At 37.2% G+C, this 144179-nt stretch overlaps 1 protein-coding gene across 1 annotated transcript; it reads right to left on the bottom strand.

The window, feature by feature from the left end:
- Positions 1-33900: 33900 nt before the first annotated feature.
- On the bottom strand, positions 33901-136632 carry HDAC9 (histone deacetylase 9). Its single transcript, XM_032236996.1, has 12 exons — positions 136553-136632; positions 82519-82760; positions 80618-80765; positions 78310-78436; positions 76746-76864; positions 67934-68065; positions 66150-66262; positions 64879-64884; positions 55056-55172; positions 54332-54551; positions 52737-52954; positions 33901-34215 (listed from the first exon to the last, which is right to left on the bottom strand). Exons 1-12 carry the CDS (start codon positions 136572-136574, stop codon positions 33901-33903), a joined length of 1779 nt encoding a protein of 592 aa, XP_032092887.1. The 5' UTR covers positions 136575-136632.
- Positions 136633-144179: the final 7547 nt, after the last annotated feature.

Here is a 144179-nt window from a genome sequence, read left to right as displayed (position 1 = left end):
ACATGTAGCATAAGAAACATATGGCTTAAAACACATTTACAAGTAAACTTAGTAAGCAGATTGTCAAGCATTTGTTTATCTTTGAGAGTTCTTTTTTAGTATTGCATAGATGTGAATGTTTCCAATAAACAGGGTTAACATACTTTGTTGCGTGTGTATACATTGCAAACCACATAATATGAAATACATTCCCACCCACCCACCCCCACACACACCTGATTTGTTTGGTTTTATTTTCTGATATACTAGAAAAGTTTCTATACAGTTATTTTCTTTAAAAATGTAATTGACACACTAGTTCCTTATTACCTGACTTTTTGAACTTCAACCTCTTTTCTAGCAATGCTTACAAAAATTTCTCCATTGGCATGGGGCTGGTGTTTAGCTGATTACTAAAATGACAAAAGCTTGAATTTAGGTTTTCTGAGATCTCACTGACTGTTATGTCAATGCAAATGAGTATATGTATGTGAAAGAGAGAGACAGATTCTGATGAAAAACAAAGAGACTTCTATCACAGCCTCATCCCAAGTCTGCTGTGCCATTGGGATGGTGAAGATCCCGAAAAGAATTGCTTAAGTAAGCAGAGCAGTCGTCTGCTAAACACAGCAGCGTCCGTCTACTTGCTGACCACAAGAACCTTTTTGGCAAAAGCTGCATCCATCAAACAGGCCACTACAGGCCACTAGCCGCGAGGCAGCCAAACTTCTCATTGGAATAATTCTTTGCAGATGCCAGGAACCGGAAGTTTCAAGAAGGGAGAAAATGAAAGCCATTCACTCTTCCGATGACACAGACCTTTGATACCCACCTCGGCGTTTGGGCAGAGAGAGGCAAGGTCAGGAAGGCACATAAAGATTGGTGATTAGAGAAATACTATATCACCAAAGTGTGGCGAGCTATTGAAAGAGAACGATCCTTTTATGATTGTGTAGCTCAAACTTCCCAGGAGCTATTTGTATTAGATATTGAGTTAAGCATAACTGATTTAGCCCTGGCATTCCAGAAAACATTTTGATGCAAGCTACTGCAGGAAAGTAAACACAAAGAGAAAGAGGAAACAAGACTGATCCCAAACAGATAAAAAAAAGTAATTTAATTTTCTGAAGCCATGCATGTTTAAGCATATTGAGACAAAGGAATTTTTATAAGATACTCTAAACTTTGGGGTTAAAAAAAAATCCTGTCTTGTTACTACAGCTATTCTTATAGTAACAAGAAAATGCTGCCCTGCATGCATATATATGTTTTCATGCATATATATGTTTTGTGTTATTCTATTTGCTCTCTCTCTCTCTCTCTCTCTCTCTCTCTTTCTCTCTCCCTCTCTGTAAGTGTGTATGTATGTATGTATGTATGTATATGTATGTATATATGTGTGTGTATGTGTATATATATGTGTGTGTACATATATACACATACACACACACACACAAACACACACATATAGTAGATGTTCACGGGTGTAGGTATGCTGGTTTTGTTGCATTCGGCTCTTTTCCCATGTAAGATTGAGATTGTCTTGGCAACGTTTCAGCAAGGCCTCACTCACCATCTGAACACTACACCAGCCTGAAGATGGCGAGTGAGACCTCACTGACACGTTGCCAAGACAATCTCAATCTTACATGGGAAAAGACCTGAATGCAACAAGACCAGCACACCTACACCCGTGAAAATCTACGAAAACATACATACACACACAGAGAGAGACACAAACACACACGCACACTTTATTTCTGGGTACTACAGAGTGTATTTAACCAGATCATAAGAGTAAAAAGTATCTTTTCATGGATTGTTCATTTAATAAATTTTACAGACCCAGAATCTGAAGTATCACTTCCCCAGATAAAATCAGAACTTCTAATAAGATCAACCCTAGAATAGATGCTAGGCATTCCTACCACAGACACACAAAAAAATGTTAAAGGATTGAAAGTTTTCAAGTAGGTTTCACTCAGACTCTGCAAAGATTACTCCCAAGATTAGAATAACTCCCCTCCTATTACTGTTTCAAAAAGGTACTAAATAAAAACCTTTCAAAGCAGGGTACTAAATAGTGAAGGGAATGATTAGGAAAGCTACTAAATTTATAGTAGTGACTTCGATTGGATTCTTGTACCTTTGTTCCAAATGTGTATTCATTTTGTTGTAAACCATCTAGTTGTTCTGTGAGCTAGCATTCTGTCTGGAAAAAGAAATAAATCAATAATGGAGCATAGCAGGAAAGTACAACCTGACAGAACTGAATACTTAATGATTTCTTACAATTTCCTAGAAAAATGAAACTGTGAAAAAGAATAAGAATTAATAAAGCCTAGGGAAGTGCCTTTCTGGTTCACAAACTAAGCCTAAAATTTAAAGATTAAATGGTTTTTGCTGTTGATGATGATTCTATTAACTACAATTAATATTACAAAAGTAATTTCTGTTATATTTTTCAACATGATTATTAACATTATATTTAAGTTAAATCAAATTATTATATTCTTGGTTTACTCATCACCATTCTCTTAATAATTCCAAAAGTTCAGCATCTTCCAATTTCCTTCCTTTTGTAAGTAATTTATGGTAGTTGTAATCCTTGACTTAGTTTAGAAAGATATTCATTGAAAATATAGAAAATATGTTAACAATTTCATAAAAGTCCACTGTTTTTAATGAGATATCTAATGGGATTCAATCAAGAAACCAAAATCTATCCTTTCTCTGCCTCCTTCTTTTTAGTCTACCTTTCAAAACTTATTCAGATTCCATTCAGAAGTAAAATCATCCTTAACTAAAAAAGAAATTCTCCTTTGTACCTTGCCTGAACAGATTCTTTTTTTTCTCTTCACTGGTTCTTTGACTTCTCTGTTTCTCAATTCCTTCTTTCATTACCTTTTCCTTTTTCAACTCCCATGCAGATGCCCCTGCAAATGGTTATGTTGTTTTTTGTTTTGTAATTGAATCAGTGTTCTTGATTAACACATTCAGTGGAAAAGAAATAGAGATAAGAAAATGTTTTTCTTGGGTAAAAAAATGAAGTAGCATAAGATGCCCATCTAAGGATATACTGAAGTCTGAATATCATAAACTCAGTGAATAAATGCTAGAGGACAAAAAAGCCTAATTTCCAATAAACATTAATTGGACAGCCATATCAAGAGAGTCCTCAACAACCTAACCAAGGAAGGTAAATCACACACACAAAAGGAAAGTGGTGGTTTTAAAAGCAGTGAACCCACTTCCCATGATTCTATGGATGCCCAATAATACACAACCCAGCGTATTTTCATCCAATTGTATTGTTCCAAAGGGACGCTAACTTACAACATTGACAAAGAACTCACAAAAAAAGATCTTGAATAGCTCATAGACAAAAGTGAATATTCTAATTGCTTTTTCTGTTTATTGAGTTCCATATTTGCCATAATAATCTGGCTGTCAGATCTTCAGAACCTAAACATGCCACTCTTATATGCTTCAGTCTGAATCTAAATAAATATTAAACTTGGGTGGAAATAATAAATGCAAACATATTGTGCTGCAAACAGTTTTTTATAATTCTTTATAATATTACAAATGATTTGGAATTCTTTTTGTTAGAAAATAATTTTAAAAAATTAGTTGCATTTTATTCATTAAGTTACTCAATCTATTTCTGTATTATTAGTGTTCACATTATTCCCAATTTTCAAATTGTCTTGTCAAAGCATATTTTAAAAGAAAAATTATTACTCTAGTATAATGTTTCTAATAAGTTGACACATGACTGATCATTCTTCAATATGAATCCTTTTTTTAAAAAAATGCCACATATCAATGTATGTCAAAACTCAGCAAACTTTCAAACCTATGTATTGTTTGAAAATAAACACAGTCTGATGTTAAGGGAGGAGAGGAAAACATTTAAACTGATTTGAACTAAACTATAGTTTCCTGAACTACTTTCGTCTGAAAACGGTTCTTAGATTTCTCTTCCAATAAAGAAAGAAAATATTTCAGATTTTTTAAATATATTATTCACTTGGTTTCATTCTGATATGATTGCTACATTCTCCCTATAATATCCTCAAGTGGCCCAAGAGTGTTGAGAATTGGACAAAACAAAATTGTTTCCAAGCAGATACTGCAATTAAATATAATTAGCTGCACCTCAAGATGTGCACGTTTGAATTTAGAGTGGCTATTATTTCCACTCAGAATCAGAAAGTAAAACAATAATTGTTCAAGATTTCAATCATACTCTGTGGAAATTATTCCTTATTCACATACAATTAAATATATTCACATTAAGGTGTCCTGTAGGAATTGTTAAGATATGCGTGTTTATGTAATTGCCCATCGTTCCTACTATTGCTCCCTCTTGTGGTTGAATCAAACCAATATCTTTAGATAGCCTGTTTCAAGGCTATAATTGAATTATTATTGATGTGTTCAGACTTGTAGACTTATACTGAAATCCCACTGCTTTACAGTAGAGATATTAACCATTTATTTTGTTAGGCAACAATTCTCAATCCACCAATTGATAGCATAATCAACATCTTAGCTATAATCTTATACCCAAGGGATATGCAAATTTCTTGGAAAGTCCTGGAAAAGATAATCAAGCAATGCAGCTGTGAACAACTACCAGTAGAAACAAGCAAAGCTATTACTAGAAGTCTATTGTGTTCTTTTACAAAAGAAGTAAATTAATGAACCAGCAAAATGATAAGGACATAGCATACTTGTATTCAGTAAGACATTTGACAAAGTATACCACAACATACTTATTAGTTAGATAGAAAAATGTGGGAAAGGTAGCATCACCCCCAGATGGATTTGTAGCTGATTGACCAACCACAGTTTTAATGGAACTAATCCACATGAGGGGAAGTATATAGTGAATACTTCAAGGTTCTGTCTTAGGCCTAGTACTTTAGAAGCAGAGATGGGTTGCTGCCGGATCAGCCAAACCTGTAGTAGCGACAGTGAGAGCCTCCACCCACCCTCCCAGATGCTTCTGCACATGTGCAGAAGTGTCGCACATGCGTGGGAGGGTGCCCAAATTGGTAATAAAGAAATTGGCAACCAATCTCTGTTTAGTAGATAGGCTCAATATCCAGAAGGAACTTGACAGAGTTGAATACTGGGCTCTGTTCAACAAAATGCAATTCAATGGTGCGAAAAGGTTTCACTTAGGCAAGAAAAACCAAATGCACAGGTATAGAGTATATGGTACCTTGCTCAGCAACAGTAACTGCAAGGAATTTAGGAATCCTTGTAGACAACTACTTAAATACAAGCCAGCTGATGCAACCCTAGATTGTATCAACAGAGGGTAGTGTCAAAACCAGTGTGAAGTGCCACTTTACACTGTCTTGGTAAGACCCATTTGAAATATTGCATCTAGTACAAGATGCAAAAAAAAAGATGTTGAGACTCTAGAAAGAGTACAGAGAAGAACAACAAAGATGATTGGCGGCTGGAGGCTAAAATATGTAAAGAACGTTTGAAGCAACTGGCCCCGTACTGTTTAATGAAGAAAACAACGAGGGGTAACATGATAGCAGTCTTCCAATGTTTGAGTGGCTGTCACCGAAAAAAGGAGCTCAACCTATTTCCCAAAGCACTTGAGGCAGGACAAAAAGTAACAGATAGAAACTTATCAAGGAGAGATCCAACCTAGAACTAAGAAAATATTTCCAGGTGGAACATTTAATCAGTGGAACAGGTTGCCTCTAGAAGTTTTGGTGGTCCATCAACTGAGGTTTTAAAGAAGATATTGAACAGCCTTTTTTCCAGAACGCTATAAGGTCTCCTACTTGAGCAGGAATTGGACTAGAAGTCCTCCAATGTCCCTTTCAACTCTGCTATTATGTTATATATTTGCCCTCTTTTATTTTGGCTCATTATGTTTCAAGTTTATTTTCCATTAAAATATTTCACATTTTCTCTCAGTGTGTAAATAGCAACAACAATGACAACAAAAGTATCTGACGTGATTCTGGTAAATACTATGACATGTGTTCTGATAAATTTAATTTGTTTACATTGAGCCTTTAACTGATTAACATCCATATCCTTTCTGGATGATCTCTGAATTGTACTGAAAAGGTTCTAGCCAAAATACAAAACATAAAGAGGCAGTATCTCTAAGGGTTCTTTGAGTTGCTTGTAGTATTTACAACATGATATATACTTCTCTTCCTTGACACTGTTACGTCGGAATACAGGAATTATCATTAGGACAGGCAGTGCTCCTTGGAAGACACCATGCTACAAACAGAATAGAACCAATTGAATCCCCTGCCCCTTTCATTTCCAGGCACAATCTGGTAGCAGTGATTGTGGGGAGCCTAATTGCTTATTCCTTGGAGGTCACTTCTAGAATAAATGTTAGTCTAATTAATATGTTCAAGCTTTTCTTTGCCACACTGAAACATATTTCAGGACTGAAATTAACATCTGTCTGTGAAAAAGAGTTTCCATGATTTTTAGAATAGACCTTTACACATTGTTATCAGTTATCTTTCTAGACTTCTTTTCCGTTTTTCTCATAATCTTTTTTATTTCATTTCTTTTGTTTTACTTTTTCTTCTATAATTGGTTTAAATTTAACTTTGCTAGCCTCTCTATTTTCTTCTGAAATATTTTCCCCTCGTGTTAGTTTTTTTATTTACCATTATATAATACTTTACTATTGATATGATAATGCAATAATACAGTTAATTTAATGACTGTTCAAAGTTACAATGGCACTGTAATAAAGTGAACATTTCACCACTTTCTATATAAAGGTTTTATATAATCACTGCCAGCGCCAGAATTCTCTGAACAATTTACAAATGCAACATGATAATCTATTTCATTATTTTAGTGAACTTTGTAACAATCACTGATAGGAGGTAATATATTTTATTGAAAAATATATACATAAGAAGGGAGAGGAGCAGACCATCGCTTCCTCCACTGTTTCCATATTATTATATATTATAACTGCGCAATTTTAATTAGAATGTTGAGTGTATGGGAGTTGCTTGGAATTGAATGAATGCCCACTTTTAGTAATTGTTACCTTGTATTTTATATGTTTTAAATTCTTACGTGGGATTTGTTAGAGTGGATAAATGAGAATGCTTGACTCGGAGGACCTGCTGGGGATGGCGGGAGGAACTGGGGTGGTTGGGGGGACCATGGACATGGGAGTGGGTCGGAGCATAGCGGTCGTGACAGGGAGAGGCAGATACGGCGGGGACCTTAGGGCTGGCCATTACCGGGGAAGGAGGGTTCGCTACATTACAGAGATCCCTCCTTCCGGCCCTAGGAGTCCCACTCCAAGACCAGATGGCGCGAGTAGTCAGGACCCTGGTCTCAGGCTGTTGTCGCTAAATGCCAGGTCTGTTGTTCACAAAGCTCCCCTCGTCCGGGACTTAATTGTTGACGAGAGGGCAGACCTGGCATGTATTACTGAAACCTGGCTGGGCACAGAAGGAGGAGTCCCCCTTGTAGAGATGTGCCCAGAGGGATTTCAGGTGCTTCATCAGCCGAGAGCCCAGGGAAGGGGTGGCGGTGTGGCTATTGTAATCCGGGAGTCTCTGTTACCTCGTAGGGTCCCTGCTCCGGAGCTTGTCGGGTGTGAGTCTCTGCTGATAAAGTTGGACCTCAAGGGTCAAGTGGGTTTGCTGCTCAATGAAGCGGTGGACGTGATGAACCGGGGTCTGGAGGCCGTTAAGGACTGGATGAGTGCTAACAAACTGGTGCTCAACCCGGATAAGACCGAGTGGCTGTTGTGTTTCCCCCCCAATAATTTGGCTAATACACCAACGCTTAGGCTGGGGGGTCAAATTTTATACCCCTCAGATAGGGTCCGCAACTTAGGAGTCCTCCTGGATCCACAGCTGACTTTTGACCATCAGCTGTCAGCTGTGACCAGGGGGGCATTTGCCCAGGTTCGCCTGGTCCGCCAGTTGCGGCCCTACCTAGATCGGGGGGCCCTCACAACAGTCACTCGAGCCCTTGTGATCTCTAGACTGGAATACTGCAATGGGCTCTACATGGGGTTGCCCCTGAAGTGCATCCGGCGACTACAGCTAGTCCAAAATGCAGCCGCGCGAGTGATAGTGGGCGCACCTCGATTCGCCCACGTTACACCTGTCCTCCGCGAGCTGCACTGGCTGCCTGTTGGTCTCCGGGTGCGCTTCAGGATAATGATGACCATCTTTAAAGCACTCCATGGTAGTGGATCTGGGTACTTGAGAGACCGCCTTCTGCCGATTACCTCCCTAAATCGACCAATCAGATCGCACAGACTGGGCCTCCTCCGAATTCCATCTGCCAGTCAATGTCGACTGGCGACCACACGGAGGAGAGCCTTTTCTGTTGCTGCCCCGACCCTATGGAACGAGCTCCCCATGGAGATCCGCACCCTCACCACGATCCAGACCTTCCGCGCAGCCCTCAAGATCTGGCTCTCCCAGCAGGCCTGGGGATAGGCTTCCAATTACCCGCCCGAGTGTTTGATTGCTGAATGAAAGTTGTGTTTTATTATTTTTCTTTTGTTCACAAAGTGTTTGTTTTGACCTTGCACTTCCCCTCCCCTGTGGTTGTAAGCCGCCCTGAGTCCCCTCAGGGAAAAGGGCGGCATATAAATCCCAATAAAACCTATAAAACCAATAAAACCTAAAATGATATTGGTTATTGATCTATTAATTCTATATCTGTCCCTGTATGTTGCTATGTATAAAATGTTATCAGATCCAACTTCCCCATTATTTTAATCATAATTACAACAGCAACAGAAGAATAACAGAATACCAGAATTGGAAGGGACCTTGGAAGTCTTTTAATCCAACTCTTTGCTCAAGTAGTAAACCCTGTGCCATTTCAGATAAATGGTTGTCCAATCTTTTCTTAAAAGCTTCCAGTGTTTGAGCACTAAGAAAAATATGGCCAAATGAATATAAATAGCTGTAGAAAATACACTGATGACACAACTGCCATTTGTCACTTCAAGATATTTTTCCTTTGAAGATAACATTTTATTTACAGTAAACCCTAAGAAGCCTCCTACAGGATATTCCATTATCTTATATCTTCTCCTGTCTGAAATCTTCACCGCTTGTGTCAAGATCAAGGCAGTTATTCCCAACAGATAGTCCAGAATACAATCTAAGAACAAATAACTGTCAAAAATGGATTAAAAAACCCCTTCCTTCCTTCCTTCTTTTCTTCCTTCCTTCCATCCATCCATCCATCCACCCATCCATCCTCCCTCCTTCCCTCCCTATGTTAAAGAAGCTGTTGAGTTAATATTTTCCTTACCATGCATCTTTAGGAAAGTTTTAATACAAACAGGCTCCATGTTCAAGCTCTGAAATAGCCCAATGAAGGACTGAAATAATCCAGCAGTTGGCCATTTCATGCCCTTTGAACACCTTGGGGCCACCTCCCACTCTTGAACTTTTATCTCATTAAAGAAAGCCAATTAATCATGGGAAGGTCAAGAATTAACAGCCCCTGGAACTGATTGTCTTCCAGGCTCTTTGGCTTTTATCTATTATCCCTGGCAAACAAAACTTCATTTCACTAGAGCTGTAGAAGCTACTCACTTCTTGGCCCAAGAATGTAACCCTCATACTTAAGACACCCAGATCTCTGCTGAAAACTAAGGTGGGCTGAAGAAAAAAGGTCATCATTTCATCTGCCTTCCTTGTGCCTGATGTAGTGCTGTTTTCACTTGCAAAATAGGAAAGTGCAAACTTTAATTTATTGCACTACCAGCAATTCAAGATGTTTTGCTTGGATGCTGAACTTGTAATTGGTCACTGGCTTTCCAGCTGCTCTTGCTTTTGTTGGCTGGTACCTTCACATTGCCTGATTTTCATTCTGTAAATTTGCATTTAAGAACAATTTAATGACACTTTAATTTTGTCTGGAATACTTAGAGTGAAGCATCCTTTTCTCTTTAGGCTACTACAATTTCTGAACTTGCCTTCTTTTTTTTTAAGGCCAGTTGGAAAAGGCCATCTCCTCTGTCTCTCAGACACACAAAAACACTTCTTTTGGATCAGTTTAATTTTTTTTATTTTTGTCTGCCACAAGTTTTTTAGCACGGCATGCCTGAATGGTGGGGTCACTCCAGTAGCACAGCAGTAGTCTCTTCCATTGCCAAGTGAGATGCTTGCATTTATAATGGACTGCGGAGTCCCAGGCTATGAATGAATTTTATTCTCTTTGAAAAATACTCTGCCTGCTCTTACAGCAACACCTGCTGGACGTACAGGATGCTCTGCCTGGACTTTTCCATTAAGAAACCACAAAAGAAAATCCTGATTATGCCTCCCTACATTAGCATTGTGTCAAATGGCTACTAAAATCCCCTTCAGAAGAAAGGCTTATCTGAATAAGTTTCTGTAGCGTTAGCTCCAAACTCAGATTGATCAATTTACATCTCTGTAAATAACGTAATTAATCATACATGCATAACAAGCAGATGGACTGAACAGCATTATCCTTTTTTTAATCATCCTTTTTATTTAAAAAAAGTGCTCACAACTTCTACTTTTTTGTTCTATTGTAAGCTGTTTTAGTTCTTATCAGCAGTAACTTACCCAGGTGTTTCTATACAATCAGCCTTATTAAAATCTGCAACACAAATAAAATACATGTTCATTTGCCACAGTGAAACTTTTGTAAATGCCAACTTTCTTTTAGCTCATCACTGTCCATTCTTTTATTATGTCATGTTTTGACAAACAGCCAGCAAAATTTAACCTCACAAGGAACAATTTGACTTGATTAAATTTGTTTCTAGTTTAGTAACAATGATGTCTGTTAAACCTCTCATTAATTGCTTTATAACCATGAACCAATCAACCAGCCAGCCTGCCTTCCTTCCTTCTGCCATCTTATAATGATCTTTGCACTGAAACCTTTTTGTTAATCATCAGATTAACAGATGACAGCAATACGTTCAATTTATACATTTTAACATTTCATTTTATTTGTTTTGGTGTATCCTTATCTTGTATTCTTTACCTTATTTGTTTTCTCTAAGGCTGGACGATAACCAATGTAAACTATAAAGAACTTTTGTAGCTTCATTATACAGATGTTACTAGCAAAAACATATTACTGGAGTAAAATTCAATCAGAATAGAGTTGGAAGGGACCTTGAGGGTCTTCTAGTCCAATCTCCTGCTCAAGCAAGAATCTCTTTTCTTAAAAACCTCCAGTGATGAAGCACCCACAACTTCTGAAGGCAAGCTCTTCCACTGGTTAATTGTTTTCACTGTTAGATTTCCCCCCCCCCCCCTTAATTGCAGGTTGCTTCTCTTCTTGATTAGTTTACATTCATTGTTTCTCATCCTACCTTCTGGTATACCTGAAAAATAACTTGATTTTCTCTTCTTTGTGGCAATCTTTCAAATACTGGAATACTGTTCTGCCTAGCCTTTCTTTTCTCTAGACTATTCAAACCCAAATCTTGCAACTGTTCTTCATATATTTTATCTCCAAGGCTTTAATCACGTTCGTTGTCCTTCTTTGCACTTTTTCCAAATTCTCAATTGTAGGTGTTGAAGAATCTGAACTATTTTATTTTTAAAATAAATTTCCAATTCTGATGAACAGTGAAGAGATGAATAATAACCACCTAAATTTATGTACAATATCTTCTATAATGTTAGGGAGAGAAAAGTGATAGAGTAATGCTATATGATTCTAAAGTAGCAATTCTGGCCCTTCCCCCATTTTAATGATTTCCTTTAAATTAACAACTTTGGAATTTTCAAGCTCCAATGCATAAAATAGTAAATAAACATTTCAATATAAATTATGCATACACACAAACACACACCCCTATATAATATATATTCGTTATATTCACTATACTCTCTCTGTCTCTGTTTTTCTCTCTGTATGTCTCTCTCTCTCTGTCTTCATCCTTCCTTCCCTCTCTCCCCCCTCTCTATATAGACAAACACACACAAACACACACACACACATTATATACTATATAGATACAAATATATCCCTCAAAGGTACGGACCATCGTATAGATAGCTTTAACTACGAGCTTAATCATGAGTCTAGATCACTGTTTCTTAATCTCAGCAATTTTAAGAAGGATAGATTTCAACATGCTGGCTGAAGAATTCCTGGATCTGAAAGTCTATACATTTTAAAGTTGCTGAGACTGAGAAATGTTGATTTAGACTGTTGTATATAGCTGAAGAGAAAGAAGCATATTTGATGTCAGCATAGCTTTCAGAATAAGACAAGAAAGTCAAAATAGTAGCTGGAATGGCATGATCAAAGCCCCATACCTTTTTATATGCATCATTATACCATTTAAAAAGAAGAGGCAATGGGATAAGAGAACCATCCTGACTTTTCTAACCTGTCTTTGAAGATGTCTGAAACATTGGTTTAAACACATAACCTATACATATATTTCATGATGCAACATTTGCCAGGAAGAATTTAGGATTTAAATATACTTTAATACATGTTCCATTTTTTTATATATACATTTGCCAAGCCTGAATAGTAATGATAAAAATAAGAATAAAATATTTAGGAAGATCACTGAGCTATCTACTTTATTGCAAAGCACACGGAGTGGTAAAAATTTTTTGGATTTTATCTTACCTACCTCCTACTTTAAATACAAAGTAATTTTTCTGTTCTTAACAAGATGAATATCAGATTTCAGAACTAAGATTTTATTTAAAAAATGTAACGGAAGCAGCAAACAGCTGATGAATATAGAAAAAGCCTTTTTATTAACATAACTAATGCTTTTATAGATAAACTGTTAAAATAGTTTCCTATTCTTACTATTTGCATAATAACATTGTAAAATCTCTCTTCATTTCTTTGAGTAATAGATAAAAGATACACAGGAAATGACGGAGTAACATTTCCTTCTTTAAAATAGGCTTATTTTTTTATTTAAAAAAAACCAGCTCTAGGAATTTAATTTATACAACCCAACTAGATTATGTGGAAAAATAGGCAGGGTGGATCATCTGTATTGATGTCTGGCACGCACTGAAGCAGCTATTACTTAAAGTACATGACCAATTCACAGCATGATCACAAATCATATGGTGTTCAAAGCAGCCAAACCATTCCAAATGCTTTTGAGGTCAGCAATGAAAGATGCACAGAACCTTTACATCTGCTCAGTATTTCTCATTGTTGCTATTCCAATGAGCTGGGAGATGGGGGGGGGGGATGAATTTTTCAGAAATTTTCTAGTTCTTCAAGAAGCACTTTACAAATAAAATCATTTAAATTACCTATAAGCTGGATTCCAGTTTTCAGTCTGAGATGTGAAAAATATCAACTGTTCGTCAGATTTCATTGAATACTTTTATTTTTTTATTTTTGCTGGCCTTGAGAAAGTAATGATGTTTTTAACAAGGAAAGATCATTGCCCTTAGATCTTCAGTTAAGTCACGTGAGTTTAGGAAAATAATAATAATTGATCATTTTCTTAAAGAAGTTCTCTGTGTTTATGTTTTTAATGTATTTTGAGATGTCTTTGATTTGAATAAGTGCTACTCATTCTTGCTTTGGGCAAGGTATACAAATGAATGGTCTAGTTTCAGGATTAAAATAAACATTATCCAGAGACACTTATCTAGCTTTCACCTTTGAGTTTGGAGATGTTGTGGCATAGGTGCTCTGGGAAAGTTAACAGTTGGCCCAGTTGGTTTATCAGTTTTCTGAGTAGTTTCAAATATGTGTTGAATAACAGGAGCAAAGTTCTGGGGCATTGTTGTATACTTTTAATTGTTGTTACAGTTTTTGTATCATTTTGCTTTATTTTTAATTGTTTGTGAGTCAGCTCACTACACACACACACACACACACACACACACACTGTATTTTTCAGAATATAAGACGCACCAAGATTTTGAAGAGGCAAATTAAAAAAAAAGGTTTTGCACACTGCAGATCTCCCCAAAACACCCCATTTTTCACAAAACGGGGTCATATTTTTTCAAAAAAATGGCATTCATAGCCTTTAGGAGGCTTATAAGTGCTCCTGGTGGCTGGGGTGCAAAATTTAGCAAAATACAGCCCGTTTTTCACTCATTTCTGCCTTCCCCAGCCCCCAGGAGCTCTCTGAAAACTTCCTAGAGGCTGTGCATGGTCATTTTGTGAAGGGGCAGGGTTTCTGGAGACAAATAAATGTTGTATTCAGTGTATAAGATGTACCCACATTTTCATCCTCTTTTTTGAGGGAAAAAGGTGCATCTTATACTCCGAAAAATATGGTGTGTGTTTGTGTGTGTGTGTATCTCTACATAGACTGGTATTATAAATCAATCAATCAATCAATCAATCAATCATTAGGTTGATTCTGTTTACTTTGGGAGTTAGGACTGTTAGGTTACTAGGTTTACTGCTTGTTTTCTTGTCAGTGGCTGTGAATTTTTCAAAAATTTTCCTTCTCTCTGTGTCAAGTTAATGGCTAGTTACAACATCATTAATAATTGCTATTATACCTTTCATGTTATATCTCTCATTTACAATTATTAATGTAGTCGATCTTGAAATACTGCTGATTGTTACTTATAAATATCTGGATGGAAAGGAAGGAACATAAAAAAAAATGGAAGGAATATTGTTGGATAAATTTTCAGCCTGAGGTGGTGTTTTCCCCGGACTCTGAACTGTAAATTCTTTATGAATTTACAGATTCATTTATTTAGTAATTACTTCCAGAGTCAACTAGTGCAGTGCTTTCTTTATGGGAAACTGCAACTGTTCAAGGTAGCATTGAAAATTATACCTTTAGGTTTTGCAGCAATCAGATTGCTGAATGAAGCCAGATATTTTGAATATATTAGACTTACTTGACTAAATTAACTTAATTAAGTTTTGTGCTTCTTTATAGATATTGCTTTTAATGTCTTAAAACTCAAAGAGCTTGATCTTGTGGTGGCTTAAGAATTGTGAGTTCCATTGCAGTTCTTAATAGGAACTAATGCAAGAGAATTGGGGTAAATCCTAACTTTTCCCATAATAAGTGATCAAAGGCAAGAAAGGCTCTGGATCCCATGTACAATTCTGTACGACAACTTTTTTTCATTTCTTTGAGCCACAGCACTGATGAAAAACATGCTGATAGTTCTGAGATTGAAGTGAAGAACCTGACAGAGCGTCCAAAATTATACCTCCTTTTAACCTGGAATTTTCTTTCTCTCATACGTGGAAGAAACCAGTGGATTATAGTCTTACAAGAAACAATTTCCGTGTTTACTGTGAAGTGTGAAACAATGCAGAGGAAATTCTATTGTGTTATCAGAATTGGCCCTAATTTGACTAATCTTGCAAATTATTCCTACCGCATACATGCTATCTAAATCTTCCTACTTTTAGATACACTTCATATTAAGGCAACCCAGTATGAAAATGATACTGAATGCTTAGAGGTAATATCCATATGGGGTTCATTTGACACAAAATCTCTTCAGTTATTCCTTTTGTTTCATCGAACAGATATTTGGAGACCTTGCCTGTAATTTGATATGGTCTTAATTAATATTCTACAATCTGTAGTCTATATGTTGTCTAGCTTTTGAAAAAGGGCATAGGTTTGTTGAAAATAATGATGGTATCAATTAGTGCAATACAGTTTGCTGAATATTTGAATGCAGTTTTAGCTGGGATGACATCAAACACTTAGCTTCTGTTGAAATATAAGCATGAAAATAACCAATGTAATTTATGTTAAGTAGCAGTTGGAGGTAAATATTCATATTGAAGGTGGTCTTGGGTTTTTTCTCTCCATTTACCTTGAAGCCAAATACCACAGTCTAGAAACCACCAACCAGCACAGGCTCACAGTAACAAGATATTAATAGACCATGGAAAAAATAACATAACCTTATATTATGCTGCTAACTGCACCTACTCAGTAAGATTTTAAAGTCTGAAGTGATTGAAATACAAGAAAGAGCAATGGAATATAGATTATTTAGAAATCTGTGTTCCAATTAAATAAGTCCCATTAAATAGGTTTTTAATTTCATGCAAAAATACTCAACTGTCTAGTCTCTGCTATATAGAATATTAGAGCACTTTTATCAGTTCTAGAGACAATGCAGAATGAAAAACAAGATTATACTTAAAAATGAACTTCTCTAAAATATTTGCATTTTTCCATATATCTATTTCTTATGTAAAGTGTCCAGGTTTTGTATCATCCCTCTAATAATATGGGCCTGCATAAGTGAGTTCTAAGTTAAGACAGGTGTGTTTTCATTTCATGGTACAGAGCATTTGCAGTTTATGCTAGATTGTCTAAGACGTGACTCACATGTGTACAAGCATGTAGGTAGTGTCAGCAGTAGGTGAGTAAAACCATTATAGATTTCCTTTAAGCATGACATGATCATATGGAGACTTAATGAATGTGGAACTGGAACAAAAAGTAAATATTGCACTAATTGCATTTCCATACCTTGATTTTTAAACGTGTTTATTGAATTTCTATTCATCTACCGAGGCATGGCAATTTGAACTTATGATCATGGTTCTCGCATTATAACAAGCATAAATTATTATAAAATTAAAATTACATAGCAGGCAAACATTCCTACCAAAATGTATAATCTCTTCTCTTTCTTCTGTGCAAGACAGGCATTATATTAACTTTATAGTAATTTATGCTAATAAAAAAAACCAACACCAGACGTTTTAGGAGAAAAAAATAGTTATCAGTGTCCTCTAATCCAGGAAGGGAACATTCAAAAGAGATCTATAAAATCTTTTGCCCTATAATTGTTTAAACATTCTGTAACTAAATAAAATATTTACTAGTTAAATACATTTTTCAAAGAGCTCAACAGAATAGAAATAAAGAAGTGTTACAGATTCTAGCCCTGCACTTGAAGACAAAGTCAGAAAGGCCCATTAAGCCAGTGATTTACTAGGATAAGATGGTAAATGCATAGCTTTGTTCTCCTGGGCAAACCACGAGTCCCAGTCAAAGTTCAAAGATGCTGTTCTGGGTCAGAGCAGCCACCTCTTTTCTTTCTAAGAATTACAAGCAGTTTTTTATTCAAGGTAGCCCCACAGCTGTATTAAGCTGAATTGCAGCCATAGCCTGTAAGCTTATGAAACTCTTTATGCGTGTGTGTGTCTGTTTATGTTTCAGATGCAAAAAGAAAAAGAAAAAAAAGAAAATCCGAACCAGATTGGGCACTTGGGAAAATACTGTGCTAATTTCCTCTAGAGTGATTCATGCTGGTTGTCCAAATGGAGTGAGGTCTTGTTGAAAGGATTTAAAAGTAAGCAACCATCTCAAAAAGGGAAGCCAAACCGGTAGTAAGAGTCTCTTTTTGGAATACTTAGCAATGTGGTCCAAAATCATGGTTTCCTCCATTTTAGACAACCATCCCTCTAAAGGAAAGAATACCACTCCCTATTTGAAATTGCCATGATTTGGCCTTCTTTGATTCTTTTTTAAAGGTGATAAACCACATGAGGTTTTTTTTTGGACAAAACTGCCTCACATCCCCATAGAAATTTGGCTTCCCCAAACCTCCACCTTTCCATATCCAAGTATTTCATTTTGTCCTCTATCCAAAACTTGGAGGTTTGGGTTTATCCATTTTTCCAGACAGTTATCATTGGCTAGTGCATCAAAAATCTTTCCTTGAGTGAATTCGAGCCACAGAACAAATACACCACCTATCAAACCAAAGGCGCCCTCATTTCAATGCAACTCATCAGGCAGCCAAATACTCTCATACTGTTATGCTTAGTAAAAGCAATAAATCTTGGATCCTGCTTGCTACCTTCAATACATAAACTCAGATATTTCAGTGATTTCAACAAAGCCATCAGTTATTAGAAGAATGTATTTAGGTGTATATCCTAAAAATCAACTTCTTTTACCATTTTATTGTTTTCTTTTAAGCCTTCCGGGATTATATTTCATGCTATTTATCTCATCTAGTCTACACTTTATTCTTAAATCTATAAAATTCAATTGTTTTGTTTTCTGGGTCTGCATGTGTGCTCTTGGTTATATATATTGAAACCCCATGGAAACAGAAGAACTTAAGTACATGTATCAGACTGTAGAATTTTATTATTGCAGAGCTTATTTATTATTAGGTGGGTTGCTTAAGAGCCAAGTTATATGCAGGCCTGGAGAAGGGTATTCACTGGGGTACATAAGGGCTCTGCCTTGACCCGAATGTTACTCAGTATTTTTATAAATGACTTACAGAAATGATAGAAGAGTATCTTATCAGATTGGAAGACTACACAAATATGGAGGGAGATCACTAACACCTTAGCAGACAGGTTCAAGACTTGAGGTTCAAATGGATTTTAGGCTTCAGCATTGGACCAAAATGCAGTTTATTGTTGAGAAATGGGAGATTGTGCCCTTTAGGAAGAAAAACCAGTTGAGTGATTCTTAGCTTGAATCAATAGAGTGCAGTTCTGTCAAAAATGTTTATGCAATCTCAAGTTGTATCAACAGAGATATAGTGTTGAGATCACAGGAAATAATAGTTTGATAGTGGACAGTTGTACAATTGGTCAAAGCACAAGGGGAATATTTGGACTACAATAAAACAAATTGAGAAACCAGAAACAGCATAAAGAAAATTGATGAAAATAATAAAACACTTAAAAGCTAAATCATTTTTTTTTCTTTTAGCGGCCCTGCAATTCTTTGCTTCATGATGGAGTCAGGGCAACTAATTGGAATTGAGCAGTTATTGGCTGGATGCCCTTCCCAATGCCTATGCAGAATTTTCAGCAGACAATTATTCATAAGAAATATCTGCTACTCTCTAAGATTGAACTCTCCTGATTGTGAGACAAGAGCTGTAACCTTTCTTTTTGAGTGAGATCTTTTTCTCGTCACAACATAGGTGGAAAATGTCCATTCCAAGCAGAGATTATAAATATGTTGAACTTAAAATTGTTCTTCTAGTCTTTACTTCCAGGGGTAGATGATATATAAGTACAATATTTGGAGAGCCACTAGTTCTTTCTTTAAACCAAAGAATGAGGCAAAACATAATGATCTGATGTCTTTTCCTGCAGTTGATCAACACTATGCTCAATGTCTTCAAGAGACATTGAAGGTTAAAGATCCAATTTGGTCTAGTAGTTAAGGTACACAAATAGGAGCTGAAAAACCTGATTTCTGGTTCTCCTTTAACCATTAAATCTATCTGCTGATTGGATAGGCCAGTCATTCAACCTATCTTATAAGATTGTTATTATTAGGAAAAGCTGGCATGTTTTAGGTTCCATCAAGAACCTTCAGGACATTCCAAGGAATGTTGTCTAGGGTTAGCATTCTCCTTTCAGAGGCCAGGTTGACTGGGACTCTGTTGGCCATTTTGTAAGTCTTGGTTGTGTATCCAGTCCTGGGTTACCAAATGGGCTAAGGGTCCCATATCTTGGCTGTAGTAGCTTCCATAATAATGATGCTACTTGGTATCAAGTATATTTACTTTTGTATTATTTTAATGTTTTAATAGTTTTTAAAATTTGTTTTCATGCATTGTGCTGTATGTTGCCCAGAGTCATGTGTTGAGAATTGGCAGCTATAGAAATCAAATAAATAAATTTATTTATTTACCTAGATGTATAAGTCTGTAGACCAGAGAAGAGAATCTAGATTATGGATTAGAAAGTAATATGAACAGTACATATGTTTAACAAAGGGTTAAAAATCAAATAAATAATTAAGGTCACCTAAGAGGCACATTTACATGTCCAATTTCTTTATATTGTATTTGTTTTAATAGGGCCTGAATAAAAGACATTTCCGGTTTAGAATCTGTTCCTTTTTCACAGGGAACCTCACATGGCTTTTGACCTTCAGTGACAAATGAGTATTTCCATTTAAAAAAAACAGGTGTGATGGAAAAAGCATTTGTCATTTCCAAAATATTTTGGCACTTCTGCCAATGAACTCTATTAGTGACGTTTTGTGGCACCTAACACAACAGTTCCACCTCTTTGCTTACATTCCATAAAGTTATTGATGCATTATTTTACCACTAAAGTAATTTGATATCCAAATGTCAAATGAAGGCTGCTTTAGGTATTGCTTATCAGCCAAAAGTAGAATCATAGTCCATTTGGTAAAATTGTTTGCCCCTATTTTATGGAAACATCTTTAAAAAAACACTTGTGTGGCAATTTCTCAAAAATTATTGCTGGGAGAGTCCAGGCCTTTCTTATTATCTATACACATTTTCATCAACCTTTCTAAAAACTGGTGAGCCACAAAGGTGGGGCACTGCAAACTTCAAATGAAGTTTCAGTTACAGATCATTTTAAAGTATAGATATTACAGCACAAATAGCTTCCACAGATTTTCAGCATTAGACGTAATATTCATAAATATTGTTCTTATCGAATAGTTGGTGCAATGGATTTACAACACTTTGACTCTATGTGTCAGCAGGAGAGCAAATGTTACCTGTACATCACCAATGATTTCTTTGCACACCATTCTTCTGCCTTGTTGGTAGAAGGTTGACTTACAGCCATAACTGAGCCCAAAATTTATATTGCTAAGTGAAGTTGTTAAGTGAATTTTGCTCCACTTTACAACCTTTCTTGACACAATTGTTAAGTGCAGTTGTTAAGTGCAATTGTTAAGTTAGTAACATGGTTGTTAAGTGAATCTGACTTCCCCACTGACTTTTGCTTTTCAGAAGATCACAAAAGGGGATCACATGACCCTGGGACAGTGCAACTGTCATAAATATGAGTCAGTTGCCAAGCATCTGAATTTTTATTATGTGACCATGGGGATTTTGCAATGGTTGTAAAAGCGTGAAAACAATCATGTCACTTTTCTCATGTCATTGTAACTTTGAACAGTCACTAAACAAACTGTTGTAAGTTGAGGACTACCAGTAGTAGTCCCTAGATAACTGATTACTGATACTATGGCTGATAATTCTGTTCTTATTGAAGAGTATGTTGGGCTAATTACAGATTTATTAAGCTTATCAAATAGTTGGGTTTTTCAACACTTAATTATAGCAAGCTTGGTGAGTCCCTTGACTATTCCATGCTTCTTTGCCCTTTTTAACTTCATTTTTATTTTGAGTAGTCAAGGTACATCTTTCAGAGTGTTTGGGAGTAAATAAGTAATGGAATATTTTGTTTTTGTTTCTGTAAATGAACAGAACTAAAATTAGCCAAAAGCATCCTTCCCCTCCCCCTTGTTAATTCCTTCCTTCCTTCCTTCCTTCCTTCCTTCCTTCCTTCCTTCCTTCTTCCTTTCTTTCTTTCTTTCTTTCTTTCTTTCTTTCTTCCATTCTTTCTTTCTTTCTTTTCAGATTGGTTTTGCCAAAGAATTGAAATTTATTTATTTAATTGATATTCCCATATCATTACAAGTAGTTGTCAACTTATGAGCACAATTAAGTACAAAATGTATGTTGTGAGACATTTATCACAGGAGTTTTGCTCCATTTTACAACCTTTCTTGAAATAGTTGTTAAGTGAATCACTGCAGTGTTAAATTAGTAACATGGTTGTTAAGTGAATCTAGCTTTCCCATTGACTTTGCTTGTCAGAAAGTCGCAAAAAGTGAACACAAGACCCTGGGATTATCATAAATATGAGTCAGTTGCCAAGAATCTGAATTTTGATCACATGACCCTGGGGTTGTTGCAAAGGTCATAAATGTGAAAAATAGTCATAAGTCACTTTGTTCAGTGCTGTTGTAATTTTAAATGGTCACTAAATGAATTGTTGTAAGTCAAGGACCATCTGTATTGATTTACACTTGAACACCTTGCTTTTTAAATTAGATGAAGGGCATGGCACATTAGACAATATACTATACTTAATTTTCTTCCCCAATGTTTCACAAATCCTATAGTTCTGGAGTTTAGAATAATATGAACTTAAAAGACTCATCTAGAACAATACACCCAGCTTCCAAATTAAGGCATTTCTTGACTGATAGCCCTCTATAATCTCCAGGACATGACCCTGTACCAACTCTTTCTCCATCTACTGACACATTCTCATGACAGAGAGGCAAGAAGGTTAAATAACAAAAAAATGTTATATTATACATTGCTATGCACATTTCAATATCATATTACATGTAATGCTCGATTTAGTTCTTTTTGTAACCATTCAAAGTTACAACAGCACTGAAAAAAATTGAATTATGACCATTTTTCAGTTATGAACTTTGCAGCAACCCCATAACCATGTGATCAACTTCAGATGCTTGGCAACTGGTCCATATTTATGACCAATGCTATGTCCCAAGGTCATGTGATTCCCTTTTGTGACTTTTTGACAAGCAAAGTCAATGGAAAAATCAGATTCACTTAACAAGGTGAGAGCAGTTAGAGCAAAAATCGTTTAACAAATGTTTCACTTAACAACGAAAATGTTGGGCTCCGTTGTGGCCAAAAGTCGAGGACTATCCGATACAAAGGCCATTGCTTGCATTCCAATCTCATGAGGCTTAATCTGTCATTGTAATAAAATTGTTGGATTCTATAGACAACTTTGCTTACTTGCTATTAATAAGTAATTCTGGTAGGTTATTCATAACGTAACATATCACATACCTAAGCAGGATGAAATAATGATAATCATTCAATATGCACTTTATCATATACCTCCAACTGAATGGAGAAATTAAATTTTAAAAGTTAAAAGAAAATTGAATTCCAACATACTAATACAGAAATTACAAGTATGTCTAACATTCATTTTCTTCAATAGTTTTGCTTGTATTTTTCTAGCAATCTTTTTTTAGCCTTGCTAGAAAAGACTATGCACAATTTGTTTTACTCCATATGTGAGTAAAAGTTCAAAACTTTCAGCTTTTCTTTTCTTCTGTACACCTACGTATATCATGCAAGTTGTTTTAATATTAAACTTTTCAGTAAGGCCTGATTTCCTTCATTAGATGAAAGGCAATGCTCAATAATGGAGTTATGCAAAAGGTTACAGATTCAGTCCCTATGGAAATCATTATAAAACTTGGAAGAGCTGCAATCAATCAATCAATCAATCTATCGATCGATCAATCAATCAATTAAAAATGATAGGCACTTTACTTTATGCCTGCAGATTATTTCAAAGCAGAATCTGTGTGTGTGTGTGTGTGTGTATCTGCTCTCTTTATTATTTTGCCCATTAAAGATGATGCTACAAATGAAATAGTATTCCCAAACCACCAAAAAATATTCAAAACTTAGTTCATTATAAGAAAACAGTTATAATAGATCCCCCCTCTCTCTCCCTCCACCTCTCTTTTTAAAATGTTTTTGTTCCATTTGTGCCACGCTAGCAGGGAAGTCTAAAATAAACCGTGATTCATGTCTTTAATTTCTGCTAACAAAGCTCATTTCTAACCAGAACACATTTTCATATAGCAAACCTCAGAAATGTGACAGTTCATCTTCTTATCCTTATGTTTCCCTTTTAGCTCAGCAAGGCCAAAATGTCCTGTCCTTTTCTTTCCTTGCTGGAAAACAAAAAGAAATCAAAGCCAAATGGCAAAAAATGCAAACTTTGGTTAAACAAACAGTCGGTATTTCAGTGTTTTTTATCCACAGCCTGCAGAGCAACTAAACAAAGCCAAGATATTGTCCATCTCTTTGACAGACAAAGAGCCTCACAGGTCCAGAATGACATGCCTGGGGCTGGCACATGATTGGAGTAATTAAATTAAATAGCAGGAAACATGTTTTCCATATGCCATTGCCTGGCCACACACAAACTGTAACAGTAAAACTTTTATACTAGATTAGACTAGGAAAAGTAAAATCATTTGAAAAATGTAAGACGCTCACAAATGTGACATAATTATTATATGAACAACATAATTTCTTCATAATTTCCCTATCATTGTGTTATGAGTATCAGACATGGATTTGTTATTGGGGTGGAGTCAAATTGTTATGCAATCAACAGAGTTTATCAAAAAGTTTGAATGTTGAGATTATTAACATTTGCTTCAAAGGTATAGCTGATTACTATCAATATAAGTATATGGGATTGAAGAGGATGTACATTACTTCTTCAAGACTAGAAGAACTGCGTGGAATCAAAATCGAGGCCTAGATAAACTAGTAGTCTTTTTTCTTGCAGGGACCAGTCAGATAATAAAGGGAAGCAATAAGCAGAAATTTAAGACTACTAATATGTTCTTGTAATTGTTGGAAATTCAGAGATATATTGCATAGAATCTAATCCTCTGTGCTTAGTCCACATATTAAAAAACTAACCTGCTAGATCTACATATGCAAAAATAGTATACAATTCAGTTGGTTTAGGCCTCCCATACAGGGCAGTCCATTGAACTTATATTTTATTATTTAAAATGATCAACAGATACTTTTCATCCAAGTGCAACATCCATTAAATAATCCAAGGATTTTAATGGATAAATAAAAATAGTTGTCACTGACAGACAGTGGTGGAAAAAAAGGATGGTAGAACAAAAATGAACATTCTGTCCTATGGCAAAGCCCTACCTACCTAATTGTCAAACCTACTTTTGAACAATCCTCAAGTTCTTCATATCACATTTGATCATACTATTGAACATGAACATTGTGACAGTAAAGCAATTTACTTTGAAGATGCTATGCTTTTTATGAAAGATTTATTCTAAGTATTCATGTATGTGCTTAAACTCCATGCAAGACAAATCTGTTTTTTCTGTGGCTTATCTTTATCTAAGGACATTGAGAAACTTTGTCAACCTATGAACACAACTGTGCAATCTTGTTTGCTGGTTGTTGGTCATCTCACATTCATCTAAATTTCGCAAGCATTTCATGACCATTTGATGTTAGCGATCTCCTGATGTCTCATATAAGAATGCCAAAAGCATTCTTGTTCATGCTGAAATTTCTCTAAATGTGTGGATTTATGTGATTAGAATGATTCTTTAAAGTGTTTATTATTTCTCTTTTACCTGTGGGAAATCCAGGATGTGCTTTCAAATACCATTGGGCAGACTGGTACCTAATCTTTTAGGGTTGCCAATCCTTTTTCTTGAAAATCAGGATGTAGCATTCTGATGAATTCATTGCTAGAACTAGCCCTTATTTTTAAATAACACATATGCATGTAAATTGGAATAACATATATACTGTTCATATTACTTTCTAATCCATAATCTAGATTCTCTTCTCAGGTCTACAGACTTATACATCTGGGTATTGTGAGGGAAACAGGTGAGCATTATGCTATTTTTCAGTATCCAAAATAAATAAGTAGTAGTCTTTTTTTTAGCTGTGTCTTTTTTCTTCTTTCTAAGATGCCTCCCAGTTTCCAAATTAGAAACAATGTAGATGTAATACAGGAATCACTGTAGATATCCATAAAAAGAATGAAATTCAAGATTTCTAGGAGTGTAGAATTTCAAATGCTATGGGGGAACTTGACAAATCCTGTGACTACAATTAATATGGTAGAGTATGCACAGTATGCACACACTTTCTTCTTTACTGGCTACTTATCTACACAAAAGTGTGTGCTATCACTCCATTACACAAAGACTCAACCGTAATCTTAAGCAGTAGCTTTTCAGAAGGACCATACTATACAAATTCCTGATGTGTAGGTTGGCCCTCAGTCATACAATATATTTATCAGCACTTTTGGGTATTTCCAGTGACACTGCCAACAGCAGGCTGAAATAATTTGTCACTGTTGAATTTGCTTGGCAGTAAAATATTTTTTAAAACCCAATTCGCATGTGTGCTGGTAAATAATATGACTGAACACTTGAGAGTGCTAGATTAGATCACTGGTAAGTTTTGAGGGTGCATCAGCTAAAATTTCTATTTCTAAGGCATTCTTTATCCTTGTTGATCACCGTGGTAAGGCAATGTTTGAAAGAGTAATATAGTGGGAAGAACATTTTTCGTATAAGTAAAGTTTTAATATAAACATGGATACATTTTGGATAAAAAATTGGCTTGTCTCTCTATAAAATTTACTTGCCCAATAACTCTTTTATTGAATCACTAACAAAGTACTTTCATGTCATTCAGCAACAAATAGGTGCACATAAATGAAAATGCTGGCTATTTTTTTTCTAAAAATAAATATTGTTGGAACTTTTAGCCCAGAAACATGTTTAAGGTCAGCCATTCAATGATACAGTTCACATGGGATTAAGATTTCTTGGTTTCAGTGATATTTCAAAGGAACCTTGAATTTCGTTGAAATCTTTCAGATGTGTGCCTTAAAACACAATGAAGAACGCTTCACATTTTAAAAAATGAAAGCTCTACAAATTTCTATCCAAGCTTTATATGATTTCTGGAGAATTATGGGTGGTGCTGTTACACCTATGGTTGGTTCCATTTTATATTGCCACTATATAAATGAAATTTGTAATATTCATATAAAACAGTTTGATACAGAAGAATTGGTGAAATAATAAAATTAATCCTGCTTTGTGGAATGGCACTGTCCCATTACATCTGGAAAGTACTATGTATGCGCCCTGAATGTGTGTCCTTCATTTCCAAGTTTGAGGCCAAAACTTTCTTCTGTTCTCTGAAATGTCCTTTCATTTCCGTTCCTGATATTCAGAATGTTTGCTCCTAGCAGCTACGTGAATGCCAGACAGAGGACAAAATTGGAATGAGTTGTTTCTGTCCTCTGTAGAACTTTTGGCTATGTATATTCTGAAGATGGCATATGGTTCATATCCTAATCTTGTACTTCCACAGAGTTCTTATTCCATACACGTCTATCCCATATGCTTATTCATATAATCCATGGAATATGTATAGGCATATAGGAAATATTTCCTGAATTTTCTCTAAATAATTAATTCAGCATTATTATTGCTATTTTCCTCCACCTATATTAGTGATTGTTTCGCCACCACTTTGTACAGATTATATATTTTTGACACCTAATAGTAGAACCATTAGATATTAGTTCTACCATTAGAAAAGTTGTTTTGCTGTGTGTGATTGTTTAAACACAACCCCTTCTGCAACAGCTTAAATTAAGTGTGCCTTTTTTCTTGCATCCAGGACAGACATAAAGGGTTGATACATCATTCTAGGACAAGACATAAAAATTTTCAGGAGAACAGGGATTATATTTGTATTCCTGGATGAAGGAAGCATCTTTGACTTTCAAGTTCAGGGCAGGCTCTCTCCTAACTATTTGAGTAGTTTTACAACTATATTTATTATAAATGTTGGTGAATCCTAATAATTTGAAGGACTGAAGATAGAGTTGAAACTAGCACATAGAGAATGAAAACAGCATTAAAACAATTCTATATCTTGGTTGCTTCAATGCTGAAGATACTGGTTTGTTTATTTTTTTTAAGGCAATTAGTTTTCACACTGCTCTATTTCATCTATTGAGATTTAATGGTTGAAGGTGGGGTTGAACCTATAAGATTAAGCATTAAACACTCCAGTTGCTTTCTTGCAATTTCTGAATGCATGCCACTTTGCTTGGATCCAGGTTCTATGGAATAAAACATCTGCCTCTGATGTGACAATAGGAGCACAAGGATGATACAAAAAAAAATCAATAACAGCAAATTTCATTATAGGAAATAGAAATTTATTTTATTCTCTAAAGAACTGTGTTGGTTAAAAGATAGGGAGAATGGAGTACTGACATGAAAGATTTGCCAACCTTGATTTTCCTTGCATATTGGAAGCAAACAATCTGGTTGTAACTGTAATGAAGAATTAATTAAGATGATAATATTTATCTGAAGTATTAACATAAAATTTTTGAACACAAAAAGTTGGTTCCTGAGAAAAAAAGAGAATTTTATTTTACATTTAAAGTACCTCGGAGTGCCAGTGAAGATAAAACAGGGAATGAGTATTTATAATTGTATCATGAAATTTTGAACAGGGAATGTGAAATCTAGTTACAGAAACATAAGTTTTTTTTCATTCAGCATAGTTGGATTTCAATAACAAAATTGAGGGAATTGACTGAAATTTAGTAACATGACTGAAATTTAGTCACATAATTAAGACTCCATCAGTGAGTTGAATGCAACTATGATTTCAGCCAAAGGCCAATATGAAGATAAACAAAAATAACAACAAGAAAAGAATTGCATTTGATTTTATTCAATGCAACAAACAAGCAGAAATGATTTAAAGTCCTTAACATACCTTTCCTGAAGCATTAAGAATTATAGCAGCAATTGTAGTAGCAGCTAGAACTTTCATGCTAGCTTACAGAAATAGCTATTTCATTTCATTGTTAACAACTATAGTTTATCAAATAGTTTTTTCTCAATCTTGTTCACATCTAGCCTTTGATGACTGGGAGTTATGGTAATGAAGACCAACATATATGAAAATTTGCCATAGTTGCAGATTGAAATTGTTAAATATACAAAATCCAAACTGCTATAAATTTAGTTTAATATATTTTCACAATATGCATGGTTTAATAATGTCTTGAAATGTAGAATGAAACACTTTTTAAAATTATTGACTTTAAGGATGTGACACTGCAATCTGTTCCCTTAATATTCCAAGCCTCAATTTTATTCATAGTTGAAATGCTGAAAATTACTTCTAATTGTTGTCATCCTTTGTATGCATGGTACACCAATCAAAGAAAATGGAGGTGTGTGTATGTGTGTGTGTGTGCACGCACACACGTACAGAGTATACAGGTAGGGAAAAATCAAACCAAACCCAGAATGTTTGTTTGAATTTTAAGAATATGCATAGCTAATGAAAATATTAAAATTTTAGGATTCCTTAAATATATATATTGTTTAAATGCAACAGTTTGCTGAAAACATATTGTGTAATCACTAAATTTTTTAACTATTATTTTTCATAGAGCAAGTGATCAGGCTTGCTCTATGAATAAAAAACAAGGTGCACGATACTTGAAAGGGACTGATTCACGAAATGCATTGGTCTAAGTGAAACACTCTTTCTTGAGTTATTAGAGTAACCATGTCCTCTAGAACAGTGTTTCTCAAATTTGTAAATGCTAAAATATGTATGGACCCCACCTCCCAGAATTCTCCATATAGCATGCTAGCTATGAATTCTCAAAGCTGAAATCTACACATCTTAAAGCTGCCAAGAAACACTGGTCTAGAATATTGGATGTACCTTAATTGAAGGCAGCCCCTACAGGTAGTGCTCAACTTATAACCATTCATTTAGTAACTGTTCAAAGTTATAGTGGCCCTAAAAAGTGACACATGGCCAATCTTTGCACTTATGATTTTTGCAACATCCTGAAGATCACATAATCAAAATCTGGATGCTTGGCATCTGGCATGTATTTATGGCAGTTACTGCATCTCAGGTCATATGATTACCATTTGTGACTTTCCCAGATAGATTCCAACAAGCAAAGTCAATTGCCCAATTTGTTTAATGACTGGATGATGTACTTAACAACTGCAATGATTCATTTAATAACTATGACAAAACAATTCATTTAATAACTATTACAAAACATTAGACATGATTCATTTAACTACCTTGCTTTGCAATGGAAATTCTGATTCCAATTTTGATAGATAATGACTGCATGTATTGTATCTGCACGTATATATACATTAACTATTTCATTCCATTAGCAGTCCCAGTGAAAGTGTTGACTATATATGTGCACAAATGAACACATATTAGGAAAAGCTTTTGAAGAAACTGATAGTAGCCACTTTAACTCTTTTAGGAGAGACATAAGTTGTTTTTCTTTTGAATTCTAATATTTTATGGAATGAAATGCCATTCATACATAAATATTTAATAATTAACAGGACGTGGAACAACAAATTATAAAAAGTGACTTTAGATTGATACGGGTGTTAAATTCTTTGTGTCTGAGGTTTGGACCTCAAAATGGGTTGTTCCAACCATTTGTTGATGTAAAAATGCCCCTAATTCAAGATCAAGAAATCTATTTTGTATCTGAAGCAAAACTGTTTCAAATTTGAAACACTTCTGCAATGGTTCAAACTTCCATATTGCAACACAAATAACTCAAAATGTTTTGTACCTCCCTATCTGTTAATAATACAAATGGATATGATAGTGTGAATGCTGCATCCAAAATAGTTTTTCCAAAGGAAAATAATTAAGGTATAAAGTTTGAACTAGAAAATTAGTTTTAATTTTTTATAATGTGTATACACTTACCACAACAAGATTTCTTTAATATTTTACTAACATTTTAAATGATTTATTTATAATCTTTTTCATTAGGAATGGCACACAAAGAAAGAGTTTCCAGAAGGATACCTGTATTAAATTTTCTGAAGGAAAAACATGAGAAAACCTGTGGCACTTTAGAGGCTACTATATTCATTACTGCCTAAGCTTCATTCATTTATTTCAGCAGATGAGAGGGGACTGCTGACCATGAGTTAATAGGTTTTCCCTGTAGCATATTCAGCTTTTTATAAAAAACAACAACAAATCTATACAGTCCTGCCCAACTTGATATCTGAGTGCTTCTCCTTAGGAAGAGGACAGTCAGATTTTGTTTAATAGTTGACATCAGTCCAGAAAACATGTAATCCCACAAATGTTGTTCTAGGAATTACTTGAAGAAGTCGAGCTTATCATGTGAAAATATGCAAAGGAATATGTTTTCTTGTAGTGTAATTATCTGGGTAAATAAGACATGGCCATGACTAACTATTCCTATTGATTTGAATGAATTTGAAATATTACCAATTTGTCCTATACTGGAGGTATTAGTTGTTAATGTGTGATTTTTAAAAAATAAACTTAAAATGGTCACCTTGTATTTCTTGACTGTAAATTCCTCAGGATTACTATCAATTCTATAATATTTCATGAGCAAATAAATTTCTTCCATACTAATTTTAAAACATTTGGAGTCAAATCATATCCATGGTTAAAAACTTTGAATAACCAGAATCAAAATTTGGGAAAACTGGTATTTATAACTACATTTTTCAAGATGATGAAATGGTTGATGCACAAATTAAGACAAATATGATGAGGATAAAATGAACATGCACAGATAATTTTTCCATATTTTTTACAATGTGTGATGGTTAATGTGGAATCACATAACAAACCAAAAATAGACTTTGTGTAATTTAAACTGTGGAATAAAATCATGGTTCTGAATCCATTGTTTGAACAGTAATAAGCAAACGTATTGCCAATATCAAATAAAAAGAACTAGCTTTAAGAATTAATCAAATTTACACAAAGTCAAGTAGGTGAAAGGAAATCATTTGAGAAAAAAAATCTTTATTTGTGAAAGAAATATATAAATTTGTATTAGGCAAAATAGGGAACATACAAACAAAATATTTTACAACATGAACAAGAAATCACCAAAAGTGTAAATTATAATAAGTACAATAGATTTTAAATGTGGTAATAAAAAATAAAATTTCTTAAACCCAGTTTTCTTTTTTCATTGGTTTTAGGTAACTTCTGGAAAAATTTAATAACATAGAAATCAGTTGGCTAAAATAGGGTATGTTTTCTCAACTGCATTATAAAAATACCTTCCTTTCTTTCTTTCTAGTTATATGTACTTTTGAAACATTTTATAGAAAACCTATGTTCAGGTTCTTATCCAAACAAAATATAATTCAAAAATGCAGTTTTTCTGCCTCTCTGTGCTAAAAGACTGTAAGAAAGAAACAAAAATGTGTAGGATCAGAACATACTTTATATGTCTTCTTTATATTAACATATAACATTATACATATTATATGCCTACTTGAGGAGTTTTGTTCAAGAAAGAATAGCTTCCAAATATGTATTATATTCTAAAATTTCATAATAGTCTGTCTATACATAATATTAAGAGAAATACTGTAGCTGGTCTCTACTGGGGGAAAAAATGTGCCCAAAGTTCAACAATGAATTTAAAGCTTCTATCCCCTCTTCCTCCTCCTGTAGCACATATTTAAGAAGTTGAATGGTGAAGGACTTCCTGAATGATGGAGTTCTCCGTTTTAGATTTAATAAATGAAAATGTTTGTGGGACAGATATTGAGAAGTGGGGGGAATAGCACCAAATAAACAATCTAAAGTCTAAAGAAAATAATAAACCAATATATGTCACTGGAAAAGGCAACAGTTGTGGTATAGGTATATAGTTTAGAATTTAGAACTGTTTCACAGATTACCATTTTCTTATCCTGGTATTTCCTCTGTGAAAGAAACTCAGGTATACCATAGACGTTCTGCCTTTTTTACTGTGATACATATAATGAATTAGGTAAATATCTACATTTGTGACAAGAAATAACATGGATGCATATAAACCTTATGCTATGAATTTTGTCCACTGTAAGAAAATAATCAATTATAAACACATTGTATTTGCCTGTCTATCTTATGGGTATAGGTATATACATTTATATAAGCGCACTCACATGAAAAATGTTAGTCTGTACACATTGCAAACTTTTATAATGTTTTCTTTAAAAAAATAAGGTTAAAATGTAAATACTACAAGCTTATATTAGAAGAATATTCTTCATTTGGCAAAATACTCTTGTGAAAAAGTATACTGAATCTTAAAATACCTTAAAATATAAACAATATAACAGAAAATTCAAAATTCATTCCAGGTCAATCCTGAACTATGCATAAAGGGATGTTAATACAATGACTCTTTAGCTAAACAGAAGTAAACTACAACAGAGTAAACTTATCAAAAGGAAATAGAAAAGGAAATGTTTCGCTGGAAAACTTCCTTAACAATTTCCCTATTCACTGTGCTATTTTCTCTTAACATAAATCAACTTACAGAGTGCCCTTTTTTATTCTCAAAACAGAGAATAAAACATTAGACTCTGCTTCTCTTTGCTCTGTTCTTACATTCCAAGTGCATGAATTACTTGGACTTCCTGTTTCCACAAGGCACTTCTGTCTACCTCCGCACCATTATTATTCTCCAGGAAAAAAGAAGTGACTGACATAGCTCTGAGTTAAGTCAGAAACTGTTTGTACTGCATATCAAATTATCTCAATGATATAAGCATTTGAATAAATAGGAATCTGAATAATTACAGAAGCACCTATGCTTTGCAGAATGTCCCCGGTTTCTTTCAGGGACTGATGTTCTGTGTAATGAATGGTTGTTGCCTTTTAAACAAAGAACAAGGTGGATGCCAAACATACTGACACTGTTATTAGCATGTAAACTTTTCTGCTACAGTGTGTGCTGTGCTGTCATTTGAGAACAGGTCAACTAACAAGAAAAGATCTAATAACTTAAAAGTTAGGTTCCTTGCTACAAATATCTTCAAATGGAATAGAGAAAAAAAATACTTTTTTTAAAAAATCACATAAACTTAATGAAAATGGAGAGGAAGAAAATTCATTTTAAAAAATACATTCAGTTTTTTGTATTAGTTTTCTACATTGGTTCCCTCATATTATATACAAAGCTCAGATCACTGGTATTTGGACCAGTATCTGTGTAACAAAGGAAAGATTTCTCTCCCTTTAACAGTATGTAGGGCTACTAGTGTGCATATACAAAATGAATAAATTGTACATTAGGCAATATCAAAAAAGGCTTAGAGAAAGGCAAGAATGAATATAAAAAGCACAAATCTCAGGTTTGGTCAGTAGTTGATCTCCACAGAAAATTTATACAACAATGAGTTTCTTTCTGCTAGATCTAATAAGGCAGAATCCACTGTAATTAATATGACTTCTACTAATTACTAAAAGGTGTATATACAACAGCAAGAATTCTTTAATTAACAAGCACCTTTTCACTATACTTAAAGTATGGGCACATATATGTTCTTTATTATGCTGATGTTAAATTGCATAACTCTTTGGGATTCTGAGGATGGAAAAAACAATAAACATTCTCTTTATCAGGAATTTTAAAATGTTAACAATAATGTTAACATTTAAAATGTTAACATCATTGTACTCAAACAATCACTTTAATGATACAATCTGGAGCTAAATCTGTGCCTGTTACCTGTTGCATAAAAGCAGACCGCTCCCCAGATTCCATTTGCTGATTTTGAATACCATCATCCCTGTCCTTTGGTTCCTCTTTCACCTTCACAGCTCCAAAAGGTTTTCCCAAGTTCTGCAAAGAAATGCCACTGCTGTCATCCCTAATGCTGACACCAACAGAGGCAGCTCCTTCTTCCTGCATCAAATGCTCTCCTTGAAGTTCTTCTTCAGCTTCTTCCAAACTGCCAGGTTGTTTTAATTGTTCTATGGACTTAGAAAGCATCTGAAATAGAGAACAGGAATTGGATGAAAGAAGTAAACAGAGGAATATAAAGATAAAAAGCTACTTGGCTCAATTTTTTACAATGGGATTAGATGAGCAATTTTTAGTAAAATAATTTCATAAGAATAAACCACTTTAGATCTTTCAAATATAAAGTACTTAATGTGCAGTGGACAATAAAACTGAAACATAGCAAAATACACATTTTGTAAAATAATGTATATGTAAGAAATCCATTACAATATATACACAATTATATCCATACGCTTGTTAAGCCAAGTTCATAAATATCAAGTAGTCATATCATATAATATCATAGAAAACATATTAATGTTTTTACTTTTAAATATAGCATTTTCTGTAATACGTGGTGTTCCATCCCAAGTAAGAAATGCATTAGCTATAAGATTATTAAATTATGAGCTTAAAATTGAATAATCACATAACTGATCAGACTTTGAAGATTTCAGGATGGCTGATGGAAGTGTATGGCACAGGGCGAGCACCCATAAAGCCCTTCATGGTAGTGGATCTGGATACTTGAGAGACCGCCTTCTGCCAATTACCTCCTCGCGACCCATTAGATCTCACAGACTAGGCCTCCTCCGAATTCCATCTGCCAGTCAGTGTCGACTGGCAACTACGCGGAGGAGAGCCTTCTCGGTAGTAGCTCCGACCCTTTGGAACGATCTCTCCGTGGAGATTCGTACCCTCACCACCCTCCAGACCTTCCGCACAGCCCTTAAAACCTGGCTATCCCGTCAGGCCTGGGGTTAAAAGAATGTAACTCACCCCCACCCGAATGGTATGAATGTTGTGTTTTATTTTTACTTATGTATTGCTTTTATGTGCTATTGTTTGTATCCCCCTCCCCATTAGTTGTGAGCCGCCCTGAGTCCCCCCAGGGAAAAGGGCGGCCTATAAATAAATTTCAAATACAAAATACAAATACAAATACAAAATGCTTTTCCGATAGTTTGCCATCTCTGGCTGAGATAACTGGCAGGAGTAACAACATATCTATTAAGAGTCTGGAGCCAGAAACAACAGAGCTTTCCCTAAGTACACTTGCTTCTTGCTGTCCTCTACCCTTTGCACAAGGCTCGTTTTGCTTGGTTGTAGTCCAGCTATGATTTAGGGTAAAATAAGCTTAGCAGTTTGGTTTCAAATTCTAAATATTAATTTTATTTTAAATGTACTATATTTATTGGATGGTTTATAATAAATATAGTAGCTTTGAAATACAATTTAGAGTTTTTCGGTCTTCTGTCTTTACAGACAACTGCGTAGAGACAACATTGGGGAATAATGGAAAAGGATTAATTAGTGTGTGTTTGATTAACATCATGTTAGATAAATTTCAACATCTTTTGTAACAACTCTGAAGGAGAAAACAGATAATTATTTTTCTATTTATACCTGGCTAACTTCATACTAGTTAACAATATCTATATAAACTTTATCTTAAAGGTATCAGAACACTCGCATAGTTTTCAGATTGCATCACAGTCATTTCTTAAATGATAGAAAACGGACATTGGCTTTCTTTTATTCCTTTAGTTATTATAAGTGAACTCTTTGCAAAGTTGACAGTCTTGGGCTGTTGGTGTTTATGTTTACTTGTTGCGATTATATATGATTGAATAAATGAAGAAAATGCAAGAAGAAAATTAAAAGATCAGTAATAATTTCAATCGCGATCCCAGATTTGCTTCTGAAAACAATACCACATTTGGATAAGAGCAAGGAATAGCAGCATATTGATCTCTTCTAGTGTGATGATAAAACTCAAGATAGAAGCTGTACAAGGAAACACACATTCTCCAATTGCTTCCAAAACTACTGCAATGTATCAGGTATGTAAAGGAACTAGCTGCTTATCTTCAGAATGGACAAGATATTCAGACATTTGAAACATCTGTTGCTGAGCCACCAGAAATGGTTGCTGCTGACTGGTCAGTCGAAAAATACAAGCTAGAACATCTGTGTGACAGATAATCATCTACAGCTACATGAGTCACTGATGCTGGACCATCTGTAAAACATTCCATATGCCAGTTGCTCGGCATCAGGTGGGTTACCCTTAAAGAGAATCCAAGAGAGAATGAGATCCAGATTACAGCACAGTTAGGAAACATATTTATTTCCTCACTGTACTCCTTCTGCATGCTTTCAAGTTCAAAGCGGATTTTTTTTTCTTCTGTGATGCATTATAGTGCTATTCTTGCAGACCTGATAAGGCAGATGTTGCAACCCTCATGTGACATCTGGCATAGTTCACATAAAGAGCACATTTACAGCAACTTTAGCACTGATACATGAAATAAATTCCAAGCTTTTTTTTTGTAAACCTACATAATAGATTTATATATGCAAGTGAATTTTCAGAACATGTGCACATATAATACACATACAGAGAAAGTAGGCACCGATGTCTGTTTCTTCAACCCAACAGTAATATTTCCACAAGAACTGAAGAAATTTAGATCATTTGTCTGCTGAAATATCCTTAATTTTTTTTAAAAAAATAACTTTTCATCTTCACCAAATATAACTGACTACTTCCTTTCCATGGAATTGTCACAAGATGTCTCAGGCTCCCAGTCAGAGATCCAGGGGGAGAAACCCATATGGCTGTGGTAGGAAAGCAATTGGAGATCAACCTAATTTTGTAGAAGTGGGAAGGAATCAAGGATGCATTTATTTATTTCCTAGCAGCTGTAAAGGATGGAGAAACTGACAACTGAAAACAAGCACGAAGAAAAAGCTGGAAAAACCTTTCAAAATCAATAGTGCATTGTATTTGACCAAAGAGGCCAACCAGGCCATTAGACAGTCTCTAGGAAAGAATAAAATCCTATATTCATAAGATAGAGCAGTGTTTCTTAATTCTGGAAACTCCAACAAGATATGTGGAATTCTCAACAAGCTTGGAAGTCCACATGTCTTCAAGTTGCCTGATATGACCAATAGTAGGACATGGCAGGTGACAGGATAAATCAGGTTATTGGCCTCAGCTCCTATTGAATAATACCCCAAAGGCTATCTGATTACATAATTTTAAAGATATGTTTGACAATTGAGAATAAAGCATAGAAATTTTAGCAAGTATGTAGTGGGCTCCAGATCCCGTTTCAACCAATACGGTTGGAACGGGCCCGGCGTCACCCACATGGATGTGCGCGGCACACACACACACATGCGCAGCGCACACATGCATCATACCTGCCTGCAACACCTCTGCAAGACTCCGCGATGCTCCAGCTGCTCAGCGGAGCATTGCTCAGGCATTTTACGTGCCAAAGGCTTAAAGGACAGGTAAGGAGTTCAGGTGGGCAGATGGGCCATCCGGAGCACCATACTGGAAAGGTACCCGGTGCTCCGGGCAGGGTCCGGTATGCCCATACCGGAGCGTACCGCCTTCAACCCACCACTGTTCTAGATACTCAGAAGGAAGAAAAAAATCATGAACCTCCAAAAGATTTTAGCAATCCTCATTATCATTTGAAGCAGGATTGGCAATGTAAAGTATATACTTGTCTTCATACACGTTATCTTAAATATACAGATGCAGGCTATACAAGGCTTATTATTTAAATCTTACTCAATATACAGAACAGCTACAAACAACATACAAAGATTTTTCTTAATAGATACCCCAGGGAAAAAATCGTCCTAATCATTATAAAAGGCCAACTGTTAAGCTACTTTTTATTGTTTGTTTAGTATTTGTATTGTGTGTACTCGTATATATGTAGCTAAACAGAGATAGACACTATCTTAACATTAAAGTGAGAACATTCAAAATGGTATCAGCAGACAATAAAGATCTTCATATGCTTCAAAAATGATTTGGAATAAGGAGGTTGCACCTTCTGCAAACACACTTGTAACACCATTTATTAAAGATGCCCAGCTTTTTCCAGGCTTCCATGTGTGCCTGAAAAAAGTATGCAAAGTTGAATCTTTGTTAAACTGAAATTGTCAGGCAACATCAATAAATAATGAAAAAGTGCTGTGCTCATTATTATGTAGAGCCTGAATCACTCTTTTTCAATCATTTCTGAAGCATTCACATTCCTGGTAATATCTATACTTTACTATTTTAGAAAATCACTCAAATACTTCTAGATAATTTATCATTTATAATCTTCCACACTTCTATAATAATTTAAAATTGTATGAAATTTATTTATATTATCTGTCCTGAATATTTTTTAACAAGAAAAGTCCATAGAGATTTTCAGTCATCCAGGTCATGGTTGTCCCAAAGATGCTTTTTCAGCAGGCAACTGGACTTTCTTGTTTTTTTTCTTTGAAGATGTTTCACTTCTCATCTTTTGTGCAATCAAAATCTGATTTGATTGCATACTATCTGTCCTACCTTTTTGTTTTTATTTCTTCACATGTTTCTTATCCCAAGGGTACTTTTTCAGGAGACAACTGGACTTTCTTTTTTTGTTTTTGTTTTAAAGATATTTCGCTTCTTATCCAAGAAGCTTCTTCAGCTCTGACTGGATGGTGGGGAATGGAAGGATTTATATTTCTTGCAGAGTGGGTCACAAAGAGGAATCTTTAGAAGAACCTCCAAGTGCTTCAACAATCCTCTAAAAGTATGCAAATGACCAGCTGTCTGCAAGGAATATAAATCTTCCATTCCTCACCATCCAGTCAGACCCGAAAAAGCTTCTTGAATGAGAAGCAAAATGTCTTTTTAAAAAACAAAACAAGAAAGTCCAGTTGCCTCCTGGAAAAGTACCCTTGGGATGAGAACATGTGAAGAAATAGAAACAAAAAGGTAGGACAGATAGTATGCAATCAAACCAGGTTTAAAAAATTTAGAATCTTATTCATCATCTTAATTATTTTAATATTTTTATTTGAAAAGAAGTAGATGTTCTCTTTGAAATGAATATAGAGTTAAAATATGCAATTGTACATACTGAAATTTAATCTTCAAAAATAAGTTTTACTACCTATTTTATGTGAGTGGAAAATTGGTCTTTTAATCTGAATTTGAATAAGCATTTATTTAAAAATCCAAATTGTTGTGATCCCCTCCTCCGTCCAGTAACGAAAGCCGAGACAAGCTTAAGTGGAATGTCCTTTAATAACAAGACCAGAATCTTGGTGGCTGAAAGCCAAGTAAAAGAACAGATAAGGACCTTGGCAGCAAGTCCGACAAACCTTGGCAGCAATTCAAACAAACCTTGGCAGCAATCCAGCCTGCCAAGTTAGTTTCTCTTTAGTCAAAGCGTTGACTTCTGCAAGAAGTGCGTGGCACAAGCAGTCTTTTTTATAGTCTGGAGAGAAGCCTAATGACCATCAGCTGAGCGTAATTACCTCCTGTAATTACGTAATTGCTCCTGACGCCGAGTAGCTCTTTGATGGCGTGCATCCAGGAACAACTTACTGTTGGTTTCTGGATCACTCTCCCTTGTCTCCTCCCCACTGATCCAAGGCTCAGGCACCACCTGGTGGCCAACCATTCTCTCTGTGCCCTGCTCAGAGTCAGAACCCTGTCCAGGGTCTTCCACATCCTCAGGCAAGGACCGACTCATAGGGCCCCTTGCTGTCGGAGTCTGGTGACAGCTCCAACGGCTCCTGCTGGGCCATAACACTAATATAATATAAGGATTATATAAAGAAATATATAGTCCCTGATCTAGAAATATAGTTCTTTAATGAAGAATGTATATATTTGAATTAATAACTAGATTCAATTTTATATATTTATATATTTTTTCTTTATAAACCAGTGTTTGCAAGTTATTAAAATGCAAAAGAAATTAACTTCCAATTTTTTGTATCCCAGAAATTACGAGGAATTTGCATGTCCATCTAAACCAGGGGTGCCAAACCTAAGGCCTGTGGGCCGGATCTGTCCCATGGATTGTTTAGATCTGGCCCATGGGGCCATCCTGGAAACAGTGAAGGACTGGGCTGTGGTGCTTCTGCGAGTGAAAATGAAGTTTGGGGGGGCTGCAGTTGACCCCCCCAAAAAACTCCATTTTTTCTGCCTGAAGGGTAGCAAAACAAACTAAAAGTAGAACAAAACAAATGGAGAATGTTTCCCTTTTTGCATTTGAGCATCCAAGAAGGGACAGGAAAAGAGAAAGGTAAAGAGGAAAGACAAATAAAAAGATGGGAAGATGGGAAGAGAGCAACAAAGGAAAAAGAAGGAAAAAGGGAAAGGAAGAAGAAAGGAAAATGAAGAAAGAAGAAAAAAGAAGAAAAGGAAGGAAGGAAGGAGATTATAATGAGAGGGAGGAAGGGTCTGGGGGAAGTCCTGCCATAGCATTTGGCCACCACAGGTGCCCCCAACACAAGTGACACAAGCTGCCCATGCTTACCCTGGCCATACCCACCTGCCCCTCAAGGTCAAACACAAGTCTGATGCACCCTCAATGAAATCAAGTTTGACACCTGTGATCTAAATAGTGGCAATGGGAGGGGAAAGAGATGGAGAAAGAGAGAGGAGAGTTTTACTCAACATGAAGATCTAAGTAAGCTGACTACTGAATGCAGTACACAGATAAACTCACCAACTTTACTCCCAAGTGTCAACCGTCCTAAAATAAAACTTTCCTGCTGTTCTTGAGATTAATACCCATGTAGATATTCAAAGAACAAAAGACTCAAAAGGAACAACTAAAAGTACTGCCTACTGAGGCTTGACTTTCAGAGACCAAACCCCCACTGTAGGGAGGAGGAACCGACCAGGTGGTTCCGCCCCAGGCGACTTATGGACCCTCTGAGGTTCCAGACGGAGCTTGGGGTTATTCCTGATACCCTCGCCCGCAGTCCGGCGGAGACTCTGGTTGCTGCTTGGAACTCGGCAGCGACGGAGTCTCTTAACCGGATTGCGCCTCTACGGCCGCTCCGAGGCAGTGGATCCAGGAGGCCCCCTTGGTTTACTGAGGAACTCAGGGAGAGGAAGCGCTGGAAGAGACGCTTAGAGCACTTATGGAGATCCAATAAATCCGAATCGAACCGAGCACTTTTAACATCTTGCATCAGGGAATACATCAGGGCAATTAGGACGTCGAAAAGAACTTATATTGCCACCCTGATTGCTTCCGCTGAGTCGCGCCCAGCCGCCCTGTTCAGCATAACCCGTTCCCACCTAAATAGGAGGGATACGGGGGATCCTTTGCAGGGTAGGGCTGAGGATTACATCCAGTTTCTAGCGGACAAAGTTGCTCGGTTTCGGTCGGACTTGGACTCCAATCCCACAGACCCAGCCGAGGCACTAAGGGATAATCTGGTAGGCCATCGCTGGGTTGAGTTTCAGGCTGTTGCCCCTGAGGACGTGGACAAGGCCATGAGAGCTGTGAGTGCCTCCACATGTGTACTGGACCCGTGCCCCTCCTGGCTGGTCGTCAACAGCAGGGAGGTGACACGGGGCTGGATCCAGGCGGTTGTTACCGCCTCCCTTTGGGAGGGGGTCTTTCCCCCTGCTCTTAAGGCGGCAGTGGTGAGACCCCTCCTGAAGAAACCATCTTGGATCCAGCCGTTCTTAACAACTATCGTCCAGTCTCCAACCTCCCCTTTGTGGGGAAGGTTGTTGAGAAGGTGGTGGCCTTTCAGCTCCAGCGGTCCTTGGAGGAAGCTAGGTATCTTGACCCATTCCAGTCTGGCTTCAGGCCTGGCTACAGCACAGAAACCGCTTTGGTCGCATTGACCGATGACCTCTGGAGAGCCAGGGATGGAGGCCACGCCTCCATCCTGGTTCTCCTTGACCTCTCAGCGGCTTTCGATACCATCGACCATGGTATCCTTCTGCGACAACTGCGGGAGATGGGGGTGGGAGGCACTGTTTTACGGTGGTTCTCCTCTTACCTCTCGGACAGGTCGCAGTCGGTGTTAGTCAGAGGGCAGAGATCGACCCCTAGGCCCCCAACATATGGGGTGCCGCAGGGTTCGGTCCTGTCCCCCCTACTTTTTAACATCTACATGAAACCGCTGGGCGAGATCATTCGGCGGCACGGGATAAAATACCACCAGTATGCGGACGATACTCAGTTGTATCTGTCCGCCCCGTGCCAACTCAATGAAGCGGTGGACGTGATGAACCAGGGCCTTGAAGCTGTTAGGGACTGGATGAGGGTTAACAAGCTTGTGCTCAACCCAGATAAGACCGAGTGGCTGTTATGTTTCCCTCCCACCAATTCGGCAAGTATTCCATCTCTCAGGCTGGGGGGTCAAATATTACGCCCTTCAGACAGGGTCCACAACTTGGGAGTCCTCCTGGATCCACAGCTGACTTTTGAACACCATTTGTCAGCTGTGACCAGGGGGGCATTTGCCCAGGTTCGCCTGGTGCACCAGTTGCGCCCCTACCTGAACCGGGAGGCTCTCACAACAGTCACTCGTGCCCTTGTGACCTCTAGGCTGGAGTACTGCAATGTGCTCTACATGGGGCTGCCCTTGAAGAGTATTCGGCGACTTCAGCTAGTCTAGAATGCGGCCGCGCGAGCGATTGTGGGTGCACCTCGTTTCACCCACATAACACCTATCCTCCGCGAGCTGCACTGGCTACCTGTCAATCTCCGGGTACGCTTCAAGGTGCTACTTGTCACCTACAAAGCCCTTCATGGTAGTGGATCTGGGTACTTGAGAGACCGCCTACTGCCAATTACCTCCACTCGACCAATTAGATCCCATAGATTAGGCCTCCTCCGAGTTCCATCTGCTGGTCAATGTCGACTGGCAACCACGCGGAGGAGAGCCTTCTCGGTGGCAGCTCCGACCCTATGGAACGATCTTCCCGTGGAGATTCGTACCCTCACCACCCTCCAGACCTTCCGCACAGCCCTTAAAATCTGGCTATCCCGTCAGGCCTGGGGTTAAAGACCGTAACCCACCCGAATTGTATGAATGTTGTGCTTTTAATGATGTACTGTCTTATGTGTTAATTTGTTTGTTTTCCCCTCCTTCGAATTGTAAGCCTCCCTGAGTCCCCCCAGGGAAAAGGGCGGCATATAAATAAACTATTAGATTAGATTAGACAACTAAAAGTAGCAAAATAAGGGGCTTTAGAGATAAATTAGGTTGCATGCTCTCTGCAAAGTACTCTAAGAAGCATGACATAAATTCCTAAGGGAGATAATTTATACTAGTCAGTTTAGCTAAAAGCAATATTATGTACAGATCCATTGATGCATTTAATCACTTCTGGCAGTAAGCAGCTGTTTATTTAAATATTGAAAACAGAGTTTTCTTCTTTCAACCTGAATAAAATCCATTGAGAGAAATTGTCTTCATTAAGTAAAAATTAATATTTTATAAAAACAGCAATATCAAAGCAAATATTGCTATAATAACTCAAAAATATCTACTGTAGATGATTAAGAATCATGTGAATTACAAGATGGAACAATTATCTATTGATAATCTTGACTTCTTTACAATTAAGAGTTCCATACCACAGTGTAAGATTGCAGTTCACTTCAAATATTAGGAATCTGCCATAATATTCTAATATTATGAATGTTTTTACAATCTTGAGGATCAATTTTTGCAATTTACTCAAGGCATTTTTGTGACAAGAAATCATGGGCTGTAACTTTAGAAACCCCTGGATATGGAACCCAAACTAATAAAAATAATAGAAGAGTTTGGTGAGGTGGCAGAACTCAAAATAAACAAGCAAAAAACTAAGATGTTCACAAAGAATCTCACAAATAAACAGAAAAATGAATTAACTGAAAAGATGGACATGCAAATAACTAAAAAAGTAAAATATTTGGGAATCTGGTTAACAGCAAGATGTACAATTATTAAAGAAGACAACTACATTAAATAAAGACACTTGGAAAAATGGAGAAATCTACAATTGTCGTTGGTCAAAAGGATAGCCACAACAAAAATGAATATTCTATCAAAATTGCAATTTTTATTTCAAGCAATTCCAATAAAACTAAGAAAAAGGTTTTTTGAGGACCTAAACAAATTGATTTTAAAATTTGTTTGGCAAGGCAAAAAACCAAGAATCAAACTGAAAATGATACAAGAGACCAAAAGTAAGGGGGAGGGGGTGGACTACCAGATTGGGAGCTATAATACCAGGTTTCAGTGCTCACATGAGCAAAAGAGTGGCTAAACTTGAAAAACAAAAGAATATTGACCTTAGAGGGACATGGCTTACAATTGGGTGGCATGCATTTACATGGTATGGGAAAAGTAAAATACATAGATACTTCCAAAGGCATTATATCAGAAATGCTCTGCTCTCTGTATGGGAAAAAATCAAACAGAAAGATTACATGAAAATACTAGTCTGGCTATCTATGATTGAAGCGCTAATACATCCAAATGCTCTTGAACTGGAAAAAAATCATAAAGTATAAAGATATCCTAAATGAACAAGGGGATTTAAAATCGAAACAGGAACCAAAAAAAAAACAAGGAATTGATTTGTGGCCATATATCCAAATACAAACGAGATACAAGAAAGATGCAGAAATATATGGATTCTGTGAAGAACTCTTAGAACTAGATAATATATTTCTAGGGACAGACGATAAAGAAAATAAATTATATAGCTACTTATTGAATTTTAGAATGAAAAATATAAAAGAAACCATGACAGTATGGACCAAAATTTTTGGATACTATAGAATTAGACAATTGGCAAAAACTTTGGGAAATAAACTATAAACTAACTATGTCTACAGCATATAAAGAAAACGTTTACAAAATATTCTACAGATGGCATTTGCCACCAGCAAGAATGGCAAAGATGTTCCAGAACACATTGCCAGTGTGCTGCAAATGTAAACAGATACCAGGTTCCTATTACCATATGTGATGGACTTGTCCAATGGCAAAAAAATATTGGTTAAAGTTAAAAAGGTGGTTAGAAGAAATGTCAACATTTCTTTAGGTATATTACTGGGAAAATATAATAAAAGAATTACATATTTAATATTATATGTGGTAATGGCAGCAAGAATTATGTACATACAAAATTGTAAAAACATAAATATTCCAATAGATGAAAATAAAAGATTAGACTGTGCTGAAATGGAAAGGTTAACAATGAAAATTAAGGATAAAGAGGAAACAGAGTACTATTTAACTTGGGACCTACTTTATAAATGGTTAGACAAGAGAATAGAAGCAGAAATTAGTAATTTATAATTAAGAATGATAAATAAAATAAAAGTTTATGTATCTATCAGTTGTGGGTTCCAGATCCTGGTGCAAACGGTACAGTGCAATGGGGCCAGGCATCCACCACATGCATTCGTGCAGCGTGTGCGTAAGTGTAGTTACCGCCCGCGACTCTTCTGCGATGCTCCAGCTGCTTGGCGGAGCATCACGCAGGTGCCATATGCTCCATGCGCGTGCACGGAAGCCCCAAAGCTCAAATACAGGTAAAGAGCGTGGGTGGGAGAGTGGGCTGGCCCTCCAGAGCACCATACTGGAATGGTATCTGGTGCCCCAAGAGAATGAGGAGCTGGATGGAGTCACTGAAGCAATCGGAGTGAGCTTAAATGGACTCCAGCGGATGGTAGAGGACAGGACGGCCTGGAGGTATGTTGTCCATGGGGTTGCAATGGGTCGGACACAACTTTGCAATTAACAACAACAATCTATTTTATAGGCACTTGTGATACATGTCTTCTCCAGATTTATGTTCCAGGAGGACTAGGTTTCATATTTGTATCTTATAAAAGGGTAGATTTGCTCGAAGTTTTGTTGAAGTGCTCTTAAACTATGGCTGAAACTCAGCTCTCAGCTCTCATTTTTTTGTAGAATTCAGGCAGATGTTTGAGATAGACAAAGGCAAATAAATTGGCAGTTAATTTGAACAAATGAGATGCTCTGTTTAGGGAAATGGATTAATCTGGATTTTTTTTTTAAAAAAACAGATCTTTGGTATTAAGTATCTGTACTCCATTGAATAATTAATAAATGAATAATTCTAAGTGAATAATTTATAGTTCTCCTGAATTCAACTCTAGCATGGAAACTTTGGAAGGTCAAAAATAGTTTTTAGCAATCTGGACTAGGTCTTTTTGCCTTTGCAGATAATGAATAAATTTCAGTTGATCCAGAATACAAATTTTAATTTCATGTGATCTGAAACTGATAGAAATAGATCAGGAAAAGAATATTTGAATTCTATAAATACTGATTGAGAGTGCAATCCAGTGTGTGTGGCTCAGTGTGTTTATGTGTGTATGTCTCTCTGTGTGTAGGAAAAATACATGCAGGAGTTCTTTCATTCAAATATACACAACCATCCTCAGTTATATCAATTCAAGGGTGCATACAACTTGAAATGTACAACAATGGAAATTGGTTGCTTAAAAATAAGAAAATAGAAAGGTTATAACAGGATTCAAATTGGGTAATGATGTGGAAGAAATTGGATAGAATGTTACAGTACTTTTTTTTCTTTCTCTCACAATATGAGAAGATGAATCTGAATCAGAGAGAGGCAAAGAGTCAGATTATGGTAGGAATATTTCACTTTTTTCCTAAAGGTCATGACACACAGAAAAGACTGGGGCCTGAGGTAAGTTAATGCTTTTATCATCCTTATAAAAATAATGAAAGTTTATAGATAGCACTAGGCTGAATTATACAGATTTTAGCAAACGAAAAAGAAATGAATCTTTGCACAGAACATCTAGTTTCAATCATACAATTACAGATGGCTATCAATTTTTGTGAGGGCAAAAGAAGAAAGAGATGACAGAGAATAAGGTGGATGGCTGGAGTCACCAAAACAGTAGGTGTGAACTTAAATGGACTCTGGGGGATTGTAGAGGACAGGAAGGCTTGGAGCAGGGGTACCCGTTGGTCAGGAGGCCCCATATCGGAATGCTCCATCCACTCATTCGCTTTTTCACTTGCCCCACCCATCTGTACCATGCTGCCAAAAAGTTCCCAAAAGAATAACCAGAAGAAGAAAAACTGCTGAATGGCTGGGGGTGGGTGGGAGGATATTGTGGAAGAGAAAAGAGGCAGAGGGCTGCTAGAAGAGTGTGCACAAGCTGTGGGTTCTAAAAAATGCCTGAATGAATCCAGGAAGAGGGAAGAGGCAGAGGGGCTGGAAGATATTATAGGAACACACGCTTCCAGTCCCTCTGCCTCTTTCCTCTTCCTGGATTCACTCAGATGTCTTTAAAGCTCACAGCCTGTGCACAGCACACACTCTTCCAGCCCCTCTGCCACTTCCCTCTTCCTGAATTCACTCAGACTGTAATAGCCTCATAAGTCCTCGGACTTACGAATGACAGCTCGGCAGCAGCCAGGCGCGTCTTAGCCAATCAGGCGCGCCTGCGAGTTGCCGGGCTGTCATACGCAAGGCCATTGGCTCGTCCGTCTGACAGCTCCATATAAAAAGCTGTCAGATGGAGGAGAGGTGCCGGTCTACTCACAGTTACTGTTCTTGCCTGTAATAAAGAGTTCTTGAAGGTTACCTCAGACGCCTCTTCTTCTTTTGTATTGCCGCCGATCTAACACAGACATTTTTAAAACTCACAACCTGTGCACACAAGACATTTTTAAAACTGACAGCCTGTGCACACGAACACACTCTTCCACTCTTTTAAAAATGAGTGAATCCAGGAAGAGGGAAGAGACAGAGGGGCTGGAAGTGTGTGCATGTGCACAGGCTGTGAGTTTTAAAAATGTCTGAGTGAATCCAAGAAGAGGGAAGAGGCAGAGAGGCTGGAAGTGTGTGGGCTGTGGGTTTTAAAAATGTCTGAGTGAATCCAGGAAGAGGAAAGAGGGAGAGGGGCTGGAAGAGTGTGTGTAAGATGGTCAGTAATGTTGAAGACTGGCGTGGACAGCTATATTTCCTCTGTAAGTAGCTGTTTTATTTTTTTATGTACTTATTTTATTCTTATTTAAGTAGTAAGTGCACAAAATAATAAATTTTCTTTTTTTATATCTTCTTTTTGTAGGTCATTCTTTGGGGCAAAGAATTTAGTGACAACAATTTGGCCACTCCCACCCAGTCACATGGCTGCCAAGCTACTCCCACTCGGTCACATAACTGCCAAGTTACTCCCATTTGGTCACATAACTGCCAAGCCACTGCCACTGCCACTCAGTCAAACTAATCCCACCCAGTCACATCCCCTCCCTTTTGAATTATGAGCTGCCCTGAGTCCCCTTAGGGAAAAGGGCGGCATACAAATAAAGGCAAACTCAAACACATGATCACCAATTCACTCCCACCTGGTCACATGACCACCAAGCCACTCCAACAAAACAGGCCACACCTACAGAATAGGTTCTAAAAAATTTTGAAACCCACCACTGGACTGGAGGAACGTTGTCCATGGGGTCACAATGGTTCGGACACAACTTTGCAACTAACAAAAACAAAAATCATTTTTTAAAAAATGATAAAATAACAACTAATGGTTATTAGTCATCCTGACTATATTTTATGCCCTAGATCAGAGGCACTATGCCCCTTAATGCTAGATACTAAAGTAGTAAAGCACTATAGTAATTACTGCTTGAAAGTTTATTTGGGGAAAATAGTTGGCTACAGGGGAAAACAAATATGGGACCTGGCAGATTTTATTTTTAATATTTCAGATGACTTAAAATAGTTTAGTGTGCATGGTGTAATAGGAATGGCATCTTTTACATCAGAGATACTTGAAACAGTAAAAGTTCTATTGCAGTGTCAGTGTTTTGATACCTGTGACAATTTGTTTAACTGGAACTGCCAGAATCCTGTTCTTTTTATTGGGCAGAATGGAGTTCTAAAAATTATGATCAAAGGACTCTAGAAGGAAACAAGCTGTCATCTTGATAGAATTATATTAAATCTGGCAACAGCAAAGTATCTTTAAATAGGAAGCCGAGTTCAGGTTTCCACACATCCATTTTTCAGAAAGTGAGGGCAAGACTCTCTGCTGACTTCTAGATGAGATGTCAAAATTTGCATCTCAGCTAAAATGTTTTGAGAAGGTCACTGTATTGCATCCCATAGGTATAAACCTCCAATGAGAAGGGATAATGTTTCCTACATCAAAACATGGGTTTCTGAAACATGACAGAAGAAGCTATCTGGTTTTTTTTCCCTTTCACTAAATTGAAATATTGCTGCTCCAATTTACTTGTTTCTTTTTTTTTTAATAGTAGAAATATTCCAAAGAAATCTGTGTTTTTTGGTCTCTGTTAGTTTTTGTAGTTATCATTTGAATCACTGTGTTGGTTTATATCTGGAACTGATTATAAGAGAAATATAATTGGATCAAATACTTTTTAAACATTGAAAATACAAAAAATATTCTTACTGGGGGAAATCTATAATAATATAGTTTTTCCAGTTTTTATTAATAGAAAATAGTAGGATTTATTATTAGAACTACTTTGGCTTCCCACTTGGAACTATAAAAACCAGGAAATATTATTTTGTATTTGGCAGACCATGTTGCATTTCTAGATGGCTGTATATGGCTATGAATGTCTGTGTGATATAATAGTTAAAGAACTGGATTAAGTTCTTTAACTGGGAAGATTCATATTCTAGTCTTCATTTAATTATAGAAGCAATCTAGATAAATAATTCTCCCTCAATTCTTGAGAAGAAAACTATAAAGGATTCATCGACTTCATAGTTATGAAGAAATCCTCCATCAAGGAACTCAATGATTTCAGATAGGTTGCTCTAAAATCTGCAGTTATGAAGCTCTTTGAAAGCCTAGTGCTGGCCCACCTCACAGACTCACTGTTATACCTCTTGCAATTTGCCTACCGAGTAACTAGATCGACAGATGATACTGCCAATATGACTCTGCACTACATCCTACAACATCTTGAATCTCCAAAGACCTAGCAACGGTCCTCTTTGTAGACTTCAGCTCAGCATTCAATACCATCATTCCAGATATTCTTCTAACTAAATTAAATCAGCTAGCTGTAACTGACCATATTTGCAAATGGATCATAAGCTTCCTAACAGACAGGAAGCAGAAGGGGGAGCTAGGCAAAAATCACATTAGATGCCTATACAATTAGCACGGGAGCTTCCCCTCCCACCCCGGACTGTGTACTCTCTCCACTTATCTTCTTTCTATACAGCAATGACTGAATCTCAAAAGATCCATCTGCTAAACTGTTGAAGTTTGCAGATGATACAACAGTGATTGGTCTCATTTGAGACAACAATAAATCTGCATACAACTAGCCTTGTGGTGCAATCAGAACAATTTTGAAATAAATACACTCAAAACCATAGAAATGGTGGTAGAAACCCTCCTATACTACCACCTCTTACAATACTAGACAATACAGTATCAACAGTAGAGACCTTCACATTTCTAGGTTCTATCATATCTCAAGACTTAAAATGGACACCTAACATCAAAAATGTTATCAGAAAAGCACATCCAAGTACGTTCTTTCTGTGCCAACTGAGAAAGCTCAAACTTCCCAAAGAGCTGCTGATTCAGTTCTAAGAGGAATTATTGAATTTGTCATCTGCACCTCTATGACTGTCTGCTTTGGCTCTGCAACCAAACAATACAGAAACAGACTTCACCGGATAATTAGAACTGCAGAAAAAAGCAATTGCTACCAACCTGCCTTCCACTGAAGACCTGTATACTGCACAAGTCAAAAAGAGGGCTGTGAAAAATATCTACAAACGCCTAACATCCTAGACATAAATTATTTCAACTTCTACCATCAAAACAACACTATATATAGGGCACTGCACATCAGAACTACTAGACACAAGGACAGTTTTTTTCCTGAATGCCATCATACTGCTAAACAACCAATTCCCACAATACTGTCAAATTATTTGGTAAGACTATTTAGAAAGACTGTATTACTCTTATTCTTTTTATACTTCCTAGTATGATTTGATTGCTTATTAGCAACCTATGACTGTCACTAAGTATTATATTTTATGATTCTTGATAAATGTATTTTATTTTTCTTTATGTACATTGAAAGCATATGCACCAAAGACAAATACCTTGTGTGCCGAATCACACTTGGCCAATAAAGAATTGAATTCTCTTCTCTTCTATTCTTTCACTAGACTAGCTGGGTTGGTTACATTGCAGACCAACCTTCAATGAAGAAGTTTTTATCTTACAGTGGTTTGGATGATTATAATAATTATCTTAATTAATTAATATAACAGAACTAATAACATGCCTGAAAACATAAGAAATCAATATCAATTGAAAACAATTTTTATGGAAAAAACATGAAATGCAGCTAATCATTATGCTGTATTTCTTGAGGAAAAATATCAGAGAGATTTTGTCTTTCAAACAGTAATAAAAGATTGCTTTTCCTCAATAGCAAAATATATTGAAAAACCTAGGAAGTTCAAGATATACCAATGCCATCTTGATTAAACATATGGAACACATAGTAAATGAAAAGCCCAGTAGAGTTGAAGTTGAGTAATCAAAACATCCAAGTTGAGAGAGGTTAACATGCAAGGATCAGATCTAAACTTTGAAGTTCTCTAGTCTTCATTTTTCCTAATTAAAATGAGATTTAATAATCAAACCACTGTATAAACTATATAGTTAAAATCCAGGTTGTGTTTCTAATTTGATTGGGAATTTTAAGAACATAGAATAATAGGAATGAAAGATAACCTAAGATAATCAGTAGCTCAAGGGAGGGGGGGAATTACCTAGTGAGATGGATGTAACATATTTTGAATTTATTTTTGTCATATGATTATATCTACTATCACAAAAAGAGAAAAAATAATTTGTACTCAGGAATCCTAGAAGTTGCCTAAATAAACTTCTATAGGAAAAACATATGATGTGTTAAAATCATGAAATAGATGTATAAAATACATTACAAAATATTCTATCATTCAAAACTATAACATAAAATGAACATATAATAGATAAATGATGACAATGAATAACTATATTCTGATCATTAGTCTTTTTAATTGTAACAAAAAATGTATAGGCCCTTATGTAGCGCCAATGAATGTGTGCTACATTTAAAATGGGACTACTTGTTAATTTTATGCCTTGTTGTTGTAAATTAAAATAACTGTTTCTGTTGTGTAACATCATGCATAATGGCCTGTTTAGAAAATATGTAGGCTATATATGAACTATCGAATCTCAGCTTAATAAGTGGAACTATATATTAGCCTTGGATTACTGTTTCCATTCTCCCTAATGCATGCATGAATATAAAGCAGAATTCTCCTATTAATGTGATTGAAATCTTGGCTTTTTTCAATACTTACAATCTGTTTAGGTGAAATAGAAAGTGATGATTAATTGAGTTCTGATCTGCTTTCAAAAGCACTTGCAGACATAAAAGGGATGTTGCAGAAAAGATTTGTTAATATTTTTATATCATTAAGCCAAAAATGCTGTTGTATAATCACACTCACAGAAAATTCTGATACTTGGCAATGATTTTTTTTAAAAATGAGCAAAAGTACCTCTCCTATAAACTGAACTTATATCTAGCCATTTTTGTCTTGAATATATGTGTTTTACTGCACTCTGTCATGTATTGCACTCATAAAAACTTACTTTGTTCATGTGAATTTGCTGCTGGTACTGTTTCTGCTTCTCCAGAAACTGCTGATGCTGTTGTTGAATGACAAGTTGAGCCAAGGTGCTCTGGGGGAGGGGAGCAGACTGTGTTCTGTTTAGTGGCCTGTGTCGAGGTAATTTATGTGCAGCTCTTAGCCCAGGTGAGACACTTTCATTGGTTGCCAATGGTGATGGTGGATGAAAAGGCCCTGTACCTGCAGGTCAACAACATACATCTCATCAAAAGAAAAGCCAATGAAATGTAAGATCATAGTTATCATTTTTCATAAAATTGGACTAATTAAATATAGACTTAGGCATGTGTGATATTTGAATCACCAATGTACATTTTTCTTTCAAACTAAAGAGAAAATTTACTGCAAACAGCAAATTGAATTAGTATCTGCAATTGGATTTATCATAAAGACTGCACATATACACGCTTGGTTTTAGTGCTCAAATTAATTTGCATAAAATGGGTCATAAATCCTGATGTCCACATTGAATTGATTTTCTGAATAGAACCAACAAGTCAAATCAATACAATGATTTGGACAGTTGGAATCAAACTGGAACAAATTTATCTAAAGTAGAAAATAGCTATTTATTAACACAGTATTAATATTTCTGTTCCTTTTTTTTAAAAAAAGTATAACATTAACATTTGATTTAGTATAAAATAGAAATGAAAGAAATGATTGCATGGTGATTACATTAATATTTTTTTAAACGAAATATAAAAGTTAATGAATTTGATGAAAGCAGAATCCTGATAGATAAATGTAAGTACTTCATACTTCTGTCCTTTGTATCTCTTCTAAAAGATTTGAATAATCAGATTTCTGATCCTGACAATTAATATATATTAGAAATTATCTGTAGACAGTTTTTTGACTTGGGGAAATATTTTCTGCTATTTATGATTGCAATGGACTAGTCTTGGATTTACTGGAACTGAGTTTTTGGGAGAATAAGATGGATTCATGTATATTTTGTCACGATGTTTTTTTATTTTGCCAGCTGTGCTTATATTCTAAGACATACGGTAGGCTCAATCTTCTCTGTAAGCTACTCCGCATGTCCCTTTTGTTCTTTCTCTTTCTGTTTTGCCTGCCATGAGGAGGTAGGCTAGGAACTTTACCAGAATGTAGTTATTAGCCAGTAAGTTTGTTTGTTATTTATTTTACAATAAAAATGTGTTTTCTTAGAATCTACCTCGGGTTTATTTTACTTAATCATAAGGTATACTCCAAGGAAAACCACGATTCACCCCTCATCAAACACAGGGCTGAATTTCCAACCCTCACATATTTTATATTTTAAACATTGTATTATTCAGTAATAATTGTATTTATTTTGTGCCTAAAATTTTGAAAAATACAGTTGGCAAGAAACTAGGGCATTTGGATCAGAGCGTATTTTACATTGCAATATAAAAACAATGTAGGATTTGTAGGTGAATTCTGAATTGAAAATTGTTTATCTTTGAGATAGTAGATATTGGGTTGTTTCAAGGTAACTCCCTATTTTTCTCTACAATTGAATTTTTGGTTAAAAATAAAGTCTTTTTCCAATAATTAATTCATAATTACCTGTGGGTAGAAGTTTTTGCTGCCTCATTTTCTCCTTCAATAGCAAATGTTGCAAGATAGCCTGATGGCTATAGTTTGGCTTCCCCTCTGGAACAATGGGAACAATGGGCGGAGGACTTGAAAGTGAACTGATAGTCCCCCTGGGCTGACTAGATATGGCTACTCCTTGCTTGATTGACTGCATCTCATTATTTTGCTTTTCTGCAAATGGTGATGATACCTATAGAGCAAATGAAGAAAATATTAAAAAAGAACACTTTCAAATTGCACATTTAAAACTGAACAAAGAAGTTTTAAAAACTTTATTATTCCCATGGCACAAGATAATGTTTAATATAGAGATATGGCAGGTAAATGAGGCATCTTCAGCCCTTCTTGTCATTTAGCATTTCATATCTGTATCAATTTTCCAGATTTGCTCCTTGTCAGACAAAGAAGCTGGTAAAAAATAAATACAAAAAGTGGGAGTCAAAAGAATTAAATTGCCTTGGCATATACATAAGTTGAAAATTATTAGATCTATGATAATTTATTTCCTTACTTGAAATAACAACAAAATTATTGAGGGAAAATGTAAAATAAAGACTATTTTAACAGTATATAATTTCTATGATTTCTTGAAATCATTCTATATTATTTTAACCCTGCCTTGAATAACAACTTGAGAGTATTCTAAGACATCTCAACTAAAGTCAGCAAAAGTACTCCTAAACCAATCACTTACTGTGAGTGGTGGTTGTACTGCCGGAAGTCCTAAAGTGATGTTAGGTAAAGAAGGAGATGCATAGAGATTCAAAAGGTTCATTGATTCTTCATTGATGAGAATGCAGTGTTGTGGAACCTATGGAAATTTTTAAAAAGAGAAGATTGTGTTTGGTTCTTGTTGGACAAACAAGAAAAAAAGTTTCCTCTTTCACACTAGTGGTATTCTGATAATGAAAAACTTTGTATTACAATTCTTAGAACACAATTTCACAATTACGGTAGTAATTTCAAGCCATTGGAACATAGAATGGCGAATTAATCCACAGCCTACTTGAAATTCAGAGTTAATTGCCAATATATCTGGACTGTGATAGCTTAATAAGTTAATCTTCACATTACTTTTTGTTCATTCTGCTTTCATGGAAAAGCAAAACCTAGCAGAGTTGTCAAGTATTTTGTTGGCACCTTGTGTGCGGAATGTGGCTGGGGAATAATAAATACTGCAGTTCCGACATTAGCTGGGAATTGCCACTTTCTCTTCTTCATCTGTAATGGTAACACTATTTATCTAAGCTTATATATTGTGCATTGGTTATTTGGTTCCAGTTCTTTCCATAGGGTTTATAAGGTGTACGGCTTCTTAATTTTGGATATAATCCAAAATATTGAAATTAGCTAAAGTATTACTATTTTGCTTCCTATAATATAATACGAAGACAATATAACATGCCCTTTAATGACTTAACACGATATTTACTATATGTAAACAATTTCTAAGTAGTTAGTCACTCTACAGCAGAGTGAAACGTGCTTTTCTGGGCATGCTTTTCTGACACTTATTGCAAGCTCTTAATAAAAATGTTAATTTTGCCCTTTCCTTCTCTGAAATTCATGTTCTTCAACATGTGGCCTACTATACCTTCTAAAATTACCTTTTTTTTTGTTATTTTTTAACTCTTCCCTCCTTCCCAGATTTTTTTTTACACAATAAGAGCTGCAAAAGGTCTTACTGGACTTTGGAACTCTGGCATGATATGGTCCTCAAGGGAACAACATCCTTGAAAAAGAATACCCTCTGTAACAGTATGACACAGGGACTGCTTTCTTCCCAAACAAAAAGCATATGGCACTCCAATAATAGACCACCTCTATGAGGGATCCTGTGCACTCAAGCTTTGACTAAAATAAATATAATAACTTGTCAAGCATGTTGTGTAGAGCTGTAGATTTTCCTCTGGACAAACCTGGGATATCAATTAACGTTGGAAAATACCTAGAGTTAATACAATGCAACCTCAGACCATCAGTAAAGAATTGAACAGCACAAAAACACAGGATGTTATTCCAAAACATAACCTCCCTATAGAGTTTGTTTGGAGACTAAACGTATCATTGACATCATAAAGAAATTGTCTATATAACTCATATATTAGAATCATACTGAAAACATGCAGCAGTGTAAAATATTTTTAGTCATGTGCACATGAAAATAAAAAAGAAACAATGACAATATATACACAAATTATATGCTGGAACATGACAATAATAATTCTGTGTGAAATAATGTTTATATTTTATAGATGTTGGAAACATGCAAGTAGTAGATTAGCTTGTGAACTGTTCTTTACTCAATACATTGTGTAATAATTTTAATCTATATTTCTTTATATTTCACAATAATTTATGTATATACTTTTACATATATTATTTAATGTATCTTTAAATGCCAAGATTTAGAAATATATGGTTAATATATTTAAAAGTAATCTTTAAAGCTTGCATGTGTCACTAAAGTATATCATTAAAATCATTTTATCATCAAAAATATACTTGGTACTATCCAATTAGTATGTGTTTAATTAAAAAATATATAATTTCCTGCCAGTAATGTATCATAATAGCTATTCTGAAATGGTGTAAATAGCAGCATAGCAATATCCAGTGGAATGAATGGTTATCCTCTGTGGTCAGTTGGTTCAGAAAATGTCACACAACTTGTGAATGGTAAGGAGCTATGCATTTTGTTTTCTTGAATAATAGAGATCAGAAAAAGCCACAAAATGTCAGGCCCAATGCAGTGGTGGATTTCAAAGTTTTTAAAGAACCTCTTCTGTAGGCGTGGCCGGCTTTGTGGGAGTGGCTTGCCAGCCATGTGACTGGGTGGGCATGGCCAACTTGTAAAATGTGGTGAAACTCACTGAACAATGCTCTTACTTAGCAACCAAAATGTTGGCTCAGAAACTCTGGCATTTGAAGCACGCAAGTCTTAAAGCTGTCAAGTTACAAGACCCTTGCACCCCTAACCCTTTAGAAAAAAAAACCCCAGGGATGTTCAAACTTGGCAGCTTTAAGACTTGTGGACTTCAATTCCCAGAATTCCTCCTCCAGTCATATTGGCTCAGGAACTCTGGCATTGAAGTATGCAAGTCTTAAAGCTATCAAGTTACAAGACCCTTGCATCCCTAACTCTTTAGAAAAAAACTCCCAGGGATGTTCAAACTTGACAGTTTTAAGACTTGTAGACTTCAACTCCCAGAATTCCTCCTCTCACTCTTCATCTTGATGATGTGTGGACGGGAGGGGGGAGGGAGCTAGGACCAGTTTTAAAGGCACTGTATATTTGTGGAACCTCTTCTATAGAAGATGTTAGAACTGGCAGGAACCAACCACTGGCCCAATGAGAATATTCCGGGCCGGGAAGAATTCAGATTAATTATTACATGCATCCTTAGGCAAGGGATGTGGCTCCATGGTAAAGCACATACTGATTCAAAATATCCCAAGTCCAATCCCTAGCATGCCTATGAAGGGTGTTGAAATATTCATGATGGGAATCCTGGAATACTACTGTTTAGCCTTTCAACAAAAATGATAATAAGATGGGCAATTATTTGACTTGGTATATAGAACTTTATTTCATTCCCATCTGACATGATTTAAACTGCCAAATCAGATTCTCCCACCAGTTTTGACCATAGACTGATGATTGGATGTTTATTCTCTATACAGAGCATATGTGGCCTATGTTAAAGACCTTTAAAAAGGTTTTCTTCATCTACATCCCATCTTCCTGATCTTAGAGGAGTTGCCATTTAAAAAAGAAATCTAAGGTGAAATTCTTATGTAGTTCTTTTTTTTAAAAAAAAACACCATGTAATAACTACAGCAAACACACAGAATACTTCAATAAAATGTTGTTTCTGTAGTTGCATTTTCTGTTTGGGGAGCTGAAATGGTAAGCAATATTAAACAATCCAAGGGGAATTCCCTTGGATTGTTGTACTTGCAAGATATAAAGTAACCAGTTTGTTCCTTAACTGTCTAAAAAGATAAACACTCTCAGTTTTTTCTCAATTACTGAGCCCATTGAAGAGGTATGGTTAGGAAACGTGGGTCTACAGATATTTTGTACACCTTCTCTATAGAACATCCCCAAGTTCCCTGATAGTTCTTAGTACAATCATATCCATATTTAAATAAACATAACTCTGGTTTATAGAAATTATATAACATATAAAACTACAAAATTATATGAAATATGGGAGAACACAGGGGTTAGGTAAAAATTTAATTGGCTATTTATAGGAATTCCTGTATAAAATAATTTAATAATGTGGATGCATGCACCTAAACTAGAACTGACAGACCTATTTCTATTGTTATAAGCAATTATGTTTCTCCAATTTATTTTCTAATACACATATTTTTGATAATTGAAATCAATAGTTCCACTTGAAATAAACTGATAAATCCAACTATCCTAATACAATATATGAATAAGCAGATGGAAAATATTTCCATATAATCAATATATATTCAAAACAATAATGGAACACAGATTAATCTTTATACTAAAGCAGTTCCCTTGCTGAATGTAGGTTACTATTTTCTTACCTCTTTCTTCTTATTTCTTTAGCAACAGGTATGTAATATTTTACATCAAAATCCTTTTTAGCCTACACGCAACAGAGATCTTAGATATGCACAACATATGTTTTACCTATTCAATGATATCCTGGTTCCCTAATTAACATTTCAACAGCAGAATAAATAATACCATGTAATAGTAAATTTATTTGTTTTAATATTCATCAAAACATTCTTTTTAAAGGCTGCAAATATGTTTTTCCTCGCTCCGGTATGTTTTAAAAGATATTTAAAATTAGATTATGAGAACCTATTTCTTCATTAAGAGTTGAAAAAGTATCTCCCATTTTATTGTTTAATATGATGAAACATTTAGCAGAATCTTTCCAGAAGGCATTAATGCTAGAAAATTAACAGATTGTGCAGCATTATTTTCTTATCCAAATTAAACTTTCTGTGTTAAAATTATTGCTGTATGGATTAGTGTATTTTGAGATTCTATATTTTTAACTTCCTGGAATCTTATCCAGAGCTTTATGACTCAAAAACACCACATGTTAGCTATCAATGTAACCTTTTAGGGAAGGGGATTGTTCTGGGCCAAAGAGAAGCTACTTATCAGTGTGAAGAGGTCACACGCCTGCCCTTGGATCAGAGTTCACACATACAATTAATTCGTTATTAGAAAAAGTCACTGTTGGAGACTGAACTGGGCTTTGCAGCTTCAGAGGTTATTGTCCTGCCAATGACCTGAAGAATTATCCCTTTAGCTTTCTAACTGACAAATTACTTTCCCTTATGCTATTTTTTTTAATCAAAATTTTTCACAGGTTGCAATCTTGCAAATGTTTTTCCATTTCATTTTATTGAATTTAGTAGAAATCAACATAATGCAAGTATATGCAAATTACATGCTAAATAATAGATTTTGCAGATAAATAGTTTTTTAAATTAAGTTTTAATAAGTTTTTTGATGCATGAATCCAAGTCCAGAATGCAGCTAAATACAATTATAATTAATACAATCATATGTTTAAGAGTTATTGTAAATAGTTTGCCTGATGGTTAATAAAAATATGTCAATTTCCCAATTTTTGTCTATGATGTGTCTTCCTATTCTTTTTAACTGAAATGTCAGGCACTTATTTTACAATTTTCTGCATATAAGGAAGTGTTTCACCAAAACAAAAAAATGCCTACATGCTAATAGGGCTTAGGTGTCCCACTTTTCTTTCATTCATGGAAGAGTTTGGTAATCCCCATCCATTTTGCAGTGCAATGGGAAATGTCATTATATTTCTTATTGTTAGCGAATCATTTAATTATTTTTAATGTACATTTATTTTCTGATAATTTAATTCACATGGCAAGGCATATATGATTGCATGCAACAGATCTTAGGTTCAATTCATAGTATTTTCCAAATTTTGAGAGAAGTTTCTAATATAGATGATTCTAAAATAAATGAATAAAAGACATCAAATTTGAATTGAACTCTTGCTCTTTGATCAATATGTGATGCACGTAATATCAAGTACTTTCTCATTCTCATTCTAGTTTTCGATTGTGTGTGCTGAAAATATAGCTAACAGAGCAAGAAGCTGCTTCAAAGTGGTGTCAACAACTGTTTCATTAGCTTTGCAGAGGAACTTATCACTCAATTCTTTTCTAAAATAGTTCTATAGCAAAGTATTTTGATAACTTCACATTATCTTAAATTATTTAACCAACATTTAGTAATCCAGATACTAATAAACAACTTTCATCCTAAGTACGCACATGCAACTATATAAATTTATTGAAGGATGAGAAGGCTGCCTCAGTGGCCACATCTGAACTGTCCCTTCCCTAAAAGGTTAGATTAGCATAGTAGATGGCCTTTCATCAGCTATTTAAGATCCTATTTGTAATTACATGCAATGTAAACTTAATTTGAAAGTTGATTTTATTCTACCAACTGTGCCTGCATACTTTGTAATTTTCTAACCATTCTATTGTATTGTATTCTGGTCAATTGTGCTTTATCTTTGTATCAGAAGTACAATATTACAATATACCATATTATTACTCAACTAGCATACCAATACAACAGTTTAAAACTGACCCATCTACTTGCATAAATAATAAAATAATATATATAATAATATATGCACCAAAGACAAATTCCTTGTGTGTCCAATCACACTTAGCCAATAAGGTCCTTCCCTGCAGAGCTCGGACAAGGGCCCGGTTTCGGGCCAGGCTGCGGGAAACAGCAGAGGAGAGCCCCATGCGGGAGCTGAAGACCCGGAGGACGCTGACCCGAGATCTCCCCCAAGCGGGCATTTTTTAGCTGGTTTGTTGGGTGTATGAGTGTATGAATGTGAGAGAAAATATGCCCATTTTAATTTAATTATTGTATTTTAATAACTATTGTGGGGTGTGTCTGATGAGAGTGTTTGATTGGTAAATATGATAGGATCGGGAGTGCGACCTGGAGTCCCCTCCACTGAGTGCAGAAGCAGAAGTGGATGGGGGCCCAGACTCACCTCCCGTCCTGGAGTGAATGGTACGCGTGGCTTGCCGGGAAGAATGGGGGCCATGGGGGACGGGGGTCTACGGGGATGGGAGGATGTCGTAACATTTTGGTTACGACTGGGAGGGAAGGATATGACGGGAGCTGTAGGGCTAGCCATTACCGGGGAAGAAGGACTCACTACATTACAGCGATTCCTTGTTCTGGCCCCTCAGGCTCAACTCAAGGACCTGGTGGCAGAGGAGTTCAGGGCCCTGGTCTCAGGTTGTTGCTGCTAAATGCCAGGTCGGTTGTGAACAAAGCTCTCCTCATCCGGGATTTAATATTAGACGAGGAGGCAGACCTGGCATGTATAACCGAAACCTGGCTGGGCCAAGAGGGAGGAGTCCCCTTCTCAGAAATGTGCCCAGATGGGTTCCAGGTGCTCCACCAACCACGACACCAGAGAAAGGGGTGGGGGAGTAGTAGTTATCGTCCGAAGGTCGTTAGTTCCTCGCAGGATCCCTGCCCCAGAGATTGTGGGGTGTGAGTCTCTCCTCTTGAAGTTGGACCTAGGGGTTCAATTGGGCTTGCTGTTGACATACCTACTTTCCAGCTGTGTCACGTCAGCCCTGCCTGTGCTGCTAGAGGCAGTAGCTGGGTTGGCGGTGGAGTTCCCCAGACTAATGGTACTGGGGGACTTTAATCTGCTGTCTCTCGGTGAACACTCAGATGGGGCACAGGAGTTCATGGCTTCCATGACAGCCATGGACTCGACCCAGGTAGTTCAGGGTCCAACTCATAGAGCAGGACACACGCTTGACCTTGTATTTTCTCGGGGCAGTGGAGACGTGATCTCGAGTTAAGGGAAAAAGAGACCTCGCCCTTGTCATGGTCAGATCTGTCCTTGATGAGGTTTGACTTCAGGACGCTACTCCACCATTGCAGGGAGGTGGAGCCAACTAAGTGATTCCGCCCCAGGCACCTGATGGACCCAGAGGGATTTCAGAGGAAGCTTGGAGAGATACCTGACTCCCTTGTCCGCAATCTGGCCGAGTCTTTGGTCGCTGCCTGGAATCGCTGCCTCTCCGCGGCGGTGGATCCAGGAGGGCACCTTGGTTTACCAAGGAACTCCGGGAGATAAAGCGCCAAAAGAGACGCCTAGAGTGATGTTGGAGGGCTAGTAACTCTGAATCTGATCGATCACTATTAAGAGCCTTTATTAGGACTTACTAGTGGCAATACGGGTGGCAAAATGTATGCATTTTTCCGCTCTTATTGCATCCGTGGAATCTCGCCCAGCCACCCTGTTTAGGGTGACCCGCTCCCTCCTGAAAGGTGAGGAGGCGGAGGAACCCCTGAAGGGAAGAGCTGAGGCATTCTTTCAGTTTATGTTGGATAAAATCACTCAGATTCGGACAGACCTGGACTTCACTTGGGCAGTACCAGCTGAGATGCCGAGGGTTAGTCTTAATCGGATTTTCTGGGATGAGTTCGAATTTGTCACCCCTGAGGAAGTGGACAAGGCCATGGGAGCGATGAGTGCCTCCAGGTGTTTGTTGGACCCGTGCCCCTCCTGGCTAGTTTCGACCAGCAGAGAGGTGACACGAGACTGGCTCCAGACAATTACTAATGCATCTTTGCAGGAGGGGTCTTTTCCGCAACCATTAAAGGAAGCAGTGGTAAGACCCCTCCTCAAGAAGCCTTCCCTAGACCCAGCTATTTTGAAAAACTATTGTCCTGTCTCCAACCTTCCTTTTTGGGGGAAGGTTGTTGAGAAGGTGGTGGCACTTCAACTCCGAAGGACCTTGAATGAAACGGTTTCAGTCCGGTTTCAGGACTGGGTACAGCACGGAAACCGCTTTTGTCGCCCTGACCGATGATCTCTGGCGAGCTAGGGATAGAGGACATTCCTCTATCCTGGTGCTTCTTGACCTCTCAGCGGCCTTCGATACCATCAACCATGGTATCCTTCTGCAATGCCTAGGGGAGGTGGGAGTGAGAGGCACCATTTTACGGTGGTTCTCCTCTTACCTCTCTGACAGGTCGCAGTCGGTGTTGGTCAGGGGGCAAAGGTTCACCCCTAAGCCCCTCAAATGTGGTGTGCCACAGGGTTTCCCCCTCCTATTTAAAATCTACATGAAGCCGCTGGGTGAGATCATGCGACAGCACGGGGTAAAGTACCACCAATACACAGATGATATTCAACTGTATCTTTATGCCCCATGCCAGCTCAATGTAGTGGCGGACATGATGTGCCGATGCCTGGAGGCTGTTAGGAACTGGATGGGGGTGAACAAACTTGTGCTCAATCCCAATAAGACTGAGTGGCTTTGGATGCTGCCCCCGAAGGACAGCCTAGACAGTCCATCCTTAACCCTGGGGGTGAAAATTTACACCCCGTAGAGGATCCAGGGGGTCCTCCTGGATTCGCAGCTGAAACTGGAACATCGTCCATCGGCTGTGACCAGGGGGGCCTTTGCCCAGATTCGTCTGGTGCACCAATTGCGGCCCTATTTGGATCGGGAGGCACTTCAAACGGTTACTCACACCCTTGTCATCTCAAGGCTGGATTATTGCAACACGCTCTACATGGGGCTACCCTTGAAAAGTGTTCGGAGACTGCAGCTAGTCCAGAATGCGGCCGTGCGAGCAATATTGCGTGCACCGAGGTACACCCACGTTACACCTGTCCTCCACGAGCTGCACTGGCTACCAATTGGTCTCCGGACGCAATTCAAGGTGTTGGTTATTACCTTTAAAGCCCTACATGGCTTAGGGCCAGCGTACCTTCGTGACCGCCTACTGCCACATACCTCTCAGCGGCCAGTAAGATCCCACAGATTGGGCCTCCTTCAGACGCCGTCAGCTGGACAGTGTCGGCTGGCGGGCTCCTGGAGGAGAGCCTTCTCTGTGGCTGCTCCAACTCTTTGGAATCAGCTACCCCCAGAGATTCGGACCATACCCACTCTCATAGTCTTCAGGAAAGCTGTAAAAGCCTGGCTGTTCCAGGAGGCCTGGGGCTGTTGACCTCATTGTTGAGGTCCAACCCTGATTAGAATGAATGTATGTGGTATTGTGATTTTAAACTGTCTTTTTTTTTCCTCTTTTTTTCTCTCTCTTTTTTTGTAAGCTGCCCGGAGTCCTTTGGGATTGGGCGGCATATAAATTTTGATAATAAAATAAATAAATAAATAAATAAATAAATAAATAAATAAATAAATAAATAAATAAATAATTCTATTCTGCTCTGTTCTGCTCTGTTCTATTCTAAAATAATTATAACCTTGGATTTTAAATTTCTGGCAAATTTTAAATTTTATTTTCCTCCTATTACATCAATGTTTAATTAAAAGAAACAGAGTATATCTGAGATTAAAATATGTTTATTATAATCAGAATCAGAAAAGAACTGGAACGGACATGGAAGTCTTCTAGTCAGACCCTCTGCTCAAGCAGGAAACCTTACACCTTATCAGACAAGTGACTGTACAGTCTCTTTTTAAAAACCTTTAGTAAAGCACCCACAACTTCCGTAGCAAGCTGTTCCACTGGTTACTGTTAATTATCCTCACTGATAGGAAGTTTGATCTTAATTCCAGGGTTAGTTTCCCTCCATTGTTTCTTGTGCTTTGGAAAATAAATTGATCCCCTTCTGTTTGCGGCAGCCTCTCAAATACTGAAATACTGCTATCATGTCATCACTAGTCTTTCTTTTCTCTAGACTAGCCAAACCCAAATTCTGCAACTTTTCTTAATATGTTTTAGTCTCCAGGCCTTTAATAATATTAATCATTTAATCATGCTCTTCTTTGCATTTCTACCAACGTCTCAACATCTTTTTTGTAATGTGGTGACCAAAACTGGATGCAGTATTCCAGATATGGCCTTTATCATTAAAGACGGACTGTTTTGGCATCCCAATATTTTAGATCGGGGTGTCAAATTCAAGAGTGCTTAAATCTGTCCTACGGGCCTGGCCTGGAAATATCAAAGGACCGGCCCACGATGCTTCTGCCAGCCAAAACAGGCTGCAGGAGTGCATGCAGCCCCCATGTGGCCCATTTTTGGCCTCCTTGGCCTCCAGCAGCACTCTGCTGAGCACAAACGGGCTGCGTGTTGCCTCCTTGGCAACTAGTTCATGTTATTAACAGCTGCAATATCTTGTGATCATGTGATCAACTTTTTGACCTTCTGAGAAACAAAATCAATGGGGAAGCCAGATTCATTTAACAACTTATTAATTTAACTGTGATGATTCACTTAATAACTGTAAAATGAGGCAAAACTCACTAAACAAATGTCTCAATTAACCACAGAAAATTTGGGCTCAATTGTGATCATAAGTCGAGGACCACCTGTACAGTTGCAGTGCAGCCACTCTGAAATTGGAAGGAATGCTTTTCTAAAGAGGGGTGGAAAGCCAGATGAAAAAATCCAAACCTGAAATATCTGAAGATGACACTGGCTAAAGGTAGAAACTCAGAGAGAACTTTTATTTTCAGATTTAAAAGGATAGGCAGAGTGTACTGTTAGAACCAAAGGGCTTTAAAGGCGACAATCATCTCTCTGAATTGCATCCAGAAATGAAATTATAATCTGTGTAGATCTCAACAGATGGATGTTAAAGGATAAATCACCCGGTATCCATAACTACTTAAGCACTGCATTTTGAACATGTTATAGTTTTTGGTATCTTAAGATTAGTGCAGTCCTTGAAATATCAGATACACAAAACCATTATTTTCTTACCTCGGCTGAAGAATTCAAAGGCAATACTGATGTTTCATTCTCTGTATTTCTTGTAGGACAATTACATGGTGAACTTGGGCCTGATCCTGGAGAACTGCTACCAACTGATGATTCTGGAATGTTGGTAAAAGAAATAAATCTAAGTATGATTGGTCATTATAAAGTTTCACCTACAATAGAAAATAAGTTGCCCACACAATGTATTCCTTTATTCGTGTTATAATTTTTCTTTACCTCATAATGTTTCCAATACACAAAAACCCACAATTTATTACTTGAGCAGTAATTTTTCTCCTTCCTCAGTAGTAGGCAAAATACTAAAAAAAAGTTCCTAACAAGTAAAGGAAAAGGAAGTACCTTTGGCTGCATTCTCTGCTGCCTCTGTAAGAGACCAGCATGATAGAGATACTGGACTCCCAAAGGTCAAGATAACATGTCATCAATTCATGAGGCCTGCTGCCATTCCTAGGCTGTTTGGATAAACCCCTGGAGGACTCAGTTGTGAACTGGCCTTTATATGAGCAACTAATAAAAAACAATACCTCATTTGCAGTTCAGTCAGTGAATTTTAAGGGAAAAACAGTTATCTTCAAAACCTTAATATAGTATCTGAATGATTTTATCATACTTTGTTTTTTATGTTTGTATATAATATGCCAAAGCAAAATGGTATGTTTATAAATACTATTCATCATACAAACATAAAATGTCCTTTTTATATAAAAAGTAAATGAACAGATGGCTCATAAATACTGTCTTCAAAAATAATCTTGATGCTAACGAGCAAAAGACACACAATATCATTTGGTTCCTTTAAATTACCTAATTACTAAGGCTGTGACTGAAATTATTGAAAATTGTTTCAGATCTCATGCAAGCACAAACATGGTACCTCATTAAAGAAACTTTTATGATCTTTTTCAGGTTTCTGCACAAACTACAAAATAAAGATGCCATTTAAAAAAATAAACTGGTAATTAAAGTGACTTTAATAGCACAATCTTCTTCAAACCTTGCATGGAATCTTGGAAAGGTTTGACCATTTTAACATATATATAGCTGGAGTTACTGTGGTTCATTTTTACATAAGATATAAATCATTTCTTGTGAATAACTTTTTCTAAATCATTTTTCAGAAGTGCACAATTCTTAGGATTTACATTGATTTTAAAAGTATCTTCCAAATAAAGATCCTCATTAAAACAAACCAGTGGCAGAAATAATATAATAAGAACTAGTGTAAATTAAAGTTAATTAAACTAGTGGAACCATAAAATAGATAAAGTCAAAGAAAATGAAGAAGATAAATTGCTCCAGCACTTTAGAATTCAAACAGACAGGCCACATAACACCCCAGATGTAACTATCAATAAGAAAGACAAAAATGGCTGGATAGATGAAAAGGCTGGAGACAGAATGAAAGAGAAAGAACTGGAGAAGATAACAAAATACAAAGATCTGCAGACAGAAATAGAATGACTATGGGAAAAGAAAGGAAAGGTAGTATAAATATTACTATATTTTGGTGAAATCCCAAAACAACTGGAGCACTACATGAACACCATTGGATTGACAAAATCACCATAATCAATTGCAAAAGGCAGTTTTACTTAGAACATATTCTGAAATTATATCTTTAACCCTTTAAACATCAAAATCTGCCAAACCCAGATCCTTGGAAAGGACTCCATAGTTAGATAAAAATGCCAAATCCAGTCTGGATAGCTGCCTGGCTATGTAATAAACTATAAAAATAATTAGACATGATATTTCTAGTTCATTACCTGTCATCTCAATTAATCTTTTCTTCAATGAGCAGACCATTGTTCCATCCTTCCTTCTGAGTAAAGGGCTGCTTCTTCTTTCTGTTACTTTTTGTTTTAACTTGGAGCGAACTTTCAAATTGGGTTCAGAGGCTGAGAATAAGATCATAAAATCTATCATTACAGACTACAAACCTGCAAGCTTCCTTTTGGGATCTGCTTCCTTCCCAGGTTGACAAAGTTAGACAATAACTTCCAATTTAACAACATGGCCATTGAACAAAGTTATGCAAATTATTAAATAAGACCATGTTCAGATATAAATGTCTGAACCACTATTTGAAACCATGGTTTATGTTGTCTGTTTATATATATATATATGTCTTAATGCAATGAATGATAATTTATTTAGTTTGTATTAACTCATCTTATATCTGGTTTATTACTGTTTATTGCTGAAGCCTCAATAAATCTATAAATACCAATTTTAAAGGAATAAACCACCACAAAATGCAAACAAGTCATGATTAGCTTGGTTTTTTGCAAAAACATTGGGTTCTTGGACTCCTAATCATCTCTTTAAATCATAAACAGTGGAGTTTGATTTATGAATTCTACATGTTTGTATAAAACAAATGTGGTTGACATGTGGTGTTTTTAATATTACATGAAATTTCCTTCATCTTTTGCATTTGCCATGTAGATAGGGCTGAAAGAAAATGGAATTTAAAATCTGGAAAGTCAAACACTGATATAAAATATTGTTTTAATTTACTCATTTCCCAAATGCTCTGTAAAGTGTACTGATGTTGTTTCATTATTTTTAAGTGAAAAAGTATACTTAAAGAATATATCTTGTTCATGACAATTATCACAACTGAAAAACAGGATAAACCTAATATATCTATTTGTTTTTTTAAGTAAATATACCTACATATTTATCTATCTACTTATTTATTTATTTACTTATTTAGTTATTTAGTTATTTCTATCGGTGATACTCCATTCCTTCAGCCTCTAAACTATATACTATATAATCATCAGTAAAATAATTACTGTAACATTATAATAATTACTATAACATTATAATCATAAACGTAATCCACCCATTCCAACAATATCCTCCACCAAGGACAGATTCTGTCTTACATCCCCTATTGTTCGATAAAACATCCATGTTCTAATAGTCTTATGGAAAGAGTTGATTTGGTTTTGCAAAGGTAAGCTGATTCAGAGGAGGAGACCACCATTGAGAAGGTTTGATTAAAGGTCTTTGTGGGTAGAATTTCTTTAGAGATAGGACCTACAGCAAGCCTTCTCTCCCTGTTTACTGAATTGACAGATTTGTGAAGACAGTCAGAGAAGATACTCTTAAAGACATTGAGGTCCTAAACCATGGAAAGATTTAAAAATGATAACCATACTCTGAATTCACTCCAAAGCTAATTGGCAAACAATTCAGCTCTTGGAATAGATTGGATTAATTTTATTCAGGTGGTTACATGTACAGAAGGGTAAAACTTCCTTCAATGGTTTTCAAGGAAGTTGCAAACCTCCAATGTTAAGGTAACAAAAACAAGAATGGCACTCATATGTGAAACATAATTTCCAGATTAGGCTAGCCCTGAGCCTGCTGGCCTTTCACAAGGCGCTAAAAAGTTGGATTTTTTTCTAGGTCTGGTAAGTCCATTTCCTGATGTAGTTGATAGCTATTTTATGAAGTTCAGCTTTCATGTGTTTTCATTTTGTATTATATGTTTTGTTTGTTTTTATCTATTTTATTAGAATCTGCTCACATATGTGAGATAGACACCTATATAATTAAAAAAAAATGATTATGTGCAATGCATTTTAATTCAAAAAAGGACAAAAGTGCTACAATTCTGTGAAGGCTGTCCTTGTCATGGCCTTGACCTACTGTTCAAGTGGAAGTTTGAGTCGAAGAGAAACTCAAGATTGTGAATCAGCTCCATATAGGAGCACTACTTTAGCATGTAGAGAACCGGGATAACCTTGAAGGAAATAAGAATTATTATATAAGAAAAGAAGCTAAACATTCCTTAAGTTCTGAGGAAAAATAAGAATTCAATGAGATATAAGAGGAAGGAAGGTAAAATGCAATCGGAGTTGCAAAATTCAGGTTCTCAAAAAATATATAGTTCTAGTCTTATAAGAACTCTATTTCCTGATATGCTTTACCTCAAAAGGCTGACATTAATCTTGCAAGACTTATTGTGCCTTACCTCCTCTCTCTTTTACCTTATTTATTCCATTATTCAATTTCTATAGCCACCCATCTCAGCCTAATGACTGGGGGTGTCTTACAATTCTAAAATCATAAAACAATTAAAAAGAATAAAAGTATTACAAAAATAAATACATATTACAGATGAGTTAGTTAAGCAATTAATAGTAAAGTCAAGAAACAGAGTCCTAACACATTATAGGCCTAGGTACATAGATATTTTTTTTAAGTCTTATGAAAGGCCAACAGGGTTGGGACCATTTTAATCTCCAATGGGAGTATATTGCACAAAGTAGGATCTATGGCAGAGGAGGTCCATCTTCTAGTTCCTGCCAATCAACTCTCTGGATGACAGGATCTGCAGTATGCCCAATCTTCTGGATCAAATTGAATGGATAGAGATTATTGGAAAAAGATGGTTCCTCAGGTAACATAGTCCCAAGCCATGTAGGGCTTTAAAGATGATAACCAGCACCTTGAATTGTACCCAGAAACACACTGGTAGCCTTTGCAGCTCACTTAGTAGTGGTGTTACATTTTCTATATATCCAGCATAATTTACTACCCACACATTCTACACCAGTTTATATCTCAGTGAATCAGGAGGATCCTACCTGAATCTCTTCCAAACACTACCTTTTCCTCAAGGTGATCTCCTTGACTCTCCACATAACCTACAGATGGAACATATTCAGATTGATAAGCCTTTGGATTCACAACTATTCCAGCCTATTAGTGCTCAGATGTGGAGCTGGCTATCTTCAGCCTACTAATGTTATCTCACTCTGTATCAATGAACGGCCTATTCCAGCAGCTTCAAGTAAATGTTGAGTGGCAGGGCATCCTTATAATAGAAAATCTGAGCAGGTGACCTCTTCCCAGACACATGTTGTTTTCTCAGATACATACTGTTTGCTGTTGACTACTCAGAAAGAGTAATAACCACTGTAAAACAATGTCCCACATTTCCAACCCTGAAAAAGGTCCAGTTACTATGGCCAAAAGTTCAACAAAACCAGGACAGTCACACTTCTCCATTTCAACCTTGCCAGAGATAATCTAGCAGAGCAACCATAGCCAGTTGTGAATCTTAACTAATATGGGAGTAAATAATTCATCCTCTCTAGAACTCTTATGTAGTTGTAAAACCACCACCTTTCCTAAAAAAGATAGTTTGACTCTAGAACATAAAAATGTAAAATATGTGGGTTTCCAAAGGAAAATTGGGACTGTCTTGGAAGATGACTTGGAAAATTCAAAGTCATCTTCAGTACAGAATATAGTAACCAACTGCAAATGGGTTAGAACCATTTAGTTGGTTTACCTCACTCTTGTTGGCATTGTGTTGGGTACTTTTTGCAGATCAAATTCAAGTGCTATTTTTCACATATAAAACATTTTCACATTTCCTCCAGTACCATCTGGTCTGAACAGAATTTTCCCATCTAGTGTGGCCTACTCAGGAGTTGCTCCACATTCCCATCTTCAGGAAGCTAGAAATATGGAAGAGAAGAAGCAAACATTTTCCAACCCTGTTCTAGTCCTGTGGAAAGTTTGCCATCTAATGTTTTGTGACACTTCATTTTCCTACCTTTTAGAAAGCCAACATCGACTATATTCTTTTACCATTCCTGGGGGATGGGGGCATTTGCTTATTATATCTGGTTCTAGATATTTTGTGATAATAATAAATACCTTTCTTTCAATTACAATAATAAAAAAATAAGTAAATTGTTTTGAGTCCAATCACTTGGCAAGATAGGTAAACAAATAAATATAATAACCTTGAAATTGTGAGGTATTTGCTTGTTCTCAATATATATTTAATGTACTTTACATAGGATTGCTTTTTCATCCAAACAAGAAACTTCAGTCAGTATAAAAGTCAGCAGTCAAATTTGTCTTAAGAACAAGGCAAAGAAGCTATATTACATTCCTGCTTAAAGCAGTGTATTGATAGCCACTTCATTTCTAGGCAAAAAACAAAGTGCTGGTCATTATTGTTACTCTTCAGAAATCCAGGTTATTTCAGTGAATGCCTCTTGCTACATGAATTTCAATATCTAACAGCATTTAAATGTCCATTAAGTTGTTTCACAATTATTCAGCAGCACTGAGCTTTCTAGACTTTGAAATTCAATCCCTGGGTATTTTAGAGTCCCAGTGTATATATCAGCTTTTAAAACAGCCCTTAAAATACATCTTTTAACCTTTGCTTTGATCAATTATTTTAATCATTAATATTTCCTATTATTTAATTGACATTGTAGCAGTTTATTAATTTAACTTTAAATAAATAATTCTGTTCTTACAAAATTGATCTGAACTACGACGAGTTCATCAAAATATCAGATTGTGATCTGCCTTGTAAGCACATTAAACTCTCTATTGTAAAGTATGTTACAGACGGTTGAGTTGTCATTATGACATACTGAAAGTCAGTTGCTTGCCTCTACAAGTGAAAACAATTCTAAAAGAGTTTGCATTATGAAATTGTTTTAGTCCAATTCACTGATTTGATCCAACTCTGCTTATTTTGGGGGATTCATTACCCAACTTGTTATTTAAAGGATAAGTCTGACCTTTGGCTTGAAAAAAAAAATAGAGAGAACATGCATCAGGGTTGTGTTCAACCTTCAGGGGATGGGATGGGTGTGGCCAGAGTGGGCATAGCCAGTTCAACATCACTCATGTCAGGGGGCGCTTGTGGTGACCTGAGTGAAAATGGGCTCCCAAGTTCTATTTTCAACTCTGATGGCTTCCTGCAATCCTCTGCCAGTGAAAATAGAGCTTGGGAGAGCTACCCATCCAAGTTCTGTTTCTACTAGCAGAGGCACTCCGGGCCGGTTCTTTGTTGTTTCCAAGGTAGCCCTGCGGACAGATCTAAATATGCTGCAGGCCACATCCAGCCAGCAGGCCTTGAGTTTGACACCCCTGTTCTAAGGCTTATAAATAGATAAGTTGGTGAAGGTGACTTTACCATTTTTAGGGAAGGCCAGAATTTGTCCGGCCTAGTCCAAGAGCAACATAAAAAACTCCAGGTAAAGTTCAATTCTCTATTTGCTTACACCTTATAGGCAGAATTTTGCCAGATTAAACCTATACTACCCTCACCTAACAGATATACCCTGGAGGATTCTAGAGAATGGTTCTTTTAAAGCTCTTCCTCGTAACATGCTCCAGCTTCAGACTATGCTGAATCTTCTCTTGTCCTCTTTGGAATGTGTTTGTAAAGATTAGGGAGAAATATCTACAAATGAATGAATAAATAAATTGTCTTTCTTATCAAAATAATGTTTTATTTGCAGAATTATTTTAGGAAATCAAGATTTAAATTTCTCTTCAACCATGAAGGAGCCTGGTGACATTAAGTAAATCATTATTATTCAACCTAGCCTATCTTATAGGATTGTTATAGAGATAATAGAGATAATAATGGAAGAGCCATGAATGATAATTTGAACTGCTTGGAACAAATGAACATTTATAAATATTAAGACAAAAGTGACAATGTTAATCTATTTTGCCTCCCTAAAGAATTTAATTAAGATAAAATTACTTTATGATTTGGATTTTTTAATCCTAATTATTAAATAAGTTTGACTTAATTAGCTTCATGCACAGCATAAACTTCCATCTGGTAGAGTAATTTTACAGACTTAATTGTATACCACCATAAGTCAATAGGACACTGAGGAAAACTATTGAAAAGCTATTTCCTTTCCTTTGGAAGAGAATTATGTACAATTTCAGCATGATTTGCATTGCTAACACTGAAAGTCAACTGGGAGAAATCACTCTCATTTATATTACTTTCCCATGAGAAAATCAAGAAAGACTATAAAACTAGTGCCATTATTCAAAAAGAGCTCCAACATACTGAGTCTGAGCACATATTTAATATAAACTTTTCCATAGCTTGGAAAAGATCCTTTATCAATAACCGACACAGTCTGCTTTAGAAGTCTGATATATAGCCATAACTAAGAGGGAGAGCTTTGTGATCTCATCTTTGTGCTGTGTAGACCAGAAATGCCATTCTATGTACAATTCCTGACAGTAGCAAAGAGGATCTGCTTTATTCTTGTGGGGCTCTACAAGATTCGCTCCTCACCCATTTCTGTTACTATAGATCTATCCCATTACTTTACCAGACTGTCAGACTGCGGCTTCCTGAAAAGGAAGAAAATGTTTCAATATCCAGCAACTTCATAATTGTGTGGAGCCTAATATTTTGATGATTTTTTTTTCATGAGATGAGTGATATGATCAATAAATGAAGAGTCGGCTTGATATGAAAGAACAACTGAATTTTGTACAAGCATTGAACTTGCCTGGCTTTGATGCAATATTGAATTTTTAAAAAAGAATTTTTGAAAAATCTAGTGTCATATTTGGGGGCAATGTGAATTTCATCAACTTGTTTTCTCCAGTGATTCATCTCTTCCTCTACACCTTAATATATTCTGCAATCTCACTACTGCGTGACCTCATTAACTTCAAAGATGGAGTCATCTGATACCTACCAAGTTTTCTTGTATTCACATACTCTATTTACTCCAACTAAGCTTCAGTTTATTTAGAAATAAATAGTCGGGAGATAACTTATTTCCCCAAGTTGATTTCCTATCTTTCAATTCATTTATATAATAGAAATTCTTTTTCTATCTGTATGGACAGTTCAAATGTAGACAGCTTTTGCAAATCATCACTTTTGCCTTCTTGGTTACAATTGCCAACCATAAAAAGCAAAGAAGAGAATCAATAAACTTTTTATATAATAGACATTTCAACTCATACATTCTGCTTTGGATTTGTAATCATTTAATTTGAAATGCATAGTTAGAGGTAAGAACAGAGATTCCTTGTTTTCTCAGAAAAAACAAAGCCCAATGCTGATGAAGCAACTTCTTCAAAATTAGATGAAAAGCCTACACTGATTGGTTGAATCAGAAACCAGTGACACTCACCATTCATAGCTCAAAAAAAAGGATAAGGAGGAAAAATCCACTCTTGTGACAAAGGTCAAACATTTGCCAAAAAAGAACCTGCTTCTCTCTTTCCTCCTTACTCTCTGAATGTTTCATGGGGACAGCTTTGTCAGGAATGGTCCCATGAGGATGCAGTAGGCTCCAGAATGTCCCCTTTGCCTAAAGGATGCCCTGTAGCCACCCTGATCAGTTTAGGGTCATTTCACTTGTGTCATCCCAGTTCCGGTTGTTTTTCCTCTAAAACTGTCAAGTACTTATTAGAAGCTGAATGTGAATATGTTGCTGAGGGCTGAAATTAGTCCCCCTCAAATTTAGTATTAGTATCTATTTCTTAAACAAAATCTACTAGAATGGCAACCAAATGATAAACTTGTGATGGGAAAAAATATTATTTTCTTTAAAAAATAGTTACTATGTTAACATTTTGCACAAAACTGCATTGATTATAGAAGTAGCCAAAATGAAATGAGTTCATTCTTCTTTTCTCTCACCCCTGGGTTTTTAAAAAGAATCTCATAGTTGTGTATTCTCTCTGCAGCTGACGTGCAGTGTGCCCAAATATTTGGAATAATGTATAGAAAACATCTGTTTTTAATTATGCTGTAGCTCATATATAGACAATGAGAATTGAATTAAAGAATATTTTGAAACCCCCATGGAGATGTAAGAGTATTAACAGCTGCAATGCAGAACAATACTGTTAAAATGTTTGAAAATGTTTAACTTTACCAATCAACAGTGTTATACCTCTTAAATATTGATAATGCCTTTCAAAGAAACTTTTTAAAATAGGAAAGCAAATTAAGCACACACGCAAATGTGTGTGTGTGCGTCCATGCACGCACACACACACACACACCATTTTAAAGGATCGCCATATTAGAACAAGAGAAAATATAATAAAAAGTTGCTTTTAGGAAGTTCTTTTAATTCTTTATATTTTTGTATATATAAAGTATTGTTAAAAAAAGAATTTAAAAAGAATTTCAAAACAGCTATTTATTTTAGACATTAAACTTATTAACTGAACAATTTATAAATCTACCAGAGAAATATTTTTTAGATAATTGAAATATCCACGAACATGTTACCTTTTTCAGTACTGTAATACATTTTTCAATCGATCAGTGGCTATAGTATTTTCAAAATAATCATGCAGACCGAGGGGTAGTAATGCACAAGAATTCTAGACTTCTTAAAGCATGAAAGCCAACTGAATAACTTTATGCCATTCACGCTTTCTCAGCCCACCTCAGAGGTTTTTTTGTTTTTTGTGGGGAAAATAGGAGGAAGGTGGAGTATTAGGCTTCTTTGCTGCCTTGACCAGACCAAATAATCTATTTAAAAAGTTAGGATAAAATATCAACACCATCCTCCTCCTCCATCATCACTACTGGCACCACACCATTATCATCCTATCCTCCACTCATGTAATCATAATCAGCAGCTGTTGTGAAAATGGAAAATAAGATTCCAATTTAGCTTATATAATTATGTTTTATCTAAACTCAAATCAAGTATTACATACTATGATTAGATCAAGTTTCATATGATTACAGAATTAAATTGGCATTTAAAATCATTTTAATACGCTCACCAGTTTTGCGGAGTGGGAAGTCATCCTTGGCATCTTGTGCCCCCGGCAATGTGTATTTATATGAAGACGTCCCACAAAGGGGAGGAGAAGCTTGATCCAGTGAGGTATGATGGGAAGCCCTATAGAAAAGTAGTTATCACTGATTAGTATTACTTATTAATATACAAATTAGAAATGATTTTGCTGCATCATGTCCACAAAATGTATAGAGATTTAACCCTTGTTCTCTTCCAATATTTCAGGAGGTATAAGTCTGGAGATATGTTCTCTGGAAAAAGGAAGTTCCTGTTACCTGATTTTAATTTTATTGTTTTGACTTTTTAAAATCAAAGATTGCATGAAAAGGGAAAACCTTTTAAATTTTAGCAGCAGGAATAAGACTCTCTAAAGGGAGAGTCGCTACTGGGTTTCCCTGAAAATAATATAAGCCCTGCAATGATTTTAGCATGTGCCTAATATAAGCACTACTCCCAATAGGCCTAGTTAAGAGCCTGCCCACTCCATAGGAAGTCGGATTGTTTCAGCTGCAAGGAACTTGGCCTAAGGATTCTGTTACCCAGGCTTTCTGAAGACGATGGGAACCACAGTCCGCTGCAGTTGAAGAGTTTTATTGAGCCGTGAAGTTGAAAGCACCCTTAAAGCATAGCGCACCCCAAGCGAGGAAGCGTTGTGAGCTTTGAGGGTGCTATTGTCCACATTCCTGTAGCTTATGTGCAGAATTCATATCTCGCCATCCCATTGGGGTTCTAGGAGGCTAATCATGGTAAATACAAATCATTTTTTTGAGAAATACAGGGACATATTACAATATTGATGATGAATGTAAATAAAAAGGCAGTTTCCAAAGCCTTCCTTCCCCACCAAATGAAACCTGAGATGCCTCACAGAGTGTCCCCACCAAGGAACCAGTGGACTGTGGCCAGACACTGTTGCCCCCTCCTTCCTGTGCACTCACTTTCTCCCATGCATGCACAGGAGGGCTGGGCTTTGTGATGCAAAAAAAGACATCCCTTGAAAATAAGCCCTAATTGGTCTTTTGGACTGAAAATAAATATTAATAAATACTCGGTCTTATTTTTAAGAAAACATGATAAATGGGTATTTTGAAATTGGCCCTTGCCTCACATATCACTATTTATGTAAACATATAATTTATGATAATACATGTTATAATAGAGCCCCAGTGCATTGACTACCACTATCATAATCATCAACATCATCATTTATCACCATTAAAGTTTTCCTTAAAAACATACAAAACTTTCATTTAAATACTGTATACATAGAACATAGTTATTCCATCTTAATTCAAAAGAGAGTTAAATGAAATCAATGGTACTGGTATTTCATTTTATATCAAAAATACTGTATTCACAGGACCTATCTGAACAATTAAAAAAAGAGGCTGGTTTAAGTGACATCAAAGGAAAAGTAAGGGAGATGCAGTACCTCATCTCTCTTCTATACTGAATAGCATATGGTTAAATTCATTTTCTCCTGATGAAGATTAGTATTTTTGTTTCATAATAAGAAGATGGCTTAAGATGCAAAAGGATAAACATACATGTGCCAGAGCTTGGGGCGCCGACTAGTGGAATGATTCTTTTCATTAGATAGTGAGTCTTTTGCCGCTGATTTACTCAGCAGGAACTCTTGAAGTTTCTGCTTCACTTCAGTACTGGCCACTGCTCCTAAAACATACAGCATTTTTTATCATTCCATTCATATATACCCATGCATTCCAATACAGCTTTCTAATTTTGACTGTGGTCCAAATAAGTATCTAATAAAAATTTAATATGAGCAATTGTGAGCAATTCATATGAGCAATTACAATGACAGAACAAAATAAAATAATGAAAAGAAAAACAGTGTAAATTAAAATTGTAAAGCATATCTTTTAGCTTCACTGAAACCAAGTAATACAATAAAGGGAAATAAAACCAATGTGGTGTAGTAGTTAATGGAAATGGTCTAAGAATAAGGAGTTCCAAATTCAGATCTGATTTCAACCATCGTACCTCAACGGGTGAATTTTAGATCAGTTTTAGGATTGCAGGGAGAACTAAGGGGGAAAAGTACAGTATATTCCATCCTGAACACCTCTGAAGAAGATATATTAGTCTACCAAATAAGCAACAAGAGATATGGGTTCACTCTTAGTTTTGTAACCTGAACAGTGGTCTTCAACATAACAGATCTCTTGAACATTATTTAAATCAGAATAGGCAATCTATTACCAGAAGACAATATTTGGCCTCATCACCACCTATTTCCATATGTGAGGCAAACTGTATCTATTTCCACATTCAATTCCCACAATTTTTAGTCCCCTCACCTGAATGACATCACTTGAAGCACCCTGAGAGCCTAAAAAATATTTTAAAAAACATGGTATCTAAACAATAAATATTTCCCACCATTGCTTTAAACTATAGCAAGATGATTAGGGGATTGGAGGCTAAAACATATGAAGAACGCTTACTGGAATTGGGTATATCTAGTTTACTGAAAAGAAGGACTAGGGGAGACATGATAGCAGTGTTTCAATATCTCAGGGGTTGCCACAAAAAAGAGGGAGTCAAACTATTCTCCAAGCACCTGAGGGTAGAACAAGAAGCAATGGGTGGAAAATAATCAAGGAGTGAAGCAACTTAGAACTGAGAAGAAATTTCCTGACAGTTAGAAAAATTAATCAGTGGAACAGCTTGCCTCCAGAAGTTGTGAATGCCCCAATACTGGAAGTCTTTAAGAAGATGTTGGATAGCCATTTGTCTGAAACAGTATAGGATATAACGGTATAACCTCCAAGGACTCTTCCAACTCTGCTATTGTATTTGTATTTGATTGACTACTTTAGAATAAAACTCCACACTATGTTCTTAGTTTTCCTGTAATGTCTATAAAGGTATGACTTTAATCAGTTTTAGTTTGCAACTGATGATTGTGCAATGTTCATAACTAAAAAAAAATGTGGAAATAATGTATATAATATACTGATTATGAATCAAATTCTTAATAGAGAATGAATAGTTTCATGTATCGTTACTTTCAAGGTCTAATTATTTATATTAAAGAGAAATAAGCATGCATTAGGCTAACCAATACTGTTATAATCACAACAAATGAAAGTATGAAATATATGTTATTATAAGCTTAGTATAAAGAAAGAGGGCATACTCTGAAATATGTGCTTTATTATTATAAGTGAAGTAGCACAGAAGAAGAATCTTCTTTCAAAATGCAATACTTAATATTATGCTACTACTAAATTTATATAATTTTCTTCTAAAATGAAAGCATATAGAAAAAATACAATAAAATTATCAATTTTTCCTCAATATTGGCACACAGTACATTATCAGTGAGAAATTCCAGAGGTAAAATGAAGGCATCTGATGTTATAATTTGTTTCCTTCTATAAGTAGCATTTTGAAATACTGAAATATTTGGCCTTTATTTCCATTCCCTTTGTGAGCAAACTTATATGCATCTATCTCCCCCTAGTGAGTATCATATTGCATGTCTTTCTTTTAGACTTTATTTGCCTTAAAACCACAGAAACACAGAGCTGTGTTATTAAAAGCCAAAATAACTAAATTATGGAACTGAAACAATAGAAGGAATATTTCATGTCCTCTCTAATCTATGCAGAATATATCTCCATATTTATGCACACATTATCATGGAAATATAATAAAATAAATTTAAAATATAGAATAATATTATTCTATATTTTAGAGAATTATATATTTAATCTGCATAGAATTTTATTGTCATGCCATATTTTTATAAAGAGGGATAATGAAGGTTGGTGGGAGAGCTTTACAAAACTTAGATATCCTCTTCTAGTCTGATTGAACATATCTTACTTTCTCGGCTTCTTTCTCGGCTTTTGATTGGCGGACATTGCTCCCTGTGATGTCTCTCCAATTCCTGTTCTTGCCTCTGTTGTTCAAGTTTCTGTTCTTTTTCAAGAATGTCTTGTTGATGCTTAATGGCTAAGAGTTCCTTTTGTAACTTGTAAAAAAGACAAAGTAATGAGAATGTGCAGTTTTTATGGTAGGATTGGTCATACATAATAAGGGCTTCACAAACTTTGTGAATGTATAAAAGTAGCTCTTAGAATTCACAAGCTAGAATAGCTACAGTTACAATTCTGGAAGCAGACCCATACATTTGGAGAAATCTGTGCTATAATATATAAAATGTTAGAAAACACAATTCTACTCTATTTTGGCATTGATTTGTAAATATTTTCATTAAAAATTACATGAAATGAGTGCAAGGTTTTTGAACACACTATTCTAATTTCTGCTTTCCTTTTTGCAATGAATGTATCTAATCTATTTTTATATGAAATTTATGTCTACGTGTTTGCATTTGGATCCAAAAACTGAACTACAAAGCTCATGAAATGCAAAAACCAAAATAGTTATTGTGTTCCAATTAATTGGAAAGTGTGAACTTTACAAATGTAAATCAAACTATTTATAACAAATTAAATAAATGTTCTATTCCAGATAAAAATAACTTCCCTGAAAGTAAAGAAACTAAGTTATCAAGAGTTAAGGTTTAGTTCCATCTGAACTAAAACAATATGGATTACTACTAGATGTCAGCAAAGAATTACTTTTCCTGAATTTGTTTGATACCATCTAGTGGTCATCTAAATATTGTAATTCCCTAATAATAGCTAACTCATTTCACTTATTTCAAGAAAAATTGTGGCTATAGTATTCTTGTTTATGGTCAGTTGTTTAACAGATTTTAGAATGCTATTTTTATATAAAGGGTATCAGCCTTAATTAAAAATAAATTCAGACAGCTGACAGCCATAGTTTTCTTTTTTATTAAGAGATTTCCAGTTTCTGACTGAATCTCTCTTAAAAATACTTATTTTATATATATGATATGGCTTTCCTGGTGGTTTAGTTTTCAAACAAGACTTTTAACCTGAGAAACCTTTTTTTCTCATTTGCTATATTGCCAACATTCCATTTGATCATTACATTATAAGCAAAGGATAGTTTCATATCCAAACTTAATCCTGATACATTATTAGAAGTAAACAGAAGCATGGAATTAAAAATAAATAAATAAGACATATCAAGTTTCAAAGAATGATTAAACTGAAGCAACATCGTATTAAATGATTTAGCACCAAAAAAGTTACATTTATTTTGCTCATTTTAATGATTACTGATTGTTTAATAATCATTTATTCCAATTATAATAAACATTTTCAAACATAAAAGCATAGGGATAAAGGCAATCTGCTAGCTGAATAATACTAAATATTCCTGATATTTAGAAAAACAGGATCTCAAAATTTAATTCAAAATCTAAGCTTTTTAAAAAAAATTGTCCTGAAGTTTGAAAAGTGCTGTTCAAAGAACCAGTCCTTATATTTTAACAAGCCGTCTACTTTTATTTATAAGTTTTTAAAAAAGAGACACATAACAGTATATAGTACTTTTTAATTAGATCAGTATCTTTATCTTCCAAAAGTGTTCTCAAATTTGCTGACTTTACTTAGTCTTTCAATAGTAACTTGTTTTGCTGTAATTGCAAACAGCTATTCTTATATGTATATCTGCATTGAAGTGAGAGACAGATAGATATAGCAGAGTGAGGGACTAATATAAACTTTCATCACATACCATGTTGATGTACAAGAGAAATAACTCAGTCACTGCTACTCAATTTCTACAGTAACCAATCCCTTCCTCCTTCTGATGCACTATGAAGAGAGGGGAAAAAAATCTACTACCTTTATGTGCTCTTGGATCTGTGCTTGGTGCTGTCGTGTCAGGTTCTCATGCTGTTTCTGAAATTCTGCTATCAAAAGCTGTTTCTGAATCTGCTGCTGATGTTGAATCAGGATTAATTCATGTTGCAACTGCTTTTCCTGCATCAAGGGATCCATCATGGGTACCATCATCCTGACATCAGTTCTCAAATCTAATGGTCTGACTTGTTCTAATCCAAGAGGAATTTCTGATTTCACATCCACTAATACAAACAAAAAACAAAAAACGTAGGAAATAGATTTAAATTTTATGCATATATGAAATGAAGGTTTTGTTTCCTCTCTACTTAAATAGATGTTATCTTCTCTGGCCTCTTGATAATACTATAAGACTGGATATTATCATAAACAGTCTTTTAACTTTTCAAAGTAAGTTTTGATAGTATTTGTTGTCACAGATTTTAGTAAAACCCCAAAGCTCTTCCATCTTTGTTAAACTAATTTAAAATTAATGTGCTAGGGATAGAAAAAAAATTAATTGCTGCTGATTTTATGTGATGCTTATAAGTCATGTCATTTGATTCTTGCTATCATAAATTAAATACTTTTCATAATATGAGGCAATCCAGAATTTAATGTCAAATATTAAGGGAGAGAAGATAGCTTATATGTGAGCCACATTTTGTTCTACAATCTTTTCTTTTAATTAAAAAAAATATAAGCTTTGTTTTCCTTTAAATTTAGAATATGTTGTTAAAGAAAATAGAATATTAAATATGAAAATGTCTCACCATCACTTCATGGGAGTTGTTTCATTCATTTTTATATTATTTTCTTCTGCTTATGCATTACATTTTTGTTTGTAATATTCTTTATGAAAGGTGAAGTTAAATATCCATTGGTAATTGCTTAATTGATAAATATCAGATAACTTAGGAACTTGTATTGGGAAACTTAGGAATCAATTCATATGTTTTATGTAATAATTTGTAAAAATCAATAAAAATGTTATTTAAATATTATGAAATTATAAGAGACAGTTTATATATGATACAAGTTTACTCTATAAATACAGTACCATATTTTCTGGCGTATAAGATGACTTTTTAACCCAAAAAAATATTTCAAAAATAGGGGGTTGTCTTATATGTCAGGTATAAGAAAAGCCATGCCAAAAAACCAAAACAAAACCATCAATCAGTGTATAAAAAATAAAAGAACAATATTGACACTGATTAAAAATGTGTTCATTTGAATGAGGTTGTTTGGGCGGAGGAAACTGGCCGTCCTTCTCAGCACGCCATTCGCTCCTCTTCTGCTCCGTCACCCCTGCCAACCCGCCCCACACCTTGGGGACCCAAGCACCACTTCCCCGCCTGGCTGAGCTGTCACGCTGCTGCTAGCAGGTGGAGGAGCTGACAGGCTGGCTGCTGGTGCTGGCTTGGAGCGCTCTGCTGCTGCTGGTCCACCTTGTGCTTTGCCACCGCCGTCCTCTTTGCAGGGGCCCAGCAGGGAAAATGGGGCAGTTGTGGCCCCAGATAGGGGTGCAGTAGAAGGGGGCTGTTCTTGGAAAGCGTAGGACTTGGATGTCTCCCTCTCCCCCCCGGCTTGGCCCTTTCTCACTGGCTATTGAGGCTCAGAAGGGAACTGGCCAAGATGACGCCAGAGCCTGGGTTGCTTTATGCGGCATTGCGCTGCAACTCTGTCCGCAGAGTTCCCTCCCAACAATTTGGCTTCCCTCCCAACAATTTGGCCAGTGTTCCATCGCTCAGGCTGGGGGGTCAAATTCTACACCCCTCAGATAGGGTTCGCAACTTGGGAGTCCTCCTGGATCCACAGCTGACTTTTGACCACCTGTCGGCTGTGACCAGGGGGGCATTTGCCCAGGTTCGCCTGGTACGCCAGTTGTGACCCTACCTGAACCGGGAGGCTCTCACAACAGTCACTCGAGCCCTTATGATCTCCAGGCTGGAATACTGCAATGTGCTCTACATGGGGCTGCCCTTGAAGAGCATCCGGCGACTTCAGCTAGTCCACAGCCCTTAAGATCTGGCTATCCCGTCAGGCCTGGGGATAAGACCTTCATACACCCCACCCGAATGTTGAATGAATGTTGTGTTTTATTGCTATCATTATTTGTATTCACATATTATTTCTACGTTTTGTCTTGCACCCCCTTCCCATGAGTTGTAAGCCGCCCTGAGTCCCCTCAGGGAAAAGGGCGGCCTATAAGTGACAATAAAAAAAAAAGAGTGTTTGTGTGTGTGGGGGCTCCTGCACTGAAATTCCAACACAGGCAGACACGTGTATGCGCCTTAATCATGTTAATTTAGTAGTCGGCCTCGTGTGTTGCGCAACATTAGTGTCTGTGGTGGGCCTGTCTTCTCATTAAAAGTTTGGTGACTGAAATAATAGGCAAGGAGAGCTGGTCTAGGGATTAAAAAGGAACAAGCTGAACTTTCTCATACAGTGGAATTCCACAGGTAATCAGAACAGCCTTTCCTGATCTGCTTTTGAGGCCTGCATGACACAATACACCTAGAAGGTACAGGTAAGGCTTCACTTACAACAGTTTATTTAGTGACCATTCAAACTTACATCCTCATTAGAAAAAAAATCTTTGTAGCATTCCCCATGGTCAGGGGATCAAAATTCAGATGCTTGGCAACTGGTTCAAACTTATGATGGTTGCTGTATCCCCCCACTTCAACCCTGTCGCCAGAAGAAGACAACCCGACTCATCTGGGGTCCAGTTTGGGGAAGGGAAATGTTAGAAGGAAAAACCACTTGGTTCAGTTCCAAGCTGGGAGAAAGGCACTGGAAATAAAATGGACGCTGATTGATTATTTGATGTGCCTCGGAAGAGGGTAGTCTTATACGGTGAATATAGCCCACCTCTATATTTTAACAGGAAAAGTAGGGGGTCGTCTTATACACCCAGTCGCCTTATATGCTGGAAAATACAGTACTTGTAAAGCCTCTTAAGCTAAAGACATTCAAAAAGCATGTTCAATGAATCCCAATGACATTCCTAGGAAATGTGTCTGTGACACAATTTTGATATAAATGTGTAAGTTACATAATTTTCATGTTTGTATTGTTATGAATTCGGCATGTTATTTACAATATTTTGCATTATTGTATTTATCATTTACCCTCCATCCTTTGCAGAGAGTCATGAATATAGGAATCTATCATAGACCACTAGGACATCTAGTTCCTTATACTGCATGGATTTACAGCAGTTCTTTCTTGTTGGATAGAAATACCAGGGCCAGAGGGTAAAAACAGAACAAATGAAATATAAATCTTCATTTCCTTTACTCAACTCTACTGACATTCCTGCTAAACTAATTTGCTACCTTTGGGCAGTCCAACAGAAAGGCCATACTCTAAAAAAAATGTTTTAATTTGTCCCATTTAGAGAAAGATGAGAAATAATGAAATATTTAGAATATTTGATGAAGTAATGGTTCTTCTTATAGAGGCGGGCATGGTCTTTAGAGATAGCTATTAGCAGCAACCGTTTGTAATTGTATACCTTTGGGATTACCAATTATTGCTTAGCAGGATGGCCATATATTGGTTACCATGCTGTACTTTATAGTAAAATATAACTTAATAATGCCATATAAAATATGCAACTATTGTTATATTGTAGCTTTAGTGACACCTCTAGCTTTTTAAATATATTGGTTTGATATCTATGTACATATCTGTATACAATATTTTTATTGAAATATATGATTGAAGGTTCTATGTAAGAATTTTTTAATGGTGTACGGAGGGGAACAGCTTAATCATGCCCATGGTGCAAAACAGATTAGTTTACATCTCATCCAGAAGAGGGCAGTATATACAAATATATCAAAGCAGTCTTCAAACAAAGATATACTACATATTTGCCTCATTTCCTGACACCTGTTTCATAAAACATATTTGGACCAATATGCAGGTTTTTTTTTAAAGACAACATTGCTGTATTTGTTCACTTTCAGCTCTCCCATAGTTAAAATAAATAAGGAAGGATTACAAAATGGATTTGAATAGCTACATCTTCTGATTTTTTTAAAACATATTTGCAGCAACAATGTGAACTTATTATTTAGTTTTACATATCTATTTTTTAATGCACAATGTATTGGGAGTATAGGTAGACATTAATCATGGAAGATACTCAACACCTCACTATGGTACTTCCTAGCAACATGGCTTGTATTACCATTAGTATTTTTTTTCCTGAAAGTACATTTGCAAAGCTCAATGCAGTTTATTTTCCCTGGTAACTATACTTGCTTCAATGGCAATATAAAATCTCTGGCTTTTGTTCTACAATTTATCACAGAATTGCAAATCCTTGAGTTACAAAAATTATCTTTAATTATAAATAATTTTTCCAAATCTAAAGAAAAGCAGATAGTATAATCCCAGTTCTACTATTCAATTTCTACTGCAGCAATGTACATTCTATTTCTCCAGCCTAAATATAGCAGCATTTATACAAGAAATCAATAGTGCCTGGAGTGAAGAGAGGAAAGGATGAATATTCCACCCAAATCACATAGAAATAGCAATCAGTAAAATGACAGCTCAGTGAAAGATCACTTTGCCAATCCTTTAGATAAATCTTTTTTATTTGGACAATGTTTTATTCCCTTCAAGTCACAGCCTTATCATAGATGCCTTCTATTTTTAGCATTAATTGCAATGTAGGTGATAGAGGCTTGTCATGTTTACAGTAGAGCAATAGATTTTCTTATCTCTCATGCTATCTAATAGGCGTCACCAAGAACAATAAAAGTTACTAGACTGAGCAAAAATCGTGCTCCCATTAGATTAACTACAGTGGCAGAGTATAAAATATTCCTCATATAAAAAAGCAGAAAAATATATCCACATCTCTAAGAGAGTAAATACAATGCAAATATGTAAAAAGAAAAGTACACATAACACAGAATATCACAAGGAAGATTCCACTAGAAAAATACTGCCCCCCCCCCATGGCCACATGCTACATATTCTTAAAATAAAAAAATCCTAAACTATCAAATGTTTTGATGATTGTCCAATGATTTTGGAGGTGATCCAGTGCAAGATATTGGATAGTACCACTTTTAATAGTAATAAGGGTTCCACCACAAAACCGCGTTCGACTAAAGCGGGCTTGACGAAACCGCATAGCTGACGTCATCACAGGGCGACAACAGCGCGGAGACAGAAGCATGCTGTAAACGCTAAACCTAAAATTAACCCCTAAACCTAAACCTAACCCCCCTAAACCTAATCCTAAACCTAACCCTAAACCTAACCCTTAACCTAACCCTAAACCTAACCCTAAACCTAACCCTTAACCTAACCCTAAACCTAATCCTAACCCTTAACCTAACCCTAAACCTAACCCTTAACCTAACCCTAAAGCTAACCCTAAACCTAACCCTTACCTTAAGTTGAATCGGCTTGCTTTCAAAGCGCTATTTAAAGTGCCCTTCTTTCTCCACGCTCGCTGTTGTCGCCCTGTTGATGACGTCAGCGACGCGGTTTAATTGGGCGCGCTTTAGTCGAGCGTGGTTTTGACGTGCCATGAGTAATAAGTAGTAATATTTACAAAATATAGCATATTCACATCTAAGTCTTCTTCTCCAGCCTATTTTGCAATCCTCTCTGGGTGTAGTAATTAATTTTTCTCATCTAAGGCATATTTTATTTAAAACCATGATTTAAAGAAGACACTTTAACTGGTTAAGTTTTCATAACACATTTAGTCACAGTACACAAACTACAATATCTAGATTCTCACATACTAAGCCAATCTCAAACAAACCAAATGTAACTAAATATGCTGCACAAGGCTATGCAAGTGCTTCTAAATAAATGCTTTGCAATGGATGAAAACATGTTCATGTATTTTCTGAATTATTAACCTATCATGTTATTTTGAAGATCCACATGAAATTGTATTTTAATTTTAAAGTCTCACATAGCTCTATAGGACAGAGAAGCACATATGGTCCATTTTTTAACAGAAATTTTGCCAATATTTGTGGCATCAATGATATAATTAGGGAGCAATTCATACATTGGCCATCAGCCAGCTGAGTGACTTTTCAGGACAATGTTTTCCTATCCAGTGGGACAATGTAAAAGATTCTGATACATCCACGAAAAGTTGAATTGATAGTTATGAATAACCTCATTGAAGTTATAGCAACATGGAGTTGGAAGAGCACATTTAGAATATTGCATCAAAGCTCTTACTCTATATACAGATCCAAACAAATACCTGTCCAGACTTTGCTTCAACTAGGAAGTAAAAGAACCCATTACACCTTTTGGTAATTGAGTCCATTATCAAATAGGTCTAATATTTACGTACATGGAACTGCCTTTCTATTTTCAAGGCTGAATTTTTTTTAAAAACCCACAATTTTTAAACTGTTGCAATTAATTATATGACTGTATTTTGTGTCTCTTATACCTCAATTCAGATATTATATATTGATTCTATCAGTACAGGTTAAGAAGGTTTCAAACAACATGGACTAAGTTCAGAACAATTAGGCTTATAAAAGTAAAAACTAAGTATTATGATCAGAAATTGAAGCAATGCAAATATTTGAGTCTTGAGGGGTAAGAGAACTACATTTGAACTCTTCAAATGGGTTGCCATAGAAGAAGGTCAGGACTTGAATTATGATGCTGCAGATTTAAATTCTATTCAGAGTAAACAAATATTTCATGTTTCTATCAATTTGAGATTCTAATTCTGCTCATACACCTTGCTCTTTACAATTTCTTATTGCAGTATTATAAATTTTCAACCCATATTTCATCTGCAGAATTTTCATCTCTTATTACATCTGCTTAGAGGTACCCAGATTTTACTAAAAAGTGGAGGAAAATCTATCAGGTGAATGGGACAATCATTTGGTCAGTCATTTGGTGAATAAAAATGTATTTGCTCTGAGTTGATAGGTAGCAACTGGGTAGATAGGTAGCAACTGGGAAATGACAGAAGCAATGTCTTGCAGTATCACTCCAAAAGGTTTTGGTGACAGTTGATAGGATTCTCTGTGATGTAAGCACTACCAATTGAGAACGTGACTCTTGTCCCTTCTAACTAATTAAAGCAGCACATAAGACAATGGATCAAGACTACAGTCAACATTTAATTGCAGGAGGAATATATACAGCTGCCTTGAGAAAGGCGCTGGTCTGCCCTCTCTTCAAGATGTTTGGTTTAGGATGCAATATTATCCACAGACTCCTTATCGTTGGAATAACTACTCCCTGAGAAATGAATGTGTCTTAGTATTATGCCCTTCTGGAGAATAATTAAAGTTTGGCTTTTATAGTAAGCATTTAGCAATTAAGCAACTAGAGGAAGATCCATATAATTATTGCTTGTATTTGTTTGTACGTAAATAAATAAATAAATACATACATACATAGACCACACACACACACACACACAGCGCCATGTAAAGTTCCACACAATACAATCAGAGAGAAAAACAATGAGATAAGCACTGTAAGGGGTCACACACATAACTGACCCTGACCCTGCCTGATTCCATAACTGATACAACTCACAGTATGTCTGTCCTGTTGGACATAATCGGCAAGATAATGGAGAGGGAAGAAGAGAACCCTCAAATAATCTGTGCCAACGAAGGGCCTTACAAATCATTAACAGCATCTTAATTTTACCCAGGAAACATATGGACATCATAGCAGGTTATGGAGAAAACACTTTCAATGTTCAGTATTCTATCACTTATAAAGCTTTATAAGTGGCTTTATATTAAAAGCAGTGTTATATTGATGTTAACTTCTTGTTATTAATTGGCAGGGGACGGAATGTATTGTGAAACAAAATTATGAAGTTATGGCAAAACCACGAAACAACGTTAACAATACCTAAATATATCTTTCTTTGTTGCTTTTTAACAGAAATTTTAATCCAGAAACAGAACATCTTCTTACAAACTAATAAATCAATCCTCATTTTTTAAAAAATGTTATTTTTCCTAATGAAGAATAAGAATACGTCTCCTAAAGCTAGCTTCTGATGAGTGTAAGATAAAAATAGGGCAGAGATAAACATGGATTTAACCTTCAAATTTACTTGAGCACTTTAAATACTAAATTGCCATTTTTCTGCCAGGTAGCTGGTATTCAAAAAATTGTTTGCCAGCATTCAGTTCAGAATATAGTAGAACCTCTAGTCACGAACACTTTTGACCACAACCAAATCAGGTTCTGACCAAAAAGACTGTTGGTCTTACCTGAACAGTAGTACTCTGTGTGCTGCAGGTGACTCCATGCATGGGTATAACTTCTGTCTATCTGCCCAGAGACTGAGTTTAAATTGTTTGGACACGCCTCCTTGCCTTGGCTGGTTTCAGTCTATTAACGAAGGTGTAGATCCAATAAGTCGTGATGTCTGCAGTATGAACTTAGTCGCACACTGGACCCTTGTTCCCAGGATGGTAATGGAGTCTCCCGCAACACACAGAGAACTACCATTCAGTTAAGACCAAAGGTCTTTCTCCTGTGCGCTGCTTGGAGACACCATGCATGGGATATACCCAAGCATAGATGATCAAGGGTGGGTGACAGTCTGGTCCAGGGTCCCTTACATAGAGTGAACCCTTTGAAGTATGTGTGATACAAATGCCACCTCAGCCAAGGCAAATGAGTCCAGCTTCTAATATTTGATAAAGGGCAATGGCGAAGCTCAGGTCGCAGCCTTACAAATCTCTTCCACCGATGCTTGAGTAGCCAAAGCAACAATGGTAGTGGTGCTGCAAGTCAAATGTGCTGTGATGCAGCATGGAACTGGCCTATATTGCTGCTCATAGGCCATTGTTATGCAGATTCTCAATTAGCGACCAATCGTAGATGGTGATACCTTCTTACCCATGGACACTGGTTAAAATGAAACAAACAATGCTTCAGTCCATCAGAAGGAAGCCATCCTCTTCATGTACCGATGAATGGCTCGTCTGACATCTAACTTATGCCACTGTCTTCTGGTGGGATGGATGGCTCCAGGGCAAAAGTCCAGCAAAATTAATTCTTGGGATCTGTGGAACCATGAGTTCACATTAGGTATAAAGGACAGGTTAACTCTAAGGATAACTCTGTCCGTACGGATGATTCATAAGTCCGGCCGTACCACCAATTCTGAAATCCTCCTGGCCGAGGTGATAGCCATGAGGAAGGCTACCTTCAATGTTAGGAGTCTGAGCCTTTAAGGTTAGGAGTCTGAAGCTGGTAAATTTCAGTGGTTCAAATGGTGGCAAGGTGAGAGTCTGTAAGACAATAGATAGGTCCCATGATGGTACTTATGGATGACAGGTGGCCAGAGGTTCTGCTTCGTGCATCAGAACCCTGGAGTGAGTGCTGCCCTGATGGTTCACATGTGCCTTGGTGGCCACATTGTCCATCAACAGGATCATGTGCCAGCCAGATACTCTATCCTGGAATCGACATAGTGCCAGATGGGCAGCCCTGAGTTCCAGTCAATTGATACTGTTCTCCAGCTTGTCCTGTGACCACCAGCCCTGAGCCACTCAAGTCTGGAAGTGAGTGTCCAAACCGAACAGGCTGGCATCTGAGGTGACCATCTCCTGGGTGAGTTCCTTGAACAGACATCCTTTCTGCATGGATGACAATGTCCACCAACGAAGAGATTGGCGTATCCTGCGTGGTACCCTGACAGACAGGTTGGACGTGCTGGAGCCATTCTTCTGATGTGGAAGAAGAAGCCACTGCAACGGTCAGGAGTGAAGACGCGTCCAGGGAACAATCACTATACAGGAGATCATCTTTCCAAGCAGGCAAGACAGCAACAGAAGGAGCACACTGCACTGGGAACTGACGGAGGCCACCAGCTGATGTATGCTATCCAGACAATTTGGGGAGAGAGACACTGTGCAGTGGTTAGTGTCTATCACAGCCCCCAAGCCTTGTGTCTGGTCAGATGGCTCTTTTCCACATTCATGGTGAACCCATGCTGTTGCAGCGCTGTGAGGGTGATGCGCAGGAATCATGTATAGTGAAGGGAGGCCAACTGGATCAGTATGTCGTCCAGGTAGCATTGTAGGCCAACTGGGACAGATCTGAGATGAACTGCAACCACTGCCAACAGCTTGGTGAAGGTTTTGGGGGCCAATGAGAAGCCAAATGGAAGGGCATGGTACTGATAATGACGGTATGCATAACAAAATCTCAGGAACCTTCTGTGGGATGGGAGGATGGGTACATGCAAGTATTGTAGGCCTCCTTTAGGTTTATGGAAGTGAGAAGGTTGCAAGCAAGGATGGACCGAAGGGACTGCATCTTGAAGCATTTGTAAGCTATGTGTACATTCAGTTTCTTTAGGTCCAAGATCGCACTCCACCGCCCCGAGTTCTTCGGGATAAGGAATAGGATGAAATAGAATCCTTTCCATTCACGATCCCTGGGAACTGGTTCTATTGCCCTGATCTCCAATAGAGAATGTATTTCTGCTTCCCTGCTTGAAGGGGTCCCTTGTGATGAGGCAACAAATAAAATAATGAGGAGAGGGAATATAAGGTTCAAGGTAAGCCCTAGTTCACTGTCTGCAAAATGCACTCATCTGTGGTGGTGCTTGTCCACTGAGTCATGAATAACTGCAGATGACCACCAATGGGAGTGTCTAACTGGAAGTCACTTTTCCAGAAGGGCTTGTTACTAATCCCCCGGAAGAGACGTCTGGAGAAAGGCTGCTACCTGCCTCTATGCCAGACGGAGCATCTTTCCTGAGGACAGTCTGTTTCTTGGGAGTAGGACCGGTGAAACTGGAATCAGGGAACCCAGTGTCAGCAGGCCAAAATGGCTGCCTATGAGGGTAAGGGGCAGACCTGTGATCTGCTCTTTGATAGCTGAAAGGCAGTATATTTTTTTTATCTTTGGCCTCAATAAGGACCGGATCCAACACCTCTCTGAAGAGTTTCCCTCTCATGAAAGAGGCCGATGCTAGATGCCATTTTGAATGCATGCTGGCTTGCCAGTGGTGAAGCCAGGCAAGCCGCCGAGACATAAGATTGGAAGCCAATGCCTCAGAGGCAAACTTGGTGGTGTTCAGTGTGGCATCAGCTGAGAATTCAGTGGGCCTCCACCAACTTGTTAATGTACTGGCAGAGCCTAGTGTCTTCTAGGGGGATCCTGACTAGTATTTGGTGATGCCACAACAGGGAAGCCCTATTAAAGAATGAGGCCACCGTAGCCCACACAATGGCTAGGTGAATCTTTCAGAAAAAAGTTTCTGCCTTCTTATCCTCAACCTTCAGACCTTCCATGAAGTCAGAGGGAATGAGGGCTGAAGATGTAAGAGCTGCTATGGGAGCATCAACCTTGGGCCATTGAAGCAGCTCATCCAAGTCAGGAGCCACTGTATAAAAACACCTGTCAGAGCCACTAGGTGAAGTGACTGAGCCCGGCTGGGCCCATTGGTGCTGGATGATGTCCTTAAATAACTGAGGAGAAGGAATGATCTTCTGATCAGCAGTTGGCTTGGTGAACAGCTGTTCACTTGGATCTTGAGGTTCCCTCTGGGGAGCAGAGCCTCCCGCCCCATCCATGTTGGTCACAGCCATGGCCTTATACAGGAGGGACTTAAACAAACAGAGATGGGGTGAACAGACCAGTGAAGGTGGGTTTGTAAGGGGCTAGCCTCTCATCCTCAAACAGCTCATGGGCATCAACCTCCCCTTCCTCTAATATGGAATCCTGACTGTGAGTGAAATGATGGGGAGAATTACTTTCCTGACAGCAGTTGATGTCCCGCCACTGAATCCTATCTGCCAACCGGTGTGTCGGGTGGAAAAGACCCCTGTTGGCTTCTGTGATGGAAAGCGGCCTCAATCCCTTGAACAATGGCCTCAGCTATGTAGGAACACATTTCCTGCATAAGACCAGAGCTGGGACCCACTGGGAGTTGAAGAGCCTCTGCTGGAGAGGCAGGCACAGGGGCCAACTGTGAACTTCTGAACCTCCCTCTGCTGCAGGAAAGCAATCAAATGGAGCGAAGGTTTCCTCAAAGCAAGCCACCTGTAACACCAGAGGATACTGTAGAGCCTCTGGAGAAAGATCATGCCACTCTCTATCAGGTGAAGGATATGGAGCTGAAGCAGCTGCAGAAGTACTTGCTTGGCATAGTGAAGCCTTTTAGCCCTTGGTGAACTGTTTCTCCAATGCCTTCTGACACCTGCACAAATGCTTGTCAGGGGCAGTAGATGACTTTTTATGAGATGCCTTGCTAGTGCTTGGTCTATTATCAGCCATGAGGGAGTGCCTTAGGGCAAGGTCCTGATCCTCTTAGATGTCAATATCCATGCTGAATAAAGTGGAAGGAAGTGAGTGTCAGAAGAATGCTAGAGCCCCAGGATGTGACCAAATTCTTGGACAGTGACCCCGGGAAGAGAAGTAGGTGAGAGCAAAATATAATGCTTGCAGCTGCTTAGGAGTACCTAAGTACCTAAGAGCCCGAACTCTTGGCTTAGGACGGGGAGGAAGAGATGTCACAGGGAATAGTCAATTGTCTATTGGTTGAAATGGTGGTTGAGGCTCCAGATCAAGGCAGCCCCATCATACATCAGAGGCCCTTCTAATGTTGGCTGGGAGCACTGGGGTCTCCTTGCTGCAGCCTATCGAAGAGGCCATCACAAGGGCTGGAGCAGCTAAATATAGAACCGGACCTGGAAGAGGTTGATTTATTACGAGCCTCTGTCATGATCTGGCGAATTTGAGCTGACCGGGAGCAATTAAACATGGGAGACATTGCATGAGGAGCTTCAAAATGGCAACCGATCACATGGCTGAAGCCCAAAATGGCAACTGCTTGTCTCCGCAGCTTACTGACAAGCCGAGTCGGCGCTGGAAGCCATACTACGGTCTGCCCCTCCAGTCTTCTTGTCCAAAAATAGCAATTTTGTTTCTCACAGTAACTCGGATGCCCGGTGAGTATCAAGCAGCGCGCCGAACAAATCCGCCCTAGCAAACACTCACTGAGGCTCCTTATTGCTGAAAATGCAAGTGATGGCTACCCGAGTGCCACTGAAGCCGCACAGCTTCCTGAGTGAAGGAAGATAACTCCAGTAAAATCCTCAGTGTGCTATAGAAGAATTCTATGTAAGGTCTTGAAATTCTATGCTGAAATCTGTTTATCTGTTCAGAATACCGAGAGAGTCAAAAGAACGTGACTCTTCAGGCTAGACTGAATTAAGAAACTGAAACCAGTCAGCCAAGGAGGCATGCCCAAACAATTCAAAATCAGTTTCTGGGCATATAGACCGAAGTTATACCCATGCATGGTATCTCAAGCAATGCACAGGAGAAAATTTACCCCCACAAAAAATCACAGCTGATTTCTCTTCTGCACTATTTTCTTTGTAAGCACTAAATTTCCAAAATTAGGTTTGCGTCACAAGCAAATTGGGTTGCGACCAAAGTTATGGAACGGATTATGGTCATGACCAGAGGGTCTACTGTATTCAGAAAGTAATTCTCTCAATAGCCTAGTTAATATACTTCACAGAGTAGGATCCTCCTTGGATGATGGCAATTTGGTTGCTTGCCTTTTCTCCTTCATGCACATAATGATGCATTTGAGGAAATAGCCCCAAATGGAAGTTTGTAGTTCACAGAATACTGTGTAAGTATAGGCTGATATCATAGACATTTGAAATTCCTATTTACCATTCGAATTATACAAATGATAGAGTACATGTTCAACATCAACTTCTCTCACATGCAAATAACAATACAGTATGTGTTCATGTATCATCAGTATATCTGATATCAGTTGATAAGAAATATTTATAAAGAGATTTAATAGTGCTTTCAAGAAATTTAGAACCAGGGAAGCAGATATAGAGAACATGGTTTGAATTTGCCTTCCACAGTTCTCTATATTGTAAGGAGTAATGCACGTATTGAATTCTAGAGGCTACACTAACATTCCAATATGCTAGAGATTATACACAAAGGTTATTGGCAGAGTTCACTTGGAGGTTTCTGAGAAGCTCAGTTTCTGTTAGGATGAATAGAAAGTGGAAAGATGGGAAGAAAGCCACTCCTCTCAAACAAATGATGTCATCATTTGAATTACTATAAGGGGTATGGTAATCTTCAATATCTTCATCAATGATTTAGATAAGAGGATAGAAGGGAACTCATCAAATTTTCACCAACCTGGCAGGAATAGACAATAATCCAGAAGTTAGCTTTAGATACAGAAGGATCTTGACAGACTTGAACACTAGGGCCTATCTAACAAAATGAAATTCAATGGGGGAAACTAGAGTTCTACATTTAGGCAAGCAAAACCAAATGCACAGGCATGGAATAGGTGGTACTGGCTCAACAGTGGTAACTGAGACAGGGATCTTCAAGTGCTAGTGGACAATCAGTTAAATATAAACCACCAGTATGCTGCAGCTGCAAAAAAAGTTAAGGCAGTTTTAGACAGAGGTATGGAATAAATATGACGGGAAGTGTTAATACCATTTTATAATGCCTTGATAAGACCACACTTAGAATATTGCACCCAGTTTGGTTGCCAAGATATAAAAAGATGATTAGGGGAGTTGAAGTTAAACATATGAAGAACAGATGTAGTAACTGGATATGTCTAGTTTGGCTGTTGGCAACCTGCAGTTCTGGGGCTGCATATGGCCCTTTTGTCCCTCTGTTGTGGCTCCCTGTTGGCTGAACCCACCACAAGTAACAATCAGCACAAAAAACATCTGAAATACATATCTCCAACCTATGTTACCAGTACCAAACCTGGATATTTGTAATAAAGCATAAGTGAAAGTTAGTTACCATAGAAATGAGAAGTTTGAGGAAAGTTGATGGAGGGACCAAAAGGGATAAAATAAAAAATGAGATCATAAGAAAAAGAATTGAATAGAACAAATCTTAAACTGCAAAAAAACTAAGTTAAGTGGTTTTATCATCTGGAGAGGATGTCTTAGGATTCCATACTATAAAAGGCATATACAAAAAAGAGGAGAAGGGCAAGGAACACAAGGCAGACTCAGAAGATGGAGAAACAACAACAAAGATACACTACAAAAGCATCAAATAACAATGTTTGCGGCAACCAGATGTGCAAGAACCAGAACTTTGTATCTCATTCAACACCTGAAGTGATAGGAGGATAAGGAAAAGCAGAGGGAGGGGGTGAGGGAGGGAAGGTGAAGAGGAGGAGGAGAAATATAGCAATATAATACTAACAAAAAGAACCATTCCTGAATATGTTTAATAAGTAAAAAGCTTTGTCAGATCTGGAAGCCATCTTGTACATTGGGCCTTCATTTTTTACTTTTGGAAAATGGGAGGGAGGATTATATGGACTATGGGAGATATATAGTCAAAATAATATTCTTTTCTCAGAGAGTCAAGGACGCCTTGCCTGCAGCTGCGATGAGGTGACTGGGAAGCATCTCCAGTTTTGGACGCTGCCTGATTGGACCATGAGATGGACATGGACATGGCTTGAGGAAACTCAAGCCTCAGAGTCTTCTTTCATTGGGTGTGTTATTTAGAACTCTGACAAGCTTTATATAAGGTTTTATATTAATAAATATATCTGTATTGTATATTTTTCTTAAATATATTAAATATGTATTTTCTATTATTCATTCAAACAATATAACAGTAGTAAAGGCATTTACTGATTTTAGTGTTACTCTTAGTCTCAGTGTACATGATATGATACAAATGTGGCTTATATTTTTCCTAAAAAGTTAGAGCCACAGGTTTTTTAGTTTTAATGCTTAATACAATTAAGCATAAGAATAATTTAAGATTAAATATTTTTAAAATTATAAACCAACAACATAAAATTTCAAAAGATAGAAAATTCCAAGACAGGGAAATTAGCTGTTGTTTATACAAGTGGTGGTGATGGATCTCATGGGGCCAACTAGCCTCATAGTTGTATGGACCCCCATGCTCCCCCATAAGGCTCTACTGCCAAGTTTGACCAACTTGGGGAGGCCAAGAGTTTGTGAGGGAAAGATGTTTCACAATGCATGGGCAATGACAGAAAAGGCCTTCTTTCTTGACCCAGTTAGTCAAAATTCTTTGACTGGTGAGGTCTGCAGCATATCTTCCCTGCCTGAATGAATAGAACGGGTGATGTGATGGGACAAAGTCAATTCTGTAAGTGACTTGGCCCTATGCCATGTAGTGCATTACATGTAATAAACAACACCTTGAATTGGACCCAGAAGCAAACTGGAACCCAGTTCAGTTTGGGGAACAGAGCTCTTATTTATGCCCTCCTTTGGGCATCCAGTATGGCTCACATAGCTGCTGTACCAGATGAAGCTTCCAGATACTTTTCAAGGGTAGTCCCATGTAGAGTGCATTGCATAGAAGATGACCAGGGCATCAGTGACCGAGATGCTGCACCTACATTGCTACAACAAATACAGGATAAATAATCTATTAAATAATCAAAGTAGAATTCCAACTCTACATTTGTGACTAGACTTAAATTCCACCAAAGTGTATTGGATTTCCTTACTAGTAAACTCTAATATCTTTATATTAAAATATTTATCTCTGAGTAAATATTAGATAATTTTACTGTACTTTAGATTTCATCTAAAATATATTTAAGAACTTCAGTTTGTTACTGTAGCATCTAACCAAAGCTTACTACCGTATTTTCACGCATATAACCCTCCCACGCAAATAACCCGCCCACGCAAATAACCCGCAGGTTTTCAAGATTTATGTAAAAAAGTTTTTAGACACCCTGCCTTATTATATAACCCGCAGCAGCGGTCTGGCCGGCTAGCGAGGAACGACGACCATCTGCTGGAGGCGAAGCGAAGGGAGCCCGCTGTGACCCGAGCTGCGTCCCTCCCCCTCCTCTAGCTCTGCCATTGCTGCAAACTGCACAGCGGCCCCCATTTTCTCGCCGCTCCCGCCCGCCCCAGGAAAAGGAGGAGGAGGAGAAGTGGCGTGAAGGGAGCGTTGCTTCGAGATGATCTCAAGCGGAACCCGAGGCGCGCTGGCCGTGCGCAGCCCTTTTACACGGCCGGTGCAGTTCCAGGAAAAACAACACTGCGCCGTGGAGAAGAAACCATTTTGCGCCCCCCCCGCCCCCCCCCCACCGATGAGAAAAAGGACCCCGGTGATGAGCGGAATGAGCTCGCCCACACAAGGGAGGAGGAGGGGAAGTTCCATTCATGAAGACGGGTTTCTAAGCGCGCACAACAGTTGGACAACGTTTTATATTGATGTGAAAATATTCATGTAAAATATTTTCCGTATACCCCGCCCACTTTTATACCCCGCGGGGGGCATGCGGGGTAGGTAAAAAACGCACATTGCCCGCGGGTTATATGCGTGAAAATACAGTATATACAATTTAAAATTGGTATATAGATAGTCCTCATTTAGCAATTGCCTTGTATAGCAACTGTTCTCAATTATGACAATGATGAAAAGATAACTTTGCAACCAATCCTCATGTTTAAACCAAAAAAGCTTAAGTAAGATTATAAGCATGGGTGATAGTTTCATTTAATGACTGCTTTGCTTAATGAAATAAGTTGCCAGTCTCAACAGAGGTCATAAACAAGACTGTCTGAAACCCATGTAAATCTGTGGAAAAAACTGTCAACACTGAAGTGAACCTGGCTGAGGCCATCAACCACATTGGACCACATTGATTGATGACTTGAGGGAAGAAGAAACTTTTACTTTTTAATCAGGTGAAAACCAATAATCAGAGTTGGTTTTCACCAATATGGTGTTATCCAATAAATTGTTCTTTTGAGGAATCTATCTGCCTCAGAGTTGTAATTTCTTTGGGTGAATTACCTGGAATGCTGACAGTTTGCTAAAAAAAAAAAGTCTTAAGCCATAAAAAATTATTAAGCCAATCAAATATAAAAAAATACAAATGATTTGTCTGAGCCATATTTATGTATGACTGAACTTGGGGAATCTTTCAGAATACATTCTAAATCAAAGATAGATGATAGATAGATAGATAGATAGATAGATAGATAGATAGATAGATAGATAGATAGATACATACTAGTCTGTGTGTGAGTTTGTGAGTGTGTATGTGCGTCTGTGTGGCTTCAAGTCAACACTGACTCCTCACAACTAGATAAATCCCTGTGATGTACTTGGCAAGGTTTTCACAATTATTCTGTGATATATCCATATCTTAGTCTTCCAATGAGGCACTAAATCCATCAACCTTGCCACTTCTTTCTTTCTACTTTTCTTAGCGCCTTTTCCAGAGAGCTGGGTCTTCACATAATCTTACAGCTCTTGGAATTTCCTGGAAATTTAATTCACTGAAATGTCTGTTACAAAAATACTGCAAATAGCTAAGTCTTGTGTATTTTTATATTTTTATTAGGAAAATGCTCCACGTTATTTATTTTTATGTAATTAGAGTTACAATTTCTTCAAGTTATTTTAGGTTTTGGATATAGCTAAAGCAGTTTATTCTGAGCTATTGATATGTCAGTGTAGCAAAGCATTGATTCAATTTTATAAGCTATCTTCTTACATAAAATATAACACAGTCAGGGTTTTTTATTTTTTGCAATATGCACAGATGGGCCACTATATATTCCTAGAGAATACTATGATATTGCAATATATTAATTTTTGTGAGTGCTTATATAGTCATAACACCACATAGACTCAAAATAGAAAAATGGCTATCCAAAAGTTATCAAATCCTACCATATTCATGTCAAAATTCTTAGAGCATTACAAGAGGATGAGTTCATGGCCTCATAGCAGAGCAATTTTAATGGGTTCATGAAACTCTTAGCACTAGAAAAAAGATTGTACTATACCAAACCGAGTGTGAGAAAGACCACTTGGTGTTTGTACCTGCCATCTGCTGTTTGCTAAGGTATCGTTTAATCTTTCTTAAACTTCTCAGGATTACAGAATACCAAATAATTCTTCTTTAAGGAACATCTACAATGGTTTATTTTTAAGGAAGGGATGGGAAATAGCAATAACTTTAAAATAAAGCATGTTTTAACATCCCTTACATTTAATATATCCTTATAAATATTTGTGGCATGTACTTGCCTATGATAGATTTCATGAATGGAAATGCTGTTAAGAGCATCTCACTGGTACAGTAAGAGCTACTTATAGAGCACCTTCCAGTTCATTGGGGAAGATTGAGATTCCATGAAAATTTATGTCATAAATATTATCATAAATGACCATTCCGTCATATGGACGAAGGGCCAGACCTTTTGACCCAACTAACCTGCATATCCTGCCATCCACATATTCCAAGAATGATATGAAGATTAACCTTCATGATTTAGAAACCTAAAATCTAAAGTCAGAGAGGGAAAAACATATTCATAATTCACCATCAGGCCAGGTATGCTATAGAAATACCAGTCCTGTGATCCTTAGGATTATATTTTTTTTTTCATTTCTGTCCTTAGGAACTGTAATATGATATCCATTTAGCCCTGAGTCCTGAATTTGTATTGTCCAAAATAAACCTAGTAATAAAGATTAAAAATAAACCAACTTTGAAATGTTGCTATTGGTATCATCACTCCATAAAATATCAAACATTTTGAAATTGATTGTATCAGTATGCTATGCCTCAACAAGTACATGTGGAGGGGTGCTTTGAGAAGTGAATTGAATGCTCTCCACATTCTCTGTTCAAAATGTGGATGCCCATCTAGGAACTTCTTAATTATTTCAGCCTACATGTAGACAGGGTAGCAGCTCTATGGGGATTGTCACCACAGCAAGCCATTGGGGGGGGGAGAGGAAGCAGATTATTGTACTTTTAATAAAGTGCAATAATAAACAATTAATAAAGCAGCAAATGAAATGCTTTGTATACCAAATACAATGAAAAGTATAAAGTATGATAAAATAAAAATGTACAACAATTAAATTCAATTTGTGATATTTTATGATAGATTATCTAAACAAAATCAGTGGTACCTGGTACAAATCCTATTTATGTGCCATGCCAACATAGCTATGTGAGACATTCATAAGGGATGAAATGGGACACCTGTCCTGGAAGCATGAAATAGCTGTGTCGTGTGGGAACTTTGGCATGGTTGTTTCACATGGGTCATCCAGCTATCTGTATGCACAGCCAATTGGATCTGCATCCCAACGGAAGTGTTATTTATGTCTGTTTATACATATGTGCAGCCAGTTGGAAAACCTTCAAAGCACTAATGCTGTACCAAATTTTGGGAACATATAATTTTAATGCTAAGAGGAGACAATTTGAACTTGCAATGCCCTTTGAATACTTCATAGCCCACAGCACTGAATAACAAAGAACTGAATGAAATCACTTGCACCAACACTGTGCTTATGCGTTTAAATGAATATATGAATAAAGCTATACACATTGGTGTTTCCAACTAATGAAAAATACTATAAAAACAAAATACAACATTTTGTTTACATAATATTTAGATATTTAGAGTACTTTAGTAAGAATTGTGGAAGCTATTGTCATCAAATATTGCTGATTAAAAATAAAATGTTATTAATTAAAAATAAATTTTCATTGTAAAACCATGAACATATAACATTATGATGTTCATCAACTTTGTTTTACCAACATTTCATCCCTTATAATATTAATTTATTTCAAAAGTAAAAGTTTCATATTATTAACTAGTATAAAAAACTATTGCATTACTGTATAATTAATATTCAGATACACTACATCTTTGCATGTCACAGTACTTTCTATTTTATAATATTAATTAAACAATTTAATTAACAATAAAACAAAGTAAAATATTTTAGGTAAAAATGTTTCTTATCTAAAAGAAAAATGAAAATGCCTATAAATGATTCAGAACAATACCAAAATAAAAAAGGAAAAGGTGACTCAAATACTGAAGACAATTTGATTTTTGTATATAGATATGTAGAAGTGCCAACAACATATTGCTAAATGGTGTGATAAAAAAATTATATTACAATAAAGTTGCCAGAATTAGGATTTTGGGGCTCACGGTTACTTTCATATCAGTAAAAGGTTCTCCAAAGTGAGTCCAAAAAGGTATAATGGGGATTATTACATATTTATGAAATTTTTCCTCTCATCACTGCATTATCACAATAGTCAATTCCTTCCTCCGTTCTTTTACAACTTTTAAGGATAGTTAGGTGCAATCTTTAATATTTTTTCTGCAGTATTTAATTAGAGAAAGTTTACAATGCTCCATCTTTTCTTATTACCACAAACCCATATAACCCTGTATTCAGTTTTCACATGTTTACATTCTGGTATTTATTATATTAAATAGATAAAATATTTGGTGTGTAAACACAATGTTCTCTAAATAAATAAGAGCGCCTGAACCTGGATCAAAATTGGTGGCCAAAGGAGTGGAGGGAGGGAGGGAAGGAAGGAAGGAAGGAAGGGAGGGAGGAAGGAAGCCCTGCCCCCTGTGAAAAAAAACTGAAGATGGAGCAGTGAATGAATAAACCATAAAAGCAACAAACAGTTAATGCATAAGTAAGCTGAGGAGCAAGTTCTCAACTAAGGAAGCAATATAAGAAAAAAATATAAAAAGCTCAATATGCCAAAACACTTATTTTAGTCTTCATTTAATTACTTGTATTGTAGTCTGATGTAACATCTTTTTAAAGTTAACGTTAGTTAGAAAAGATAGGGTACAAAACTTAAATAATAAAAAAAATTGTACATTCATTTTGAAAAATAAATGCAATACTTGATTAATTTCATATCTTTATTTGAAATAGTTTTGGCATGGCATATGATTTTATTGACTTAGTTGGAAATGATGTGGATGTTGTATCTGATTCTGAGGTATATATATTCTTAAGTAACATAACATATAGCATATTGTCCAAACTTGCTAGACTATTTAATTGATCTTACTACTTTAAAGGGGGAGAGTTTCATGATAAATTATTTTATTACATTTATGTTGCATTTATATATTATATTTATTACATTTATATTCCACATTATATATTTGTATTGTTATTTTAGTGTATATTGTCAATTTCGATAGATATTATATTGATATATCAATCCTGATTTTAATCATACTAAATAACAATTACTGCTATTATTTATCAGCATTACATATTTACAGTTTTTAATATTGAGTTAGTCATATTTTAGAATAATAGCGTTATCTTTTAATAGGATAATTGGCAAAATCTAATTCACATGTGATGGGTTGCATTCCAAAGGAATGTGAGAGGACAGGTTGCCTGCAAAATGCCAGGACCCAGGACCCTGTTGGTGCCATGTCTCTCTCTAGCCAGTCTAACAATCTAAAAGCTGAGCAGAGAGCCTTTTTTTTTTCAGGGTGAGCGGAAAAGTATAGTGTTTGAGTGGCACTTTTCATGTCTGGCATTCATCGGGCTGAAACCTCGCTCGCAATTGGCGCTTGACGCTTGGAAGGTTGCACAAATGTCCAGCAGACGTGACAGCAGTTCAAACTGTGGCTCTCTTAGGTGCTCAGGCATGAAACTGTGCAGCTCACACACTATACTTTTCCGCTCACACTGAAAAAAAATTAGAGGGAACATTGACTGGGAAGCAGAAGGGAAAAGAAAGGTGGGAAGAGAGGGATAGGAGAGAGGGTAAGGGGGGAAAATGAGGAGGATGAGGATAAGGAGGAGTGATATGTCGAGAGAGGAGGAGAAAGGAAGGGGAAGTGGAGTAGGAAAGGAAGTTGGAGGGAAGATAGGAAGTAAGAGAGAGGCAGAAGAAAGAGGTGTATGGAGAGTAGAAGAGCTAATAAGGGGCGTTAATCTTTTTGGGGCATTGAGGACAAGAGGAACTGATGTAATCATTATTTAATACTATATGATACTGGCTATGTATAGTATACATGTGATTGTATGTTATGAAAATGGAAATAAAAATATGCGAACGTTAAAAAAAAAAAACTATCAAGACTTTATTTAGAGAGGAAGGAGAGCGAGAGCTCTCTTTGACAGCAGTCTGCCGTTATAACAGCCAAGATGGCAGAGGAGGCAGTGCTGGCAACAGCAAGACACCAAAGGCTACATGTCCAAATCTCGCAAAGGTGCTCCAGATTCCAGCTGTGGATACACAAGTGGCAGCCTTGCAGTCCTCTTCCACCCCATACATGATAAACCTAAAGAGAGCCTAAAATCAGAAGACAGAAAGGCAGACCAGATGCTTCAGAGGGCCCATCAGGCAGCTGTAGGGGCATAAACAGCTTGTGGCAGTGCTCCAGTTCTCAGCAGACACCACACTAAACACAGCCAGATTGGCCACATGGATCATTGCTTTGGCCTTAGTAGACTGCTTGCTCTGCCTATGCCAAGGGAATGTGGAAACCTGCCACAAGTGGCAACTTACCTCAGCTTCCTTCAAAGGGGAACACCCAGGCCCTGGGGACTTATATCCCAAGACAGTGGCAACATCCATATAGATTGGCCAGAGGTAGACAGTTTAAGCAGCCTTTTTTGTGGAGAAGGTCGTTCCTTTCATCGTCCCAAGTAACTGCACATCTAACCTTCCCATCAGGGGACTGCCTAGCCCTCTAATGAGAGTTGATTACATTGGAAGCTTGGGTCCAGGAGATGGTGAAATTATGTCCCTCCCTTGAATTTCTCTCCACATACCCAAGGTTCTTTATCTGCTACCCAGTCTCTAAAGACGTTTCAAAGAAGGCCTTCATGGAAATAGCAATATAGCACTTGATGGACTTTCGAGCGATCCAGCGGGTTCCAGAGGGCCAACAAGGGCAGAGATTATATTTGATCATGTTTGTCATTCCAAAGGCCTTGGAGGGATGGGGGAGGTGGAAAGCTATTCTAGACCTCAAAGATTGAACTGACATCTTGTATACCAGCAGCTCAAGAAGCAGTCATTCCAATCTATCCTGGGAGGCATTCGGGAGGGAGGCTTCCTCACATCCATTAATTGAGGCTTACTTACATGTGCCCATTTCTCCACTACACCAGCAATACCCTTCATTTCAGTATGCTGGACACCATTACTAGCATAGGGCCCCATAATTTGGCCTGTTGACAGCAGCTACAGCATTCACAAAAGTACTGGCTGCATTGGCGGCTTATTGTCGGGTTCTGCCTGTGCATGTCCAGTTTTACCTGGACGATAACCTGATTCAATCTTCCTTGGCCCATCAGGCTACGGAAAGTCCTGTATATATCTTGGAAGACTCTGAAAGACCAGCATAACACCAGTAAAAAAAAAATCAAGATGCTGAAACAATTATGTTGAATCTTTCTTAATATTGTTACAGCAACTCCTTGCAGCATACTGCAACATAAAGTACACAACGTAAAAGTACTGCAACACTATAATTACAGCTGTATACTTTGCATTTAGGCAACACAATCACTGTCACTATCCCCATTGCAAATGGTGCTTAAGTGTTCCCCATTCTGTGCTGGAGAGAATGCATTTTGACATTTCTCACTGTAGGTTTCGACTAGTTTTCCCTGTCATACATAAAGAGCTTAATGACTAGTTTTAGGCCAGCCCTGCACTTTTCACCATCTCTTGAGAAAGAATATTCCTAACCTTCATTTATGTTGTTACCTTGAAGTTATTTATAGCATATGATTATGCTTTCTCCCCCAACCATCAGCTTTTTCATTTATAGACTATAAATAGAAATCCCTTAATCCCCATGCATATACTTTATCCCCCAGCCTTTCTAATGGATTCTGAAACTCTCTTTTATAATTTCAGTGATTTTGCTTTAACTATATTAAGGAACATCATATGGAAATACACTTATTCATAATATCATATTTTTTTTAACTCAAAATGAAATCTCCCTGAACTACAGAAATGCTATGTTAACTATAAGTGAAACTATTATACAACCATGATGGCAAACCTATGGCATACATGCCAGAAGTGGCACTCAGAGCCATCTCTCTGGGAACACCAGCCGTCACATGTTGCTCTTCTGGGTTCCAGCGCACCAGCCAGCTGGTCTTTGCATGCACAGGAGCACCGGAAACTGGAAGAGCAACTCCTTGGTGCTCATGCACATGCCGGGATGTTGAACTTCCAGTTTCTGGTGCATGAATATGCACCGGTGAGATGGTCTTCACGCACACTTGCGTGCCAGAAACTGGAAGACTAGGTGACCGGCACACGTGTGCACCAGAAACCAGAAGCTCAGCTTCCCAGCGAGTGCATGAGCACCGGGGAGCTGTACTTCTGGTTTCTGGCATTCCCCCATGTGCACACTTCTATTTCGGTACTCAGTTCCAAAAAGGTTCGCCAACATTGGACTAAAAGGACTAGGGATGACATGATAGCAGTGTTCCAATATTTGAGGGCTGCCACAAAGAAGAGAGTGGCAGCCTATTTTCCAAAGCACCAAAAGGCAAAGCAAAAACTGATGAAAACTAATAAGGAGAGAAGCAACCTAGAACTAAGGAGAAACATCCTAACAGTGAGAACAATTAACCAGAGGAATGGCTTGCCTTAAAAAGTTGTGGCTTCTTCATCCCTGAAGGCTTTTAAGAAGAAACTTGACAGTCACTTGTCTGAAATAGTATAGGGTCTCCTGCTTAAGCAGGAGATTGGACTAGAAGACTTCCAAGGTCCCTTCTATAACTCTGCTTTTCTGTTATATTTATATGGTTTGGAAATAAAACTTATTATAATTGTAAATTGAAGCATCTACTATGCTAAATACTGTATATGATGAAATAGGACTGTCCTTAAATATTGGATTTATAAATAATTGTAGATCACCAACAAACTATCAGACATTTAAACTGAAGCCCATTCATACAAATTATTATTGTAGTTATTTAAAAATATAATGACCAGAAAATAATACTTTCATATAAGTTACTGATAGAGGAGAATAGGTCAAAAGGTCAAAATGTGGGGTCTTTAATGTTCTCTGAGCTTGGTTGTTCTCTTGAAGACATCTCATTACCCAAACTAGGTAACTGCACTGATAATGTTACCTAGTTTGAGTAATAAAATGTCTGCAAGAAAACAATTAAGCTCAGAGATCACCAAGCACCCCTCCATTTAACTTAGCTCTTACCTCTAATTTTAAAAAGGCATGACATTAAATAATAGTTGCAAAGCAACAATTTTAAACACTACATAGCACCTGATTGTGAAAAATACTGGACTAGTATGGGTTTTGGTTAGATTCACTACTAGAGCTATTTTTTTTCCCTGCAATGATCTTTAAAAGGTTTTTTCAGAAGCGGCTTGCCATTGTCTCCTTCCTAGGAACTGAAACAAAATGAATAGTTAAAGGTCATCCAACTGACTTTGTGATAAAGGTGGGACTAAAACTTACAGTCTGACTCTCAGAGTTCTTTATGTGCCAGATTTGGGATGCACCTGATGCCTAATTAGTTTACAAAATGTCCTGAAGTTTGGAATCAAGATTCAAAGAAGTCGATAGATCATTGATAGGATGAGCCCCCACTATGCTCCTCGGCGAACCAGTCAGGCTAGAGATGGGCAGGCACAGAGAAAACATCCGCTTCATAGTGGCACCAAAAATGACCAAAGTGATGATCCTGGGACTGTCCTCGCTGGACAAATAGGCCCTACTATCTGGTGGGAAGGTGGGAAAATAAAGCTGAGGCTAGGAATAGGCCCTCTCACTCCTCCCATCAGCCTTGAGAAGGGAACTGTACAACAGCCAGAGGGCATGAATCAAAACAATAAAATGAAAATCATGTTCAAACAGCCCCTAGGAATCCTCCTGAATACCAAGACCTCGCAGAAGCTTTCAGAGGCAGAATGCTACATACTGCCTCCTTACCGCCCCACTGGTTTTCATAAGCTGTGCTGATATGATGTATCTAATAAACATATTCTTTGAGGAATCTATCTGCCTCAGAGTTATCGTTTTAATGGGCGCATTACTCTGAATGCTGACACTTCGTAGCTATGAAATTGAACGTATGCCCTTGTTCATTGCAATGTAAGGCTACCAATGAGATTGGGTTTCCACGTCTGATTATTCACTTGTGTTCTTGCAATTTGGTGAGGATCCAGTAGATTACATTATAAGTATCTCAAACTGCAAGTGATATTTGCAATGCATAACTAATGTATCATATGTGTAAGTATAAATTAATGCCTATGATGAAGTGAGCTGCAGTTTATTATAGTAAAGCCTATGACTTTTAATAAAATTGTCAGTCAGCAAAATATATTAACAGACTACATCAATTTTTTAGAGAAATTGAAAAATAATTTTTCCCACTTCTCTTATAATTTAACTTTATGCATTTAATTTAATTTCAAAGTAAATGATTTATATTATCAAAATAGCAATGTTTATGTTTGTGTACATGACTAGATTACATATTAGTCTCTTTGTTATCTGTGCTAATAAGAAATGAAGGTAATATAACTGCATGGAAAATTTTATTTCAGTATATTTCCTGACAAATTTACTAAAGAGAATCAATTCTACCAACACAAATTGGATATAGACTGCCAACTTGTTATTCTGAAAACCTCCTAATTTTAACATAGAACTAGAGAGGCATCAAGAAGAAATGAAGACATGCATTAGCAAATTCTGTTACAAAAGCTATTTGTAAATCATTTTTACTTCTTTTGGCAGTTAAACTACTGTAACTAGATTCTTTACTCACACTATTAGGTAGTACTCCCATACAATTAGGAGGTTGAAGTCGGCATCTGATACTATCCTTCTAACTCCTAGGAAAAGTATTTGGAATTGCAATCAATAAAGAATGTGCATATTGGGGAAAATGGGTCTTATGTGATTTTGCTTTCTTCTCTCTCTCCAAACTTTTTAATGAATATACGTTCTCTATTGCTTTAATGTATTTTTCATATTATCAAATTTCATATTTTGTAAAATGTTTTATATGTGTTTTGCATGATATAAAACATAAACTATGCTATTTAAATTAATAAATAGTTTTGTTAGTTTCTGGTAATAAAACATAGGGGCAGTCTTGGCTATTGAAACAAAATTATGGTTCTATCCTAGATGATATTTTGATTCCAACATTGTAAATCCAGTTACAGAATTAAATTTGCTGTTTAGCACTAAAAATGTGAATTATGAAAATAGTTCTAATATTTTGCAACTGAGGAGCTGGATTCTAAAAATGGTAGTAGTAGTTTCAATCATTCAGTGGTGTCCAACTCTTGGCAACTTTATAGGCAGGTGTTATCCATGCTACTCTGTCAAGCACATCTGCCAATTGTTGAATGTTCATCTTTGTATCAGCTCTGATGGTATCAAGCTAACAAAGTTCTTTTCTTTTTCTTGATCCACTAACCCAGAGGTGTCAAACTCAATTTCCCAGAGGGCCACATCAAGGTTGTGATTGACCCCAGCCGGCTAGGTGGGTATGGCTGGGGTGAATGTGACTGGGGTGGCTGTGGCCAGCTTCCCTGCCTCCCTCCTCATTCCCATCTGCTTTCTTCCTTCCTTCCCTGCATCCCTCCTTCTCATTCCCATCTTCCTTCCTCTCTTCCTTTCTCCCACCCTACTTCTCATTTCTATCTTCTTTCTTCCTCTCTTCCCTTTCCTGGGGGAAAAGGAGACTCCCCCATTTTTAAATGTGGCCCTTATTAAGAGCCAGGGATGCACACTCAGATACTTGCTGCTTCTTTTTTTCCAAAAGAAAACGAGAAATCGCTGGCCCAGGATCGGCATCATAACTTTTTAAGGATTTGAAAAGCCATTCTTTTAATGTTGGGGTCTCGGTTTTTGAGACAACTTCCTCCCTTCTCCCCATACCTCCTTTATTTCCAAGAAAAAAAGAAATCAGAGGAAGAGAGAAGTAGTGGGGGACGAAAGCCTCCCCACAAGCACATGCACGCACGCACGCACAAACACAAACACTGAATTCAGTTCAGAGAAGGGACCCTTATGAGCTGAGTCCTGCCTCCTCTGCTCCCACTGCCTTTTCTTCCAAAGGAAATAGCCCTCAATCCAGGAACAATGCTCCCAGAACCAAAGAGCCACACTGCAAATCAAGGAAAAAGAGGAACAAAAACTTCATGACTTTAAAAACCCAGCCCCCACAGCCTCCTCTTCCCCCACATGGCTGCTTCTGCCGATGCCAGCCAGAATTAGTCCCATAGTGTCTTTCTTTAACTTTCTTGCTCTTAGACTTTGCCAGGTCTTGTATTATCTGCTTTCCCTTGTATATTGTTTTAGTGTCCTGGCCATGTGATGCTTTTTCTTCCTATGCGTCCATTTTGTTCTTCATTTGGTCTTTCTTGTAGGCCAGTTTGGTCTCTCTGATAGTCAGTAAGGCTTCCTGGCATACTTGTTTTTACCTCACGCCTCGCATTTAATAATACTGACTTCAGTGCATTTTCTTCATTGTCTTACATATATTCTTCCAAAGACATTTTTTCTTCTTCAACCATCTGATATACTTGCAACATTCCAGGCCTACCTATTTGCCTGTCAATGTCGCTGTGAAGATGAAGGGCATGATTCATTGTTATTATTTTTCTGGTTTTCCTTTCCATTGTTTTTAGGTCTGCTTGAATCCAGTCCACTATTCCTGCTTTGTATCTAATGACTGGAATTGCCCAGGTGTTGATTGCCTTGATGGTATTTCCTCCACTGAGTTTTGATTTTAAGATCTTTTTCACTCCAATCTTTTTCTTGACTTCAGTGTCCTTGATGTTGTCAGCTTGAAGGATACCTGGTATTTCTGGTAAATATCTCCATCCAAACTCTTAATGTTATTTTCATGGGGCAGCTTGATTCCTTCAGTTTTCACTATTTTTCTTTGGATGATGGTGATGATTTAACATTTAATCTTCAACTCAATTCACAGTCTTGGATTGGTAAAAACTTAACAATTCAAGTCCTAACCAAGGACCTAAGAGCTGTTACGGTAACATCTGATAATATAGAGAGCTCCAAGTAAGATGGATTATTATTATTATTGTTTTGACTTGTTCTATTCATGTGACAAAACTTTTGAAGCACCTAATGTAAGATCATTTAGAGCTTTAATAATGGTAATGAGTCTTCTTATTCCTTTCCTGTTCACAGAATAGTTGTTCCTAATGGTTCGGTGAAGGGAAAAAACCCAGACATTAGGTCATGAAGAAAGATATGAAAAACATGGTGATAGCTGATGAATAGTTTTCTCCTTCACAGGGATATTGTCTTCTACATAACTGAATGTCCAATATTTTCCTATATTACTAATATAAATATGTATGTATCAATAAGTATGGGCTATTGTCTATTTTTAGATTTTTAAAGATCTGCACTTCAGTGGCTAAGCAACCAGACTAGAAACCAAAAGATTGTGAATTCTAGTTCCACCTTAGGTATGAAATCCAGTTGGGTATTTTTAGGCCAAATACTCTCTTTTAGTCTATACTACCTCACATAATTGTTCTTATGGTTAAAATAGGAGGCAAAGGAGTATTTTTATTTGCTACCATGAATTATTTATATAAGTAATAAATACAGGATTAAAGATAAATAAACAAATAAATAAACAATAAATAAAAACAAATAAATATTTTATTTCCTTTTCCTTTTTAATGAATGCCTACCATATACTTTATACACACAATTAAAATTTTACATTTATTGTAAACTATATCACTCAAGATGCTTCATTCATGCAGAAATACATAACTTGAAATTACAAAATGATTCAAATAATGTTTCAGAAGTTATATAACTATGTTATATAATGAATTATTAATTAACATCTAATAGTTTCAAATCCATATGCTTGTCTAAAGATATGTAGAGATATTACTGCAACAGTTACCATATTTTGAAACGTAGACATGTTTGACAAAAAATGAAATAAAGGCATTAAAAATACTACTAAATAAATAGAAATCTTGGTACAATGCTTACAAAGGAAGGGAATTATGTGCAAATTTTGATATGATGGTGCTGGGTAGTATTTGTTCTATAGGGGAAATGGCTGTTTCTTGGAAGAAGTGATTATTTGTAAGCACAGAAACATAAAGGTATATATTTGTCCTGGCTTTAAATTAGGATGAAGAGTGCTAAATAAAGTTTACCCCAAGGCAGATGTAACCCCATATTTATTCCAAAGATATAGTACAGACAGTAATAAAGAAGGAAGAGCTAAAATTACCTTAAATACACACAACTTGTTGATACTAATTTTTTGGTCAGAATTACTATTTACAACCTGCTCAATATTTTTTTGAAGATCACTTTACTTCCTGGGGGCGTGGCCTGTTGCCGAGGAGGGCTCCACCGAGCTCCTCAGAGATCTGGTCTGTATATCTAAATAAGATCATAGATAGCACCCCTTTTTGGCAAAAAAAGGGGCAGGGAGTTGCTCTGTAGGTGAGGGTCTATTCGGAAGCCACAGCCTTTTTCTCTTTTTGGCTGTGGATAAAGATTAGATCCAGCCGGAGCGGAGCTTTTATCTCCAGCCATTTCTTCTCAGCTGCCTTTATTTTTTGGCAGCCCCAGACAGGCTAGCCCCCCCCAGGACAAAACAAAGTTTTTTCAAGATAGAATTGATACGGGCGGGTCCCACCCCTGTGAGATTTATGCTTTTATTACTATCTTAAATACCAGCACCATCTGTTAGAGACTTCTTTGTCTAAATGGACTTCAAAATGGCGATTTCTCTCCGTGGATGATTGATACTGGATGTACTTAGCCGGTTTTACCTCCCTGCAGACCGCTCCTTAACAAAATAAACTCTTCTTCTTTGGGAATAGAGGGGAGCAAAGCGCTGCTTACTTGTTTATTTATGATGGCACCCAGGTCAAAGAAGCGTCTTGCTACAAATGTGTCTAAAGAATTTAAAGATTTTTTACTGGAACCACAGCCTTTGTCTCCTATGCCCTCTACTGGAGAATTTTTAACACAGGAATATTTCTTTAAAATGTTTAATGCTTTTAAACAAGAAATTAAGGGATTTGTATTGGAACTTTATGATGAGTTAAAGTCTAAAGTTAATCAAATGAAGGCGAACACGTTTGTAGCCGTGTCTGCCCTGTCAGATTACTCTGCTGAAATAGAGAACAAATTGGAAAGTTTGGAGAAGGCTAATTTTAATTTGACTACCAATATTCAAATTTTACAACAAAAAATTACAGACACTGAAAATCAGCTTATGATGATAAATCTTAATAGGAAGGCATTTGCAATAAGAGTTAGAGGATTCCGTGAAAAGGAGCAAGAGAATTTGAAACAGACATTTGCTGAAGCCTTCAGCCATGCGGTGGGAAGTCCGGGACTTAACTTTGATTGGCAGATTCGGAAAATCTATCGCCAGAACTCATTGATAGCGGAACAGCGACAGCTCCCGAGGGACATAATTATATATTTTTCTACAAAAGAATCTAGAAATGCGATTGTGCAAAAGTTTCATAATAACAGTCTCCAAGTTGATGGCCAAAACCTGATTGTCTTCAAAGATATTCCTTTCCAGATCCTGAAAGCAAGAAGGGACTACACCTTTTTAACTAAGGAGCTTAGGAGTCAACAGATTCGATACAGATGGGAGGCCCCTGCCGGTATCACGGTTACATTTGAGAATCAAAGATTTCGTCTTAACTCTGTTTCGGAGGCTCAAGATTTCTATTGCAGGATTCTGAAGGCGGGACTCCCTGACTCGCTTGGAAGAGAGGAGAGACAAGCGGAAGGAGAAGGCAAACGGCAGGCCATGTGGTTGCAAGATGGAGGGGGTAGCCTTCCCTCCCTCGGAGAAGCAGAAAAACGGAGATTGAGAATTTAGACATTTCAAAATATTTGTCAAAGTTGAGGACTGAATGGGGGTTTGAGACCTCTCTCCGGTAGAAAAAGCGGACTATTTCTTATTAGAAGGGAAAGCTGGGTGAAACTACTTTGAGCTAGATTTTAAATTAACGTTAGCATAAATTTGATAGTGGTAAACATCTGACAAGCAAGGGATGAGGGTAAAATATATGTGGAATGATTTACGTTGTTTAAAGCTTATTAGAACAGAAAGTCGGTTGGGATTATCTTAAGATAAGTGTAAAAAGAATGCGGAATGACTTATGTTGTTTAAACTTTGTTAGAAGGGACTACTTTAAAACAGAAGGTTAACTGACTCTTGCTGAAAGTATTATTTGAATATGTGGAATGATCCATGCTATTTAACTTTTATTAGAAGGGAAAGTTGGTTGAAATTGCTTTGAGTTAGATTTTAAACAAATGCTAGTATAAATTTGATAGTGGTAAATATCAGATAAGTAAGGGATGAGGGTAAAATGCATGTGGAATGAACTACGTTATTTAAATCCTATTAGAAGAGAAAGTCGGTTGGAATTATCTTAAGATAGAAATTGATTTCTGTGTAAAGTAATATTTGATCTACGCTGCTTAATTTTACTAAGAAGGGGAAGCTTGGCTAGATCATTTTGAATTACTGTTTGAAAAGGAGGTTAAGAAAGATCATTTACGCTGTTTAAATTTTACTAGAAGGGAAAGTTTGACTACTCTTCTGTAAAGTCATATTTGAATATGTGGCATGAATCACGTTGCTTAAATTTTATCGGAAGGGATTATGAGGTTTAGGAAGAGGAACGGGAGAGTCTACAGAAGGTTGGGGTAAATAGCAAAGAAGTAAGAGACGAGAATAAAATATAGATAGAATGATTTATACTATCTAAGCATAGATAAAGATGGGGGGCTGATATCAACATAAAGAGTGGTTTCTTTTTTTTTTCTTTTTTCTTTTCTTTTCTCTTTTCTTTTCTCTCTTCTTTTTTTTTTCTGGTTTTCCTTCTTTTGACATATTACTTTTATTTTTTAATCCATATGTATACAAGATATTTTAGACAGAAGGTAGTGCCAGGTGTGGGCCCTGGGAAGTCGGGAGGATTAGGGATGGGGATTTGTGGGGGTGGGGGGGTGTTAATATAGTCTTAATAAGAACAAGAATGTATTTATATACGGTGGTTCTTTTTTTTTTCTTTTTTTTTTCTTTTTTCCTTTTTTCCTTGGTTCATTTTCAGATCAAACAACACTCGAATAAAGGCATACACCAAGGAGGGAGGTAGAGGGACAGAAGAGGGAGAAGTAAGGAAGGAGTAAGGGGAATGTAAGGAGGGTGTCTGGGGAGTAAGGGGAGAAGGAAGGTTTGAGGGGAAAGGGAAGTAGGAGGGGAGTGTTAGAGGGAGAAAGGAAAGTTGGAGGGGCTAGATGGGGTGTATGGAGGATGGAAGGGTTAGGTGGGGTTGTGAATGATGAGTTGTGTTTCCTTTTTATTTGTTCGTTTTGTTCCCCCCCCCTTTTTTTTTTCTTTTCTTATAGTAAATACCCTGTATATAAGTGACTGCAAATGGAATGTGAAAAATGAATAAAATATATTTAAAAAAAAAAAAAAAAGAAGGAAGAGCTAAAATTACCTTAAATACACACAACTTGTTGATACTAATTTTTTGGTCAGAATTACTATTTACAACCTGCTCAATATTTTTTTGAAGATCACTTTACTCCAATCAAAGCCCTAAAAAGTGTATTTCCTGTACAATATAGTTTCACAGAAATTACGTTATAGTCCCAAAGGAATAAAGGAATAAAGAATTTTGTGTAGAAAGAATTTGTGTGCTGGGCTGCAGAAACAAATGGGGATCTTAGAGATCCAAGCTTTCTTTTTGCAGCCTGAAAAAGGATTTCTGTCCCCATCAATACCATGTATGGAGAGGAGGGGAAATTCTTCAGCAGGTGGCACTAGCTTGTAGTCTTTCTACAAAGACTACAGAGAGGAATCCAGAGCGTCCGAAGGGCTGCCTGCTGGAAAGACTTTCTTGGGCGTCCTGGGACGAGCCCCGGCGGTGGTGAACAACGTGGGACGGCCTTCGGGCGCTGTTCCCCCCCCCCCCGCGGATGGTGGCTTTTCAGCTGACAGGCAGCGTTTCTTGCTGGTGTGGACCGAGAGAGGCAGAGAGAGGCAGCCGATAGGCAACGTTTCTAGCTGGTGCGGTGCGAGAAAGGCAGAGACATTCTTGGACGAGCCTCGGCGGTGTTGGACAGCGTGGGACGGCCTTCGGGCGGCGTTCCCCCCCCCCCACGGATGGTGGTTTCTCAGCCAACAGGCAGCGTTTCTATCGGGGAGAGCGGCGTTTTCATCGGGAGGGAGGCTGAAGGAGCCTGCTCCAGTGGCCTGATAATTTCTGGCGAGCGGCTGCTGGGCACCCCCCCCCGCCCTCCCCTGCCGCCCCCCCCTCGCCACATGAACAATAGACAGTAACGGCGCCTTCTTAACGAGGCCAACCTACAATCTTGGCCTGAGGGAGTTTTGGCCCTCTCTAATTGCTGGCTAAGAGAGCCTCGCCCTCCCCCCCCTACTGCTGGGTGACGTTTCTTTCTTTTTCGGCTTTTGGCATTTCAGCTGCTCCTTGTGAGGGATTTGAGATTCACGCCGGGCTAGCCATCGCCCCATGGAGAAGGTGGTCAGCCAGGAACAGTACTGGGAGAGAATGGGAGGCTGTTCACATCTGCTGCCATTCCAGCTCGGCTGGGCACCCCCTCCTCCCGCTCCCTTCGGCTTGGCCCCTCCTTTCGGTGAATTCTCCCCCCCACCTGGCTGCCGCTGCTGCAGGGCCTTCTACAGGGCCTTCTGCTGTTCGACATCTGACTCTTTTTTGAGCGCGGCTTCTGGACTGCATTTCCATCTGGCACGGCCACTGCTACCTGATACCACCCTGGACTTCTGGCCTCAGAAAGCGCCACCACTAGAAGAGTGGGGGTACTCGCAGTATGCAAGAAAGCCCCCTGCTTCCTTCAACTACTCTGGACTTTCTGGATTTCCCCAGAATCTGTCTGTTGCAGAGCCATCTGCTGAGAACTATTTGGCTGTCCCTGAACTCGCACCTTAACAATTCTGCGCAATTTTTATTCTTCTTACTTCCTTCTTTTTTTTCCTCCCTTTTCCTTCTATCTTTAGTATGTTGAGTATATGGGATTGTATGTAAGTGTGTGAGTGACCCACTTTTATTGTTATTACTGTTGTATTTGTGTATTTTAATAATTACGTGGGGACCGGTTGTGGGAGTGTCTGAGTATGCTTGACTCGGAGGACCTGCTAGGGAAGGCGGGGGGTACCGGGGTGGTTGGGGGGGCCACGGCCACAGGAGTGGGTCGGAGCATTGCGGTCGTGACAGGGAGAGGCAGATACGGCGGGGACCTTAGGGCTAGCCATTACCGGGGAAGGAGGGTTCGCTACATTACAGAGATCCCTCCTTCCGGCCCTTTGAGTCCCACTCCAAGACCAGATGGCGCGAGTAGCCAGGACCCTGGTCTCAGGCTGCTGTTGCTAAATGCCAGGTCTGTTATTCACAAGGCTCCCCTCGTCCGGGACTTAATTGTTGACGAGAGGGCAGACCGGGCATGTATTACTGAAACCTGGCTGGGCACAGAAGGAGGAGTCCCCCTTGTAGAGATGTGCCCAGAGGGATTTCAGGTGCTTCATCAGCCGAGAGCCCAGGGAAGGGGTGGCGGTGTGGCTATTGTTATCTGGGAGTCTCTGTTACCTCGTAGGGTCCCTGCTCCGGAGCTTGTCGGGTGTGAGTCCCTGCTGATAAAGTTGGACCTCAGGGGTCAAGTGGGTTTGCTGCTAACGTACCTGCCTCCCAACTGCGTTGCAGCATCCCTCCCCTCGCTCCTCGAGTCAGTAGCCGAGCTGGCAGTTGAGCTCCCCAGGCTTATAGTTCTGGGGGACTTTAACTTGCCATCGCTCGGTGAACGCTCTGATGGGGCGCAGGAGTTCATGGCTTCCATGACAGCCATGGGCTTGACCCAGGTAATTCGGGGCCCAACCCATACAGCGGGTCACATGCTCGACCTCGTATTTCTCTTGGAGCAGTGGATGTGTGATCTTGGTCTGAGGGGTAATGAGATCATACCCCTGTCGTGGTCAGACCACTGCCTACTGAGGCTTGACTTCCGGAGGCCAAACCCCCACCGTAGGGAGGAGGAACCGACCAGGTGGTTCCGCCCCAGGCAACTCATGGACCCTTTGAGGTTCCAGACGGAGCTTGGGGTAATTCCTGACGCTCTCGCCCACAGTTCGGTGGAGGCTCTGGTTGCCGCCTGGTATTCGGCGGCATCGGGGTCTCTTGACCGGATTGCGCCACTACGGCCCCTCCGGGCCAGTGGATCCCGGAGACCTCCTTGGTTTACCGAGGAACTCCGGGAGAAGAAGCGCCGGAGGAGACGCCTAGAGCACCTGTGGAGGTCCGATAAGTCCGAGGCGAACCGAGCACTTCTGACCACCTGCACCAAAGACTACATCCGGGCATTAAGAGATGCCAAAAGAACGCATATCTCTGCCTTGGTTGCGTCCGCCGAGTCACGCCCAGCCGCCCTGTTTAGGATCACCCGTTCCCTCCTTAATAGGAGGGATCTGGGAGATCCCTTGCAGGGTAGGGCTGAGGACTATGCCCAGTTCTTGGCGGACAAAGTTGCTCGGTTTCGGTCGGACTTGTACTCCACCACAGTAGATCCAGCCGAGACACAGGGGGATTACTTGGCAAGCCATCTCTGGGTTGAGTTCCAGGATGTTGCCTCCGGGGATGTGGACAAGGCCATTCGAGCTGTAAGTGCCTCCACCTGTATTTTGGACCCGTGTCCCTCCTGGCTGGTTGCCAACAGCAGGGAGGTGACACATGGCTGGATCCAGGCGGTCGTGACCGCCTCCCTTCGGGAGGGGCACTTCCCCGCCGCACTTAAAGCAGCGGTGGTGAGACCCCTCCTGAAGAAACCATCTTTGGATCCAGCCATTTTAAACAACTATCGTCCTGTCTCCAACCTCCCCTTTATTGGGAAGGTTGTTGAGAAGGTGGTGGCCTTTCAGCTTCAACGGGCCTTGGAGGAAGCTAGTTATCTTGACCCCTTCCAGTCCGGCTTCAGACCTGGTTACAGCACAGAAACCGCTTTGGTCGCATTGACCGATGATCTCTGGAGGGCCAGAGATGGAGGCCATGCGTCCATCCTGGTTCTCCTTGACCTCTCAGCAGCTTTCGATACCATCGACCATGGTATCCTTCTGCGACGACTGCGGGAGGTGGGGGTGGGAGGCACTGTTTTGCAGTGGTTCTCCTCTTACCTCTCGGACAGGTCGCAGTCGGTGTTGGTCGGGGGGCAGAGATTGTCCCTGAGGCCCCTAACATGTGGGGTGCCGCAGGGTTCGGTCTTATCCCCCCTACTTTTTAACATATACATGAAACCGCTGGGCGAGATCATTCGGAGGCACGGGATAAAATACCACCAATATGCGGACGATACACAATTGTATCTGTCCGCCCCGTGCCAACTCAATGAAGCGGTGGACGTGATGAGCCAGGGTCTTGAGGCCGTTAAGAACTGGATGAGCGCTAACAAACTGGTACTCAACCCGGACAAGACCGAGTGGCTGTTGTGCTTCCCTCCCAATAATTTGGCTGACATTCCAACACTCAGGCTGGGGGGTCAAATTTTATACCCCTCAGACAGGGTCCGTAACTTAGGAGTCCTCCTGGATTCACAGCTGACTTTCGACCATCAGCTGTCGGCTGTGACCAGGGGGGCATTTGCCCAGGTTCGCCTGGTCTGCCAGTTACGGCCCTACCTGAACCGGGAGGCTCTCGCAACAGTCACTCGAGCCCTTGTGATCTCTAGGCTGGAATACTGCAATGGGCTCTACATGGGGTTGCCCTTGAAGAGCATCCGGCGACTGCAGTTAGTCCAGAATGCAGCACCGCGGTTCGCCCACATTACACCCATCCTCCGCGAGCTGCACTGGCTACCTGTCGGTCTCCGGGTGCGCTTCAGGGTATTGATGACCACCTTTAAAGCACTCCATGGTAGTGGATCTGGATATTTGAGAGACCGCCTTCTGCCGATCACCTCCCTCCGACCGATTAGATCACACAGGCTGGGCCTCCTCCGAATTCCATCTGCCAGTCAGTGCCGACTGGCGACTACGCGGAGGAGAGCCTTTTCTGTTGCAGCTCCGACCCTGTGGAACGAGCTCCCCGTTGAGATTCGTACCCTCACCACCATCCAGACCTTCCGCACAGCCCTCAAGACCTGGCTCTCCCAGCAGGCCTGGGGAAAGGTTTCCAATTTACCCGCCCGAGTGCTGACTGTTGAATGCATGTTGTGGTTTACCATTTTATTTTGTTCACTATTGTTTGTCTCTTGGTATTGCACCCCCTCCCCTTGTGATTGTAAGCCGCCCTGAGTCCCCTCAGGGAGAAGGGCGGCCTATAAATCTCAATAAAATGTAAAAAAAAAAAAATGTAAAATGTTTCCTGCCAGCTTCCCCACTGCTTTTATGGGGAAGCTGGCAGAGAAGACTGCAAATGGCAATCACGACTGCAGGGTGTTTGGCAACCAGTCACAAGTATGAATAGGTTACTAAGCACCCAGATTACAATAATGTAATTGCAGCTGTATCAATATTTTACTATGACTGGAAGTGCTTTATGATGATAAAATATTATTTTTGAGTTGTCATAACTTCAGTTGTTAAATAACGTCATAAACTAAAGAGTACTGCTTAGGCAACGTGGACCAATGAATGCAATGAAATGCATATAAAAGGGGATAATCTGGGTGTCACATTGGAATCATAATAGGAAAGGCTAAAGTTGAAGAAATTGTTTATGTAACAGAGAAAATAAAAGTGTTTCAACTGCCTAAAATATTCAGTCAAAATGAATTCAGGATGTGTCTTTCTCAAATAATAATTTTACAAACCTGTGTAGCGAGTTTCCATTAGCTAGGCTGATGCTGAAGCAATTGACATGCTTATGTTGGATGGCATCATCAAACACTTTAATAATAAAGCTTTCTAGAATATATTAGACACAGTATATATCTGCAAATTGGGAAGGTTCAAGGTGGCTTACATTATAAACCCAATAAAAACTAGCAACAAGAATACCAGAGTTACACAAAGGAAATGAAATGATAGGAAATTATCAAAGAATTCCTTAGATTAATCAGGTTGTTATCATTATCCAATATATGGTCTAATAGTTTGATTCATTTTGATCTTCTTCTCTCTGCCCATTAGAGAGGGAATTATACTAACAGTTAATACTTTTTAATAGAAAGTGAAGATAAAGAGCTGTCATATTTGCAACTAACACATGGTTAAAACAGTATCATTCTCTGTCTACCAGCAGTTATCATGTTGTTTTGGCAGCAGGAAGGAATCTGTGGTTTTTCTTGACTTATTCTTCTTTATTTAAACTACCAGAAATAACTCAAAAATGACAGAATGCTCAGTCTATAAATAATCATTCCGGTGTAGAGTTATATTAGGAGGTAACTCAGATGGTATGATAACGCCTAACTGACTAATCTTAGACCTGTAACACCATAAGATAAAAATAAACTATACTAAGAATAACTGACCAAGGGGAGTCAGCCTGTTCCACAGAAAATGATGCTTTAGATTAGTATCTAACAGAACAATTTATATTATTAATCCATCTAAACTTTTCTTCTAGAAAAATGGAATAAAGTGAAATAATGAAAAAAAATCAATATAACAAAACTATGAAATAGTTTCAAGTCATCTAAATAATTAAGTGATAGTTACTAATCAACATGACAATTATATTTTTCTGTTAATAAAACTTCCTAAATTTCATGTTGATTGTGTAGAGGAAATAATTCTTGTTCTTTATCAAATCCAGAAAAAAATGGAGCATCTCTCTTTACTCAATTCATTCACTTAATTTTATTAAATTCCCAGTTATTCATGGTCAAATGGCAAATTAGTGAACATATCATTGAGTATCATTGAGTATCATTGAGTAAAATCCATATTGATATAACCTGTATGCAGATAATACACTTTATATTTCTTTAAAAAGTATGTACATTTATATCTCTATCATCACATACAATCAATTACATATAATTAAAATGAACAAAATATTAATAATTAACCCAAGCATTATATCAACAATGGTAGGATATTTTTCATATAATAATTTTTGCTGCATGTTAGTCATTCAATAGATTTACCAGATTAAATATTAATATTTATTGAATCCAATATTAAATACAAATTATTCCTCAGAAAGAGAACATTATCCACTATTTCATAAAATTAGACATATTTTACAGGTGAAAAAACAAACTGGGGTGATTTGTTGTAAATTTTTGGTTTGGTAAGAAATATCATTTATCTCAAGCAAAAAATGGTTAATACAGTTAAAATATTTCTTTTTAGTAACAAGAACCACTTTTGTAAATTAAAATACCTATAAGTATAGGGTTGTTGTTAATTTTAAAAGAAAATACAAAGTATTTGTGGGCGGGGGTATTTGTGAGGGGAGGATAATATACTTTCCCTTCTGCAACTAACAAACAGCAATTCCCTACTGAATCTTGACTGTTAATTACCGGTATTAATAAATATTTTTGTATTATTTGTATATTTTATATTCCACTTCTATACTTATACTTTTCAATTTAATAGTGACTATCAGGATGACTATATTCTAGTCTTGGAAAGTGAATTTATTTGTCTATATACTTAAGTCATTATATGATGTCTAAAATGAAGATGTGGTTACTTGGAAGAACTGATGAGTCCATAAAGGTAATAAGCAAAACTCTAAAACATAATATTAGTTAAGGTGAGGAGAATTGTGTAAAAACATAGTCTGCAAGTTGCCATCACAACATTTTATCTCAAAATGAACCCAGATAACAATAATAGCTTCTTACCATAAACTCAAACAATATTTCTTTTTAAATATTTTATACATACATCAAAAATTAGCTGAATCCACAAATCCGATAGATCCCTTCTCCCACTAACCTTTAATTAGGTATAAATTAGCCATTATCTAATACATTGTATATAAATTACAATTTATATCTAATACATTGTATATAAAGTATAATTGCAATTTACTATAATATATATTGATTGATATCCAATATTAATATTCATAAATGCGGTGCAGCAGGAAAAAATGACCATATTCTCTTTCCATGTATCTCTAGAAAACTGTTTACCAGTTTTGAGGTGAATAAGTAAAATGTTAACCACAATTTACATATTTTCAAGCAATATATTTTAATTATTGCTATTCAATACTTCATGTGGTTTACGGTAGGAAAAGAATTAAAGTATAATTATTTTGATGCTACTTCATATCTTTAATTTATTAAAATGATGCAAGTATATAATTTAAGACTGTAAACCATCCAGTTACCCTGTGCTAAGATGTGTATCCAATAAATTTTACAAATAGATATAACTAACTACTGTGTTTCCCCAAAAACTGAGACAGGGTCTTATTTTCTTTTGACCCCCCCCCCCCCCCAAAGAAGCACTTGGCCTTATTTTCTGGGAGATCTTATTATTTTTGAGGTGCAGGAGGTGGTGAGTGTGGTCACCTTATGGCTGCTCCTGTGTTGCAATATTTTCGGGGAGGGCTTATTTTCAGGGAAGGACTTATTTTAGCGCATGCGCTCAAAAGTTTGATTGGCCTTATTATCGGGGGAGGTCTTATTTTCAGGGAAACAGGGGGGGTAAGAAAATACTGATTATAGGAAAATGGACTTTTATTGGTGACTAGTACAAAGTCGTATCTCTAGTTGCATGACATAAAACAGGCAGATACTCAACACTGTTTCCTCTTAAAGCATTTATGTACAGATATGGGTCAAAATATCACCCTTTTGTTATAAAAGTCACAGTACTATTAAGTGTATATAGAGTCAGGAAATGTATTCCTAGAAATGTAAACAGCTTTAAGTGATTTCCATATTAAATTGGAGGGCTTTGGAGCCCAGATGAATGGGTTGAGTGTAGCTAAATATACTGGAAAGTTAAACGTTTTTAAAGTTAATCTACTGGACTAATGGGTATCATTTATGTAATATTTAATAATTTATATTTAATATTTAATATCATCACATGGTAAATTTTCAGTATTATTTTGCTTTGTTTAAAAAATAATAATCTGAAGAGCCAACGATTCTTCAGTCCTATTCTGTTTCACTGGCTACTTTTTGGAAAAGTGATATCCACATTGAAAAGTTGTTTTATTATGTTTGGAGGAAGTCCACAGAGAGAAATTAATTTATAAAACCTCATTTCATATATGTTATTATCAGGCACTTTCCCCTGAATTTCTAGTTCAGTGTTGGATTGGACTGAAGGATGCTATCTATTTAGTGGATAAATAAACTCTGGATAAAATTAAAGTTAATTTGTATGTGAAAAGCTTTTTTACTTATTGAAGAAAATTTATAAGGCCACCCAACCCACCCTTAGTAACTCCAAGCATTAACAAAGATAAAACCTAATATGAAATAAGTAAAATAATAACACACACACACACACACACACACACCAGCAACAACAACCAACCCATCAAATAAGCCACTTAATGGCCTCCATCACACTCTGGGTTTCCCAGATGCTTTGGCAAAACCAGGTCTTCAGGGCTTTGTGAGAGTCTAATCTTATTCCCACAAGAATAATGTTTTATAAGGAAGTGGCCACTATGGAGAAAGCCCTCCTTCTTGATCCCATTAGATGCACCTCCTTAAAGATGGAGGATCCCTAACATTCCCTGCTCTGGTGCGATGAGTAGATGTAACCAAGAAAGGACAATCCTTCAAATAACCTGGTCCCATGCAATGTAGTTTTAAAGCATGAGCTTATATTTTTCTAGCACAAATCTAGTTGTTCCATTTATTTATTTATTTATTTTTGTACTTCTAAGTCATTTTCTTTCAGTATTGCTTTTTTGTATCTCACTTAATTGATAATCCTTGAATCCTTTGGTCTCCCTTAAAATTGCCTTGTATAACGTTCAATGAATTCTGTCTTCCTTACATAATATCTCTGTACAACTGCTTTTCAGCGGTTCAAATCTCACTGGCTCAGGGTTGACTCAGCCTTCCATCCTTCCGAGGTGGGTAAAATGAGGACCCAGATTGTTGGGGGCAATATGCTGACTCTCTGTAAACCGCTTAGAGAGGGCTGAAAGCCCTATGAAGCGGTATATAAGTCTACTGCTATTGCTATTTATATAAACATGCAACACAGGTAGTCCTTGTTTAGTGACAACAATTGGGACTTGCAACTCAATCATTAAGTAAAATGTTTGGTAAGTGAAAGTGTGACTATACTTACAATCTCACTTTAGCTTTCCTTTGCTTGTGAAAGTTGTAAATGTGAGGACTATTCGCAAAGTTATTTAATGGCTAAACAAATCAATTGTTAAATAAGGACTAATGATAATTGGCAAAAGCAGAAAAACATGTAAATTTTATACCTACATACATAACAAAACTGTACGATTACAGTTTTCCCAATATTTATCACAGGTACCCTTGATAACTCAGAATCCTTTTAAAATTTATTCTATAAAACATATTCTCCAATATAGGAATAATATATTTAAATTTATAATAGAATATTTAAATTCATTATATCCAATTCAGACTGATTTGAAAATACAAATCATATGACTTTAATCATACAGGTAGTCTTTGATTTAAAACTATTTGTTTAGTGATTGCTCAGTTATTAAACTTCTGAAAAAAGTCACTTATGATCTTTCATACTTATGACCATGCAGCATCCCCATAGTCATGTGATTAAAATTTGGACACTTGGCAACCGGCATGTATTTATGATGGTTACAGTGTCCTGAAGTCATGTGATCACCTTTTATGACTTTCTGATAAGAAAAGTCAGTGGAGAAGCCAGATACACTTAACAACCATGTTACTAACTTAACTTAACAACTACATGGATTCATTTAACAACTGTGGCAAGAAAGGTGATAAAATGTAGCAAAACGTACTTAACAATTGAAAGAAATTTTGAGTTCAATTAACCTGTATGTTGTTTTTTTAATTGTTTTCCCCACTCCCTGGTTTTGGTACCATGATAATAAGTGTTGAAACTAGAGCTGCCACTGTTACCTACAATATTTTAAATCAGAATTTGATGCTTGTAATTTTTAACAGTGTGCATCTTCTGCCAATGTATTTCAAAATAAATATTCTCAGCAGGTAATCTGCTAAAAAGAATACATTTAGACATAAGTTAGCATAAAATGTGGAAGAAAACATAAATTGACAAATATTTTGAAGTGGGTAGGTCTAATGGTGAACACCCAAGCCATCTAATGTTGCTATATTTTACACTCTGAATTCTCTATTGCAAACTACTAAAAAGAGTGGTTGTATAAATAAAAGATACCTTCATCAGGACCTAAAGATCAACCGAGAAGAGAGAGAAAGTCTGAGATAGAACAGCAAATAGATTTGAAAGGAATGCAGCTGTCAAAAAAGCCAACACAGTTCTAGGCTGCATAAACAGAGGGACAGAATCAAGATCATGTGAAGGGTTAATACCACTTTATAAATGCCTTGTGAAGCCACACTTGGAATACTGCATTCAGTTTTTGTCGCCACAATGTAGAAAAGATGTGGAGACTCTAGAAAGAGTGCAGCGAAGAGCAACAAAGATGATTAGGGGATTGGAGACTAAAACATATGAAGAATGGTTGCAAGAACTGGGTATGTCTAGTTTAATGAAAAGAAGAACTAGGGAAGACATGATAGCAGTGTTCCAATATCTCAGGCGTTGCCACAAAGAAGAGGGAGTCAAACTATTCTCCAGGGCACCTGAGGGTAGAACAAGTAGCAATGGGTGGAAACTAATCAAGGAGAGAAGCAACTTAGAAATGAGGAGAAATTTCCTGACAGTTAGAACAATTAATCAGTGGAACAGCTTGCCTCCAAAAATTGTGAATGCCCCAACACTGGAAGTCTTTAAGAAGATGTTGGATAGCCATTTGTCTGAAACGGTATAGGGTTTCCTGACTAGGCAAGGGGTTGGACTAGAAGACCTCCAAGGTCCCTTCCAACTCTGCTATTGCATTTGTATTTGTATTTGTAATGTGTGAAGTTTGCATGGGAAGAGACAAGCAAAATAAGATTAAGAAGCATTTTAAAAAATATTTCTATAATGACACTGAAATCAGATTCTGTGGCATAGTTCTTCGTTCACTGATGTTGATGTTGATCCTTGCAAGATCTAAAATCTGTGTAGGGGTCCAAAGAGGGTCCAAAGACCCACTTTGAAGCAGTAGTTCAGTGCAGCAGAAGTCAGTGCTGGTATGTGTTTCTGTGGTATGGAGTTTCTGAAATGGCAAGGTAATCAAGCTGGTTTCAGCGTTCCAAATATCATCCAGAATTAAATCAGAGTTCAAGGCATAGCTTTCATCAAAGTTCCAATTTAATAAGAGAGACATTATTAAGTAAGCTCCCCATTGGGAGAGCATTCAGCGAAGTGTTGTGAAAGTTGTATTGGGGAACACATAAACCAGCATTCAGAGACACTGCTTTTACTTTTGTGGAAATAGAGGTATCACAGTCCATCAAACAGTCCAAGTCATATACAGATAAGACAGTCAGTCATCAATGTCTTTCAGTTAAGGGATAATCCAAATAACATAGTCCAGTATCATATAATCAGTTCAGTAATCGAAGTTTGCTAGCAGTTGCAAAACTTACAATAGCTCACGGCACTCAGATCAGATTAGCCAGCATCTAACAAACTGAGAGCTAACAATCATCCTGGCTTCCTCTTATGGCCGATTGAGGAAAAACAGCAACCAGTCACATTTTACAATACAATTTAAAGAAACAGGTATAGAATTGTTACATGATTTATATATTGCCAACCCAACTGTTAGAATTATATTCCTAACATTCTCCCCTTTGGGTAGGACAATATATAAATCTTACAATCTTAAACTGTATTCCTCGCAACAACGTTTATGCCTTGGGCCTTAGTAAAATGATCTGCGAAATTGTCTTCAGACATACAATACTCCAGTGAAACTAATTTACTATTCATACTTTGCCGTACATTCAGATATTTTATATCAGTGTCTTTTGACCTAGTTTTTACAGCAAGATTGGATGCCATCTGAATTGCTGCTTGATTGTCCTCATTAACGACAATAGGCTCTCGTATGTTAATTCCCATATCCAGCAAGAGTTGTTTATAACACACTAAATCTGTACATAATAATGACAAACATGAGAACTCAGCCTCCATAGTCAATAGACTTAAATGTTTTTGTCTAATAGACCGCCATCCAATTTTCCCAGGAATACAACAAACTCCGATATTGATTTCCGTGTAGACACATCTGTAGCAAAACTTGCATCAGCATATGCAGTCAAGCTCAGATCATCTTTAGGTTCTAAATACAATGCATAATGCGTCATTTGCTTAAGATATCTTAATATCCTCTTAGCAGCTTGCCAGTACCTTTATATATTATATTCCTAACAGATATGTTGGTACAAACTGTGAAAACCCGAATCTGAAAGCTTCCTGGGTTTCCACCCAGTTGAAATTTCAAACCCTTGCCCCCACACCCAAGTCCATCTCATGGTCCAATGTTCCTCTGCCATGCTGGCATTTCCACCCATCTAGTTCTGGTCAGGTGCAGAGTTGTGGAGACAAAAGATGACCTTGGGCTTCTGGAAAGAAATGTTTTATTATGACAACAACACATTCTGCTCCTTACTATTCCCCCTCCCTATTCCCCACTAATGAAAGAGCATAGAAAAATAGTAGTATTTTGGGGAGTATTGTTGACAAGGATGGCTGTGTTTATTGCTCAATGTTATATGGCCCCGGTTATGCACAGTATATATGTGACTGTATGAAATGAAAATGAAAATAAAACATATTTACAGAGAAAAATAATAGAGAATGTGGCATGCCAAAGATCCTAAAAGGAATATGACTGCAGCCTGACAGCTGGATGATTTGGCCTTTTGGATTGTGGGATGAATTGATGGAGATAAGTGGCAGATCAGCAGATGTGAAGCACTAGTTTAAGGTACCACCACTTGGCTGATGATTTGGCAGTACTGAATTATTGACAGAATTGTCACTATGACTAATTGGAATGGTTTCTCAATTTCAATCTGAGAGATGGCGGTAATAGTAATCCAGGATGCTAACCGCTAGTACACTGTAGAATGAAAGCACTCAGGTTAATGGTGCTAAAGAAGTTATGACTGTTATGAAGGAGTTATGAAGAAGCAGACTGGGGATATACTGAACTGTGTTTTCCAAATGCTGCAAGGTTTGTCTTCCTGAACCATTTGGAATTGTTCCTGATGTTCTGATGCATGATTCAACTGAGGCCTTAGTTGGCACTTCAAATAAGGGGACTTAATCTTGGATCACATCGTGCCTATATGGATTCTTTGTTTACATTTTCAGAAAGCTCCTTGATTTTTTTGGAGACAAAGTGATAAAAGCAACATCTAGAGAATCATTGGAGGAAAACAAACAGCAAATACAACTGAGCATAGTTAAAGGTCTATATTAAGAATTACATTGTGGTAATTAGAGTAGCAACTTATAATTATTTTTCTATTCTTATCACGTCTACAGATAGCCAGGTAAAGGTGATCTAGCTGATCTAGGTGACCTATTTCTCCTGGGCAGGGATGAGCTGGAGGAAAATTATAGAACCACTGAAAAGATTATGCAAGGCAACTGTGATATAAAGTCACGTGAATATGCTCTGACTTGGAATCTGGATGTGCAGATTAACTGGAGTTGAGTAAGACACAGTCTAGAATTATTATCCAGGAAGCATTTGAGTCCAAGTGTCTTGCACAATTCCTTCTTGTATGTCAATTGTCTCATACAGTCATTTATATCTTGATTACTTAAACTATTGCAGTGTACTCTACATGGGATTGTTTTTGAATAATATTTGAAGCTATAATTTATCCAGAATGCAATGGCACAACTAATGTGCTAATATGCTGCCTCTTTCCCCCCCACACAAATGTATATACACCAAGAGTTCTACAGGTGCTTATTCAAATGCACCAAATAGATCCTCAGAAAGCATCTCCATTGCACAGGTCTGGTTTCCAAGTTCAGCATGGCAAGAATCAATGGCTAACTGAGTCCAACTGGCACATACAAAGTCCAGGAAAGCACTTCACAATTCAAATGGGTCAGGATACACAGCACAAGCTATATTATATCATTCTGTGAATTGTAGGCCCAAAATATGTGAAAGTACTAAACTGGAGAGTTTAGTTAACACCAGTTAACAGCTATTCTCCATGATGTTAAATATATGAATGTGAATTTGATAGAGATCAATACATTTTTTTGGTTTACTGCTCTATACATCAATTTTTAGATCCAACCAGGAAAACATTGTTTTTTTTCCTACTGATGGAACTGGTCTAGGAATTTTTAGATGTGTAATGAATCGAAACAGATTTGCTGTTCTTTGGTGCCTTCAATTTAATAATCCAGATGACCGAAAGGATCCCTCCGCCCCGATTGCAGAAATTTTTGCACAATTTATAAAAAAAATTCCAGGAGGCTTATATGATTGGGACGTCAGCCACCATTGATGAGATGTTAATTGGATTTTGTGGGAGATGCAAATTCAAAATGTATCTTCCACTAAAACCTGATAAATATGAGCTAAAGTTCTGATGCCTTACAGTTTCTTGCAATAGCTATTTTTTAATGGTTATTTATATTTAGGCAAGAATTCAGATGGACGATCTTTATCAGAGAAGGACCGCAAATTTTCCAAACTTAATGTGTATTGGGATTAGCCAAACATCTATTTTGTACTAATAGAAATATATAACTGGTTTAGTTCGATTGAAATAGTTCACAAATTAAGAGACAGAGATTTGACTTATGTAGGGACTCCAGAGAAAAATAAACCTGAAATTTCTCCTTCATTTCTTCCACATTGAAGGAAAGCTGTTGGCTCTTCCATGTATGGATTTACAAAATAAATAACCTTCTTGTCATATGTTTTGAAGGAAAATCATACAGTATGTTTAGTATCCTTCATGAATCATAATGAATATACCAATCCCGATAGCAACAAACCTGAAATTATTATTTACTAGAACAGTAAAAAAGGAGGTGTTGATTCATTGGACCAAAAGTATATTCTAGTGGGAGGCATACCAGAATATGGCCTATGGCAATATTTTTCAGAATATTGGATATTAGTTTAATAATTATTTCATCCTTTACAATTGCAACATTATGGTAACACCAATAAGAAGATAACCAGGCTTAACTTTGTCAAACAATTAGCAAAATCATTGGTTAGAAATGAAATGATGAGAAGACTGGATAAAAAAATACCGAGAGAGCTGAAGGTTTCAATTTGAAAAATTCTGCAAGTAGAAGAAATGTCACAAGACAAACATTTAGATAAAATTGAAAAAAGAAAAACATGGGTTCTGTATGATCCAAAGTTAAAAAGAAAAACTTTTCATTTGTGTTATATGTGTAAAAAAACAATATGTCATGAATGCTGTAAGACTGAAAACATTGCTGTAAATAACTAAGTAACTAATTATTTATTATTATAATATATTTGTTTCTCAATTTATAAAATGTGTTTTGATCAATAAATGAAAAATTTAACTGTACAAAGTAAATTTAACAACATATCTCACATTTAATTTTTAAAGATTAAGAAAATTGTATGAGCAATCATTATGACTTCATGTCTAATAGCATAGCCGAAATACCGTGTTTCCCCCAAAATAAGACAGGGCCTTATTTTCTTCTGGCAGTGGCCACTCTGGGCGTACGCTCTATGGTTGTGGGCCAGCTGCCAGCAGAGAGTACTCCTAGAGCGTACAACCAGAGCGGCCACTGCCGGAAGACTCGGCAGCCTACTTTCGTGGTTTGGAAGCCACCAAAAAAGCCATGGGGTGGCAGCAGCAGAGGCAGCAGTGGCAGCAGTGATGCCCTGGTTCTGTAGGGAGAGCTGGGCCAGGGCATTGTGAGTCTGGGAGGCACACGAGCAGGGAGCGGAACAGCCACTTGCTCAACCCTTCTCTCCAGCCGTGCAGAGTGCCATTCACTGGCATTTCAAAGGTGCCAAGCTGCGGGAGCTGGGCAGCGGCAAACAGGCACTCACTCGGCTTGGCAATACCCCTAGATCAGTGAATGGCACTGTGCCCAGATGGAAAGGGGGTTTGCAGGGTGGCTGCTCGTGAGCGTGGTCGCTTCATGGCTACTGTGTTGCGCTACTGCGACAGCGCAACACAGCTGTTTGCCCCTGAGGCTGTGCCCAGCTTTTTGGGAGCCCACTCACAAGAGAGCAGCCACCCGGCAACCCCTCTCTCCAGCTGGACACAGTCAGTATCTCGAAGGCGCCAAGCAATGAAAGCACCTTTGCCCCCATCCTGGTTCCTGCAGATTGGCACCTTCGGGATACCACTAGGTTGGTAAGTGGCACTTCACCTGGCCGGAACCGGAGTTGTCCAGGGGGCTTATTTTCGGGGGAGGCTCTATATTTTTGCCCACCCGAAAAATGTGGCATGGCCTTAGTTTCAGGACATGTCAAATTTTCGGGGAAATACGGTAGTACGTTTGTTGTTAAGTATGTAATTATTAATTAAAATAATTCAAAACAGAGTCAACTACATATAAATTGTCCATATAGTCAGGCTCGCACCATAGGAAATACTGTTAGTCATGCTGATGATCATGCTTGTGATTGAATAGTTATATATTGAATTAATTACAAACCCATTAAATTATTTACTATAAACATGACATCAGCGATTTTAATGGAATGAAAGAGCTTATAATAAAAGCTCCAAATAATATCTCATGCTACTACTCTTTTGCTACACTATTGCCTTTCCAGGATCTCTACTATAGATACTTTATTTTACTTGAATTCCTTTCTGTGACTCATCAGCTAACATTTCATCATTTTTCTATTTAATAAATCATTTAAAACATTTTTATTCAAATGGCTATTAGAGATTTCATAATCTCTACTAATCTCTACTAATGTTTTGGAAAAGGAAAAATGAGTTGACTCTTAAGACATGTAAATGGTAGTCTGAAGTTTTATAGCTCTACATGTCCCAAAACTGCTTTTTCAAAAAGGCAATTGGAGTTTCTTGATTTTTTTCCTTTCAAAATGTTTCACCCCTCATCCAAGAAGCTTGTTCAAAATTTAAGTTGTTTTAAAAGGACCTTTTCAACAACCATGACCTGGATGATCAAGAATCTAAATAGTGATATACCTGTATAGATTATTTCTGTTGATACTTTAATTATTAAGGTGGTGTAACTTTAACCATTAAGAAGGAATATCATCAGACACTGCTGGCCATATCTTTTGAGTTTAAGAAAATCACACCTGTCCAAAATCTTACATCTGTACAGGAACTATAGTGTAAGCCTGTGCTTCAATGAGAAATTTGACCCGCTGAATTCAATACGCTCAGTCTTATAGTCTATGACTATACATAGTAGATAAACAGAATATGAAATTCTCCACAAGTCCAAAATAGCTTAATAAAGAAAGTCACATGACCATACAAAATTTCTTCACATAACGCTAGCTCTATTGGCCAAGAAAAAGAGATGAGCACTGCACCCTAGATTCGGACGTGATTGGATAGGGAAATCTTTACTTTTATATATTATTATTTTAAGAGTTAATTACTAATTGCAATTCTTTCAAGACTTTTGAAGAGTTCAGATGTACATTTAATGTATCTCGGTAGTAATACATTATTTTTTATACTCATTCCTTTCTCCTTTCCCAAAAGAATTATTGTGGAACCAGATTAACTTGAATACTTTTCACTTAGCCAGAGATCAAAAGCCCTCAAAAAAAAGTGTAAGAAGTAGAAAACATGACTTTTTCTAGTATGGAAAAAGTAATAGAAAAATTCAACTGGCATTATTTTCTCTTTTTTTTAAGAATGTGTAAAAATTAAATCATTCTCAAAAACAAAATTAAAAGGGAGGGAGAACACATTCACAATTCCTAAGAAACCTTGTTTCTTATTGTTCTATTTTAACTTTTCTATAAAGGTATAATTCTCTATGTTTTACCACATAAACCAGCAAAAGTAACAGAATACCAAATGTCATACATTTTAAATCCTGTAAAGATCAATAGGTGTACTGGAAAGCTAAATATCACAGTAGGTAAACTGTCAATCAATTTTTTTAATCTCAAAAATCTTTATAAATGACTTGAAGATATAAGCAAATATTTCAAATGAAGAAGGTGGAGAGAATTTAAAATGACAAACTAGAGAAATTAGGATTAAAATAATCTCATTACAATTTTGGAAATACCTACAAACTCCATAACACTTATTGTTTTTTAAAGGACTGGAAAACACATAAAATAATTGCTCCAAGATCATATCACCTTGATGATTTTTACAAAACATCTAAGCAGAATATAAATTTGAAGCTGCCATAAAAGTTAGCCAGGCGGGGTGGGGGATGGGAGCTTTAGCCATTTGGTAACTGCATTTTTAAAACACCTGTTTTAAAACACTTGCAGTGACTCATTGCCAACTAATTTTCCCATTCAATTTTCCCAAGTATGTTTCAAGTCCTAGAAATGAACTCAAATGTAGTGCAAATCAAGGCATTCAAAAACATCACTATAGAATACAAAAAAACATATTAGCAGAAATCATACAAATTTTTCAGCAACAATATTACAGTGGGAACATGCATCCAGGACATCAATAACTTGCACCTTCTGAGTTGGTATAGCTGTTCATTGGTAAAATCAACCCTAAGCAATATTTTAACAGATTTTCTAGTTGCAACAAGGATATAATCCTCTTCAGGAAAACAAAAATTTAAATTTGTGGCTAAGAACTGCTACCTTAAGAACTCATTGATTTGGATAGTAAAGTATGTTTGGAGTAGCTCAGCCTGTAGGGCTTTATTTCAAGCAGACAAGCTGCTAGGTAGGTTTACTATTATAACCTGTAATGGTTTCCCAAACCAAAAACAACAGAAATTCCCAAAATGATATGACATTCAATCTACAAAATATTAGAACAAAATGTTGGAAAGAATGGAACTAATAAGAAACTAAACATAAGAGATGACAAATCCATCTCTCAGCAATGTTATTAATATTTCATATCTTTATTTTTTAGATAAATTACTCTGCATTTCCTACCTGAGTTGATCATGCTGTGCATTCTTTGCTGAGCCAAGAGCTGATCACGTCTTGAAACTCCATCTGAGGAAAAACAATTCACTCTCATAAATTGTCTGCAACATATTCCAATCAGTCTGCAGTGCAGCTACATGAAAGATTCATCACCAATCGTACAGGGATGTTGGAAACAAACCTTTCTGAGGGATTTAAACAATATTCATAGTACAAATTGCCAAAATGAATATATACACTATGAACTACTTTCATACAGACAGATTTCTAAGTTATCAATCCAGTTCAATTTATAATGAAATCCAGTTCTAATACAATTCACTGTGTGTATGTGTTTGCATGTATGTATATGTGTGCATGTATGTGTGTATCAAATGAGAGAAAATATATGATGTACCTTAGTTGTGTTCTGCATTCAAAGAGCAGGTGGAAGAAAGATAAATTTCTCTTTCAATTTATTCTTGGGAATCGAATGAGAGAAACAAAGCCACTGAAATTCAAAGACTAGCAGACATTTTCTAGGGATTGTATTCCCTATGGATTTCAGTTTCAATTACTCTCAACCCTGGCACATGTCATTATCCTTAGAGTCCAATGCTTCCTCTTCCTCCTCCTGTTCTGTCTTTGCCTTTCTGCCTGCCTCTCTTCCTCTACTTGGCAAAATTGGCTGGAGCTAGTGAGTGCTCATTTGCATACAGATCAACAACAGCAGAGCCCTCAGGCAACAGAAATAGAACAATGGCTGGTCTGAGCCAAAAATAGGTCAAGCGTGGCCTGATGATCGGAGCCTTCATGAATGCATTTAAAAATATTTCAGCAAACCCAGCTGGCCGGTCTCCGTCTTAAAAAGCTGCAGGTCTCCAATGTAATCCCTCAGAAGCAATTCTTTGTCCCACTGCCAAACCTGCATGCATCTCTCTCTCTCTCTCTCCCCCTCCCCCCTCTCCTCTTTATGTTCTCTCTCTATTTGCATGTATGTTTACATTTTTAAATCTGTTTATGCATGTGATGGAGAGAGATCAGTATTTTAATTTCAGCCAATGACTCTCTTTGGTGGATAGTAAACTGGATTGCCAATGAGTACAAGGGAAATAGACCTGTGTAAGTTCAGAAATAACACTGTGGAAGCTTCTACTCATGCTGTGGTTTTTGCTTCACCATCACACAACAAACCTGAATGTTCTATTTTTGTTTGCTGTTTCTCCTGCTTTATTGCAGAGAGTTGGCTGGCTGGAGCAATGCTATTATCACATATTTTGGGCATTGACAGACATCAGAGCTTCCTAAGGGTCCCACTGCTTTATACATTTTGAATAAACTAATGATATTAATGGTTCGTGCTTATTTCAAAGCATGGATGCTTTGGAAAATTGCTATGTAGAAATTATGGCTCTTTGTTCTTGGAAACTCTCAATTCAGCAATATTTGTTCTTCTTTATTAATCTGCAGACTTGATTACTGGATCATTGTTTTACTATGTGACCCATATCCATTTTGGTAACAACTTCCATAAATGTCTTAAAATTATATTGTTTGCTGGTGAGTCAGATAGTATGTATGACTCCAAAAAGATTGAATAAATCTCTTCATCATAATTTATCCATAGCAATGGTAACATGCACTTAAATGCATCAGTTCGATATTTTCTTCCTGGACCATTGTGTTGGGATCAAAAGTTTTACTTATACCTTAGTCTCACATCTTCTTATACCTTATAATTTTATTTCATACCTCTGTGGCTTCTGAATACTTCTGAGCATTCAAAACTTGCAGCAACACTTAAGATGTTCCAAATTTTGAAATATAACACAGACTTCTTAAAAAGATGAAAATAAAACCAAACAAATCATCCAATCGAACCAACTTCAGTATATGTGATGCCAATAAAAAGCATAAGTGCAAGTAAAGAAAAGAAACAAATTGCTCTATTTAGAGTTCACTTATAAGAAAACAGAATTGATATACATATTACAGAATGGAAATGTAAAAAAAATACCAAAAACTATTGACATATATAAATCTTAGCACTATTTCAAAGTAAATAGCAGAAGAAGCCAGTGGTAGATAGAGCAGTGCAATTTTAAGGACATAACAAGTTTAATAGAACGTGTTATTATTTATGAGGCATAGAAATGTGGGAACCCAGCCCTTTCTTAGAAGAATGAAATGTTTTAAGGAATATTTAAAAAGGCAGAATATTATATTTCCCAAATGGAGAAACATTTTTTTTTAGAGGGAGAAAGCAACCCCACTTCCTTAATATGCCCAGCAGATATTTTATGCCCATTAAGAAAGATTGGGCCAGCCTATTCAGAAACCAAATGGAGAAGGCCACCTTTCAGAAATGCAGATTTGGTAATCTATTCAAGACATAATATTTTGAAACAAAGGCAGAATGGTAGAATTAGCCCTCACTCAAGATCCAACACAGGGCAAAGCCACTAAGCCACTAGGAATTGCCCAACAGAGCAGTCCAAACTTCAACCAAACTTAACTCAGACAAACACCTAGGATTTGTACTTTGTCTATAGAAGCAGCTATGATCCCTACATGGCCCCAAGGGAGTTTGACAACAGCCAATAGAATACATGTACATGCACAGGAATAGGAAGTTCAAGTGCAAAGCCCAAAAAAAGTATAAAACCCCCTCACTCTCAACTCCATTTTGTCAGCTGTATGAGAATCATGTGCTTGATAGTTCTGTTCATCATTAAACCATCTTTCCAATCAGTCATCAGCTTCCATTTTGTCTCCATTGCCTTTCTCCCGGTTTGGAATTGAACCAAATGGGTATAATTCCCCCTTGTCATTCATTTTTTCCTGGATTGATTAATATAACTTAATAATAACTGGTGAAAATATATATGATTATTTATTGCAAATTTAACTTGCATAAAATTATCTAAATATCATTTGAATAATAATATTAATATAACAATAAAACTTGTTTATTAGTTTCATCCATGACTGCTAACAAGTCATTAACAAAACAAACTGAGTGATGTCAGAGAAACTGGAATGTTACTATGTCCTCTGTTTGAATGTGAGCTGTATATAATCATTGTATACCTGTGAAACACAGAAAATTATAGGTTTCATTTAGCCCATAACAGACATAATTCATTGAAAAGATATATGCCACTAGATATACCACTGAAAGTATGTAGTCCTACTGGTTCCATTCATTTAAGCCAGATATTCACAAGATGGCTTCCCAGTAAATTGTATTGTGGAATGTGTATAAAATAGATTCATTTATTATTATTTGTGTCATTTATATTCCTTGTTTCCGTTAACAAAATGCAAAATGAATATGAAAAGTAACAAACAGCAAAATCTCTAACAAACACCACGTTAAAAGATATAAAAACAATAAAATCGGATGGGACAATCTGGCAACCAAATAAAAAATGTAAGAACGGAGTAAAAAAAGAGAACAAAACATGACATATTAATCTAAATGATGTAGTAAACAGATGTAACTTTTATTTCATTGTTATTTTCAGCTCTGAAAGAGTATTGGATAAAGCCAACTCCCTCAGAGAAAACAAAAGATAGTATGACAGAAAAGAACCCCTATTAGTTGAGCACCTATGACAAATATAAAGTTTTTAGCAATCTCTATTAAATGTAAAGACAGTAAACTGGGACTTTACAATCCAGAAGAATACATGGTTCCTTTCATAATTTAGGTGCCAAGTTTGAGATGATAGTGCCCTAATGGCGAACCTATGACACACGTGCCCAAAGTGGCACTCAGAGCCGTCTCACCTGCCATGCACAGTGTCAACCATTGCTCTTCTGAGTTCCTGACGTGCATGCACATGCGAAGATCAGCTGGCCTTTGTGCAAGCAGCAGTGCCAGAAACCAAAAGTAATACTTTTTCCGGTAAACACATGCTCCTTGGGCAACTCCTCTTCCTGGTCACAGCCTAGATGAGCATGAAGTGCTCCCTTTTTGGCACAGGGTGCCAAAATGGTTTGCCATCACTATGATAGTACATAGATTAATTTCACTGCAATCTATAGTGATCATTTAGCCATTGCAGAAAAGGAAGGAAGGAAGGCAGGAAGGAAGGAAGGCAGGAAGGAAGGCAGGAAGGATGGAAGGAAGAAAAGTATTTAAATAAAATAACAAAAATATAAATGTATGAAGAGAAATATGAAATTGTATATAATTACCGGAATGTAAATAGAAATATGTTCCCTTTACCCACAGAAGTGAATTTGCTACTAAGTGATTTATGTGCTGAATTTAGTTTGTTATTAACGTGCTAACTATTGTATTCAATGGTAACTTAGTCTCTGATTTCCTTTCTTAGAGTTTGTCAAAAGTACTATATAGCCTTTCAGATTCAAACAGATGGTTGGTTTTTATGAAGTAGAAAACATGATTACCAGATCTGGCCTATCAATTTTCTTCTCCCTTCTTCGTTAAAAACAAGCTGTTGGAATTGATCTCATCCAGTAGATGTATAGAGAATGGGTAGGAACTTCATAGACTGCACCCAAATTAATAAACTATTCAATGGCCTTAGCATGACAGATTACTGTAATCAAAAATGAATCAGAGAATTAAGAGATGGCAGAAAAGAAATTGTATTTTAAACAATTTGGGATTAGATATGCCTTCTAGAGATGCTTGAGCAAGTGAAATCTTCTGCTTCATTTGACCTGCTAGGATAATTTCTAAGCTATGGTTATTACCTCCCGCTTTCACACTGAAATACTTTAAGGTATTTTTATCTTTGGGAAATTGAAAGCTTGTTTTGTGTGATTCATTTGCTCTGTGAAGAAAATAACATGGTGTAAAAATAATAGAGCAAAATAGTGTGCTTGCAATTGGTGAAGTACAGTAGTACAGCATCCCTAGTGAGCTCAAAAGCAAAGCAAGGAGAAAAAAAAAAGATTTCATCTCCCTATGCGAAAAGTTCTGCCAGTTTTCAAACTGTTGGTCAGTATGGCACAGTTGATACTGCTGTGGCTGGAGACAAGTACTTTATATTGATGCTCAATGTAGTTGAGCTGGGTTTAAAGGAGGATGCTGGATCTTTGCCTGATTAAATACAGATTGACTTGATTCTTGGTATCTTGAACTCTATAACATAAAACTCCAAACTTCTCTATAGTCAAATTCTGAGAAATATTTTTGTTGTGTTGATTTCCTCTTTTTATGCTATATTTGTCTTTTATTTAACATTGAAGCAGTAAATACCAAAAGTGCTTTTTCCAAAAGGCAACTGGAATCATGACATGGATGATTGAGAATCTCCATAAACATTGGATCAGTAAATGTGCCAGCCAGCCATTCTTTAGGAAATGTAACCACCCCATCAAAATTGAATAATCTGGACTATCAATAACACACTAGTCAGTCAGATTGCAGTTCTATATGTTGTACAAGTCATTTTGTTTGGAAACATGGATGTGGAGAATGAGGTTTTCTGTGTGTCTTTGTGTATGTCTGCACATACACACCTTAAGTCAGTCTTGGCTCCTGGACAAATGCCTAAAGGTTTGTTGTCAAGAATTTTAGTGATGGTTTGCTATTGCCTTTTTTCTAGGGCTAATAGAGAGACTTGCTCAAAGTCACATAAGTTGCTTTTTGCCAAAGCTAATAAAAAGTCTTCCAGTTTGTGGCCTGGTACTTTAACCATTATACCAGACTTTCTTAGCTTATATTTCTTAGGCTTTCTTAGTTTATATTAGGCCTGTGCAAAATACCAATAAAACGTTTTGTTATCCTAACATAATTGTCTTTTATTCATAGGCTATCTTGGGTGGCCTTAAATTAATCACTTTATTTTGCTGTGGTACAATAGATGTGTGTTGAAGCAGAACTCAGCAATCCTAAATTTAAGAACACTGTCAGATATGAACACTCACAGACTTACTTCGGATCAATCAACTCTTTTAGCCTGACCTAATATACAAGACCGTTGTTGAGAAATACAATTAATGGAATCATATAAGATGTCTTGAGCTTCTGAATGAACAGTGAAATATGTATCAAAACATTTGAAATGTTTATTCACAGCTTCAAGGAATGAATATAGATAGGTTCTTTACTCATTCATACAGCACCTTGTTGAATTTATTTGAGGAGATTTAATTTATGGCTCAGTGCATATGTACAAAACAGTTAACTGGTGTATTGTACATTATGTAGATAGCTCCTAAGTCACTGTACATTAATTGCAAATAAAAAAACAGTGAATAGTATGCAGACCTTTATTTGCATATCCATAATAAAGCCTTGATAAGCCGTGTTATAATTTTGAAGCATGAATGTTGAATGTTGATATTTTAAAATTGGATATTAAAATATCAAGAGTGTTGTGTATTATAGGCATGCATTTCACCAAATCAAAATTACAGCATTCTACTGCTTTTAGTATTGGTAACTCTCTTGCTAAATTCTATAAACTAAGAATGCATATAAGAACAGCAGTTATAACCATTACATAGTATTTCAGGAATTTTTCAGAATGTTTTTCTTACCGCAGTGATAAATATTACTGCAATTTCTTTCTCATTGTCTGACATACAGAAATTCCAGAGTTCCAAGGTTACAGTAAATGTATGGATACTGAAATCTGATCCTTTAGTTAAATCATCTGGAATTGGAGCCTATTCCAAAAATGCTGACATTACTGATCCTATAGTACATAGCATATTAGAGAATTGTTTGCTTTAAATGTAATTTTAACTATATAGAATAGATCAAGAGGTTAATTTAGGAACATCAATTTTAAACCTAAATGAAGAATATGTGTTAAAAAAAACTGTAATGAAGATCCATTTATATATATATTAAGGGTATTCCTACATGTGGCAAAATACAGTTAATCAAATTTTAGATGACAAGACAAAGAAAGAAAGAAAGAAAGAAAGAAAAAGAAAGAAAGAAAGAAAGAAAGAAAGAAGGAGGGAGGGAAACTGTTATAGCACAAGACAGTTAATTGGATATTTTCTTTAATCTTCATTCTCAAAGATTTGAGATTCTCTTATTTTCTCTTTTACAACTGTTAAATGGCTAAAGGAATCTGAATTATGATTTTCCAGCTCTCAAAGTCTTACCAATTTCCTCTTACCCATTCTGTATGGATTCTTCCTATATAATATAACTTAAATGAAGTGAGGATAATGATGACTTACTAACAGACTTGTCTAAATAATAGGGCTATGATATCTATATGCAAAAATCTGGATAACTAGTATGCAGCTAAGAGATGCAGAAGATTTCAGTTTTGTGTGTGGCCATCTACTGGTCATCTATATTTTTGTAGGCCAAATCTAGCAAACCTATTAAATAAGGAAATTGAATCTAGGGAGTTAAGAATTAAAAAAAAACATTTGGATGTTAAAGAAATCCAAAAGTAATATAAATAGTAGGAACCAATGCACAAATTACCATATTTTTTTCACTTTAAGACACACTCCCCCCCCACCAAATGGGTGGAAATGTCTCTGTGTCTTATAAAGTGAATATTGGGGGGGGGGGGGTGCCTGTCACCTCTGCTACCATTTGCTGCTGCCGGGAAATGCTGGAGTGTTTGCTGCTGAGCAGCTGATTGGCAGTTGGATCACCCTCCCAGAATACCGACGATCAGCAGTTCTAGGTGGTGGGGAT

Source organism: Thamnophis elegans, chromosome Z, assembly GCF_009769535.1.
Source record: "Thamnophis elegans isolate rThaEle1 chromosome Z, rThaEle1.pri, whole genome shotgun sequence".
NCBI classification, from domain to species: Eukaryota; Metazoa; Chordata; class Lepidosauria; order Squamata; family Colubridae; genus Thamnophis; species Thamnophis elegans.
The sequence above is the reverse complement of the archived record's forward strand: the minus strand, read 5'-3'. Positions and strand labels throughout refer to the sequence as shown.

Bases quoted from the DNA above. Each gene is read 5' to 3' on its own strand.
- HDAC9 (XM_032236996.1), bottom strand. From the start codon at position 136,574: ATGCACAGCATGATCAACTCAG. The intron at 78,437-80,617 runs GTAAGATATGTT...TGTATGTTTTAG, and splicing joins CCGAGAAAGAAGCCGAGAAA to GAGCAGTGGCCAGTACTGAA. The intron at 54,552-55,055 runs GTAAGTGATTGG...TTTGCTCTATAG, and splicing joins CAGTACAACCACCACTCACA to GTATCATCACCATTTGCAGA.